We start from the raw sequence: 144,179 nt of genomic DNA, 5'->3' as shown, positions 1-144,179 counted from the left end.
GCTTTTCTGCCAGTCTCGGGCAGCTTTCAATCGATCGCGAATTTGGACAATCTTGTCCGTTGTTTCAAATATTATATCTGGTCCTGTCATTTGGACATCCCCAACTTCTGCCCAACAAACGGGCGTTCTACACTTTCTACCATATAGAGCTTCAAAAGGTGCAGCCTTAATGCTCGTATGGTAACTGTTGTTATAGGAGAATTCGACTAATGGTAGGTGGTTATCCCAACTGCCACCTTAGTCGATCGCACATGCACGAAGTATGTCTTCTAATGTTTGGATCGTACGCTCACTCTGTCCATCTGTCTGAGGGTAGTAAGCCGTACTAAAGTTCAAACGTGTGCCCAAGGAATGTTGGAAGCTTTTCCAAAAGTGTGACGTGTATCTGGTATCTCTATCGGAGATGATAGACACAGGCACGCCATGAAGGGCTACAATTTTGTCTACAAACAACTGGGCTAATATATCGGAGCTATACTCTCCTTTATGGGTAGGAAATGTGCTGACTTAGTCAGTCTATCAACTATTACCCATATTGTATCGTTTCCCTTCTTTGTCTTTGGCAACTTGGTGATGAAATCCATCATCACCATCTCCCATTTCCACTCGGAAAGTTCAGGCTGTTGTAGCAAGCCTGACGGCTTTTGATGCTCAGCTTTCACTTGCGCACAAGTCAAGCACTTTGCTACGTAGGTGGCTATAGACTTTTTCAAGCCTATCCACCAAAAGTTCGCCTTTAAATCCTGATACATTTTATCAGCATCAGGATGAACGGAATATCGGGAACTGTGGGCTTCCTGAAGGATAACGTTACGAAGACCTCCATAAACAGGAACCCATATCCTTCCATTCAATCTCAGAATTCCGTCTTTGCCATAAGATAACTGCTCTTCAGTTACTCCTAGCTTTTCGTTTAGATAGTTAGCTTCTAACACAGCCTCTTTCTGTGCAGCTAACAATCTCACATTCAGACTGTTCTTGATTTCAATGCTCTTGGCATTGATCCTTATTGGTTTCACTCTTTCTTTCCTGCTCAAGGCATCTGCGACTACATTGGCCTTGCCTGGATGGTATCTTATTTCACAGTCATAGTCGTTCAGAGTTTCCATCCAACGTCGCTGCCTCATATTCAGATCTTTCTGATTGAACAGATGCTGAAGGCTTTTGTGATCAGAATAGATCACAAATTTAATGCCATAAAGGTAATGCCTCCAAAGATTTAGTGCAAATACAACGGCACCCAACTCCAAGTCATGGGTGGTGTAGTTCTTTTCATGCACTTTCAATTGTCGCGAAGCATAGGCAATCACCTTGCCCCTCTGCATAAGCACACAACCCATACCGGTGTGCGATGCATCGCAATATACGACAAATTCTTCCATTCCTTCCGGCAATGTCAACATTGGAGCATTGCTCAGCTTTTGTTTGAGGATATCAAAAGCTTCTTGCTGCTTAGGGCCCCAATTGAACTTTATACTCTTTCTAGTTAGAGAAGTTAGGGGTGCAACAATTCTTGAGAAATTTAAAATGAAGCGTCTGTAGTATCCTGCTAGACCTAGGAAACTGCGAATCTCCGTAAGCGTCTTTGGCTCCTGCCAATTCATGACGGCTTCAACCTTGGCGGGATCCACTTGGATGCCACGCTCACTCACCACATGTCCAAGAAACTGGACTTCTCGTAGCCAAAATTCACATTTAGAGAATTTGGCGTAAAGCTTTTCTTGATGAAGCAATTTGAGAATACATCTAAGATGCTTTTCGTGGTCATCTTGACTTTTTGAGTAGATGAGGATGTCATCGATGAAAACAATGACAAATTTATCCAGATAAGGCTTACAAACGCGATTCATGAATGCGGCAGGTGCATTAGTGAGCCCAAAAGGCATCACTAAGAACTCGAAATGACCATAACGAGTCCTAAATGCAGTTTTGTGCACATCTTCATCCTTGACCTTCAATTGATGGTACCCTGACCTCAGGTCAATCTTGGAAAAGTAGCTCGCTCCTTGCAACTGATCGAACAGATCGTCGACCCTAGGCAAAGGATACCTATTCTTGATTGTAACTTTATTTAGCTCACGGTAATCGATGCATAGACGCATCGAACCATCTTTCTTCTTGACGAACAGGATTGGTGCTCCCCAAGGAGATGAACTTGGTCTAACAAAACCCTTGGCTAGCAGATCATCTAGCTGCGTCCTCAATTCTTTCATTTCTGTGGGTGCCAATCTATAAGGTGCTCTCGCAATAGGCGCGGCTCCTGGAATGATGTCGATTCTGAAGTCTACTTGCCTGTCTGGTGGCAAACCAGGCAGTTCTTCCGGGAATACTTCGGGATAGTCAGAGATGACTGGAATGTCTTCAATTCTGGGTTTCTCCTCACCGATAGTCACCTGTGCCATATAAATGACACATCTTTTCTTCAAACATCTGTATGCCTTTAGCATAGATACATGTGCAGGCAATACATGTCGAGTATCTCCTTGGATGGTAAGTGGTTCTCCAGACGGAGTCTTGATTACCACTTGCTTCTGGTTGCACACGATTTGGGCTTGGTTATGCGATAACCAATCCATACCCAATACTACGTCGAAACCAGCTAATTTAAAGGGCAACAGGGATAAAGGAAATGAGTGATTCCTAATGGATATAACACATCCATCTAAAACAGTTGAGACTGTTCCCATAGTCCTATCAGCTAGTTCTACTTCATATTCACATTCAAGGCTTTAACAAGCAATTTTAACAATTCACAGAACTTATCATCCACAAAGGATTTATCTGCTCCAGAATCAAACAATACTCTTGCGAATACATCGGTGATAAGAAACGTACCGGTTATGACGTTGTCGTTCTGGATAGCCTCTTTAACATCCATCTGAAAGACCCTCGCATTGGTCTTTTTACCTTCTTCAGCCTTCTTCACTATCTTTGGGCAGTTAGTCTTGATGTGCCCTTTCTTGTTGCAACTATAGCAAGTTGCATCCTTGAGTTTCTTGCACTCAAGAGTCCTATGCTCAGAGGACTTGCATATCCCACACGCCTTCGGTTGGGATTTCTTTTCAAACCTGCACCTTCCAAAATGGTGCTTCTGACAGATCTTGCACATGGGCTTATCGCCCGACTGTCGATCATTCTTTTTGTTCTCTGACCCCCTCTTGTGGTCACGATTTCCCCGGTGCTTCTTGTTGGATCTTCGTGAATCATCGTCTTCACGCTTCCTCTTCTCACTGTCGGCATTTCTCAGATCTCTGTCTCACTGCATCTAGTGTGAGAGACAGAGATATATCTGCCACAGATCTGAAGGTAGCAGGCCTAGAAGCCTTCACGCTAGCTTTTATTTCTAGGGCTAAACCCCCAATGAAGCGCTCGATCCGTTTGGGTTCCGGTGTTACAAGATACGGAACCAATCTCGACAGAGTGTTGAAAGTCGTGAGATATGCCTGGCAATCCAGGTTCTTTATGACCAACGATAAGAAGTCAGACTCTATATTCTCAACCTCGTGCTGAGGGCAGTAGTTTTCTTTGATGAGAGCAATAAATTCCTCCCATGTCATGCTATACAAAACAACCTTCCCAGAGGCTTGAACCAGAGATCTCCACCACACTAGGGCTTCACCCTTGAACGACTGGGATACAAACTTCACCACGTCTCTCTCAGCACAACCACTGATGTCCACAACAGTGTCCATTTCGTCTAACCAGGTCATACAATCCACCGCGCCCTTCTTCCCAGTAAAATCTCTGGGCTTGTAGGAGACAAAGAACTTATACGTGCAACCTTTGGCGCGAGGTGCGTCATCGACCACTTTCTTCTTAGGGTGGACGCTATTCTCATTGGATGAGTGCCTATCGTCATCCTTCTTAGGCTTAGACGGAGTCGAGCGTGGTTTGCTGTGATATTTAGAGTGGGTTTTTGGCTTTGAGTGTGGAGTAGATAAGGTTCTGCTTCGAGACTTGGTGTATTCTTCGTACTGACGGTCTAAGGCCGTCTTCACAGCGTTGTCTACTAAAGCTTTCAATTCAGCGCCCGTTATATGAATCTGGGCGTTATCATTGTCATCCTCCTTTGATTGACTGTTAACTCCACTTGGGTCAGCCATTGCAACTTGAATCTGCTACAGAAGATAATGACAATGTTTTATTTAGGAGTTTATTATGGAATTGTCTCTTATGGCAATTCATTAACCATGGTAGACATAGACCATATTTGGTTAATTTGTTACTCACTTTTATTTAGGATTTGAATATAACTTATCCTATTTACAATATACTGCTAGTGGCACATAAGCCTAGTCACAAAGACGTTTTTATAATATAAGCCGGGATTACAGAGAATCAAGGCATGAAGGTTTGAACTATAGTTCTTTTACCTTTTCTGACAGGGAGTCATAGACTACGGCTGCCTTTTGTCTTATATGACAATAAGTATGGCCCGTAGGCACTACATCACTAATGGATGTTTTAACCCAATGATTTATATCTCATTAATTCAGGTTTTGGAATCCTTTACAAGATTCTTATAAGAATGACGCGTGTGATTATAACGAATCACATCTGCCAAGAACGTTAACATGTTTACAGGGGCTAACAGGAATCTGAATCTTTTAATCAGACCTTACCATCTTGGCCGGGTCTTATAATGACACCAGGCTAGGTTTCACCATTAAGATTCTTTATTTAGTAGGCAGACTAATTCAAAAGGAATGATTTTTGATTTATTCATTTCATATAATATGTATAAAATGACAAAAATGAAATTTATAACTTAACATTCCATTAATCGTAATAATGATTACACACTGCCCTAATACGGGACTTTTTAAATAGACAAAATACCCACGCAGAGGTTTACCGAAAACAAGTCCACGCAGGGATCAATTACAAGGATAGATGTCCGCACAGGGACAAAAAGATAAGCCCACGCAGGGACTGAAAAGGCAATTGTCCACGCAGGGACTAAACATAATAAATGTCCACATAGGGACTAAAACAAACAAATGTCCACACAGGGACTTGATTTAAAATAGAAATTACATTAGAACATATAAAGACTAATGATCTCGCTTCTTCTTCCCCTTTAATAGGTTTGCTAGGCCTTTAAGGAATCCACGATTGTTCTTGCGTTCTTGCTCAAAGTCTCGTTCCACTCGGTTTAGACGGTGGAGGATTTCTTCTTGTTCTGGTGGAGAAAAACGTGGCTGCTGCGATGGCTGCTGAACCGGAGGTCTAGGAGGTGCTGGATACCCATGAGCTGCGTATCCTAACCCCCAAGGATCCCCATAAGGTCTGTCGGGATGGAGGGCGTTGTAATTTGCCGCTACCACGTATGGGTCGGCATCATAATTATAATTGTAGTGCGTGTGAGTCGGCTGCTCAAACGGGTTGTACGCGGTGGAACCGGCGTATGCTGGTATCGGATTGTCATAGCCGAATGGTGGCGGAGGTGGTGCAACTGGTGTAGAATTCACCTCTGCAGGGTGACCCGAAGGTTCACCCATTTGGGGTTCTTCAGGCACTGGCGGAAAGTGACTTGCACTCGAGTGGCGAGGGGTGCTAAAGTGGAATTCCCCTCCTCGGGTGGACATCCGCGCGCCTGATCTTCTTCGCCTTGGCGGATCTATAGGTGCTTGCTGAACTGGTGGCGGTGGAGGCGGTGGCGTAACTGCCACGAAACGCGAATCCTCGGAAGGATCCTATTGCTGTTGCTGCTGGTGAGGTGAAGAATGGTGAGAGGGTGTAAAGTACCACTCGCACTGGTTAAACCTCGCCTGAAAACTGTCGGGGACCTTGATAGGGCGTTCCATGGAAGGATGACCCATCAGAGATCTCGATAGGGTGATTGGGAGTACCCCTTGCAGGCTCGACGGGATCTGTATCCTCGTCCATATCCATCGCGTTGTCTTCGGAAAAGTGATCCTCTGGTCCTAAAGGGTTATAACCTATTGGTTCTTGGACATAATCGGCCGGGTTAAATCGGCCTTGAAAGAAAGGAGTAGGATCGCCATAGGAACGGTGCGAAGCAGATCGCTGGAGAGCTATAAACGATGGTTGAGGGTTACTAGGCTCGTTCTCTGAATTTGGTCCAAAAGAGTGACGGTATGAAGGTGTCGAACTGTGTGAGGTAGACCGTCTTGCTGGCTCAAAGAGGTTTCTTCTACGTCTCTGAGGTTCTTCACTCCTCGTGTTGGAAGGAGCTCGCATGTTCGAAGGTCCGGCCTCGTGATCATTATGAGTAGTAATCGGCCCTTTGCCCCTTGCTCCTCTTCTAATTGCTGGTGGCATAATTCCTGCTTAACAGATCTTTAAATCACAATAAACAATAAAAGACAAACTAGAAGGACAATTCGAATCCTATGTTCTTATCTAGACTCAAGTATGTGCAATTGCGTCATTGAGATTAAACACATAAGGATAGTGTTTAATTCACTCAACGTTGGCTCTGATACCAACCTGTCACTCCCCGATTTCCACGTGTTTCATCGGTGGGCCCGGTGGGGGATTACCGTGATGTAGTTGGCAACAATATAGTCAAACCACAATATTTAAATGCACAGCGGAAGCATAAAGATAGATTATATTTCAACCATTGTTTGTAATATCTAAGTATTACGAATAGTCGAAACAAATCCACAGGGGATCAAAATAAAATATAAATATTGTTCAACAGATATGGCATCCCAAGCTTGCGAGACTCTATCGATGCTTAAGGAGTGGCCAGCCTATTTCGTACAGAACCTGCATTTAATCTTTTGGGGAAAATACGTCAGTTTACACTGGTAAATACATTCAACCGACACTTTGTAAAATGTTTAATAAAAATTGATTTGAATGCACAAGGCACAAACTCTTTATAACTTGGGATAATTTATCAATCAATTCTTGTAAAAGAATTACATGTTCACTATGCGTTCGGTTGCCCGGTTTAAGATTAATAGACACGCCACAAAGCATAAAGCCGTGGCGGGAAAACCAACGGTTATACCTTTATAATTATAGACACCTTGTCGGGTGTACGCCTACACCCGCGTGTCGAGGTCGTGGCCATTTCGTAAAATGATGCCAAGGATATCCGAGACATGGTCATTAAGCTCCCAAAGGCGCAAAGCCAACAAAACCAATTTTTAAACGGGTCACATTGATAATACCCAACTACAAATGAGTTGGGGTCAATTGCCCGATCAAGCGGTATTTTAAATACCGTAACCCAAGCCCGTATAACGGAAAATAAGTTAAAAGTATTTACCTGAGCAAGTAATATCCTTAATAAACAATGCAAGTTTCTTTTACTGGTCTCCTATTCTGGAACGAAGGTTTAAACAACCTATTAGAATCCTAACGGGTCTTTAATTCAGCCTTAGCTTAGACCGGTCAGTTTCAAAGGATAATTACGGTTTAATCGCGTGAAAGGCGAAAACCGGTAATGGAATGTGGTTTGGACCCAACAAGTTTGAAGACCTGTTTTATATGGGTATAATAACCACATTCTGGATTTTGAAGTGAAAACGATAAGGTTTGACCCGTTTCGGCTAGTTTATGTAAACTAGTTACATAAACCGGACCGTGCGCGCAAAAGGCGTAACGGGTAACCGTAAGAGTCCTACACAGGTTTCCTAAGTTAGTATGCTTTAAAGAGGTTGTGGTATCAGTAGGATACCTTCCATTATGCCCGTAACGAGTTAAATCCCAATATACGCCCCGTAGGGGTATTTTGGTCATTTTAAAGATTATAAAAGAGGTTTCCGAGTTCTACAGGAAATCTGAGTTTTCCGAATAGTTTATAAAGTCCAAAAGACTCCATTCATTATTTAAAATCAGTAGCAACTGGAATCGGGTCAAAATACCATGTAGAAATCAAGTTATGTCCAAAAAGGGTATATTCGGTATTTACCGAACCGATGCCATAACCGCAGGTTATGAGTAGGTTAAAAATAATTAAAAATCTTTAAAAATCTATAAATATTATTTTACATCAGTGTGTAAAAGGTTTGGTGTCGAAATTTGGGTTTAGATAAGCTTTATGCTAAATGCACCGTTTAATTACTAAAGTTTCCGTAATTGCGCTATTTAGCATAACTCCTATTCTAGACCTCGGATAGACGTGAAATTTTAGGGACATGCTTAGAAATCAGTAACTAAGGTTATGGTCCTTTCACATGTCCAAAATTCTTGTTTTAAAGTAAAAAGGGCGTTACGGTCAACTTTTAAGCATTTAACGGAATGTGCTAAAGACTCAGACAAACAACGAACCGGCCACAGAGGGTTATACCATCATGTAACCTGGTCCTTAGAGAGTCCTAAGGCATATCTAATACGTACCATAACGGGTCAGAACTGAAGTCAAAGCAAAAGTCAAAGTTTTGCGACTTTCGGTTCCGAACCGGGTCTAAACAGTAAATGGTCGGATCAAACAAGCTTAGACTAGTTAATATACTTATTATCATGTTATATGAGTGTTAAAACAGGTTACACGCCATCTACATTACTGATTATGCATAAAATCGCAAAATAGCATTCTGTTGACTTTTTCTAAGCAAGTTTGACTCGACATTCGGACTAGTTAGAGTGGGAATCAGAGGGTGCCCTTTTAGGGGTTTAATGCCCACATAATTACCAACATATAACTACCTTTGATTCGACAAACCACTGGACCACTTGTGATTTATCGTTAAGTCAACCGTTAATTACGACGGATTGACTTTTTAGCTAAAACTAAGCAAAACTTAACCAAGAAAAATCAAGCACACTTACTGAAGTATTAGTGAATGACCAGGGATGCTTAGAGAGGGCTCTTGTGATCCAAAAAGCTCCAGGAGTGAAGAAATGAGGTGTGGACAATTGTTACAACATGAATGGCCTTTTATAGCACTCTTGGATGAATTAGATCATGACAACTAGGTCTATGATTGTGTCCAGATCATTTACAAGTGTTTACTAGTGCCTACTAACTGTTAGGGGTTGCCCATGCTGCTGAAAATATCTTGGTAAGTCGGTTTAACGTTTGTAACAGCCAACAGCCAAGCTGCTGTCGCTGGGCACCCCTTACAGACCGTAAGGCAGGACCCTTGCGGTCCATAAGCCTTTGACAGAAAAATGTTTTACCCTTTCGCACCTTACGGACCGTAAGGCAGGACCCTTGCGGTCCGTAAGCTCTTGTAAGAGGCAAAAAAAAAAAAATAACCCTTCATGATTTGAATGGACAACTTGCAACGCATGATTTCTGGTTTAATTTTCAGCACAATGCCTTTAACCCATGCTTGTACCAGTTATGTCTACTCCATCATGTATCATTTGTTTGAATAATGGTAAAGATTCATGAATGAAGTTTTAATGTACATTATTTCCATAGGATCCATACTTACAAATTTGGCATCCATCATTTTTAGTAGTCACCGGATTAAGGTATATTAGATGTTTATTAATCATGTTAGGGTCTTGGGATTTATAATGAAGTCGTTCAGAGGTTTAAATTAACATGTCGACATGTTCAAAAATCCTACCGTACATCTTTAATTAAATCCGGGTTTACCATACTTTTGTCGTAAGTGACACGTGCCGTTTATTTATTGGACACAAATTTTCGAGGTGTTACACAGTGTGTAACACAAGTAATACATGATGGTTTGATTGGTTACCGAATTGGTTACAGGGGTGCACCCTTTAAAAAAAACAAAAATAGGTCGTTAAACATAAAATGTGGTAAAGGTAACATATAAAAGTGGTACCATACACATGAATATACACATCTAGTAAAACAAGTTATGGGCAACCATGCCATTGTCAAATTACAACCAAAATACATGTTGAAACACGAGCGGGATATTGTTTATGTTTCACATGAAACGTACATACGTTAAACTAAGTAACGAAGAACATACTAAGCTTCACCAATCAACTTCCAAAAAGTAGCTTACCTAAACAAAAACAACCATTGGAAAATGCGTGTTACACACGTAACACATGTTACAACTACCTATTGTTTTGAAGTAATGATGAAAAAAGATACATTTACTGTTACTTCAAAACAATAAGCAATTGTAACACGTGTTACACATCTTAGGAAAGATTGTAATATAAGAGCTACATGTGTAACACATGTTACAACTGCCTATTGTTTTGAAGTAACAATGAAGGAATCTTTTTTCACAACATTATGCAGGTACATGTAAGAATGCCTATTGCTACTTCAAAATAATAGATAATTCTAACATCTTTAACACATCTTAGAAGGCCCACACGTAAAGGTGTAAGAAATGTAAAAAAATACAGATCTGTAACACATGTAACACATGTTACAAATGCTTATTGTTTTGAAGTAACAATAAAGATATATTTTTTCACAACCATTTATCTTAATAGTTAGATGTGTAACACATGTAATACGCCTAACATTTGTTAGGAGACATTGTAAGACAAGAGCTACATGTGTAACACATGTTACAACTGCCTAATGTTTTGAAATAAGAATAAAGGAATCTTTTTAAAATGCCTATTGTTACTTCAAAACAATGGACAATTTTAACATGTGTAACACATCTTAGTGGGTGGGCGGTTAGCACAAAATCATGTTACATGTCGGGGGTAACACATGTAATAAGTGTCAGAACTCAAAATAAAATACATATTCTTATTCGAACCCTTACATTATCAGATACATGTCACAATGTCTGTTGTTATTTGAAAAAGATAGACAATTTTAAGATGTGTAACACATGTTACAACTACCTATTGTTTTGAAGTAACAATGAAAAAAGATATCTTTACTGTTACTTCAAAATAATAAGCAATTGTAGCATGTGTTACACATATTAGGAAAGAATGTAATATAAAAGCTACATGTGTAACACATGTTACAACTACCTATTCTTATTTGGAAAACCTTGTCATAAGGGCTACATTTTGTAACACATGTTACACGTGTAATGTGTACGTGTTACGTTGATCAATGCATATGAGACTTGTAAACAATGCATATTTTTTTAAAAAATACAAACGTAAAAGTTATTTTTATTGCAGTGCTAACACTTTTATTGGAGTGCTAACACATTTTACAATGTTACGAATGAATATTATTCAAAAATATTTATGGTTTCATGCTGCCAAAAAGGTTAAAGATAACCTTCATGAACATCAGGTCGGGTTAGCGGGAATTTCCCTCTGTCGTTAGCTCGTGCGCGTAGCGGTGATTCCTAGTCATATTCATCACTCCACATATTTGAAAATCGAGTTTACACCGGTAATTAGAAAAACAAGAATAAGGTATTGTGACACTCTAGGTTTTTCCGAACGAACACCTTGTAATAGGTTTGTGTATATATATGTTATTAAATGAAAACGGGATCTTTATTTGCATAATGTGTGTTGTATGTACGTATTATATATATATGTATGAGAGTCGAGACCATGACTCGCAACCACTCGGTTGCGAGTGGGCCACTCGGTCTCGAGTGGGCCTTTTGGGCCGTAACCGGTTTGGGCCGAAACCCCCTTAGCCTATTTTGATACTTGGTATATAACCCCAAACCTTTCCCCACTTTCCTTCATTTTACACAAACACACAAACACTCCTCCCTCTCTCACTAGAAACCCTCAACAACACCACTTTCTCTCCCAACTTTCGGTTCAAGCTCAAGGATCTCGGACAAGAAACTCGGTCAAGATCATCACTCGGACACTCCATCTTCTCGGTTCCTTTTCTTTGTTTTCGGCTCCTTTTTCACAACCGGTTAGTGATTATTTTATGTGTGTTTTATGTGTACTAGCACATGTTTAGTTAGAATTGTTATGCATGATTTTAAGTTGATTTGTGAGTTTCACTATATGTGTAAACCATTATGTGTAAAATACTTGTAACATGTTTAGAATGGCTAGAAAATGGTAGTTTAAGAATGATTATGGCCAACCAAACTATGCTTCATTGTTTCTTGCAAAATGATGTTATTGAACATAAGATTTCGGCTACAAAATGTATGTTTTCTTGTTCGCGCAAATGATCTTGTTAAAAATATGTGATTTTGGTTCATAAATGTATGGTTATGTTTGACATGAAAACCCTAGAATTGATGAACTTATGATGAACATTGTTGAATATGGTTTAAAGATTTCAAAAAGGGCAATGTTTGATCTATTTTACTAATAGACTGATTAGGAAAAGTTGTTAGTTGAACCTTATTGGCTATTACTCGATTTGGGCCTGATTACATAGTACAACTTGGACTGATGTATCTGCATCTGCACGTGAACAAGAAAGGGACAGCATTACGACTCGCAACCACACTGTTGCGACTCGCAACCACAGCGAGATAACTCGAGACCACACGGTTGCGACTCGCAACCATAGCATGACAACTCGAAACCGCAACGGTTGCGACTCGAGACTACGACGGTTGCGACTCGTAACCATAGCGTGACAACTCGAGACTACGACGGTTGCGACTCGCAACCACAGCGTGACAAGCCGAGACCTCCTGGTTGCGACTCGAGATCACCTGGTTGCGACTGGGCTGTCCATTTTGGTTATTGGGCCATTATGTGTAATATGTGCTACCTGTTAACTGGACTATGTGTTCTGTTTGAATGTGTGAATGTTAGGACCGGCCCAATAACCCACTGCCTAATTTGTATTCATGCTACGTGTTAGTTATGTGTAGATTTTTCGTGAATGCTTGTACACCCAACCTGACCTATACCGGTAACCATGTTAGGACGTGGTGACCAACGTGTTTGACAAGTAACCTAATCTGCCGAGCAACCCAAGGTGAGTTCACACACTAAAAGCATGCGTCCCGCGGAGGGACACGGACCAACTACCAAACTTTGGGAAAACACTTTTGACCCATTACTCCGGGGGAAAACAGAATGGGTAATTACTATCTCCGGGGGAGATACGTTTGGATATTATTTATAAATCACAACTAGCCATTCTAAACGAAACTCTATCACTTTAAGTCCCTGCTTACAATACCGATTAATCGCCGGGGGCGAACGGGTTATTAGTTGATAGCGCTATTAGGTTTGACAACCTCACACCGTGACCGGGGGAGATCGGGCGTGAACTAGTAGACCTTGCAACATGGTCAATGACGATAGACATTGACTCGGGGCACGATAATATTTTTCCGTCAACAGTTTCGGTATCTACAGTTTAGTGAGCTTACAGTTGGGATAGCTCCCCACAACGTGATTATAAATGCTTTATCTAAACAACTTAAGTTTTTGGTAAACTAAAACTGGACAACTAGTGAACTCACTCAGCATTAATTGTTGACCCCTTACTGCATGCTTTGCAGGTAACCAGTGACTCAGGAGCTGCTGCTTGGGGATGTGTAGTGTTCGTCAAACCCGTGTGTTGGGATTAATTATCTTGAACTAAGGACTATCTTTAAAACTACTTGGTTTATGCTTCCGCTGTTTTGTTAAACTAATTATCGAACGTAACTATGGGGTTGCTAATTACTTTGGATATTAAATATTTCTACTATTAATTCAATGCTCAGTATAATTGGTGGCTGGATCCTGGTCAGTCACGCCTCCAAGCGGTGGTGTTCCGCATGTGGATTTTGGGGGTGTGACAGATTGGTATCAGAGCCATTGGTTATAGTGAACTTGGTTTTAAAAAAAAGGGAAAATCTTTTTGGGAAAAACCAGACTATAACCTGTGACTCGCGACGACACTACACTCCAAGTGCAAGGCTCAACACATTGACCTCATAGCTCGGACCAGTGTTTACTTAGATAGATACACCTCTCTCTTCTATCTCATTCTCGCTACATTACGACATCACACTCATACTGTGTTTTCTGGTTATGAAGACAATGAGTGGACGTGGAAGAGGAAACATCAACATGACTCAGGCTCAATTCACTAACCTGCTTAACACGGTGGCTGCAGCTTTCGCAGCTCACCCTGGAGGTAAACTCGTTACCCTAGGATGTTTAGATCCTACCGCCACATCGCCTTTTATCCCTAAATCTGTACGCTTCGCTTCTCACAAACAGGTCAGCATGCACCTGCGCAACCACCCGTGTGTACTTTCAAAACTTTCATGGATTGCAAGCCTCTCCCTTTCAATGGCACTGAGGGTGCCATAGGTCTTCTGCACTGGATTGAGAAAGTTGAAGCTGTCTTTGCTATCTGTGAGTGTCCCCCTGCAAATTGGGTGAAGTTTGCTACTGCTACACTTGAAGGAAACGCGCTTTCTTGGTGGAAGGCGCAAATTCAGATGTTTGGATTGGAAACTGCTAATGCTACTGCGTGGGAGGATTTCAAGGACATGATTAAGGAGGAGTACTGCCACCGGGATGACATCCACAAACTTGAGAACGAATACTATGCGCTTAAGATGGTTGGGTCAGAGATTGAAACCTACACCAAGCTGTCCAATGACTATGCTGCCCTTTGCCCAAACATGTCTCGACCCATGTATCGAAGAATCGAGTTGTACGTCAAGGGTTTGGCTCCAGAAATTCGAAGCCATGTAACTTCAGCCAACCTCACTACCATTCAGCCGATCGTTCGACTTGCTCACAAACTTACTGATCAGGCCGTAGAAGAGGGCAGGTTGCCCAAAAGGATCAGTGCTACTGTCGGAACTTCTAGTGACAACAAGCGTAAGTGGGAAGGAAATCCAAGCAAGGATGCTAACCCCACTCAGGCCCCAGCTCAGCAAAGGAAAACTGAAAACAACAAGGGCACTCAACAACAGGGTGGCTATCGCGGTAACCACCCCAAGTGCAACAAGTGCAATCGACATCACAGTGGGCCTTGTGGGAAAAGCCAGTGTCAGCGATGTAACAAAATGGGGCATGAGGCCAAGGACTGTAGGAGTCCACGTCCCGTGGGGCAGAACCAGCAGCAGCAGCATCACGGGAATGCCAAGGGTTGTTTCCAGTGTGGAGCTGAGGGGCACTATAAGAAGAATTGCCCTGAACTAAACCAGAACCGCAACAACAATCAGGGAGCTGGAAATAACGATCAGAACAACAATGCTGGGAATGGTGCTAGAGGAAGGGCTTTTGTGATTGGAGCTGGAGAAGCAAGGAATGACCCCAATGTCGTGGCGGGTAAGTTCCTACTCGATGATCGTTATGTTTCAGTATTATTTGATTCTGGAGCCGATGCTAGTTATGTATCCCTTCGCATTAGTAAGAAACTTAAGCACTCGCCTGCATTATTAAGTTCTAAGCACATCGTCGAGATAGCTAATGGTAAGAACATCGAGGCCACGCACATGATCCACGACTGCACACTAGAATTGTCTGGCCACATGTTTAGTATCGATCTTTTCCCCGTCAAACTTGGAAGCTTCGACGTCGTCATTGGTATGGATTGGTTATCCAAGCATCGCGCTGAGATCCTCTGTCAAGAGAAAGCAGTTCGTATACCTCGTCGTTCTGGCCAACCCCTCATCGTCCAAGGCAACAAAGGTGGAGAAGTCACAGGCATTATCTCGTTCTTGAAAGCCCAGAAGTGTTTACGAAAAGGGCACACCGCTATCTTAGCACTTGTCACCAACACGCAGGAAAAGGAAAAGAGGATTGAAGATTTTCCAGTAGTGCGTGACTACCCCGAGGTATTTCCTGAAGAATTACCTGGACTCCCTCCCCACCGTCAGGTCGAATTTCAAATCGAGCTAGCTCCCGGAGCAGCACCCATAGCTCGTGCACCGTACCGTCTAGCCCCTGCAGAACTGAAGGAACTCTCTACGCAACTACAGGAACTATTGGATAAAGGATTTATCCGTCCCAGTTCATCACCCTAGGGAGCCCCAGTACTCTTTGTTAAGAAGAAGGATGGCACGTTCCGAATGTGCATCGACTATCGTGAGCTGAACAAGGTTACCATCAAGAATCGTTACCCTCTCCCACGAATCGACGACCTATTCGATCAGTTGCAAGGATCGAGCTACTACTCTAAGATTGACCTGCGATCGGGCTATCATCAGCTAAGGGTCCGTAATGAAGACATCTCCAAAACTGCATTCAGAACTCGTTATGGTCATTATGAATTCCTCGTTATGCCCTTTGGAATGACCAACGCGCCCGCGGTATTCATGGATCTCATGAACCGAGTGTGCAAACCTTACCTCGACAAATTTGTGATCGTGTTTATAGACGACATCCTGATCTACTCGAAAAGTCAAGAAGAGCATGAACAGCACCTACGCCTTATCCTCGAACTCCTTCGCAATGAGCAACTGTATGCCAAGTTCTCGAAATGCGACTTCTGGCTTCGAGAAGTCCATTTCCTTGGACACGTGGTTAACAAGGATGGAATCCACGTCGACCCTGCAAAGATCGACTCTATAAAGAATTGGCCTACCCCTAAGACTCCGACCGAAGTCCGCCAATTCTTAGGACTAGCGGGATACTATCGAAGATTTATCATGGGATTCTCAAAGATCGCTCAGCCTCTCACGGCTCTTACTCAGAAGGGTATGGTTTACAAATGGGGTGAAGCTCAGGAAACCGCATTTCAGAAACTAAAGGATAATCTCTGTAGTGCTCCTATTCTCTCGCTGCCTGAAGGCACTGACGACTTCGTGGTTTACTGCGATGCATCCATCCATGGGCTCGGTTGTGTGCTAATGCAACGCGACAAAGTTATTGCTTACGCCTCTCGGCAACTTAAGACGCACGAAAGGAACTACACTACGCACGACTTGGAACTAGGAGCGGTGATCTTTGCGCTTAAGATATGGAGACATTACCTGTACGGTACCAAGTGCACCATTTACACCGATCACAGGAGTCTCGAGCATATCTTCAAGCAAAATTAATTAAACATGCGACAACGTCGATGGGTCGAACTCCTGAATGATTATGAATGCGCCATTAAGTACCATCCGGGCAAGGCCAATGTCGTGGCAGACGCCCTCAGCCGAAAAGACACTACGCCCAAGCGCGTGCGAGCGCTGCAACTTACTATCCAGTCTAATCTCCCTACCCAGATTCAAAATGCTCAGACTGAAGCTCTGAAACCGGAAAACATCAGGGCTGAGTCCCTGCGAGGATCGAGACAACGACTAGAGCAAAAAGAAGACGGCGCCTACTATGTGGCAGGGCGCATTTGGGTCCCACTTTACGGAGATCTACGAGAGCTTGTGATGGACGAAGCCCATAAGTCCCGTTATTCAGTACATCCTGGCTCAGATAAGATGTACCACGACTTAAGAACCACATACTGGTGGCCTGGCATGAAAGCCCACATAGCAGCATATGTTAGCAAATGTTTGACCTGCGCAAGGGTCAAGACTGAGTATCAGAAACCAGCAGGCCTACTCCAGCAGCCAGAAATCCCGAAGTGGAAATGGGAACAAATTTCCATGGATTTTGTTACGGGGCTACCTAGATCCCAACGCGGGAATGACACTATTTGGGTGATAGTAGATCGATTGACCAAGTCCGCGCACTTTCTGGCTATTAAGGAAACAGACAAGTTTTCTACCTTGGCGGAAATTTACTTAAAGGAAGTAGTTTCGAGGCACGGGGTGCCAACTTCTATTATTTCCGACCGAGACGCTCGTTTTACTTCCGAGTTGTGGCAAGCTATGCACAAATCCTTTGGCTCATGTTTGGACATGAGCACCGCTTATCACCCACAAACGGATGGGCAGTCTGAACGCACCATCCAAACCCTGGAAGACATGCTTAGAGCATGTGTGATCGATTTTGGCAAGAACTGGGAGAAACATCTACCGCTGGTGGAATTCTCTTACAATAACAGCTACCACACTAGCATTCAGGCGGCACCTTTTGAGGCATTGTACGGTCGTAAATGCCGATCACCTCTTTGCTGGGCGGAAGTCGGTGACAGTCAACTCACAGGCCCAGAACTGGTGGTAGACACAACGGAAAAGATTGCCCAGATCAGACAACGCATGGCGGCAGCTCGTGACCGTCAGAAAAGCTACGCTGATAAGCGTAGGAAACCGCTAGAATTCCAGGTCGGGGACCGGGTTCTACTTAAAGTCTCACCCTGGAAGGGTGTGGTTCGTTTTGGCAAACGAGGCAAGTTGAATCCACGATATGTTGGACCATTCGAAATTACCGGGAAAATCGGTAAGGTTGCTTATAGATTGAACCTGCCTGCAGAGCTGAGTGCAGTGCACAATGTCTTTCACGTGTCTAATCTGAAGAAGTGTCTGTCAGATGAAACACTCATAATTCCTTTCAAGGAACTCACTATTGATGAACAGCTACACTTTACTGAGGAACCGATTGAGATCACGGATCGAGAGATCAAAACCCTCAAACGTAGCCAAATACCTCTCGTGCGAGTTCGTTGGAACTCACGACGTGGCCCAGAGTTTACCTGGGAGCGGGAAGACCAGATGAAGTCCAAGTATCCCCAGTTGTTTCCAAACGAAAACCCCAGCACTGAAGCTGCAACTGAATTTCGGGACGAAATTCCAAACTAACGGGGGGATGATGTGACACCCCGTTGAAACACGCTAGCTTGGCAGTGGCTGCCTTAACTTTCGGGACGAAAGTTCTTAAAACTTGGGGATAATGTGACACTCTAGGTTTTTCCGAACGAACACCTTGTAATAGGTTTGTGTATATATATGTTATTAAATGAAAACGGGATCTTTATTTGCATAATGTGTGTTGTATGTACGTATTATATATATATATGTATGAGAGTCGAGACCATGACTCGCAACCACTCGGTTGCGAGTGGGCCACTCGGTCTCGAGTGGGCCTTTTGGGCCGTAACCGGTTTGGGCCGAAACCCCCTTAGCCTATTTTGATACTTGGTATATAACCCCAAACCTTTCCCCACTTTCCTTCATTTTACACAAACACACAAACACTCCTCTCTCTCTCACTAGAAACCCTCAACAACACCACTTTCTCTCCCAACTTTCGGTTCAAGCTCAAGGATCTCGGACAAGAAACTCGGTCAAGATCATCACTCGGACACTCCATCTTCTCGGTTCCTTTTCTTTGTTTTCGGCTCCTTTTTCACAACCGGTTAGTGATTATTTTATGTGTGTTTTATGTGTACTAGCACATGTTTAGTTAGAATTGTTATGCATGATTTTAAGTTGATTTGTGAGTTTCACTATATGTGTAAACCATTATGTGTAAAATACTTGTAACATGTTTAGAATGGCTAGAAAATGGTAGTTTAAGAATGATTATGGCCAACCAAACTATGCTTCATTGTTTCTTGCAAAATGATGTTATTGAACATAAGATTTCGGCTACAAAATGTATGTTTTCTTGTTCGCGCAAATGATCTTGTTAAAAATATGTGATTTTGGTTCATAAATGTATGGTTATGTTTGACATGAAAACCCTAGAATTGATGAACTTATGATGAACATTGTTGAATATGGTTTAAAGATTTCAAAAAGGGCAATGTTTGATCTATTTTACTAATAGACTGATTAGGAAAAGTTGTTAGTTGAACCTTATTGGCTATTACTCGATTTGGGCCTGATTACATAGTACAACTTGGACTGATGTATCTGCATCTGCACGTGAACAAGAAAGGGACAGCATTACGACTCGCAACCACACTGTTGCGACTCGCAACCACAGCGAGATAACTCGAGACCACACGGTTGCGACTCGCAACCATAGCATGACAACTCGAAACCGCAACGGTTGCGACTCGAGACTACGACGGTTGCGACTCGTAACCATAGCGTGACAACTCGAGACTACGACGGTTGCGACTCGCAACCACAGCGTGACAAGCCGAGACCTCCTGGTTGCGACTCGAGATCACCTGGTTGCGACTGGGCTGTCCATTTTGGTTATTGGGCCATTATGTGTAATATGTGCTACCTGTTAACTGGACTATGTGTTCTGTTTGAATGTGTGAATGTTAGGACCGGCCCAATAACCCACTGCCTAATTTGTATTCATGCTACGTGTTAGTTATGTGTAGATTTTTCGTGAATGCTTGTACACCCAACCTGACCTATACCGGTAACCATGTTAGGACGTGGTGACCAACGTGTTTGACAAGTAACCTAATCTGCCGAGCAACCCAAGGTGAGTTCACACACTAAAAGCATGCGTCCCGCGGAGGGACACGGACCAACTACCAAACTTTGGGAAAACACTTTTGACCCATTACTCCGGGGGAAAACAGAATGGGTAATTACTATCTCCGGGGGAGATACGTTTGGATATTATTTATAAATCACAACTAGCCATACTAAACGAAACTTTATCACTTTAAGTCCCTGCTTACAATACCGATTAATCGCCGGGGGCGAACGGGTTATTAGTTGATAGCGCTATTAGGTTTGACAACCTCACACCGTGACCGGGGGAGATCGGGCGTGAACTAGTAGACCTTGCAACATGGTCAATGACGATAGACATTGACTCGGGGCACGATAATATTTTTCCGTCAACAGTTTCGGTATCTACAGTTTAGTGAGCTTACAGTTGGGATAGCTCCCCACAACGTGATTATAAATGCTTTATCTAAACAACTTAAGTTTTTGGTAAACTAAAACTGGACAACTAGTGAACTCACTCAGCATTAATTGTTGACCCCTTACTGCATGCTTTGCAGGTAACCAGTGACTCAGGAGCTGCTGCTTGGGGATGTGTAGTGTTCGTCAAACCCGTGTGTTGGGATTAATTATCTTGAACTAAGGACTATCTTTAAAACTACTTGGTTTATGCTTCCGCTGTTTTGTTAAACTAATTATCGAACGTAACTATGGGGTTGCTAATTACTTTGGATATTAAATATTTCTACTATTAATTAAATGCTCAGTATAATTGGTGGCTGGATCCTGGTCAGTCACGCCTCCAAGCGGTGGTGTTCCGCATGTGGATTTTGGGGGTGTGACAGGTATTTTTTTAGAAAAAAAAAGCTTTTAAATCTAAATGTTAAAACCTTCTTCATTTGGTGAAAACATCTGAAAGTGAGACTGTTGAAGTTCTACCTCTGGCTGCATGTTCTCATCTCTAATATGTCCAACATCTGATTATACAATAAATCATAAACTTGTATAGTAATGGGTTTCAAACACCAACAAAACAAAAAGAAAATACAAATTGGTTGCTTGGGTGTGCAAGATATTAAAAAATGTGAAAAAACTTCAAATAAGTTAAACAAAAGGATCCAAAATAAATCATCTAATCCGCAACACCAACAAACATGTAAATGGCAGGGTGTTCATGATTGACTCATAAAAAATGAAGAACAAGTACCAAAAGAAGATGATTACCCAGAAAAGAAGATGAATGACTCCTAAAAAAAGAAGAACAGGGTGTTCTAGATATGATGTGGATCAATCTTGTCCACACAATTTAGGTTTCCCAAGTTTTCTAGATTAAATGGGTTTTCCATAGATACTTACATTATATATATATATATATAGATATAGATATAGATATAGATATAGGGTAGGGATCCTAAGCGAAGAGCACCCTATTTGAGAAACTTGAGAAACATTCTGGACCACACATTTTTTCCTAAGCAAAAATGCAAAAAAACATGTAAAAAACGCAATTTTTTTGAAAAATCGGAGCTTTTTCTATTAGGGGTTTTTTTGGATTTATACACATGTGTATAATGTTAATCTTTTAACTATACATATGTGTATATTGTCAATCTTATAACTATACATATGTGTATATTATGAAAAATGTATATCATTAACCTAAGAAGTGTAGGAAACCGGGTCAACGAATGTTGATTGAGATCATTACAGCGGTACTGGGACCAACTCATTGAACAATAACAAAAACTCTATATGCTAAAAGCTAAAAACTAAACCATAAACCCTAATGCTAAACCCAAAAGCTAAAGCTAAACCTAAACCCTAAAGCTAAAGCTAAACCCTAATGGTAAAAACTCTAAAGCTAAAGCTAAACCATAATGCTAAACCCTAAAGCTAAACCCTAATGCTAACCCAAAAGCTAAAACTAAACCCTAAAACTCAACCCTAATGCTAAACCCTAAATACTAATACTAAACACTAAAACTAACCCCTAATGTTAAACCCTAAATACAAATGTTAAATCTATCAGTCACCTCAATCATAGATTTACAACACTTATTTTTCAATTTTAAACATGTATATATATATATATATAGAGAGAGAGAGAGAAAGTGTAATGTACAAAAGGGTTAATCATACTTCACGTACGCTAATATGCTGGCCGTCAGATCTGTTTGATTATATCGCAATTAAGATTTAATCATTAAGGGCAAATTAGACATTTTTCATTGGTGACCCAGGGTAATTCAGACATTTACTAAGAACAAGGAAATTACGCGAGTTCGTTATCTCCAGCATCCCGGTAATTACGATCCGTATCTGTTTCAATTAATTTCCATTTTTCAAATTATCAAATTAGCGGTTATTGGTGGGCGAGTAGGGTTTCATCACTAATTGTTTGTAATGGATCCACAGAGTAGTAATGCTCGAAACATAGATGATATCGAATTTGAAGATGCTGAGGTCGATACCGGTCATGATGATGCAGAGCAAAATCGGAATCCGTCATATAGGAATCCGACATCGGACAACAACGTTCTTTTTGACGATCAGAATAGTAAGTTGTAAATTAAATGGTTTCAATTTTCCACAATTCAACCAGATTATCGTTGTATGATGTGTTGTTTTTTGATCTGCATCATTTTGACAAGTATTAGTTTTCTTAAATGTATTTTTAATCACGCGTGTTTGTTTGAATTCAAGAGAAGTATACTTTACTGGATGTTTTTTGTTTGTGCGGTATTAGATTTTTGAAGCGTTATTATGTTGGATGCGTTATTTGTTTCAATTTGCGTGATTTTTTGTTCTTTCCCTGTATCCTTATAATTTTTTTGTTGTCATTTTTAAAATGTGTAGATGAAAGATTGTATATCCCAGAGGTAGATTCATCATGTGTTCCTGTTATTGGAATGGAATTCTCTTCCATAGAGCAAGCATATGTTTTTATCAGACATATGCCAAGAAGGCAGGGTTCTCTGCTCGAAAAGGAGGTGAACATCATGTTGGTGGTATTATCAAGTCTAAATATTTTGTGAGTTCAAAGGAGGGGCATAAACCACAGGAATTTGATGATGCTTATTCGAAGTTGTCTAAGCCATATAAACGTAGGAACAGACCGACTATTCGAACCGGCTGTAAAGCTCAAATTAAGCTTTGTTCGACGAATGGGGTGTTGTATAAGGTTGATAAGTTTGTTCAGTCACATACTCATTCATTCGTGTGCCCCAAAGATATGCATTTATTACCAGCTTATAGACATCTTTCTGAGACACAAGAAGAGATGATATGGGAGCTTGGTACATTGAATCTTGGGCCAGTGAAAGCATTTAATATAATGAGACAAAGATACGGAGGGTTTGAAAATGTAGGCGCAACTAAAGACGATTGCAAGAATTTTAGAGCTAGGATACATAGCTATATCGGCGAGTATGATGCAGATATGGTTATCAATAGGTTGACCGATAAAAAGCAGTTTATGGTTGATTATTCATTCTTTCATTCGGTCGATGAAAACAAACGATTAACTGGCCTGTTTTGGGCCGATGGGTTGTGCAAACGTAACTATGCTGAGTTTGGAGATGTCATATCGTTTGATGCTACATTTAAAACCAATAAGTTAGTCATCACTTCAATGTTATTCCTGTTATTTTTTTTTATAATCTTCTTGTTGTTTTATTCATTTTTCAATCCACATTTTGAAGGTATAAAATGGTTTTTGTACCTTTTACTGGTATTGATAATCACTGTCGGAATGTGACGCTTGGAGCCGGGTTGTTAGCATCCGAAAGCATTGAATCATACAAGTGGCTTTTACAATCATTTTTCAACTCATTTGGTAAGCAGCCAAAGGTGGTCGTCACTGATCAGGATCCCGCGATGAAACAAGCTATCGAAGCAGTGTTCGATAAGAGTAGGCACAGATTATGTATGTGGCACATAATGAAGAAACTTGCTGATAAGGTTAGTTTCAAATACAATCTGCGTGATTATTATTAGAACTGGCGTAATAATTATATTGATTTCATATTTTTATTTGCCCAGAGTAAAAAAAACTCATCATGCGTTACTATGTTCATTACACCATTTTTTTCATTTCCCTTGTTTAATAAGTTCCAAGTCTTTGTTTTAATAGGTCGGACATGAGCTGTGCAATAACGAAGAGTTTAAGAGACGTATGTGTGACATTGTATGGACAGATTCGATTGCGCCAGAAACGTTTGAGAGAGACTGGAAGCTGATAATGATTGAATTCGGTCTAACTGAGAATAAGTGGATTGATGATATGTTTGGCATGAGATCTTCGTGGATCCCAGCGTTCTATCGTCATGAGCCTATGTCTGGGCTTATGCGGACCACTTCTAGATCAGAGAGCGAAAACCATTTTTTCTGTCAAGTGGCGAATTCTCAACTTACCCTTGTTGAGTTCTTTAACCATTTTGATGGTGCAATGGACATTCAAAGATTCAACCATCGGAAGAATGACCATATATCTAGAAATACAATCCCAGATAACTTTTCTGAATCTACTCTAGAGGATGATGCTATGAAAATTTACACCAGGTCAATTTTTGCTGATCAACAGGTAGAGTTACAAGGAATATTGTCCGAGTGCCTTCCTATGGAGACTAAAATTGAGGAACCTTTTTTTGAAGATAAGTATAAAGGATTGGAAAGCTCACGGTGACGGTTTATTAGAGGTAATAATATCTACACCAGCTAATATGCGTTTATTGCATGTGTCCTTTTTTATTTTATTTTTATTCTTTTTTTGTTTAGGTTTGTTTCAAGAAGGGGGAGGATGTAATTGCATCATGCAGTTGTCGCAGGTTTGAACAATATGGATTGTTGTGCAAACATATATATTTTGTGTTCAAGATGTTCAAAGTGAAGGAAATTCCCAACAAGTATGTTATGAGAAGATGGACTAAAGACGTGGTACCGAATGATCTTAATAATACATTTGATATTAGTGTTGACGATAATGATGCGCATAAAAAGGCCAAAGAGGTTGCGTATGAGATTATGCAGACCGGAGAGTATCTTATTGGTAACCTGATGAAAGATTTCGATCATCTACTTATAGTCAGGGATCGGATGAGGGAGATGAAAGAAATGGTTGATGAACTTCGCATAACCAAGCCCATCGACCCTAAGTTTGATAGATATTCAAGGTTAATTGGTTACGAGAAACCAAACACTGACGCTCCACCTACAGTCCGTGTGCCAAGCGGTATTAGAAACAAAGGACGCGGTTCACATAAGTGGATTAAATCAAAAAAAGAGAAAATTATTAGTCTAAAAGGCAAGTGAAGTCGGACATGTAGTGTTTGCAATATCAAAGGTCATGACATTCGAACCTGCAAGGTGTTAAAGGGTAAAGCTACTGCTGCTGCTGCTGGTAAGGATGCCAATAAGGAGGGGAGGAAAAGAAGAGCAATTCAGTTAGAGAAGGATCCTGGTTTACGTGACGAAGATGACGAGGACGAGGAGGATGAAACGGGTGACGAAGAGGAGTATGAGGAAGATAGTGATTTTGAATGCGAAGACGAGTAATTTTTGAACAACATAAACATTCCATATTTCATGATTTTGTTAAGACAGAACTTTATGTAATATACGACATTCACATCATTTTTTACCATGATATGCGTGATTAAATAGCTCAATTGATTCCTTTTTACCCTTTTTTTGTGATTAATCATAACTACACACAACTATTGGAGATATCAAGTGACCATTAAACCCCTATCTTTTACAATTTTTTTAGATAACATGTTTTAACCCTTGTTCACAGCGATCGCCACCCAAAACATACCCAAACCCTGATTCTCATCATCATAACTAGCGTCATTAAAAATAGCACATACGTGATAATAATTAACATCCACTTTTTCATATCAATATTTGTTAAAACAACATTTCAAAAAGTGTGAAATCATGTGATAAATAAGCTATGGGATGGATGATTTACCAAAATATACCCACATATGAGTTCACTACACATAAAACTACCATTGTTCAAAAAACCAACAACACATTTAGGTCATCCCAAAAAACAACAAAATAGTGTATTAATCAGCCATTCCACCTAGTTCGGTGTCAATATCTTCCCAACCTCCTTCTCAGATGTCTCCATCTTCTCTTCAACGGTCTCCACTGCATCTTTCAGATATGAGTATACCAAGTTATCTGCAGATGCTTGATCATGCATCAGTTGTATGCCTTTATCCCTCAACAAAGACTTTGGTTCTTCCAGCAGCTTTCCCCACACTTCCTGGTTTTTTTTTGTTGTTCTAAGAGCCTTCCCTGCACATCTAGAATACTGTTACAAGAGTTAACATTAGAAGCAAGTTCTGTTAACCTGCGGGTATTCAAGAGCTCCTTGATTGCTTCGCTTGCGGGGTCTGTCGACATTGTTGTGTTTGAAGAGAGTTGAGATATATCTTTTTTTGCATATGTCTATTGGGGGTTGAGGGGGGTGAATCATATATGTATAGAGATTGTTAATTAATTTGGTAGTTGAGAGATATTTTTGGTAAGTAAAATTTAATATTTTACATAATTACAAGTCATATCGAGTTAACAGTCAAGTCTAGGTGTAGGTTTCATTATTTCGAGTAATAAGTATATTATATATCAAGTTGTATCCTGATAATATTGGCTAATTATTTAATTCATGCGGCATTTTTTAGTTCATGCGTGATAATTTGGGGCATGCGTGATTTTCTTACTTCATGCGCGATTTCATATAAAAGCGTGATAATTTGTATCATGCGTGATTTATTGTTACATAACATATGTGCTTGTACTGGACAAAGAAAACTACAAAAAAATACAGCTGTCATGGTTAATAATTTTACCTTGTCCTCTTGCTTTGCAATTTCCTTTTATATATCGTTGGAAAACCGTTCAATTATTATCTTAAAATATGGCAGATTCTTGTAATTCATCGTGTGGTTCTTCTTCGTCATCCGGTATGCGTGCTTATCTCAAAAAGAGGATCGAGGATCACGGAAGACAAGTCTTGTAAAGACTTGTTGGAAACTAACATTTATAGGGTCAGAGAGAACATGAAAAGGACAGAAGAGATTTTCAATTTGTTGTCTGGTATGTCAGATTCAAGTGTCAAAGAGGTGGCTATGATGTTTATGGTTGATCTTGGTAAGCGGGATGAGAAACAGTTAAAATAACTTGCGGATGCAATAACCGTCTTAGGATGCTCTATGGACACGAAGATCCAGTTTCTGGAGACTTATTTCTGATGGTTATTATGTATCATCAATCATCTGGGTTGTGAAATCATGTATATCTAAGTGTTTTATCTTTTGTATGAAATTTGTGTGTTGAATAATGAAAATGTCCCACTAGTTTGTGTTTATAACCAGAAATTATTAGATTTAAAAATAAAATCAAAAATCCAACATGTCAAAGATGTTTGGAACAAAGAACATCAAGAAACTAGTTCTACGACTTATCATTTTGTTTCCCCTTTTTAAGGTTGAAGAACTGATCCAATCTGTCCTTTATTTTGTTATCTAGATCGCGCAAAACATCTACGGGTCTCGATTTCTTCGTAAATTCCTTAGCTTTGTCGTATACCTCTTTCCTTATAAGATTGTAGTCGGACAATACAATCTTACTAAGATATCGGTACCGCAAAAACCGTAGTTGTGAATCTTGAATCTTCTTTTTATCTTCTGTAGCAAACCCTGCATTCCATGGAGATTTGCCCTTGTATGTCTCCATATGTCTTATAGTGAAGACACCACAGTCACAACCGTTTTGAAGAGTTCTCCAATCCATTTCCTTTCGAATTATTTTTGCTTTTTCCAACTTTGTTATCCACTCTTTTTGTCCAATTTTGCCTTTTAGGTATAGTGCTAGAACTCTTCGCTATAAGCACGATAAAAATTCATATTAGTACCTATTCATTATAATAATACCAAGCTACTTAGAATTACCAGCTTTTCGGGGCGTCCACGGTAGCGTTTGGTAAACGATTCGGCAAACCTAGAGTTATCAAGTAACTCGATGTCGCCATTTTTCAAGTGAAAGCATAGGCACCAGAAATGATCAGAAAGTAGTACTGGAATGAAGACGAGATCCAATGTGTCAACTTTCTTCACCTGATACTTGCACAATATATCGTCTAGTCTTGGTGCGAATACTTTCAGTCGATCATTATCTGTGATTTTTGGCTCAAACATTTTCGTCTTGCTGAAAAAATTTTGGTGATTTTTCTCATTAAAATCCATCACTCCATTAAGCGTTAACAAGCGTGATTATAATATAGAATGGGTGGGTAACCTTAAACATGTGTTCATTTAACTTCAATATGTGTGTGTAACATATAAAACTTCAACCATGCGTGATTAACATATTATATTTTCATCCATGCGTGATTATTTTTGAAAAACTTACCAATATTGTAGTTGGCAAGAACAGCCTGTAGGGTGATGATTTTTTGTCCCTTTTTTTCTCTTCAAAGTTTAAGACATCTACAAACGCGTCCATTCCACCATAAGATATGTATTGCGATGGGTGGAAGGTTTCAAAAATGATTTTTAGCGTTTCGACTCCACTGTCAGACTTGTATATCAATGTCCTGTTTTTTTAATACCAACAAAGAACAGTTTTAAAAAGAGAAGAAAATTTTAAACTCATTATTAGGGTTAAAAATCTTACCCAATATCTCCGACCGGAGATAAGAGATAACAGATGATTGTTTGGTCACGGTCCAGAAGTGGCTCATATAAGTTGGTTATCCTGTTGTAGTAAGGTGATCTGTATGCGTCACCTAATTCTGCCATCCGCTTTTCGTTCTTTTCCCTCAACATTTTGATACGCGTTCTCACTAGTTGTGTATGTATCTCGTCATCCGTTTTATTTGTGTTCGCAGACATAGGAGTTTTTTGATGACTTTCACTTGATGTTTGTAGGATTGGAGCCAATTTTAAAAGTGTCTCAAACGACTGCATTTCTGCTTCTGTCACTTCATCAGTTTCATCAGCGGATGTGGTCAGAGGCTTTTCTTTACCATAGACGTCAGCGTTTATCTTTTCAAGCTCATTTAACATCGACTCGGTTACTGTATTCTCTTTCTGTGCTTGATGCTGACTGCACTCTGCCAAATTTACAGGTTGGTCCATGTTGTTTACCACATCTGCTTGTGTCACTGTTTTATGTTTGAGTAGGTTAATTTTTTTGTAATCACAAGTTAGAAAACTGTAATTTTTTTGTAATCACAAGCTAGTAATGATTGTATTTTTGTTACCTTCTGTCGTCTGCCTGTATACGCCTGGTTCGATGGTTTGTAAGGCAGCCAGGCACGAGTCTGAAATACCCCCATCATCAAATGTCATATTATGAACATCATCACATCCTATAAAATCACAAACGTTTTGTTTATTTATTAAACATAAGTTCCTGTAAATATTAACAAATAACACAAATTCTTATATACCTTTATCCTTTCCTGTGTTTTCATGTTCCAATGTTGCATCTCCATCGCCCTCTAACTCTTTAATCGTTTCGCCACCCTGTCCAACCTTGTTTTGAAACGCCTCATCACCTTCAGAGCTTACTTCATCAGTTCTCGGAACTGTATTTTTAACCGCATCATCCCATCTTTTACACTTTTCCATAATTTCAACATCCCAGAAACACTTTTCCTTTAACCCTTTAACGAGATTATTCATTTCCGTAACCAGAGAAATGTATTTATTTATATTCTTGTCCATTGTTTTCAACAACAGCTGCAGAATTGGAGTTTCATCAAGTTCATGCGTGATTATCAGTCTAAGAAGCTAATTTTCATATTTTTAATAGCATGCGTGATTATCAGTCTAAGAAGCTAATTTTCATATTTTTAATAGCATGCGTGATTATCAGGCTATTTTTGTTACTCCTAATAAATTGGAGCAACAGCTTAAACTAGTGGGTAGTAATACCATTAGAAGCCCATTGCACTTTCTATGGCATCAAGACTTATGCTAATGGGCCTCTTCTGTGCCAGTCATATATATTTTTGGCTTAGTTCAGACTTATGCCAGCCCAAACCAGCAGCAGCATACGTTCATTTTTTGAGACCCCAACTGTTCAAAATTAGAAGCCCCAAACCATGCGTTATTAATTTGTTAAAATAACATGCGGTATTATTTCTTTTAATAATAAACAAGTATTTTCCTAGATGTACATGTACAGTAGTTATTTTTCTAACATCATAAACAAGTATTATAGTATGTGTATTAAAGAACTTGTGTTATTCATAGTAACAAAAACAAAAATCCAGTTTACCTTTTTATTTTTTTTTGTGGCTTCCCACGCAGCATGATCATAGATCACCCCGGTTAGTTGAACCGGAGTGTTGCAGTAGTCAAGCTCTTTTTGCGTTTGTGTCCCTATGTCCATTTCATCTAAATTCAAATCTGAAATATGTTCATTAGGATTCCAGCCCTCAAACCAATCCGTAGTTGATGGTATGTAACCTTCGTCAATCGGATCTTCCCCAGCCAGCTTTCTTCTTTTGTAGACCTGTGTGGTATCCACTGGTGGTATTACGAACTCATCTGTATCTGCCATAGGCTGATCTAATGTATCGAATTCGGTGAGGTTTTCTTGTACCGCAGCTGCCTCGTGTAGCGGGATGTTGTCAGCGAAAAGGTCCGTGAATAGAGTCGAAGTGTTTTGTTTTACGATTTCGGATGGTGTTGTCGGAGCCTCCTCATTTTGATGATCATCGCCATTCATGCCCGAGGCAGTAACATGTTGATCCTGGCGATTATCATTTGTTTCTTTGTCTTTCTCAACTTCATCACAATCTTCAATATTTAGCGGCCCATTGTTGTATAAATATTCTTCCACGTCGTCGATCATACCAGATGTTACATACAGTATGACAGGCATTTTGACAGCTTCATCGAAAATTTTGTGTCTTTTGTTGAAATAATGGATGTATAGAAGCTGCATTTTGTTTTTTCAAAAAACCAAATCAATACTATCAATAGCGTATTTAGCATAAGTTTTAAAGATGTCTATATAACATACCGTTAGAAATGCAACTGGTCCATTGTATTGTGAGTCAAACTTTTTCCAACCTTGTCTTGTTCGTTTCAGCGATTCTAAAACAAAGGAGCACCAATCCAGCATTGGAATGTCTTCCTCTTTGTCAATTGCAAGTAGAAAACTTTGTTTAACAGTTGTTGACTTTGTTATCTCTACAAACAAAGTGTTCCAGTAGGCTAGGAAATTTAACTTGAATAATCTTCCGCCATTGGTTTGTTTTTTCATAGTTTTTACAAGCAATGTATGAGTAATTTTGTTAGTGTCTGGCCACTGGTTTTTGAACTCATCAATGGTTGTTTCTGCGCCTTGAGTAGCAATATTTTTTTCCACTATAGCTCCTTTCCTAGGCTTATTTTTTTCTCGTACTATAACATTCCCCTTTGGAATACCAAACACGTCATGCACTGAATCTCGGGTGATTTCTATCTTGTGATTTCCTATGTTTAGTGTGTTGTATTGCTCGTCATAGTTTCGTACGAGCCAATACCCTAAACGTGTGCTTATATGATAAAGCTTTATATCAAGGACATCACCAAATCCAATACTCTTCACATCCGCTACCTGCGCTTCAGTAAAGTGTTTAACTGTGTCCAAGAAACCTGAAGGACTACACCGTAGGCTTATTACATCATGATGATAATCATAGTACGGTCTTGGTTCTGTCCTAATTGGTTCTGCATCGGTAATCTTCTGTTTCCCCTTTATAGGATCCATCTGCTGTTCGTCTTTCGATGGTTTCTTTTTTACTGGCTCAAAGTCATCATTATCTTGGTCAGCTGGAGTATTTGGCCTTTTTTTTCGTGTTTTCACCCCTTTTGACTATCAAGTCTTTAATCGGTACTTCAAAGTCATCATCATCATCTCGTAGACTTAATTTTGTTTGCTTTTTATGTACCTTTAAATTGCGAGGTTGCTTTGTCATCATCGGCTGAATCTGAATCGGTGGCTCAAAATCATCATCATCATCAGCAACCCCTACATTCATATTTCAATACCAAAATTAAATATCATGCTAATGCCGCTTGTTAGCTCAAAATCTCCAATTTCAATCATGCTAATGCCGCTTGTTAAAATTCCATATTTTAACTAGTAAAATTCCCAATTTCACAATGTAACCTAATTCAAAATTCCTTATTTAAACTAATAAAATCCCCAATTTCACAATATAACCTAATACCGCTAGTTCATATCAAAGAATCAACATATGTAATATCAATCATGCTAATGCCGCTTGTTAGCTCAAAATCTCCAATTTCACAATTACATCAGAAGCCCCAATATCAAAAATTCCAAATTTTAACTACTAAAATTCCCAATTCCACAATGTAACCTAATTCAAAAGTTCCTTATTTAAATTAATAAAATACCGAATTTCACAATTTAACCTAATACCGCTAGTTCATATCAAAGAATCATGTAATATCAATCATGCTAATGCCGCTTGTTAGCTCAAAAGCTCCAATTTCACAATTAGATCAGAAGCCCCAATATAAAAAAATACATATTTTAACTAGTAAAATTCCCCATTTCACAATGTAAGTTAAGCTAGTTCATTAAAAAGAATCAGCATCATCTAATGTCAGTCCTGATAATCCCGCTACTTACTATCAATGAATAAAAAAAAATCACGCTTCTTCATATCAAATAATCCCGCTAGTTACCCAACCGGATTTTTTTTGAAGAAACTTCATCAAAATCAAACCTGGATTTATGCCGCTACTGTGCACCGTCTTCACCGGATCGTTTCTTTTCTTGCTCCGTCTTTCTCGTTTAGCTTGTTCACCATACAATGAAACCGCCGATTAGTTCAACTACAAAGTTGTGACTGAATAACAAAATAAACGCGATTAGAAGATGATTTAATCGATACCTCTTAATGCCGTATTCGTCATTCTCACTGAAATCGATGTTCGTTTGTTGTTCACCGCTGTCGTTCGTCTTTCTCCGTCGTTCGTAATCGTCTTGAAACTCACCGTATTTTTTGGTGTTCAAATATGGTTTTTTGATTAGATACTGAGATTTAGCCGGGTATATAGGTATAGGAAATTGACCATTTTAACCTTTGGTTACCTTAATCACGCTTTTAACCGGCTTTTAAACTTTTATTTAATCACGCTTTTAATCCCTTGATCCTACGGTCAGGATTGTCACGTATGTAATGTACGATTAGTAATAATGTAGGTTAACCGCTTTCTCTCTCTCTCTCTATATATATATATGTATAATTGACAATATACACATATGCATAGTTAAAATATTAACATTATACACATGTGTATAAATAAAAAAAACTAATAGAAAAAGCTCCGATTAATCTAAAAAAAAATTGTGTTTTTTTACATGTTTTTTTTTTTTTTTTTTTTTTTGCTTAGAGAAAATGTGTCGTCTAGAATGCCTCTCAAGTTTCTCAATTAGCCTATTACTTCTCACATGATCTAACCCTATATATATATATATATATATATATATATATGGGGATGGATCATGAGAAAACTAGTTTAAATGAGAAAACCAAAAAACTAACTAAAAAAGCCTAAAAAAATACCAATTTTGTTTAAAATTTTTATAAAAAAATCGCAGCTTTTTATGGATGGAAAAAAATTTTCAAAAAAAAAATAAATATTTTTATTTGTTGTATTGCACATGTGTACTATTATGGATATAGTGCACATGTGTAGTACACATATAATGCACATGTGCAGTACAACAATTTTTTTTTTGAAAATTTTTTATATATAAAAACTAGCGATTTTTTTTATAAAAAATTGTAAAAAAAAATTTGGTATGTTTTTTAGCTTTTTTTTTAGGTTTTTTTAGTTAGTTTTCTAGTTTTCTCATTTATATGTAGTTTTCTCATGATCCTCTCCCATATATATATATATATATATATATATATATATATATATATATATATATATATATATATATATATATATATATAGGGAGGGGCTCATGCGAAAACTCCATTTATTGCGAGAACCGCGAGAACCATTGTGAACACAATCTAAAATAGCTAAAAAAACCTAAAAAAACTTAACCCCCCCCCCCCCCCCAAAAAAAAAAAAACCTAACCCCCCAAGCTAAATGCTAAAAACTAAAACCCCTAAAAACCCAAACCCCCCCCCCCCCAAAAAAAAAAAAAAACCTAAACCCCCTCCCCCCAAAAACCTAACCCCCCCAAGCTAAAATGCTAAAAACTAAACCCCCAAAAAACCTAAAAAAATCTAAAAAAATCTAATTTTTTTTAATATTTTTTATGCTCAAATCGCTACTTTTAGTGGCAAAAATTTTTTTTTTTAAAAAATAATTTTTTTTTAATTTTTTTTTTTTGCTTCGAAAAGTAGCGATTTTTATATAAAAAATAATAAAAAAAATTTTGTGTGATTTTTAGCTATTTTTAGGCATTTTTGGTTGTGTTCACATTGGTTCTCGCGGTTCTCGTAATAAGAGGTGGTTCTCGCATAATCTTCTCCCTATATATATATATAGGGTCAGGATTTAGAGAGAACGGTGAAAAATGTGAGAACGGTGAGAACGATTTTGGTGGTGAGATGTGGCATTGATGTTAAATTACACTAAGGGGTAATATTGTCAAAAAACCCACTCACATGAACTACGTGTTCAAATAAAACGCCATAAACACTCAAAAGCTATTTTTTGAGCTATAATTTACAATAGCTCAAAAAACCATTTTTTTAATGCCATAAAACACTCAAAAGCTATTTTTTTGAGCTATAATTTACAACAGCTCAAAAAAACCATTTTTTTGAACGCCATAAAACACTCAGAAGCTATTTTTTGAGCTATAATATACAACAGCTCAAAAAAACCATTTTTTGAGCCAGTTAACACGCCATAAAAAAAGCTATTTTTTAAGCTATAATTTACAACAGCTAAAAAAAACCATCTTTTTGAGCCAGCTCCCAGTTAAAACTCCCAGTTAAAACGCCATAAAAAACTATTTTGTAAGCTATAATTTACAACAGCTCAAATGAACCATTTTTTTGAGCCAGCTCCCAGTTAAAACGCCATAACAAAAAAGCTATTTTTTTAGTCATAAGCCTAAATTAATATTTTTTGAGCTCAGAAAAATCATAATTTGTACTGTAAAAACGCCAGAAAACAGGCAGTTCAGAAAAACGCCATGAAAAAATTCAGTTGAAAACGCCATAAAATACTCAGTTCAGAAAAATGCCATGAAAAAATCTAGTTAAAACACCTAGTTCAGAAAAACGCCATAAAAATACCTAGTCTAAAACGCCATAAAACACACAGTTTAGAAAAATGCCATAAAACCCAGTTAATTTTTTTTTTCCGAAAAGTATATCAATAGTATACTCGTTGGAAAGATAAAAAAACGCTGAGTTTTATGGTGTAATTTTTTTTAAAAATAATCACGTATAAAAAAGTTATTGTCGTTTAAATATGATGGGAGAAAATGGCATGTGATTAGCATGTGCCTCTTTGTTTGGATCTTCCTATTTTACCCCTACTGGTAGTTCCAAGACCCCTATTATTTACAAAAATGTCACCGCATCAATCTCAGCCACAAACCACTAAGATCTTGTGGCTGAGAATCGTTCTCACCGTTCTCACACTTTAAGGTGTTCTCTCCTGATCCTGTTCCTATATATATATATATATATATATATATATATATACAATGTAAGTATCTATGAAAAACCCATTTAATCTAGAAAACTTGGCAAACCTGAATTGTGTGGTCAAGATTGATCCACATCATATCTTTAAAACACATGTTATAAGGGCAAATTAGTCATTTGTTCAAGCTATTATTTCACCCTCTTCCCCATCCCATCAAGTCATTTATTACCCATCATCTCATCACTTTTTTAAACCAAAAAATACATACAGAATCCATCTCTTTCTTCCTTCTTCATCCCCCATTCCTTTCTTCTTCAAAACCCTAACTCCATTGCTTTCCCCCATTGATCATTCTCATCTCTTTCTCTCTCACACACAAACTCAAACACAGTGCTAGTTTTTTATCGGTGTTTCATGGGTGACCCACATGACTTTGTGGATGATCTTAGTGCATACTCTCCTAGACCTGTATTGTGGAACAACTTCATCGGTGATCGAAGCCACCAAATTTGAAGATCGAAGCCACCATTGAAGATCGAAGCCACCATCAAAGCTCTCAAAGAAAAGGAAGCTCGGTTTCATTTTAATCACATCTTTGTTTCTGTTTTTTAGAGAGAGAAAGCTAATGTTTTGGAAGGAGAAACAACAATTTTCATCTTGTTCACCTAGACACCAAGAACACATGCACAAGTGTGTGAGAGAGAAACAGGTTTAAAGATCTTACTTTTTTTATTTATGTAATTTGTTTAGATTTATACTTTGTATAACGTTTGGTAGATTTAAAATCAGAGCTAGTTTGTTTATTTTATTTTTTAAATCAAGATCTAGAAGAAATTTTTATATGTTGTATTTCTCTCTTCAAAGTGTATTGATATTTTTATGAAGATTAATGTTAAATTTCTAAATTGTTTGTCCAGCGATTTTGAGTTAATGATTGCTTTTAGTTGGATTTTTTTTTGTGTGTGTGTGTGTGAGTGGAGGGGGGGGGGGCTGTGGGTGAACTGGGTTTTTTTAGGGTTTATAAATTGGATTTGGTTTAATTTGTTTTCTGGTTTTGTTTAAATTCAGCATCACCATTTATGGTAGATAATTAGTTTGAAAATCCATAATTTTTACGATGTATGTTTCAAATTTCTTTGTTGTTTATTTGTTTTTTGAATAAATTCACTCCGATATTACATTTTCATTACCTTTAGAAAGTCCATAATTTAATCGGATATCGGGTTTGTTTTACAAATAGAAATTCGTGTTTTTTACTGGCATAATTTGCTACATATGTTACATTTCTATCAGCAACATTTATGTGAAGAGTAGACTGATATTTTTTACGAAGATTAATGTTGACTTTCTAAATTGTTTGTACAGAGTATATTGATATTTTTACGAAGATTAATGCTAAAATTTCTAAATTGTTTGTCATATATGTTGTAACACGTGTTACACTGCGGGTTACATATGTTGCATATAGGGTGTTACATATGTTAACATAAGTAGATTCTCTTAAAATCAGACGAAGTATTACATCTCGTAAAGAGGAGTATTGTTGAACGTAATATAACATTACATGTACCACATAACATCATTAAAAGTAAACCATAAAAATGTTGTTGTAAACCATTCAATGAAACACGTAAACTATAATGTCAGAAAAGGGTAATATAACATTAAATGTTACCCATAACATCATTAAAAGGGTAATATATAAAAATGATACAAAATGTATAAACTTCATAATTTCTTCGGAATATCTCGTTTATTTTACAAATAAAAAGTCATGTTTTTTGTTGGATAATTAGGTACATAAGTTACTTATAGTTACCCTAACCCTTTTTTTAGACATAAAGGGGGGTTGCACATATGTAACACATGTTTGTAACATGTGTTACACTAGAGAGGTAACACATGTATAGCCACGTTACATATGTTACATAGGAGATTAATAAGTTTTAACTATAGAAGATTAATATTGATGTACTTGTTTTGTTCATAGGTGAAAAGATGTTTTGTGTTCAAGATGAAGATGGTTATCAAGAAGCGAAGCCCGCCGAAGCATTACAATGCATCATCAGGTTTTCGTGATGACGATGGTGTGTTTTTTGGTTGGATGCTATGTGTTGTAAAGATGGATGTTGTTGTGATGACCATTTTTAGAAGCATTACAACTATTGATATAAAATTCATTTTTATTTTCATTGTAAGTATGAATACGAATGTTGTTGGGAAGGAAATTTTTTTTTTTGATGCAACAACTATATGTAACATGTGTGACACAACTATATATAAGTATTAAAGGTGATCATCACAATGTGCATGGTACTCCCGACGACTTTAAAAACTTTAGCCAGAAGTTGAGGATTTTTATAGGTAACCGAGATGCTCAACTTTTTCTGGATCGCCTTCGTGATCGAAGGGAAAGTCTTCCAAACTTCTACTATGACTTTGTTGTATCTGATGGGAAATTGAATGCTGTGTTTTGGGCTAATGAGATCTCCAAGCTAAACTACAAGGCTTTTGGGGATGTGTTAGCGTTCGATGCTACTTACCAGACAAACAAGTTAGTAGATATATTACACCTAATATATGGAACATGTTTTACATGTGTTACACATGTAGCTCTTACGTTACAACCTTTTCTGTTACTTCAAAACAATTTGTAACATGTGTTACATGTGTTATAGATCTGCCTTTTTTAATTTTCAGATAGTTTTACATGTGTTACACATGTAACCCTTACACTAAGTGGTTCTGGAAAAAAGATAAATTCATTGTTATTTCAAAACGATAGACAATTCTAAGATGTGTTACACATGTTAAAATTGTCCATTGTTTTGAAGTAACAATAGGCATTTTAAAAAGATTCCTTTATTCTTATTTCAAAACATTAGGCAGTTGTAACATGTGTTACACATGTAGCTCTTGTCTTACAATGTCTCCTAACAAACGTTAGGCGTATTACATGTGTTACACATCTAACTATTAAGATATATGGTTGTGAAGAAAGATATCTTTACCGTTACTTCAAAACAATAAGCATTTGTAACATGTGTTACAGATCTGCATTTTTTACATTTCTGACACCTTTACATGTGGGCCTTCTAAGATGTGTTACAAATGTTAGAATTATCTATTGTTTTGAAGTAGTAATAGGCATTCTTACATGTACCTGCATAATGTTGTGAAAAAAGATTCCTTCATTGTTACTTAAAAATAATAAGCAGTTGTAACATGTGTTACACATGTAGCTCTTATATTACAATCTTTCCTAATATGTGTAACACATGTTACAATTACTTATTGTTTTGAGTTAACAGTAAAGATATCTTTTTTCATTGTTACTTCAAAACAATAGGTAGTTGTAACATGTGTTACACATCTTAAAATTGTCTATCTTTTTCAAATAACAACATGCATCTTAATATCTTTTTCAAATAACAATAGGCATCTTAAAATTGTCTATCTTTGTTTTCAATGTTACACACCTGGACAAAAGGAATGACATGACCAACGTTTTGTGTTAATCTGGTTTATAATTATTGTATATCCATATTACACATGTTACATAGAGTCGTTGCATATTCATACCAGAGGATAGTACATGTATATCCAGGTTACACATGTTACATAGAGTCGTTGCATATTCTATACCAGAGGATAACATATGTATATCCAGGTTACATATGTTACATGTATGTGTAACTCATGTAACATACATTTACATACATGGAGTTACATTTCTTACATAAGTGGTAACGTATGTATACTCATGATATACACATTACACCCTTATGTTAGAGACTCTGGTCTACAACCTAAGTATACACGTCTTAATGTGTTTTTTAACCTCTAACATGTCTACTTTTCTACAGATGATCAACAACAGCCCCAAGCCATGAAATACTGGACACCTATTGTTGACAAGTAATTCCATCGAGTCGTTGCATATTCTATACTAGAGGATAGCACATGTATATCCAGGTTACATATGTTACATGTATGTATAACTCATGTAACATACAATTACACGCATGGAGTTACATTTCTTACATAAGTGGTAACGTATGTATACTCATGATATACACATTACACCCTTATGTTAGAGACTCTGGTCTACAACCTGAGTATACACGTGTTAATGTGTTTTTTAATCTCTAACATGTCTACTTTTCTACAGATGATCAACAACAGCCCCACGCCATGAAATACTGGACACCTATTGTTGACAAGTAATTCCATACTAGACACCTATTGTTGACAAGCAGTTCCATCCTCTTCTTGCCATGTATAAAACTTTCGATGATCAAGCAGATTTTTCAGTCAAAAAGTCACAAAACAAAAGTGTGATCTTTTACATATCTGGACTGTGTAATAGAATCGGTTATTTTGAAGTGTTTGCACCCATATAAATTTCCTTTTTTCCATCTGTTTATGTGTTATATTAAGAAGCATCGGTTTTACTATATTTTTTTTCATTGTGTTATATTAGGAAGCTACACGTAACACAAGTTAGATTTGAAGTGTTTGCACCCTTATAAATTTTCCTTTTCCAGCTGTTTATGTGTTATATTAGAAAGTTATACGTAGCACAAGTTACATTTGACACTCGTAACACAAGTTACATTCTTAAACGGTGGGATTATGGCACAAGTTACATATCTTGATCTTCTTACACGTTCATATTTTTTACTCCATAAATGATGTAATATTGTTGGATTGTACGACACTTTATACTCCTAATACATGCAATATTGCTTGGAACATCTGTTACATGGTTATATATTGGGATCTTTGTTCCACCCTCGTCTTATAAAGGTTTAAACATATCAAAATCCACAACATATTGGTTAACATATGTCACAACATATTCAATTATTTTTAACTAGTATATTTGTTGTATATGCTACAAGGGTTCCCCTATGCTACAATTTTTTTAATGTGTATAAATTGTCACAGTTAGCCTTGACCTACGTAATTATCGCTCCTACCATTTTTATAGATCAACTGAGTGATGAGTATGGCGACTTGTCATTACCTCCACGTACCAATCAAGGTCAAACGTTACCACGTATGGGCTCATATGTTCATGAAGGTTTTGATTGGATAATATCTTTTTATCAATTTCCATGTTTTGCGTGTGTCACTCCAAAGTGGATAACACATGTTACATAGTGTAGTTACGTGATCTACACCAGAGGCCAACACTTATATAGCAAGGTTACACATGTTATCTTTTATTTGTAACACGCGTTACACCGATTGTAACATAACTTTAGATAACACAGGATGTTACATGTGTTACACATGTTACATAGAGTAGTTGCATGTTCTACACCAGATGCTAGCACTTGTATAGCCACGTTACACATGTTACCACATGTAACCTTTATTTAGAGAAAACAAGATGTAGCATGTGTTAAACATGTTACATAAAGTAGTTGCATAGGATGTAGCATTGTAACACATGTTACCTGGAAAACAAGGTAACACATGTAACAAACTAAAAAGAGATCAAATTAAGTTGCAAAAGCAAAATGACATATGCTAAATGTTCGAATAATACAAAATATGGAATACAATGCTAAAATGGACACAACATATCAATTTCACCTGCCTTTTTTCACCTAGACAATTAATACATTCAATTCGATTCATCATTGTTTTCTTATCCTTTTTTCACTTGCCACATTGACCCAAAAAATAATATCGCACAAAACAACTGATTAGCCACTGATTGAAATCATATCCCACAAAACAACCGATTAGCCACTAATCGAATGTGGTTTCTGTGACAACTGGCACAAAACCGGTAACTTCCGTACACTTTAATTATTATTTAATGACTGCAATTATGTGCTTAAATGTCAACATTGACTAATTAGATGCTAAGCAAGTGAATTCATGCACGTTGTATACTACAAAATATTGCTTCATGCAATCGAGAGCGCTGCGTCAGAAATATTAGTAAACTCACCGGTAAGACACACTGTGTCAACGGAACTGCAAAAAGCAGTCAGACATTAGAATTGAGGCCTAGGTGTAGGTCCTACGACAAAGGTACATTAAAACCCAAGAGTACATATCAGGGTTTAACTTATGGTCGTTACAAAATCTAAAACACGCACTAAAAGGCACTCGAAACACACTTTAAGTGCAGACTAATTACGACAAAACTGCGAAACGAACGTTGGTGGCCGCCCGGATAATATTTAATCCCACAAATATTTTGTTATGATTAAAATTTTATTTTAATCAGGTTCGTGTTGAAAAATAAATTAAAACGCTTAAAAACGTTATTTTTCAAGTTTAAGCGCGTACCGTGAGTTCCTACGCGACACAGTGCTTACACTGCAAAACGCAGACAACGCAGAAAAGCTAGGAATATGCTAGGAATATTCCAGGAATATGCCAGGAATATGCTAGGAATATTTCAGGAATATGCTAGGAATATTCCAGGAATATGCTAGGAATATGCTAGGAATATTCCAGGAATATGCCAGGAATATGCTAGGTATATTACAGGAATATGCTAGGAATATGCTAGGAATATTCCAGGAATATGCCAGGAATATGCTAGGAATATTCCAGGAATATGCCAGGAATATGCTAGGAATATGCCATATGGAATGTCTATAAATACCTTGAGATGGCACATTAGACAATTCACCACCCAACACCATAAAACTACTCTCTCCTCTCCCTCAAAAACTTTCGGCCAAACACCCCTTGATCATCCATCATATTTTTCGATTTTGTTCTTCACATTCCAACATCATACAAGTGTCAAGTGTCACGCATAAGAAGGCTTGGTACACTCGGAGATCGAAGGACCTCATCCTCTAGCTTTTATCCACTTCATTTGCGCTTAGATTCCTCCCTAGCCTCGAGCTAGTGGTATGTTACTTAATACACCTTCTTGAACTATTTTGAAGTGGTTAATGTGATGTGTAATGATTAAAACTCGAAATCTTACAAAATGGTTCATTAAAGTCTACTAAAAACATGAAAAACGATGGTTAAAAGCTCACTAGTTGTGTAAATGTTGTAGTAATTGAAATTTGTGATTATTTAGACCCGATCTATGTTGTGGTAGCTCGGATCATCGTTTAACCCGGTTTGGTCGTGATCATGAATCATGACATAAGGTTGTTTTGAATGAAACAAGGGTTAAAGGGTGAAGCTCTACCACATACGAATCATGAACTTGTGTAAAAGCGTTTTACTTGTGAAATAGTGTTTAAAACTAGCCGATCTATGTATCTACAAGTGGTATTTTCAAAAGACCAAGCGTCAAAAGAAATCACATGTTTTAAACCGGATCTTACACAAACAAAAGTGATTTTTGTGAACAAACAAGTGTGTGGACACATGTGTAACAAAATTTTTTAGCAAAGAAATAATTTTCGTAAAAACTGACTAGAAGTTGTGAAACTTCATATTCTTTAAAAATAAGGTTTTTAAGAAATCAAACTTATTTATAAAGATAACAAGACTTACTAAATGTGCTAGTAAGTTACTACACAATTTTGGTAAGTATTCAAGTTCATGAAATGGGGAAAATTAGTGATTGTTGTTGATGATTATTGTTGATAATTGTTGTTGATGATTGTTGACGATTTAAAAGAAAATAAACACATGTTTTGAAAACATGGGAAACCTCCATTTTTAGGGGAAACTCTGTCAAAATTTTTATAAATCTTGACACTTAGAAAAATATAAGTTTTTGAGAAACTTATTCCCTAAAAATGTATTTAAGAGTATTACCAAGGTTTCCCTAATTTTTGGTGAAAAGAAATGAGGATTTCTTCAAGCATAAAAAGGGATATAAGTATGCATTTTTGAAAGAAAAATATATATATTATTTATCACCAACTTTTGTGCTGAGTGTATACCATATGTGTTATACATGCTAGCGTATTAAGACGTAAAAAAAATACACTAAATACTCATGAGGAGTATAAACATGAAGATACACATACAATATACTAGACACATAATTCGGGTGCAAAGTACAAAACACAAAAGACTTATATTTATTTGTGAGAAAATAATATAAGTAAGACATTTAGTTAAAAATATAAAATATTTTTAACACAAGAAAATATACACAAAAGTGAGTGACTGAACTTGTGCGACGCAAGTCTAGTGACTAACGATAAGAAAACGCGTATAGGTTACGACGTTAATTAAGCAAATCCGGTGAAGTTTACGACGCAAGGAACGCAAAGTTGTGAGTTCATGCTCCCCCTTTTCTTTAACTGTTTTTGTTTTACACTTCGGGGGTGAAATACATGTCACAAATTGAATATTGTTTGCATATGTTACGATGGGTACAAAAACATTCAAGTGAAACATTCCAGACCATGTCTCGAATAGGGTACCATAAGCACCATTAATCAACGTATACATTCAGACCGCGAAACAAAAGGTTAGATCTAATGGGTTTCAGGCAACCCCACTCTTGGCCTACTTCTACCAATGAGTGCTTCTGTGTCTCAGTCAAGTCGACAAAAATGCCTAGGTTTGGTGGCTTCCTATGTCGTGACATATGTTAGTGGCCCTGCAAACCACTAGCAAAACTCACACATTCAAACAGTCATAGTACCCAGTTATACATACGTTTTACGAGTTACATTCAAACATTCATTCATTCTACCAGTTTTATACTATGTTTTCATTCAAGGATATTAAACATTCAAAAACAATCACTGCATGAATTCACACCAACATTATGTTGATGTTTTTCCAAAACTCACATGTATTTCAAGTAACTAAAGGTGGATGTGCGCGTGGTCCTACGCATGCTCGTGGATGTCGCTTTGTTTATCGTTAAATAAAGTTGTAACTTTTAAGACAATATGCTATCATGTGTTGTAAACACTTGACTTATGTTTTCGGTAATGTAATGTTTAAAGTTATTTTCGAGCATATAGTATGTTTACCTTTCATATGCAATGAGAACCTTTCATGATCACACCTCGTGCTTCCGCCGCAGAAAGGGGTGTGACAGATTGGTATCAGAGCTGCGATTGTAGTGAACCAGGATTCCTTCTCGAGTCTAGTCTACAATCTCTAGGATCCTATCACGAAAACAATTTTTCAAAGAGTTTTCATTGCATAAAACATCCCGCGACATCCACTGCCTGAAACTGTATACATGATTCTAGAAAAGACGCTACGTGACTTAGGGTGCACTGGGGTAGCACTTGTCTATGATTAAGGATTACTTGCAATTATTTGTGATAATTAGCATATACATGTACTAGATGTAGAATACCACTAGTATACATGACTTTGCCTGAAGACAATGACTTAACTGAAGGAGGAAACACGAGGATGAAACGAACTGTGCAGACTGTGCAAGGAGTTACGTAATTATGGATGCATACATAATTATGGAATTCAGTGCACAGAAATCACAGCAAGTCTTGTCACGTATAGATTCCCTCAGTGCAAGCCTACTATGTACTCTGTTGGAGTAATAATTGTTTGATGTCACTTATGTGGTATATATACCTGTGAATATATATGCTACTAATGTCTAGGGTGACGATATCAAGCAAATATTTAACCCTGTTGTGTTATGTTCTGCCAGAACATGGCACCCAGGAGAGCTGTGAATGCTCGCAATGATAATCAACCTCCTCCTCCCCCACTGCCAAGAACTGCTGAAGAGTTGAACGCTCTACTGGAAGAGAGAATCTCTGCTGCCATCGCCCAGTACGAGGCGAACCGTACCCAAGACAGTGGAGGACCAAGCAATACTAGACGTGACGGACATGGAGATTCGTCAGGAGGAAACGTAGCCCAAGGCTGCACCTTCAAGCAGTTCCTCGACTGCAAACCAATGAACTACGATGGCACTGGAGGAGCAGTAGCATTTGTGCGTTGGACGGAGAAGACTGAGGCCACTATCCGCATGAGCAAGTGTACCGCGGATCAACAAGTCACCTTTGCTACTGGGCTATTTGTCGATGAAGCTTTGACTTGGTGGAACCTACAAGTCCAAACCATAGGCGATGATGCTACGTATGGCATGACTTGGAATGAACTGAAAGAGAAAATGCGAGAGAAGTATTGCTCCCGTGCTGAACTCCAAAGGTTGGAGACAGAGTTCTGGCACTTGACTATGGTGGGTGCTGACATCACTGGGTATACTCGAAGGTTCCATGATTTATCCAGAGTGATTCCCTACATGGTGACTCCGAAATTTAAGCGCGTTGAACGCTACATTTGGGGACTGGCCCCAGAGTTTCGCGGCATGGTAACATCGGCCAAACCTCAAACAATCACTGAGGCTGTAACTCTGGCTGTCAGTCTTAATGAGGATTGTGTTCGTATGGAGAAGTTATCATTGAACCCAACAGAGAAGACCGAGACACATGCTGAGTCATCCGGTGACAAGAAGAGGAAGCATTCGACTCTGACTCAAGCAACTCGCAACAACAAGGGTTCGAACAACAAGAAGCGTGACACTAACCCACCTAGGGAGGCAAAAGCCTTCGCAGCTGCAAATGAGTCTGGAACTAGGAAGTATCAGGGCACTCTGCCCAAGTGTAACCGCTGTGATTTCCATCATGTGGGAAATTGTCATGTTGGGAAGTGCGGGAACTGCGGAAAGTCAGGCCATCGTACTGAAGATTGTTGGGGTAAAGGTATTGGAGGCCGCAATGGCAATGGTAATAGGAACGGGAATGGAAACCGTAACGATGGCGGAAATGGGGATGGCAACAATAACCGAATTGGAAATGAAGCCGGGCGAAACCAAGGATGCTTCAAGTGTGGAAGCAACGATCATTTCATGAGGGACTGCCCAAAGAAAGACAATGCTCAGGCTCGGGCATTTGTGATTGGAGCAAAGAACGCACGCGAGGACCCTAACGTGGTCACCAGTACGTTTCTCATTAACAATCACTTTGCATCCATATTATTTGACACTGGCGCCGATTATAGCTTCATGTCTGTGGAATTTAAACGCATACTCGGAATAGAATCTAGTAGATTAGAAGTTCCATATTCCATAGAATTAGCCAATGGAAAACTTGTTGAATCAGGCGAAGTTGTTAGAAACTGCACACTCGAACTTGGTGAGTGAAGGTTTAGCATCGATCTCTTACGTATTCAATTGGGTAGCTTTGATGTAGTAGTCGGAATGGACTGGCTATCCAAGAACAAAGCTGAAGTCATTTGTCATGAGAAAATCATTCGCATCCCTTTGGCGAATGATGAAACTCTCATCGTGCATGGAGAAAAACAAGACGCGCCTCTAAGAATCATCAGTTGTATGAAGGCACAGAAGTGCTTAAGGAAAGGATGTGTTGCCTTCCTAGCACACGTGATAGACAAGAAGGCTGTGGAGCCGAAACTCGAAGACATTCCTGTGGTGAAGGAATTTCCTGATGTGTTCCCTGAGGATCTGCCAGGACTACCTCCGCAACGACAAGTCGAATTCCGTATAGACTTGGTTCCGGGAGCTGCTCCTGTAGCCAAGGCACCGTATAGACTTGCGCCATCCGAAATGCAAGAATTATCTACACAACTCCAGGAGTTGTTGGATAAAGGATTCATAAGGCCAAGCTTCTCGCCCTGGGGAGCTCCAGTTTTGTTCGTGAAGAAAAAGGATGGAACCATGCGGATGTGTATCGATTACAGGGAACTGAACAAGCTAACGATCAAGAATCGGTACCCACTACCGAGGATTGACGACTTATTTGACCAGTTACAAGGGTCAAGCTACTATTCCAAGATCGACCTTCGATCTGGATATCATCAGTTAAGGATACAAGAAGAAAGCGTACCAAAGACGGCATTCAGAACACGCTATGGACATTACGAGTTTCTTGTGATGCCATTCGGGCTGACGAATGCACCAGCGGTCTTTATGGATCTGATGAACCGTGTATGTAAACCATATCTCGATAAATTCGTGATTGTATTTATCGATGATATCCTGATTTACTCTCGGACGAAAGAAGAGCACGAGCAACACCTCAGAACCATCTTGGAACTACTGGAAAAGGAGAAACTTTATGCAAAGTTCTCGAAATGCGAATTCTGGATTCGCGAAGTACAATTTCTTGGTCACGTTGTGAATGAGAAGGGCATTCATGTAGACCCGTCCAAGATAGAAGCAATAAAGAATTGGGAAGCTCCCAAAACCCCAACTGAAGTTCGCCAATTTTTGGGCTTAGCGGGCTACTATAGACGATTCATCGAGAATTTCTCGAAAATAGCTCAGCCGCTAACTGCTCTTACGCAGAAAGACAAGAAGTATGACTGGGGTGTTAAACAAGAAGAAGCTTTTCAGCTACTCAAAAGCAAGCTATGCGATGCACCAATATTGTCACTACCCGAAGGCTCGGAAGACTTCGTGGTATACTGCGACGCTTCGCGACAAGGACTAGGTTGCGTGCTCATGCAACGCCAAAAAGTCATCGCTTACGCTTCAAGGCAATTGAAGGTACACGAAAGAAACTATACCACTCACGACCTTGAGCTGGGCGCAGTGGTATTCGCCTTGAAAATTTGGCGACACTATCTATATGGTACTCGATGTACAATCTTCACAGATCACAAAAGCCTGCAACACATATTTGATCAGAAGTAATTGAATATGCGCCAGCGGCGATGGGTTGAGCTGCTAAATGATTACGACTGTGAGATTAAGTACCACCCAGGAAAGGCAAACGTGGTAGCGGACACGTTGAGCCGAAAGGAAAGAGTTAAGACCCTACGGGTTCAAGCATTGGAAATGACTATCCAATCGAACCTCACTTCACGTATTCGTGACGCACAACAAGAAGCCCTTAAGGTGGAAAACCGCAAAGCTGAATACCTCCGAGGTGCATTGAAGTACATGGCGCCAAATGAAGAGGGAGCCTTATACTTTAAAAAGCGTATTTGGGTTCCGCTCTATGGTGGCCTACGAGAAGTCATCCTTGGTGAAGCGCACAAGTCAAGATACTCGATCCATCCAGGATCGGACAAGATGTATCAAGACTTAAAAGAATACTATTGGTGGCCGAGACTCAAGAGCGACGTTGCTGTTTATGTTGGTAAATGCCTAACCTGTGCTAAGGTTAAGGCTGAATATCAGAAACCATCTGGCCTACTACAACAACCAGAGATTCCCATGTGGAAGTGGGAGCAAATCTCGATGGACTTCATAACAAAGTTACCCAGGACCCCAAGAGGGCACGATATGATATGGGTAATAGTTGATCGATTGACGAAGTCTGCGCATTTCCTACCAATCCGAGAGAAGGATAGCACTGGAAAGCTTGCTGAAATATACCTGAAAGAAATTGTGACGCGTCATGGAGTGCCTATTTCTATTATTTCAGACAGAGATGGATGCTTTGTCTCAAGAATCTGGCAATCATTTCAGGAAGCCTTTGGATCTCAGCTAGATCTAAGCACGACATTCCATCCTCAGACAGACGGCCAGAGCGAACGAACTATACAAACATTGGAAGATATGCTTCGCGCATGTGTCATGGATCTAGGCGGCAGCTGGGATACTCACCTACCCTTGGTTGAGTTTTCCTACAATAACAGTTATCATACAAGCAAAAAGGTCGCGCCGTTCGAAGCTCTGTATGGCCGCAAGTGCCGATCGCCCCTCTGTTGGGCAGATGCCGGTAACAAGCGTATGGTTGGTCCTGAACTAGTACAAGAGACAACCGACAAGATTGCGCAGATCCGAGAGCGCATTAAGGCGGCTCGAGACCGACAGAAGAGTTACGCTGATCAAAAACGAAAACCCTTAGAATTCGAGGTGGGAGACAAGGTGTTGTTAAAAGTCTCACCATGGAAGGGCGTAGCCAGATTCGGAAAGCGTGGGAAGCTGAATCCACGATACATCGGACCATTCAGAATCTTGGAGAGAATTGGTACCGTGGCGTACAAGTTAGAGTTACCGGAAGAACTTAATGGAGTACATGATACATTTCATGTGTCCAACCTAAAGAAGAGTCCAACACAAGAAAATGTGATCATCCCTGCGGATAAAGTGCATATTGATGACGCCCTCCGATTTACAGAACAACCCGTCGAGGTTACTGACTGGAAAGTCAACAAGACCAGGAGGAGCAGTGGTGAAACTTGTCAAAGTACGTTGGAACTCTAAGCATGGGCCCGAATACACATGGGAACGCGAAGACCAGTTCAAGGAAAAGTATCCCCACCTATTCAAAGAGACTCCTGCGAGGGTTAGTTCATCCTGAATTTCGGGACGAAATTCTTTTAACGGGGGGAGACTGTGACAACTGGCACAAAACCGGTAACTTCCGTACACTTTAATTATTATTTAATGACTGCAATTATGTGCTTAAATGTCAACATTGACTAATTAGATGCTAAGCAAGTGAATTCATGCACGTTGTATACTACAAAATATTGCTTCATGCAATCGAGAGCGCTGCGTCAGAAATATTAGTAAACTCACCGGTAAGACACACTGTGTCAACGGAACTGCAAAAAGCAGTCAGACATTAGAATTGAGGCCTAGGTGTAGGTTCTACGACAAAGGTACATTAAAACCCAAGAGTACATATCAGGGTTTAACTTATGGTCGTTACAAAAGCTAAAACACGCACTAAAAGGCACCCGAAACACACTTTAAGTGCAGAACTAATTACGACAAAACTGCGAAACGAACGTTGGTGGCCGCCCGGATAATATTTAATCCCACAAATATTCTGTTATGATTAAAATTTTATTTTAATCAGGTTCGTGTTGAAAAATAAATTAAAACGCTTAAAAACGTTATTTTTCAAGTTTAAGCGCGTACCGTGAGTTCCTACGCGACACAGTGCTTACACTGCAAAACGCAGACAACGCAGAAAAGCTAGGAATATGCTAGGAATATTCCAGGAATATGCCAGGAATATGCTAGGAATATTTCAGGAATATGCTAGGAATATTCCAGGAATATGCTAGGAATATGCTAGGAATATTCCAGGAATATGCCAGGAATATGCTAGGTATATTACAGGAATATGCAAGGAATATGCTAGGAATATTCCAGGAATATGCCAAGAATATGCTAGGAATATTCCAGGAATATGCCAGGAATATGCTAGGAATATGCCATATGGAATGTCTATAAATACCTTGAGATGGCACATTAGACAATTCACCACCCAACACCATAAAACTACTCTCTCCTCTCCCTCAAAAACTTTCGGCCAAACACCCCTTGATCATCCATCATATTTTTCGATTTTGTTCTTCACATTCCAACATCATACAAGTGTCAAGTGTCACGCATAAGAAGGCTTGGTACACTCGGAGATCGAAGGACCTCATCCTCTAGCTTTTATCCACTTCATTTGCGCTTAGATTCCTCCCTAGCCTCGAGCTAGTGGTATGTTACTTAATACACCTTCTTGAACTATTTTGAAGTGGTTAATGTGATGTGTAATGATTAAAACTCGAAATCTTACAAAATGGTTCATTAAAGTCTACTAAAAACATGAAAAACGATGGTTAAAAGCTCACTAGTTGTGTAAATGTTGTAGTAATTGAAATTTGTGATTATTTAGACCCGATCTATGTTGTGGTAGTTCGGATCATCGTTTAACCCGGTTTGGTCGTGATCATGAATCATGACATAAGGTTGTTTTGAATGAAACAAGGGTTAAAGGGTGAAGCTCTACCACATACGAATCATGAACTTGTGTAAAAGCGTTTTACTTGTGAAATAGTGTTTAAAACTAGCCGATCTATGTATCTACAAGTGGTATTTTCAAAAGACCAAGCGTCAAAAGAAATCACATGTTTTAAACCGGATCTTACACAAACAAAAGTGATTTTTGTGAACAAACAAGTGTGTGGACACTTGTGTAACAAAAGTTTTTAGCAAAGAAATAATTTTCGTAAAAACTGACTAGAAGTTGTGAAACTTCATATTCTTTAAAAATAAGGTTTTTAAGAAATCAAACTTATTTATAAAGATAACAAGACTTACTAAATGTGCTAGTAAGTTACTACACAATTTTGGTAAGTATTCAAGTTCATGAAATGGGGAAAATTAGTGATTGTTGTTGATGATTATTGTTGATAATTGTTGTTGATGATTGTTGACGATTTAAAAGAAAATAAACACATGTTTTGAAAACATGGGAAACCTCCATTTTTAGGGGAAACTCTGTCAAAATTTTTATAAATCTTGACACTTAGAAAAATATAAGTTTTTGAGAAACTTATTCCCTAAAAATGTATTTAAGAGTATTACCAAGGTTTCCCTAATTTTTGGTGAAAAGAAATGAGGATTTCTTCAAGCATAAAAAGGGATATAAGTATGCATTTTTGAAAGAAAAATATATATATTATTTATCACCAACTTTTGTGCTGAGTGTATACCATATGTGTTATACATGCTAGCGTATTAAGACGTAAAAAAAAATACACTAAATACTCATGAGGAGTATAAACATGAAGATACACATACAATATACTAGACACATAATTCGGGTGCAAAGTACAAAACACAAAAGACTTATATTTATTTGTGAGAAAATAATATAAGTAAGACATTTAGTTAAAAATATAAAATATTTTTAACACAAGAAAATATACACAAAAGTGAGTGACTGAACTTGTGCGACGCAAGTCTAGTGACTAACGATAAGAAAACGTGTATAGGTTACGACGTTAATTAAGCAAATCCGGTGAAGTTTACGACGCAAGGAACGTAAAGTTGTGAGTTCATGCTCCCCCTTTTCTTTAACTGTTTTTGTTTTATACTTCGGGGGTGAAATACATGTCACAAATTGAATATTGTTTGCATATGTTACGATGGGTACAAAAACATTCAAGTGAAACATTCCAGACCATGTCTCGAATAGGGTACCATAAGCACCATTAATCAACGTATACATTCAGACCGCGGAACAAAAGGTTAGATCTAATGGGTTTCAGGCAACCCCACTCTTGGCCTACTTCTACCAATGAGTGCTTCTGTGTCTCAGTCAAGTCGACAAAAATGCCTAGGTTTGGTGGCTTCCTATGTCGTGACATATGTTAGTGGCCCTGCAAACCACTAGCAAAACTCACACATTCAAACAGTCATAGTACCCAGTTATACATACGTTTTACGAGTTACATTCAAACATTCATTCATTCTACCAGTTTTATACTATGTTTTCATTCAAGGATATTAAACATTCAAAAACAATCACTGCATGAATTCACACCAACATTATGTTGATGTTTTTCCAAAACTCACATGTATTTCAGGTAACTAAAGGTGGATGTGCGCGTGGTCCTACGCATGCTCGTGGATGTCGCTTTGTTTATCGTTAAATAAAGTTGTAACTTTTAAGACAATATGCTATGTGTTGTAAACACTTGACTTATGTTTTCGGTAATGTAATGTTTAAAGTTATTTTCAAGCATATAGTATGTTTACCTTTCGTATGCAATGAGAACCTTTCATGATCACACCTCGTGCTTCCGCCGCAGAAAGGGGTGTGACAGTTTCAGCAATCACAACATCTGATTGGCTGTTGCAACATTTAACAATGGTGGTTGTTGGAAGAAGACGATTTGTTTAAAGTACACTAGGTGGTTTCACTTACTGATTGACGGCTACAACGTTTAACGATGGCGGTTTCACTTACCACCGGCAAGGAAGAAAACGGTTGTGTTAGTGGTTGTTGATGGTGTTGCCAAATCCGGTTTTACTTAACGCCAACAAGGAAGAAGACGATTGTGTTAGTGGTTGTTAGTTGTTGGAAGAAGTCGGTTGCTGGTACGAGACGTTTCCAGATCTAAAAATTTGTCACCATAACTTCAGATCTGAAAATCAGTCACCACGATGTGAAACCGGAAAAATGTGTGAGAAGTGGCTGGACGCCCTACCTTATACAATCCATGTCTCCCCTTTATTTTGTTATACCAGTCTCACATATTAACTAGTTACATATGTAACAATTACTAGTATAACTACGAACAAAAAAAATCTCGTCATAATAAAATGAATTTATTTAATCTGAAATTTAAAATTAATTTGAATGAAAAATAAAGTTGTAGATAAAGTAAGAGAGAGAATGTTGGTGAGAGAAAAAGGTAGAGAGAGAATGTTGGTGAGAGAAAAAAGGTAGAGAGAGAATGTTGGTGAGAGAAAAAGGTAGAGAGAGAATGTTGGTGAGAGAAAATGTGAAGAGAGAATGTTGATGAGAGAGAAAAAGGTGGAGAGAGAGTGTTAGTGAAATGAAAGGTGGAGAGAGAATGTTATAAATATTATTTTTATGTACTTGTATGTAATATGTCTAGACCAAAATACCCCTCCAGCCACTTAAATGCTATTAAATTTAAATCAAATTACTATCTAATAATTTCAACCATTGGATCATGTTGATCAATGGTTAGCATAGAGTTTACTAGGTTTTCTTACTACAAATAAGTTTCCTATACATCCTTTCCCTATATATATATATAGGGGACCGCTAGAATGAGAACCACCTCGAGTTGTAAGAACCGCGAGAACCACACCGTACGGGGCGAGGTGGACCAAATTTTTTTTTCAAAAACGTAGATGCATGTATTATAAACACATTCATAAAAAAAAAATTTTTAAAAAAATGCCGTGCGTGTAGTTTTTTACACCACAAGTTTGTGGTTTACGAGTTCCGTAAATTTATAATACATGCATCTACGTTTTTGAAAAAAAAAATTGGTCCACCTCGCCCCGGATCAAGTAGTTCTCGCGGTTCTTATAACTCGAGGTGGTTCTCATTCTAGCAGCCCCATATATATATATATATATATATATATATATATATATATATATATATATATATATATATATATATATATATATATATATATATATATATATATATATATATATATATATATATAGGAAGAATATCATGCGAGAACCAATATGAACACAACCAAAAATGCCTAGAAATAGCTAAAAATCACACAATTTTTTTAAATATTTTTTATATAAAAATCGCTACTTTTCGAAGCAAAAAAAAAAAAATTTTTTAAAAAAAAATTTAAAAAAAAAATTTTTTTTGGCCACTAAAAGTAGCGATTTGAGCATAAAAAATATTAAATTTTTTTTTTTAGAATTCTTTTTGATTTTTTAGATTTTTTAGGTTTTTTTAGGGTTTAGTTTTTAGCATTTTAGCTTGAGGGGGGATGGGGGGGGTTTAGGTTTTTGGGGGGTGGGGGAGGGGGTTTAGTTTTTTTTTTTTGTTTTTTTTTGGGGGGGGGGAGGGGTGGCGGTTAGTTTTTTTTTTAGGTTTTTTAAGCTATTTTAGGTTGTATTCACATTGGTTCTCGCGGTTCTCGCAATAAATGGAGATCTCGCATGAGCCCCTCCCTATATATATATATAGGGGACCGCTAAAATGAAAACCACATCCAGTTGTAAGAACCATGAGAACTACACCGTACGGGGCGAGTTGGACCAAAATTTTTTTTCATAAACGTAGATGCGTGTATTATAAACACATTTGTAAAAAAAAAATTCAAAAAAAAATGTCGTGTGTGTAGTTTTGAGTACCACAAGTTTGTGTTTACGGGTACCGTAAATTTTAAATAAAATTTATGGTACCCGTAAACACAAACTTATTTAAAATTTACGGTACCCGTAAATACAAATTTGTGGTGCTCAAAACTACACACACGACATTTTTTTTTTTTGAATTTTTGTTTACAAATTTGTTTATAATACATGCATCTACGTTTATGTTTATGAAAAAAAATTTTGGTCCAACTCGCCCCGGATCAAAAAGTTCTCATGGTTCTTACAACTGGAGGTGGTTTTCATTTTAGCGGTCCTATATATATATATATATATATATATATATATATATATAGAGTAGGGTTCCTAAGGAAAGTGTGTTTTTCCTAGAAAGTCTAGGAAGCGATCTTGTCCATCCGATTGGTGTGTTTAAGGGTTGAGATCAAATCAATGGCAATCTTGTAATAATTTACTATATTTAATAGATTGTTTTAAATGAGGAGGGGCAATTTCGTCCTTATGTGTGTTTTAAATCAATCAAAAATAACCGTCAGAGATATCACATCTCCTTAATACACGCCATTTTCCCTCTCTCTCTTTCTCTCTCTAAAATCATACCAAAAATACAACGAAAACCCTCTAAAATCATACCAAAAATACCTAAAATCATGGATCAAGATAAGAGATTTACCAACTTCTATATACGTAAGATCTTCCCAACATTGTGTTCTGTGTTTTAGTAGGCGATTAGGGTTCAATCGTGTTCTACATTGAAATAATTGATGTTTGAAGGGAAGAGATTCAAAGAACAGAGGGATTTGAACAAGATGGATGGAAGCAGAGATGAAGTCGCCGGAAGAAAAGTTGAAGTTGCTGGAAGCACAGTTTAAGTCGCAAGAACCCTAGGTGTGTGTTTAAAATAACAAATGTTTGTAGGTATTTCGTTTGTTGTGGATGACTCTGCTTGCTGGGGCGAAATCTGCTGATGTAAAACACATTTGTATGAATCTGCTAGCTGTTAAAACACAGCTGTATGAATCTGAATGATAAAACACATTTGTATGAATCTGCTTGCTGTTAAAACACAGCTGTATGAATCTGAATTGCTGTTAAAACACAGTTGTATGAATCTGAATGATAAAACACATTTGTATGAATCTGCTTGCTGTTAAAACACAGCTGTATGAATCTGAATGATAAAACACATTTGTATGAATCCGCTTGCTGTTAAAACACAGCTGTATGAATCTGAATTGCTGTTAAAACACAGTTGTATGAATCTGAATGATAAAACACATTTGTATGAATCTGCTTGCTGTTAAAACACACCTGTATGAATCTGAATGCTAAAACACAACTGTATGAATCTGCTTGCTGTTAAAACACAACTGTATGATTCTGAATGCTAAAACACAACTGTATGCATCTGCTTGCTGTTAAAACACAACTGTTTGAATCTGAATGCTAAAACACAACTGTATGAATCTGAATGCTAAAACACAACTGTATGAATCTGCTTGCAGTTAAAACACAGCTGTATGAATCTGAATGTTAAAACACAGTACCAAGAACATGCTGATAGATTCCAGCAAGAAAACGAAGGAAAGATTGATATTAAGTGAGATAAAAAATCGAAAACAAAAAGTCCGAAATTTATGGATAGTTAGTTATTGAAGATAATTTCCTAAAATAAAAATAGATTGTGAAAGTACATAAATGTCCTTTTAGATAAAATCTTTCAATGCCACATGTCGCGTTCTTATTGCTTCCTAGACTTTCTAGGAAAAACACACTTTCCACCCAACTCCTACTCTATATATATATATATATATATATATATATATGTGTGTGTGTGTGTGTGTGTGTGTGTGTAATATATGTATATATTCTAAATTTATGAGATACTTCTAAACACTGTCGAAATTTCATTCTAAATAATTACTTTTTTTTAACGGCTAATTTCTTTAATCCCATGTCGTCTGTGAGACTTGAACCCAAGGCCTTCCCATTCCCAATTTAGGTGTTTTTAAAGATTTTACCTTTGCCAATGGACCACTACCCTGTTGGTAAAATAATTAGTTATATGGTTAGTTGCCAAATATTATAAGAACATTTGAATAAGTTGTCAAAACTCTATCCTTCTATTACTTCGACAGAAGTGTTTGATTATTTTTGGTAGTTAATGAATTAGGGCTTGTACTGTCCAATCAAATCCACTGCTATACTTTGCTCTTTTGGAGATCATATCAAAGTTGTTACGTACATGTTATGAAATGAACAAAAATATTAATATATAATACCAATGCTAAATTTAATTGTTCACATGTTCATATCATACGTTATTCAATCATCAAGTATGTCCAAAAGTTTGAACAAAAAATCATGAGATATTGACGCATAACTACTGTTGATTTGAGTACCAACCGTTCAAAGTGTACATTTGTTGAATTTGTCTGCTCATTATGCAATTTATAACTAATTTGTGGTAAGAAAACCTGAGAAACTCTAAACTCTTGACATTTTTATTGAAAAAAATTACACATGTAATATACATGTTTTTAAGGGTTTTGAGCAAAAAAAATTAAAAAAGCGCCGACCAGATTTTTTTTTAAAAACTAAACAAGTTTTTGTGTAACATATGTTACATTCATGTGCAACATATCTTACAGTCGCGTTGCGCAAAACTTGTTTATTTATTTTTTTAAATATCCACTCGGCGCTTTTTAGTATTTTTTTTTGCTCAAAACTCTTAAAAAAATGTATATTACATGTGTGATTTTTTTCAAAATAAAAAAAAATGTCGGGAGGTTATGTTTTCTCAATTAAAAGGGTTTTCTCCCAATACTTATATCTTATATGATACAACATAACATATATCTATAATTGATTATATATATTAATTCATAACAACAGTGTCTATTTTTTCTTTTTTTCTTTCTTATTTTTACCTTAACTTTTAACATGGACACTTATAGCCCCTCAACATTTCAAAAACTTTATAACATGTCATTTTTACTCCCTGGAGTTTTACATGTTTTCTTTTATGTACGCGTCGATATAATCCAAATTGGTTTACATTTCGACGTAGATGTTTTCCTGAGTTTCCTCGGGTCAAATATAATATGTTTTCATCCTTATTTTTATGCATGTCTTCAGTTGTTGATCACTTGGTGTTATAAATTCGTGTATTTGTTTTATGTTTTTCCTCGGTTTTGGTCGTCATTCGGTTAGCACGGTTTTATGTCCCCCTAGACCCCACACTGGTAGCACGGTTTTACGCCCCCACCCTGTAACACGGACGCTTAAAACTAGTTAATATTAATATTATTGTTTATAATCTATAATCTATAAACCTATATAAAGCATTTCCCATGGATAGAAATGGAATTTTCCCTCAGTTTTTTAAGACGCCATCTGCAAGGTCTCAAGCTAAGTTCCATGATTTTCATCTCCGCTCCCAAATCTATCTGCCCCTCATTTAGTAATGTATCAATGATTTCTTACATCCCTTACCCTCATCGACTGTTCCACATCCCCTCACCGCATGAAAAAATTGAATGCTGCTCTTGAATCGTTTCACATCCAAGCCATATAAATCCATCAAATGGTTCCCGCATTGCACTCGATTTGGGTTAGATTTGACTCCTAGGATTCCGGTCGAGATTTGAATTATCTTCCTCTACTCTGATACCCCCACAGATTTTTGATTGCTAATTTTAGTTCTAATTTATTGATTCTTCTTTCAGGTCAGATGGTTTATGGATGCTTGTATTGGCCGATTTCATACAAGAAAACTTTGCTTGTTTGTGTCCTTCTCTTTATCTCCTTTAAATTATGAACCTTAAATTTGGATGTGAAATTTGATTGAATACAGGTAGGGCCGTAAACGAACCGAACGTTCAGCGAACAGTTCATTAACTGTTCGGCGAGAAGTTCGTTTATGTTCGTTCGTATAATAAACGAACGAACATGAACAAGAAATTTTGTTCGATTAGTTAAATAAACGAACATGAACAGAGGTCTCGTTCATTCAATTATGTTCGTGAACGTTTGGTAAGATGTTCATGAACGTGTTCGTGAACCTTCGTTCATTTGCGTTCGTTTATGTTTGTATGTTTGTGTTTTAATTAAAGATTTTTGTAATTTCATATATTTTATCTGTACTTTTTATTATTAAACTTATATTTATTTAATTACCCTAACAATTAAACTAGAAAACTCTATTTCACCTTGCTTATGCACCATTTCTCTTTCATTTCTCATTATTTACGATCGACCTCTGTTCCATTATAATGGCTTCAAGTTCCAGTGTGCTACTCTCTGGGCCATCCACCTTTATCCTTCGTCGCGTTCGCCAAATTTATTTGTGTTCGTTTGTGTTCATGAACCGTTCGTGAACAAGCTCATTTCCTTAATGAACGAACACGAACATAAAATCTTGTTCGGTAAGTGTTCATGAACCGTTCGTGAACATATTTATTTTCTTAACGAACGAACATGAACAAGGCCTTGTTCGTGTTCGTTCAGTTCGTTTACAACCCTAAATACAGGGTTATATTTCTTATTTGGATTTTGTATTTACCTATAGAGCCATCTGTAACGTCTTCGTCCCTAGACTTTTACCTGTTTGACACTTTTAGTCCCTAAGCTATGCGATACTTACCATTTCCGATACTTGTGATGATTCTTGATACTTAATACTATGGAAACTATGATTCTTGATACTTTAAAACTATGGAAACTATGATTCTTGATACTTAATACTGTGGAAACTATGAATCTTGATACTTGATACTTGGAAACTATGATACTTTGGTGCTTGACTCTTGAGGCTCGTGAAACTTGAGACTTGGTTGAACGAGGGACTGGAGTCTTGTCACTAGTGTGGAAACTATGAAACTTGGAAACTTTTGTGTTAATAATGTAATCTAGTTATGTGATACTATTACCCAAATAATACGCAACGCAACGCTTAATCTAACTCGCAAAACGAATCAAAGACGGTTAAACGGAAAGGATGGGATTGACCGAATGGCAATCCGATCGGATGGCCATCCGATCGAATGACCAACCGATTGGATTGCCATTCGACCGAGGTGCCATCCGATCCGTGCACACCGCCTCACTCCCTCTCTCTCACACTATAAATAGGCCTGTCACATCATTCTGACTGATGTGACAGCCTCACTCGACAAAGACGCACGCACTCCTACTTTTTCTTCATTTCTCGGCGATTTTGGTACGTTTTACACTAGATTCTTGTACAACTTTGATCTACACGTTATTCTCTACATGATTCTCCTTTGAAATCTCAGAGATTTGAGCTCTTGAAGGTAATGTCATCATGGCGGTTTGTACCAAACTGTTGTGTGATGTCATTCTAGTCAAGATCTAGCTCACATCTAAGGAATTTCATGAGTTTTACACTGAATCTTAACTAAATCTAGACTTTTCGGCTAAAATTTATGTTTATCCTCATCTTTTCTTAAACTTTTCATTTAAAACGGTGTAATCCGGATCTGAACGGACTGAAGACTTGACGATTAGTCCTGAGTCGGCTTGGGAATGGATTGTCGCTGGAGGAAATGATCGGAGTATGGATTCCGACATAAGCACCATCACGAACAGACGACTGATCAGACTGGGGTGATTCCCATCCGATCAGACCGGTTGAACGTTGACGTGTTTACCATTGTCTCAATACGTACCGTGTCATCACCGTTAACCAGAAACTTAGAAACTTTACAAGGTTATGAACGGGACAAGGACAACTCGATCGAATAGCAACCCGATGGGATAGCCATCCGATCGAACAGCCATCCGATCAGGTAACACTTGCCTCGTAACCTTTTACACTTTGAAACTTTGAATCTTTGATCGTCGAATGGCAATCCGATCAGATAGCCATCCGATTGAACCACCATCCGATCGAAGTAACAAAGTGCCTTGGAATCTTTCAACACTTAGAAACTTTTCAGAAACTTGAAACTTTGGAAACCCCCATGATCGAATGGCAATCCGATCGGACTGCCGTTTGATCAGACTGCCATCCGATCAAGGTAACCTGAGTTGAACAATTGACTTGACATTTTGAGAATCTCAACACTTGGATCGAATGACCATTCGATCGAATGGCCATCCGTATGGATGACCATCCGATCGGATGACAATCTATCCCACGCACATATGTCATCTCGATCGAATGGCAATCCGATCGGATAGCCATCCGATCGAACAGCCATCCGATCGGATAGCCATCCGATCGAACAGCCATCCGATCCAGTGACTGATTCGACACTTTGCGCAATCTCGTATTTCTGTTCGACACTTATCTGTTGTAATCTAATCAGGCTAAATCTAAAGAGCTCCCTTTGATCCAATAACAGTTAATCTGTTAGGCAATCACTGTGAGTATACTCGATCCCTTTTCGTTTTAAACTTTGGGATGTAACATGTATTCTATTAAACTATGATACTTGAGACTTTTGGAATCCAAACTCTATCCTATGTATATGTGAAACTTGTGATTCTTGTATTCTAGACTCATTGTGCTATGTAAACGTTTAATCCAGAGTGTGTAGTTCCGCCTTAACAATAGTAGCGCTATAGGAGATGCACCTCCCCGCTATTCTTGGGGGTATTGTTAAGAGGATTCTAGTTTTCCTTGATACTTGGGAAAACACTAAAGCATCGGGATACTTGGGCTATCACTTGTTGGACTGCGAACACTAGCATGGCTGAAACTATTTTTGTTAACATTTACATGGTGGATATGAGTTGTTTTTAATCTATTATTCTATATACTCAAACTTGTATACTCGCCAGCATGTTCTGTACTGGTTGTATTTTAATACATGTTGCAGGCTGACAGGATGCTAGGAATCATGAAACAAACTAGGATGAAGCTTAGATACTCCACTTAGTTAAATATAGAACTTTTGAAACAATGATTATGTTTGTTTGATTTGATACTATGTTTTGTGGTTGATGTTGTTTAGACAATTGCATGAAATTGAGTAATCTACATTGGAAACAATAGTGTTATGGAATCTCATGAGCAATCTGAACGCTTAGTGCTCGCACCCCGATATTTCCGCCATCGGTTGGGGTGTGACACCATCCAAGTTCAATGCCAGATTAATATGATTTAACTGTTCATGTGTGTGTGTTTGGTTGGCTAGAATTAAGCCTAATAATCATAGCAGAACTAATATGATTAATTTTGAATCTATTATGTATAACCTGAAATCAAATCTAGGATTTAACATAACAATAATCTTTATGCAAGGAACTGCGAATGCACGATACGGATAGGTACTGCCATCTGAGCCGGCATCTTGATGTGGTCAATCAGGCAGAGTTATGGTAATGCTTATATTGATAAGTCTTTTTTATATGATTATAGAAAAGTATAATGCTTATATTGATAAGTCTTTTTTCTTCATAGAATGCGCTTTGTCAACAAAGATTTGTGGGTGAAGTTACATTACACTACAACCTTTGCTATGAACCTTAGTATGTCGATTTGTGGGTGAACTTACATTACACTGTGTCTGTAACCTTTGCTATGAACCTTGGTATGTCCTATTCTTTTCTCTTTCCTATATTGGCCTGTTACATTTTGCCGGATATATATATTTTTACAGCATCTCATGATGCTAATAAACCGTTAAAGCCGACTGAATCGCCCAAACCACAGTAGATCATCTGTTGGTTCAGGTGGCTTAAAAAGCTGAGTTTGGACAGTTCAGCTACGGTTTGGAACTTGTAACCAACCGTTTAACCTATATTATGTATAATATTTATGAACATTCTTTATTGTTTTAACCAATTTAATAGAAGCTAACGGTCTTGGAAAAAGGGAAAAATGTTCAAACCGTTAAAACCGAGAACCCTTTGCCTTTGTTTGAAAACTGCAGTTTGTGGTTGGGCCCAAATTTTTACAAAAGAACAGGCCAAACCAGACCATGAACACCCATATCATCAAATACTCGACTCATTCGTCAGCTGATTATTATTTTACTGGCGTTTGTGTGTGTGTATTCTGTGTTTGAAGGATTAAGTATAGTATAAGTGCCATAGCAGACAAAGGTCTCTTTGTCTGAAGAAGCCTCTACATACCTCCGCAAGATTGAAAAAGGGTAAAGTTTTGTAGTTGGAAAGCCCTACACAAAGGTACCATATCCGTCGCATGTTGCGCTGTAACGTTTTACTGAACCAAATCAATAACAAGTTATCTTGTGTGTATCTCTTATCATGTCTATTTCCCTCCTAAGTAAATGGTACTTTGTTAGTCAAGATTGTATCCGAATGGTTGGCTCATTGTATTATTTTTCTTTTATATACAATCTTCTATGTATACATTAAAACATAAAAATGATATACAATACCTTGTAAAGCATTTTCAACCAATACACCAAAATGGTGTGGAAATTGTAAATATGCTTGTTTTTACGTTAAAGTTAATAGATCTTAATTTATTCTTTTTCATCTAGATGTTGATAGATTTGTTTGTTGATATACATAGGTAGCATGAACCGAATAGCTTTTGGATATACGGGTTGTATGAACCGGATTAAATTATTCTCAACAAACACCTGATGCGAGTCATATGACATAGAGTTATATAACGAATAACCCATAAATACCATACACACAACACAAACCCCAAACGAGGCAACAAAATAGGCAGACCCGTTACAACGCACGGTCATTCCCACTAGTATAACAATAATAATCATTGCCAATTACCAACTATTATGAATAGTAAAATTCAAATACATGATGTACAAATGATTTCTTTTCTATAATTTATTTATATCTTTTTGGTATTTAAATATACTACATACATTTACCAGTACAGGTGGATGAAGCATATAAGATGTAAAAATGATCTATTATGTTTCTTTTTACATATATATCTATACTATATAATAAAAGAAAACACTTTGAGGACACTTGTCATCATACTAGACCATGTCTTATAGATGATTATAATTTTAGTTTAATCTCTTCTATTAATTATAGATAATCCTCCTACTAAATGTTATTAAGTTTAATTATTACTTTTATATTTATCTATTTAGTTCAAATTCAAACTTAGTTAATTAATTTGATACCCATTATGCTCACGTGAGTTTATCAAGTGTTGCTTTGTATTTTCCATAAAAGTATTGCACATAAAACAATAGGGTTTATACTTTCTACGACTCAAGTCTAACAAATTCAACTGAATTATAATAATATAATATTTTTCTTTTCAAGAGCTTCAATTGTAAGAATTAAAGGAATTGTTGCGTTGATAAAATAACTCTGTATGATATTTTTAACAGAGTACTATTATTAAAAATATAATAAAAGCATGCAATAACATCAATCGACTTTTGCAAACACTTAATGTAATGCTTAATTACATTAAGCTAATTAAGCATTATGGTTTTGGTTTTGGGGGAATGTTGCGGGGTGTTGATGTGGTAGGTGTGGGGAACACCGCATCATCCTCACATCTTGCAAAAAGATACGATGTAAAGAGGATGGCCGTCCCTTTCATCACGCAAAAATAGAAGGATTTCGGATGATGCAGGGAAGAAAGTTGATGTGGAGGGGGAGGATGGCCGGTGTTAACGTGAGAGAGAGCAGTTCCCGGGGAAGAGCCGCGAGTATAACACACAAAAGGTTAGAAAAAAAAGACGTTGGGAGCTCAGATGTTAAAAGATTCATTTTTTGGCTAAAAGGGTAAAAGTGATATCACCACAGGAGCCAAAATCGTAATTTACTCTTGATATTAACTATATATTTGAACGTTTTGTTTAGTTTGGTATCAAATAGATTTTACGAAACTTAAAATAAAATTAACTAATATTATTTATCATTTCTACATTACAAGTTTTAAATAAATGGTTAAATTTATTGAGTCTTCGTTATATTTACAAGTTATAAATAAAGGGTTAAATTTATTAAGACTTTGTTAACAAATTTTACTACAATATAATAATCTATTTATATCAATATAAATATATGTTTATAATATACTATAATAAAACATTAATGTGTAACACCTGACATTTATTGTAAGCATTTATTTTATGATTTTCTCGCATCACTTTCAAACTTATCTTATATTAATTAAATAAATAAATGAATAATGAACTAATATTAAATTTCATCCTACTTTAAATTTTTAAATACCATTCTTCTATTTTAAATTTTGAATACCATCCCACTTTATTATTTAGTATAGGAAATTACATTTATTCAACCCGTGTAATACATATATTTTTAAAGATGTAACTTTTTTATTATTTGGTATATAAAATTACATTTATTCAACCCATGTAATAAATGAGGTTTCTTAAAGATGTATTATTTTATTATTTGGTAAACAATATTACATTTATTCAACTCGTGTAATACAAGTGGTTTTAAAGATATAACTTTTTTATTTGTTATATAAAATTATATTTATTCAACCCGCAATATGGTTCTTATAGATATAACTTTTGATTATTTAATATATAAAATTATATTTATTCAACCAGTGCAATAAAAGAGGTTCTTAAAGATATATTGTTTTATTATTTAGTATATAAATTTCATTTATTCGACCCGTGTAATACACGGGGTTATAACCTAGTTTAATAATATAATATACTACATTCTTCAAGTTTTTTAGTATTTTATTTATCTGGATGAAAGTAGATTATTTTGTTCTTTACCATGACAAACAAAACCATACCATCTGGTGTCATGACCAAACAAACCGATTTCAACCGAATAACATCTACCAATATTGTTATTATCTAAACTGGTTACGGTATTTGTTTTCATGGTTTTCGATCGATGTTAAACACGTGTCGATATCATATTCAGCATATCTCTTTCGGTTTATATACCATCCGAACTAGTTACGATATTTGTTTTCATGGTTTTTGATCGATGTTAAACATGTGTTGGCATATCTCTTTCGGTTACTATACCAAGTGTCGGCATCATATCAGTATCGTAACAAACCAAACAAACACTAACCAAATGTTCAACGCAACACGCGAGAAATCCCACTAGTTAAGATTTAAAGCACCGATGATGTAGTAACCATTCATATAATGGTTTGCCACGTGGAGTATTAATGTATTTGATGTACCAAATACAAACACAAAAGCAGCGCAACATGGTTTGCTCTTATCTTAATGTGAAATCGTTTCATAAGTTTTTACTACAAACTATTCATTTAAATAATATTTAATTCTAATAAATTAAAAAAAGGAAAGAAAATGTTTGATTGGTTGAAAAGAGGAGTCCACCAACATTCATCATCTTTACCATCTTCGTGGTGTGAGGCCGCAACAGCCTCACACCCTTTCATCGGTGATTGATGTGCTAAAAGTAGTCTATTAGTTAATAACTAAATTAACTTAATCTAGACACTAAGTTATACTCCAGACTCTCTAAAACTCGACTAAACTACTAACTAGCAAACGAATCGATCGACTCTAGTAAAGTTAAGTAAGTCCGGAAATCGAACCCACTAGACTCTTTTGATTATGTAAACTAGACTCACTAGACCTATTGACAGACACGACTAACTGTTTTTACATTTTGAGGGGAGGGGGGGGGGGGTTCTAAAATCCTAAAATTGCAATTAAATTAAATACTAACTAAGACGAACAAACTAAGACACGAATAAGGCTTTAGATTTTTACTCTGATGATGGTGAAACGATTACCTAGGCTGGAATCCTACACGACATGGATTGGCTTTCTATTGGTTTGACTATGTTATGGAACCAGGATCTTGGAATACTAAACTCACCGGATGACCAAATAAGACCCTCAATCCTTCTCGAAAAGACCCCTATGTAGAATAAGCAAGTTGTTATACGACCGATTATTATGGAATTCCTGATGGCTTTCCAATTATGTTATTATAGTACCTTAATTTGACAATTGCCCTCACGATATAAAAGTCTAAGGTAAGTACGGTAAATTTGTTTGATTCGATTAGCAAGGATTATAAGATAAACTAATGTGGTCTTTTCACAAAGATCCTAACTTTAGCGATCTAACAATCTAGACAAACCGATAATCTCTCTGCCCATGGATTTGAAGATTCGTTAAACATCCAAACTTACTTGATTCACGAATTTACTTCCTATGGTGTATTGGCCAATTAGCCATAAAAATCATAAACATAAGTGATTAAGATCTAATATGAACCTGTCATATGAAAAACATTCAACAAGATGCGTGTAAAGATAATAAACATGAATGCAAGCAAATCAAGGTACTCGTATACATCACATCAACATTACCAAGTTCTTTACTTTTATAACTATCGATAAACATTAATCATAAACCAATAAAAATCCAATCTTTATCATGAAATCATCCTAACTAGGTAGTTTAAAAGTATTTAGCGAAGAAACATCATGTGTAAGGAACAAAGATCATAGAACAAAAGCAAAACTTGGTTTGAATCTAAGAAAATAAGAGAACGAAGAAACCCGAATGATTAATCACGAGCCAACTCAATCTCGGACCTTTAAATCTTCAACCAATGATCGAAAACCTTCAATTCCTGCTCATCTTTTCTTAAACTTTTCATTTAAAACGGTGTATTCCGGATCTGAACGGACTGAAGACTTGACGATTAGTCCTGAGTCAGCTTGGGAATGGATTGTTGCCGGAGGAAATGACCGGAGTACGAATTCCGACATAAGCACCATCACGAACAGACGACTGATCAAACTAGGGTGATTCCCATCCGATCAGACAGGTTGAACGTTGACGTGTTTACCATTGTCTCAATACGTACCGTGTCGTCATCGTCAAACCAGAAACTTAGAAACTTTACAAGGTTATGAACGGGAGAAGGACAACTCGATTGAATGGCAACCCGATCGGATAGCCATCCGATCAGGTAACACTTGCCTCGTAACCTTTTCATTTTGAAACTTTGAATCTTTGATCATCGAATGGCAATCCGATCGGAATGCCATCCGATCGAACCGCCATCCGATCGAAGTAATAAAGTGCCTTGGAATCTTTCAACACTTAGAAACTTTTCAGAAACTTGAAACTTTGGAAACCCCCATGATCGAATGGCAAACCAATCGCACTGCCGTCCGATCGAACAACCATCCGATCAAGGTAACCTGAGTTGAACACTTGACTTAACATTTTGAGAATCTCAACACTTGGATCGAATGATCATTCGATCGAATGGCTATCCGTATGGATGACCATCCGATCGGATGACGCACATATGTCATCTCGATCGAATGGCAATCTGATCGGATAGCCATCCGATCGAACAACCATCCGATCCAGTGACTGATCTGCTCTTTGCGCAATCTCATGTTTCTGTCCAACACTTATCTGTTGTAATCTAATCAGGCTAAATCTAAAGAGCTCCCTTTGATCCAATAACAGTTAATCTGTTAGGCAATCACTGTGTGTATACTCGATCCCTTTTCGTTTTAAACTTTGGGATGTAACATGTATTCTATTAAACTATGATACTTGAGACTTTTGGAATCCAAACTCTATCCTATGTATATGTGAAACTTGTGATTCTTGTATTCTAGACTCTTTGTGCTATGTGAACGTTTAATCCAGAGTGTGTAGTTCCGTCTTAACAATAGTAGCGCTATAGGAGATGCACCTCCCCGTTATTCTTGGGGGTATTGTTAGGAGGATTCTAGTTTTCCTTGAGACTTGGGGAAACACTAAAGCATCGAAATACTTGGGCTATCACTTATTGGACTGCGAAGACTAGCATGGCTGAAACTATTTTTGTTAACATTTACAAGGTGGCTATGAGTTGTTTTTAATCTATTATTATATACACAAACTTGTATACTCACCAGTACGTTTTGTACTGATTGTATTTTAATACATGTTGCAGGCTGACAGGATGCTAGGAATCATGAAACAAGCTAGGATGAAGCTTAGATACTCCACTTAGCTAAATATAGAAACTTTTAAAACAATGATTATGTTTGTTTGATTTGATACTATGTTTTGTGGTTGATGTTGTTTAGACAATTGCATGAAATTGAGTAATCTACATTGGAAACAATAGTGTTATGGAATCTCATGAGCAATCTGAATGCTTACTGCTCGCACCCCGATGTTTCCGCCATCGGTTGGGGTGTGACAGATTGGTATCAGAGCCATAACTATAGGGAATTAGGATAAGTAGGAATACTTGCCCTAGTCTACAGTTCTAGGAATCTTTATTCTTATTTGTTGTTTAAGACTGATGCATTCTACTGTATCTGCTTCCTAGCAACACATTTCCCTACTAAACTTACATGCCATTCCTAAGGCTGACACAATATACACTTGATACTTTGAAAACACTGTTAGCCAGTGTTTGTATTTTGCAAGAGAGTTTGCCCTCAAGTCAGGAGTGACATCCGAACCTTGATGGGAAACTTCCTTGTTATACTCTAGTAGGTCTTATCTACTGATAAGTACCGACGCTATTAGGGTACGACGTTGTCAACTTAGAGGTGAAACTCAGACCCTGATAACTAGTCCCACTCTTTGATATTTTATGTCTCGCCAAAGTCTCGAAACTGCCATTCAATTAGGAACGTGATATAACCAAAAGGACGAATATAGTAGGCCTAACATCGATGATGTATTTGTCTAAGTAAGTCAAGACATGTTGCCTCAATTCGAAAGGGGTTCGAATCACTTTGGTTAGTCACCGTTCCTCTACCCGGAACAATCCTATGTTTTATGAGCCTATTTTTATGTTATCTCAATTTTACGTGTGGTTTTTAACTTGATTCTTCGTTTATCTTGATTCTTCGTTTATTTTGAGACTTTTTACACAAATCGCACATATGTCCGCAATCTAAAACGTTAATTCTAATCTCAGAATCAAACTAAATTTATGAAGCTTCACTCTATCATTATAATCTATGTGGGAATCTTGATCGACTATGATGCTATGTGAATCTATTTGATGAATCTATGTGCTATTGTGGTTGTAAGACACTAAATGTAACATGGCATAGAATACGAGGGAAAAGTGACGTGTCCGAAACATGGTGGATACGCCGCTGGTACTTCCTATAAATAAGTGTTTCAGGCATGTTACCAACTTTCGTACCAAGTGCCATGTGGAACTTAGTGCTTTGCAGACCGGTGATGAGATTGTTGAAATCTAAGCTATGGGAAACTACTTGTGTAATCTATGTGGAATCTATGTGAGATCTATGTGTAATCTATGAGTACTCTAGCATAATCTATGTGTAATTTACATATGTGTGGTTTTGAGAAACAAATTACGAAACGTAGCCTAGCGCCAAAGACGAGGCAGACGTGGCATGTCCGAAACATGGTAGATACGCCGCTGGTACTTCCTAAATATAAGTGTTTCTGGCATGTTACCAAATCTTCATACCACGCGCTAAGTGAATTTGTAGTTTTGTAGGCTCGGGTTGAAGTCGTGGAATCTACTTGGTTAATCTATGTTGTTGAATCTATTTGGCTAATCTATGTTGTGAGAAATGATGGAATCTATTGTTGTGGTTAACGAAGCATGACACCCATGACGAGAGGGACGTGGCATGATTGAAGCATAGTGGATACGCCGCTGGTACTTCCTATATATAAGTGCTTCCGTCATGTTGCCGAACTTTCGTAGCAAGTGCCATGCGGGATTTCGTTGTTTGTGGATTGTTAACGCGAATCTATGTGAATCTATTGAATCTAGTGGAGTAATCTATGTGAATCTACGTATCTATGATAACGATGGTGAGTGTGTTTTGCGACACGTAACATGACACCGAGTACGAGGTGGAAGCGATGTGCCCGAAGCGTGGTGGATACGCCGCTGGTACTTCCTATATATAAGCGTTTTTTGACATGTTGCCAAACTTCGTACAACGTGCCATGCGAAGGTCGTGGATTTGCGATGTTGAATCTATGTGAAACTTGAATCTTTAATCTATGTGAATCTTGCTGAATCTTGAGTCTTAATCTATCGTGTGTGAATCCATATTGTGAGGCTTTGTGAATCTATACTTATACGATCCTTTTATCGGATCTTTAGATGTCTTCTCGAAAGCTATCCGACACTCTCAAGAGATCCAGGGAAAAGTCTCAGAAAAAGATGATGTCCTTCATGGCCGACCAGATCGCTCGAGTTGTGCCAAAGACCGTCTCTGTGATCCAAGGATCAAACACTCCTCCATCCTCTGTGGACTCAAAAGTCGAAAAGCTAAAGCCTACTAAGTTCAGCTACAAACATTTCGTCTCTTGCAACCCTAAGCCTTTCACGGGCAGTGATGGGGTGACCGCTATGCTCGAGTGGTTTGACAGCATCAAGGTTACTTTCGTCAACAGCGAATGCCCAGATCACTTAAAGACTAGGAGTACAACGGGAATGTTTCAAGGCAGAGCATTGGAGTGGTGGTCGAATGAGAGAAATATTCGTTCGAATGATATGTCCTTCCATGGACCAAGGTGCGGGAACTAATGATGCTTGAGTTCTGCCCTCCCCATGAACAGTTGAAGCTTGAAGAAGAGTTTTGGCACTTGAAGCAGATTGGTGATGATAATCTGGCTTATACTACCTAATTCAAGCAGCTCAGCTTGATTGTTCCTCACTTGGTTTGTACTTCTAAGCGAATGATAACCAAGTACATCAATGGCCTACCTTCTGCTATGCGTGATTCTATTGAAGCAACTCAACTCAAAACTATTGAGGAAGTCTATCGTCTTGCAGCTAGTCTCAACAACAACCGTGTTCACGACAAGCAGTTTGCTAACCCTACTCCCTCCAAGTCTGCACATCAAGTTACCCAGCAACCAAGTGGCAGCAAAAACAAGAGGCGAAAGTCTCAGGGTTCAGGATGCAATGCTATAGTTCCTGCTACAAACCCTGCTGCTAAACCTGCTCCTGCTGCTGCTCAGAACCCTGTTGTTCCTGAAGTCAAGAGGCAGTACACTGGGTATTACCCCAAGTGTACGACTTGCAATTTCCAACATCCTGCTCCCTCTGTATGTCGTTTGTGCAACAATTGTAACCGCTATGGTCACACGACTCCCTATTGCCGTCAAGCTAACCCCGCTCAACCAGCTCAGCAAGCCCCCGTTCAGCCAGCTTTACCAGCTCTTCCAGCTCCTCAGCAGAATCTGAGGCCAGTCAATGCTGTTCGTGCATGCTACAAGTGTGGAGATACTACTCATCTTCGTAACCAATGTCCTCAGCTAAACCAGGACCAACAGCCAGCTGCTCGTGGACGAGCCTTCAATCTCAATGCTAATCTGGCTCGCAACGACAATGACGTCGTTAATGGTACGTTTCTCGTGAATAACCTTTACGCTTCGATTCTATTTGATACTAGTGCCGATAGAAGTTTTGTGTCCGTGTAATTTGAATCTTTGTTAAACTGTGCACGCTCTATGTTACCTAAGTCGTTTTCGGGGGAGGTTGCCGATGGGAAGTCTATTCTAGTTGATTCTATTCTTTGTGGTTGTTCATTGACTCTTAACGACCACGTGTTTACTATTGATCTAATAACCATGCAATTGGGTAGTTTCAATGTCATTATCGGCATGGATTGGTTGCGTAAGAATCATGCCGAGATTTCTTGTCACGAGAAGTTTGTTCATCTACCTCTTCCATCCGGTGATATTTTGCATGTCTATGGAGACCGACCTTCGAAAGGACTGAAGTTGATGTCATGCATTCAAACGAATAGATGCTTACGTAAACAGAACTTTGCCTTCTTGGCCCACATGGTGGAACAAAAGGGCAAAGGGAAGAACATAAGTGGCATTCCAGTAGTGTGTGATTTCCCTGATGTCTTTCCTGAAGATCTTCCTAGTCTTCCTCCTCCTAGATCCGTTGATTTTCGTATTGATCTCATACCTGGCGCGACTCCTGTCGCCAAGGCTCCTTATCGACTTGCACCTTCCGAGATGCAAGAATTATCGAGTCAGCTTCAAGAACTGCTCGACAAAGAATTCATTCGTCCAAGTACCTCTCCGCGGGGTGCTCCCGTGCTATTCGTCAAGAAGAAAGATGGTTCGTTCCGTATGTGTATCGACTACCGGGAACTTAATAAGCTCACCGTTAACAATCGTTATCCTCTCCCTCGTATTGATGATCTATTCGACCAACTACAAGGTGCGTCCTGTTTCTCAAAAATTGATCTTCGTTCTGGTTATCATCAGCTTCGTGTACTCGAGGATGATGTACCCAAAACCGCTTTTCGTACTCGATATAGGCACTACGAGTTCGTGGTCATGCCTTTTGGATTTACCAACGCACCCTCTATGTTCATGGATCTTATGAATCACGTGTGTAAACCCTATTGATGATATTCTCATTTACTCGAAATCTAAGCTTGATCATGCCCGTCATTTACGTCTTATGATTGAACTTCTACATGGTGAACGTTTGTATGCCAAATTTTCTAAGTGTGAGTTTTGGATTGATGAAGTGCAATTTCTTGGTCATGTCGTTAGTAATCAAGGTATTCATGTCGACCCGTCTAAAATCGAAGCTGTGAAGAATTGGAGTATGCCTAAATCCGCATCTGAGATTCGTTCGTTTTTAGGATTGGCGGGTTATTACCGCCATTTCATCTTGGACTTTTCGAAGATTGTTGTACCTCTCACCTCACTGACTCAGAAAGAGAGATCTTTTGCTTGGGGTCCTGAGTAAGAGGAATCTTTTCAGACTCTTAAGACTCTTTTATGTAACGCTCATGTTCTTACTCTTCCCGATGGGAATGACCATTTCGTGGTATATTGTGATGCCTCGAACCGTGGTTTGGGCTGTGTGCTCATGCAACGGGACAAGGTTCATGAGAAAAAACTATACTACTCACGATCTAGAGCTTGGAGCAGTTGTGTTTGCGTTAAAGATCTGGCGACACTACCTGTATGGTACTAAGTGTGTGGTTTTCACCCACCATAGGAGCCTCCAACATATCTTTGAACAAAAGGAACTGAACATGCGACAGAGGCGTTGGGTGGAAATGCTTAACGACTACGACTGCGAAATTCGCTATCATCCAGGCAAGGAGAATGTAGTGGCCGACGCTCTTAGTCGTAGAACTTATGTCAATGCTATCCGTATCTCTAGTGATCTCCATGCGTGTATTCGTGAAGCTCAGTATTTGTCAGCTAATGTAGGTAATCTAATTGTTGAAATACATTGTGCCGCTGCGGATCAACTCGAAACTAAGTCTGATGGACTTCAATACTATCTCAATTGCATTTGGATGCCAGATCGCAATAACCTCCGTGAACTCATTATGAATGAGGCTCACAAATCTCGTTACTGTATTCATCCAGGTGCCGATAAGATGTACCATGACCTGCGTATGACTTACTGGGTGGCCTGGTATGAAAAAGGACATTGCTGTATACGTTTCTAAATGCCCTACTTGTACAAAGGTAAAGACTGAACACCAGCGTCCTTCTGGACTCTTAGAACAACCAGAAATCCCTGTTTGGAAATGGGATAGCATTGCTATGGACTTTATTACTAAACTACCCCGTACACCTAATGGTCACGATAGTATCTGGGTGATTGTTGATCGTTTGACCAAATCAGCCCACTTTCTTCCTATTTGTGAAGATTATAAAGTGGAGAAACTTGCTCGAATCTATACCGATGAGATTATATGTCGTCATGGCATACCTCTTGACATAATCTCTGATCGTGATGGTCGTTTTACCTCACGTCTTTGGCAAACTTTTCAATCCGCTATGGGTACTCATTTGAATCTTAGCATGGCCTTTCATCCTCAAACGGATGGGCACACCGACCGTACTATTCAAACCCTAGAGGATATGCTCCGTTCTTGTGTCATCGACTTTGGTGGTAAATGGGATGTACATTTACCATTGATTGATTTCTCATACAACAACAGCTATCATTCCAGTATTCAGATGGCTCCTTTCGAAGCTTTGTATGGCCGCAAGTGCCGATCTCCTCTCAGCTGGCACGAGATTGGTGACAAGCAGTTTACTAGCCCTGAAATTATTCAAGAGACAATAGATAAGATTCTCCAGATCCGTGATAACTTGATCAAGGCTAGGAGCAAACATAATAGCTATGCTGATAAAAGGCGCAAACCACTGGAATTTGATGTTGGTGACTGAGTTCTTCTCAAGGTATCTCCCTGGAAGGGAGTAGTTCCTTTTGCTAAGAAGGGAAAGCTCGCTCCTCGCTATGTGGGTCCTTTCGCGATACTCGAAAGGATTGGCAAGGTAGCGTACAGACTCGACCTACCACAGGAACTAAACAACGTGCATCCAGTGTTCCACGTATCTAACCTACGTAAATGTCTAGCCGACGAGGAATTGCATGTTCCCCTTGAAGACTTGCAAATAAATGAAGCTGTAAACTTTGTAGAGAAACCGGTCGAAATCATGGATCAAGGTGTCAAGCGACTGAGGCGCAACAAAATTCCCACAGTCAAGGTTCGATGGGAAGGAAAGCGTGGCGCCGAATTCACTTGGGAACTTAACAGTGATATGAAGGCCAAGTATCCGCAGCTCTTCGAGCAGTCTTCTTCCTAGATTTCGGGGATGAAATCTCCTAAAGGAGGGGAGACTGTAACGTCTGCGTCCCTAGACTTTTACCTATTTGACACTTTTAGTCCCTAATCTATGCGATACTTGCCATTTCTGATACTTGTGATGATTCTTGATACTTAATACTATGGAAACTATGATTCTTGATACTTAATACTGTGGAAACTATGAATCTTGATACTTGATACTTGGAAACTATGATACTTTGGTGCTTGACTCTTGAGGCTCGTGAAACTTGAGACTTGGTTGAACGAGGGACTGGAGCCTTGTCACTGGCGGAAACTATGAAACTATGAAACTTGGAAACTTTTGTGTTAATAATGTAATCTAGTTATGTGATACTATTACCCAAATAATACGCAACGCAACGCTTAATCTGACTCGCAAAACGAATCAAAGACGGTTAAACGGAAAGGATGGGATTGACCGAATGGCAATCCGATCGGATGACCATCAGATCGGATGACTATCCGATCGAATGGCCAACCGATCGGATGGCCATTCGACCGAGGTGCCATCCGATCCGTGCACACCGCCTCACTCCCTCTCTCTCACACTATAAATAGGCCTGTCACATCATTCTCACTGATGTGACAGCCTCACTCAACCAAGACGTGTAACACCCCAAAAACGGGTTCGGTAATTTAGACCCGGTTACTATTAAGAAACGGGTAAGGTACCGTTAATGAGAAAAGTTAACCTGAAAAATGAGGATTTACTAGGAATAATTAACCTTGTTGATTATTGGTCTCGTTAGTAGTAAGCGAAGAGTTGAAGCCTTATTTAATTAAAACGAAACATGAGGGACCAAATTGGGATAACTTGAAAGTTGTTGTGTTAAAAGAAAACAACACACACACATACACACACATCGTGTGTGTTCATGAACGAGCAGGGAAAGCTCCCATGGAGCCAAAACCCTAAACTTCATAAAAATCTCCAAATTGAAAGGCTCAACGAAGCCCAAATTCACAACCGAACATGATTTAACGATCACCTTCACAAGGGGATCATAAGGTATGTCTTAAAACTTAGATTTGGTGATCTTGTTTGAAGTGGGTTATAATCAATCCATGAAATTGTATGAAATTAAGCATGTAGAGGTGTTAGAAACACCAAATAGAACTTGTGTTATGAATAATTTCAAGTAATTGGGTGATTTAGAATGAAACCCATTGCATGAGTGTGAAGATGATGATCATGATGAACTTGAAGATGCTATAGTGTAATCTTGTGTTGTATAAGGTGTTGTATGATAGACTAAGATAGTTAAACTTGAAGTGAAATTTATGATTATGAGATTTTGTTTGAATGTGATAGTTCATAAGATGAAATAAGGAAGAACATGCTTAAAGAACTTGTACATGAGTGTGAAATCTCTGAGATTTGAGCTCTTGAAGGTAATGTCATCATGGCGGTTTGTACCAAACTGTTGTGTGATGTCATTCTAGTCAAGATCTAGCTCAGATCTAAGGAATTTCATGAGTTTTACACTGAATCTTAACTAAATCTAGACTTTTCGGCTAAAATTTATGTTTATCCTCATCTTTTCTTAAACTTTTCATTTAAAACGGTGTAATCCGGATCTGAACGGACTGAAGACTTGACGATTAGTCCTGAGTCGGCTTGGGAATGGATTGTCGCTGGAGGAAATGATCGGAGTATGGATTCCGACATAAGCACCATCACGAACAGACGACTGATCAGACTGGGGTGATTCCCATCCGATCAGACCGGTTGAACGTTGACGTGTTTACCATTGTCTCAATACGTACCGTGTCATCACCGTTAACCAGAAACTTAGAAACTTTACAAGGTTATGAACGGGACAAGGACAACTCGATCGAATAGCAACCCGATGGGATAGCCATCCGATCGAACAGCCATCCGATCAGGTAACACTTGCCTCGTAACCTTTTACACTTTGAAACTTTGAATCTTTGATCGTCGAATGGCAATCCGATCAGATAGCCATCCGATTGAACCACCATCCGATCGAAGTAACAAAGTGCCTTGGAATCTTTCAACACTTAGAAACTTTTCAGAAACTTGAAACTTTGGAAACCCCCATGATCGAATGGCAATCCGATCGGACTGCCGTTTGATCAGACTGCCATCCGATCAAGGTAACCTGAGTTGAACAATTGACTTGACATTTTGAGAATCTCAACACTTGGATCGAATGACCATTCGATCGAATGGCCATCCGTATGGATGACCATCCGATCGGATGACAATCTATCCCACGCACATATGTCATCTCGATCGAATGGCAATCCGATCGGATAGCCATCCGATCGAACAACCATCCGATCCAGTGACTGATTCGACACTTTGCGCAATCTCGTATTTCTGTTCGACACTTATCTGTTGTAATCTAATCAGGCTAAATCTAAAGAGCTCCCTTTGATCCAATAACAGTTAATCTGTTAGGCAATCACTGTGAGTATACTCGATCCCTTTTCGTTTTAAACTTTGGGATGTAACATGTATTCTATTAAACTATGATACTTGAGACTTTTGGAATCCAAACTCTATCCTATGTATATGTGAAACTTGTGATTCTTGTATTCTAGACTCATTGTGCTATGTAAACGTTTAATCCAGAGTGTGTAGTTCCGCCTTAACAATAGTAGCGCTATAGGAGATGCACCTCCCCGCTATTCTTGGGGGTATTGTTAAGAGGATTCTAGTTTTCCTTGATACTTGGGAAAACACTAAAGCATCGGGATACTTGGGCTATCACTTGTTGGACTGCGAACACTAGCATGGCTGAAACTATTTTTGTTAACATTTACATGGTGGATATGAGTTGTTTTTAATCTATTATTCTATATACTCAAACTTATATACTCGCCAGCATGTTCTGTACTGGTTGTATTTTAATACATGTTGCAGGCTGACAGGATGCTAGGAATCATGAAACAAACTAGGATGAAGCTTAGATACTCCACTTAGTTAAATATAGAACTTTTGAAACAATGATTATGTTTGTTTGATTTGATACTATGTTTTGTGGTTGATGTTGTTTAGACAATTGCATGAAATTGAGTAATCTACATTGGAAACAATAGTGTTATGGAATCTCATGAGCAATCTGAACGCTTAGTGCTCGCACCCCGATATTTCCGCCATCGGTTGGGGTGTGACACCATCCAAGTTCAATGCCAGATTAATATGATTTAACTGTTCATGTGTGTGTGTTTGGTTGGCTAGAATTAAGCCTAATAATCATAGCAGAACTAATATGATTAATTTTGAATCTATTATGTATAACCTGAAATCAAATCTAGGATTTAACATAACAATAATCTTTATGCAAGGAACTGCGAATGCACGATACGGATAGGTACTGCCATCTGAGCCGGCATCTTGATGTGGTCAATCAGGCAGAGTTATGGTAATGCTTATATTGATAAGTCTTTTTTATATGATTATAGAAAAGTATAATGCTTATATTGATAAGTCTTTTTTCTTCATAGAATGCGCTTTGTCAACAAAGATTTGTGGGTGAAGTTACATTACACTACAACCTTTGCTATGAACCTTAGTATGTCGATTTGTGGGTGAACTTACATTACACTGTGTCTGTAACCTTTGCTATGAACCTTGGTATGTCCTATTCTTTTCTCTTTCCTATATTGGCCTGTTACATTTTGCCGGATATATATATTTTTACAGCATCTCATGATGCTAATAAACCGTTAAAGCCGACTGAATCGCCCAAACCACAGTAGATCATCTGTTGGTTCAGGTGGCTTAAAAAGCTGAGTTTGGACAGTTCAGCTACGGTTTGGAACTTGTAACCAACCGTTTAACCTATATTATGTATAATATTTATGAACATTCTTTATTGTTTTAACCAATTTAATAGAAGCTAACGGTCTTGGAAAAAGGGAAAAATGTTCAAACCGTTAAAACCGAGAACCCTTTGCCTTTGTTTGAAAACTGCAGTTTGTGGTTGGGCCCAAATTTTTACAAAAGAACAGGCCAAACCAGACCATGAACACCCATATCATCAAATACTCGACTCATTCGTCAGCTGATTATTATTTTACTGGCGTTTGTGTGTGTGTATTCTGTGTTTGAAGGATTAAGTATAGTATAAGTGCCATAGCAGACAAAGGTCTCTTTGTCTGAAGAAGCCTCTACATACCTCCGCAAGATTGAAAAAGGGTAAAGTTTTGTAGTTGGAAAGCCCTACACAAAGGTACCATATCCGTCGCATGTTGCGCTGTAACGTTTTACTGAACCAAATCAATAACAAGTTATCTTGTGTGTATCTCTTATCATGTCTATTTCCCTCCTAAGTAAATGGTACTTTGTTAGTCAAGATTGTATCCGAATGGTTGGCTCATTGTATTATTTTTCTTTTATATACAATCTTCTATGTATACATTAAAACATAAAAATGATATACAATACCTTGTAAAGCATTTTCAACCAATACACCAAAATGGTGTGGAAATTGTAAATATGCTTGTTTTTACGTTAAAGTTAATAGATCTTAATTTATTCTTTTTCATCTAGATGTTGATAGATTTGTTTGTTGATATACATAGGTAGCATGAACCGAATAGCTTTTGGATATACGGGTTGTATGAACCGGATTAAATTATTCTGAACAAACACCTGATGCGAGTCATATGACATAGAGTTATATAACGAATAACCCATAAATACCATACACACAACACAAACCCCAAACGAGGCAACAAAATAGGCAGACCCGTTACAACGCACGGTCATTCCCACTAGTATAACAATAATAATCATTGCCAATTACCAACTATTATGAATAGTAAAATTCAAATACATGATGTACAAATGATTTCTTTTCTATAATTTATTTATATCTTTTTGGTATTTAAATATACTACATACATTTACCAGTACAGGTGGATGAAGCATATAAGATGTAAAAATGATCTATTACGTTTCTTTTTACATATATATCTATACTATATAATAAAAGAAAACACTTTGAGGACACTTGTCATCATACTAGACCATGTCTTATAGATGATTATAATTTTAGTTTAATCTCTTCTATTAATTATAGATAATCCTCCTACTAAATGTTATTAAGTTTAATTATTACTTTTATATTTATCTATTTAGTTCAAATTCAAACTTAGTTAATTAATTTGATACCCATTATGCTCACGTGAGTTTATCAAGTGTTGCTTTGTATTTTCCATAAAAGTATTGCACATAAAACAATAGGGTTTATACTTTCTACGACTCAAGTCTAACAAATTCAACTGAATTATAATAATATAATATTTTTCTTTTCAAGAGCTTCAATTGTAAGAATTAAAGGAATTGTTGCGTTGATAAAATAACTCTGTATGATATTTTTAACAGAGTACTATTATTAAAAATATAATAAAAGCATGCAATAACATCAATCGACTTTTGCAAACACTTAATGTAATGCTTAATTACATTAAGCTAATTAAGCATTATGGTTTTGGTTTTGGGGGAATGTTGCGGGGTGTTGATGTGGTAGGTGTGGGGAACACCGCATCATCCTCACATCTTGCAAAAAGATACGATGTAAAGAGGATGGCCGTCCCTTTCATCACGCAAAAATAGAAGGATTTCGGATGATGCAGGGAAGAAAGTTGATGTGGAGGGGGAGGATGGCCGGTGTTAACGTGAGAGAGAGCGGTTCCCGGGGAAGAGCCGCGAGTATAACACACAAAAGGTTAGAAAAAAAAGACGTTGGGAGCTCAGATGTTAAAAGATTCATTTTTTGGCTAAAAGGGTAAAAGTGATATCAACACAGGAGCCAAAATCGTAATTTACTCTTGATATTAACTATATATTTGAACGTTTTGTTTAGTTTGGTATCAAATAGATTTTACGAAACTTAAAATAAAATTAACTAATATTATTTATCATTTCTACATTACAAGTTTTAAATAAATGGTTAAATTTATTGAGTCTTCGTTATATTTACAAGTTATAAATAAAGGGTTAAATTTATTAAGACTTTGTTAACAAATTTTACTACAATATAATAATCTATTTATATCAATATAAATATATGTTTATAATATACTATAATAAAACATTAATGTGTAACACCTGACATTTATTGTAAGCATTTATTTTATGATTTTCTCGCATCACTTTCAAACTTATCTTATATTAATTAAATAAATAAATGAATAATGAACTAATATTAAATTTCATCCTACTTTAAATTTTTAAATACCATTCTTCTATTTTAAATTTTGAATACCATCCCACTTTATTATTTAGTATAGGAAATTACATTTATTCAACCCGTGTAATACATATATTTTTAAAGATGTAACTTTTTTATTATTTGGTATATAAAATTACATTTATTCAACCCATGTAATAAATGAGGTTTCTTAAAGATGTATTATTTTATTATTTGGTAAACAATATTACATTTATTCAACTCGTGTAATACAAGTGGTTTTAAAGATATAACTTTTTTATTTGTTATATAAAATTATATTTATTCAACCCGCAATATGGTTCTTATAGATATAACTTTTTATTATTTAATATATAAAATTATATTTATTCAACCAGTGCAATAAAAGAGGTTCTTAAAGATATATTGTTTTATTATTTAGTATATAAAATTCATTTATTCGACCCGTGTAATACACGGGGTTATAACCTAGTTTAATAATATAATATACTACATTCTTCAAGTTTTTTAGTATTTTATTTATCTGGATGAAAGTAGATTATTTTGTTCTTTACCATGACAAACAAAACCATACCATCTGGTGTCATGACGAAACAAACCGATTTCAACCGAATAACATCTACCAATATTGTTATTATCTAAACTGGTTACGGTATTTGTTTTCATGGTTTTCGATCGATGTTAAACACGTGTCGATATCATATTCAGCATATCTCTTTCGGTTTATATACCATCCGAACTAGTTACGATATTTGTTTTCATGGTTTTTGATCGATGTTAAACATGTGTTGGCATATCTCTTTCGGTTACTATACCAAGTGTCGGCATCATATCAGTATCGTAACAAACCAAACAAACACTAACCAAATGTTCAACGCAACACGCGAGAAATCCCACTAGTTAAGATTTAAAGCACCGATGATGTAGTAACCATTCATATAATGGTTTGCCACGTGGAGTATTAATGTATTTGATGTACCAAATACAAACACAAAAGCAGCGCAACATGGTTTGCTCTTATCTTAATGTGAAATCGTTTCATAAGTTTTTACTACAAACTATTCATTTAAATAATATTTAATTCTAATAAATTAAAAAAAGGAAAGAAAATGTTTGATTGGTTGAAAAGAGGAGTCCACCAACATTCATCATCTTTACCATCTTCGTGGTGTGAGGCCGCAACAGCCTCACACCCTTTGATCGGTGATTGATGTGCTAAAAGTAGTCTATTAGTTAATAACTAAATTAACTTAATCTAGACACTAAGTTATACTCCAGACTCTCTAAAACTCGACTAAACTACTAACCAGCAAACGAATCGATCGACTCTAGTAAAGTTAAGTAAGTCCGGAAATCGAACCCACTAGACTCTTTTGATTATGTAAACTAGACTCACTAGACCTATTGACAGACACGACTAACTGTTTTTACATTTTGAGGGGAGGGGGGGTTCTAAAATCCTAAAATTGCAATTAAATTAAATACTAACTAAGACGAACAAACTAAGACACGAATAAGGCTTTAGATTTTTACTCTGATGATGGTGAAACGATTACCTAGGCTGGAATCCTACACGACATGGATTGGCTTTCTATTGGTTTGACTATGTTATGGAACCAGGATCTTGGAATACTAAACTCACCGGATGACCAAATAAGACCCTCAATCCTTCTCGAAAAGACCCCTATGTAGAATAAGCAAGTTGTTATACGACCGATTATTATGGAATTCCTGATGGCTTTCCAATTATGTTATTATAGTACCTTAATTTGACAATTGCCCTCACGATATAAAAGTCTAAGGTAAGTACGGTAAATTTGTTTGATTCGATTAGCAAGGATTATAAGATAAACTAACGTGGTCTTTTCACAAAGATCCTAACTTTAGCGATCTAACAATCTAGACAAACCGATAATCTCTCTGCCCATGGATTTGAAGATTCGTTAAACATCCAAACTTACTTGATTCACGAATTTACTTCCTATGGTGTATTGGCCAATTAGCCATAAAAATCATAAACATAAGTGATTAAGATCTAATATGAACCTGTCATATGAAAAACATTCAACAAGATGCGTGTAAAGATAATAAACATGAATGCAAGCAAATCAAGGTACTCGTATACATCACATCAACATTACCAAGTTCTTTACTTTTATAACTATCGATAAACATTAATCATAAACCAATAAAAATCCAATCTTTATCATGAAATCATCCTAACTAGGTAGTTTAAAAGTATTTAGCGAAGAAACATCATGTGTAAGGAACAAAGATCATAGAACAAAAGCAAAACTTGGTTTGAATCTAAGAAAATAAGAGAACGAAGAAACCCGAATGATTAATCACGAGCCAACTCAATCTCGGACCTTTAAATCTTCAACCAATGATCGAAAACCTTCAATTCCTGCTCTTCAATCTCCAAAATTCCCCTAAGTCCAACTCTAATTTGTAGGTTACCAGTCATGATAATTCCAACTCAAATGTTGTATTTATATCAAACTATAACTCAAACCGACCAGTAGCTCACAACATTCTGCGAGAATAGGCTCTCCGCATCACGCGGGGAGCACATAGAAAAAGGTCACGTGACGCGGCGTGTTCAAAGTCAACGACAAATCAATCTCCTCCCCGCGTCGTGCGAGAGAGCTACATTCCTGGTCGCGCGATGCAGCGAGGCTTTTTTCCTCGAATTTCGTGTCGTTTCAGCTCTCGTAATTCTAAACTCGTTCCGGCGCTCGGTTTTTGACAAATATGAACCATTTGTCGCCCTTTTCAGCTATTCCTAATTCCGAGACCTGGATACATAAATTGATCAGCAGTATACATATTCTTACTAAAAACGAAACTAAAACTATTGAAAACTATACAAACTGTACATAGAAAATAGATGTATTCTACAATACATCAATGATAGCGCCCCTTGGGGATGTGTACAACGTCGGATCATACAGGCAATTTTACCACCTCACCGGGCCATGATCAGGTAACGAGTAGTCTAAAGATCATACCTTGTTTCTAATCACATCAATAACATGCCCCAACCTGTTTTTGCCCCATCGACCCTACCCTTTTGCCGTTCTTCTCGCTTTCTTTTTTTCTTTCTTATAAATCAACTCTTAGTAATCGTTTGTTTGATTTTATTTTTACAAAGTTCAAGTTTAAACTTCTTGTCGAACCGATATTTTTTAAGAGTGCAAATCCCGTACAAGACACAAAAAAGCATATGAAGTATATGAGACACTCACAACCCTTGATTTCCAATGATCAATGGCTCAAAATTAGGCGGTGACATTTTGGTAAATCTCAAGTTCAAACAATTGAAGAAACAAATAGAAAAATGGTATTCTGGTCTTTTCTCACTTGAACTCCTCCCCCCCCCCCCCTTGATTTTCAAACGGCTATAACTTTTTCATACGTAAATATTTTTTTTTTAAATTACACTGTATTAACAAGCATTTCATTCTCTTTAATTCCAGCAGACTATTGCTATAGTTTTCTTTAAAAATATTAACAGTATTTTAAATACCCGTTACATGATTTTAAATACCCGTACGTGATTTTGAATACCCAGAACGTGACTATGTGATTTTGAATACCCATTACGTGATTACATGATGTCATTATGGTATTTTATGTGAAACCCCACTAAGTGATTACGTAATTACGTAACAATAGTTGACTATATATTATTACGTGACTACGTGATTTTGAATATCCATTTAGTGATTATGTGATTTCATTATAGTGTTATGTGAAACCTCACTATGTGATTATGTAAATACATAAAAACAAAACAAAACATGTAATACATAATATTTTATATGAAATACCTAATATTTTAGGTATGATCACATATTAAGAATAAATTATATGCAAAACATTAGCCAAATCAACGTTTAATAACCACATAATGTTATATATCAGAGATATAATCACATAATAAAGCATAAACAATCAAGTTCTTATTATTGAATTTGTAATCACGTAATAAGCATAATTCTAACAACATTAGTTATAACAAATAACAAATCATATTGAATGTGTAATCACGTAACGATTTACGCTGAATGTGTAATCATGTAATGGGTATTCAAAATCACGTAATGTTTATTCAAAATCACCAAGCAATGTACTAGGTATTCAAAATCACAATAGTATTGTATTTCATGGCTAGAAATATTGAAAAATACAAAACGCTCAATAAACGGATATCTAACGGATCAAATCACGTGCGGAATTCATGATATGATCTTGTAACACACTTGTATCATAATTCAAAGTTTCATTATCAGATGGACAACAGTTCTTTAGATTTGATCAAAATATCCCAAATCTCAAAGTGTGGAAAGTTAGTTCCATGCGCATGAGGTTGTTATATTTAAAGGACACTCATGCGTATATGTCCTCATGTGCACGGCTGAGCAGGTCTTATACGTGTGTATATACTCATACGCACGTACGAGCCTTTTCTACATTATAACACAATCTCAAAACCCTAATCACATTGACTTACTGTCCTATACATTAAAACTAGACACAACTAAGACGTAGGCGTTAGACATTATGTATCAACAGACTCCCCCCTTGGAGATGTCGTAGTCTTGTCTTCGTTGGTATTTACCCTTTGCTTTCGAAGAAATTTCTCATGTAAGTCTGTATTCTACTTTCAAACCTCTCAATTGGTGTTTGATCTATCTTAGGAGCCCACTTCATATACTGAAATCTTGTTATAGCAGCTTTCTTTCGTCAATCTTCAATCCTTTGTTCTCATTTCTTCTCTTTCGTATCTTCCTTTTTTCTCAATCGTTCTCCATTTTTTATCCCACATCCTACCCGAATGTATATCATAAGCATAGCAAAATTTCATGACTCTCTGATATTGTAACGCCTGGTCACGGACAACCTTCAAATAGAATATCTTATTATAAAACAACATCTCAATATCTTTCTCCTACATGTTGACAATCCACATCGGTTCATATAATCTGATGGATCTCTAGTTTCCCTCCTTGCATAACACAATAACTACTTCACCAGTCTTTTCATCACAATGCCACCACCTGAAATCAACATGAAAATCTTGTTCCATCTCCATCAACAGCATGTTTATGATAGTCTTCGATCGTTTGTATTTCAAAGTAACCTTTGGCTTTCCTGTCTCATGATCAATCTCAGTCTTTAACACAGTACGTTTTAGTTCCTGAGGCTTCCACCACTTGAAATGATTCTTCGCTTGTTGTTTGATAAACCTCAGAACCCTTTAATTATACTGTTTAAACTCATAAGTAATCAACCTCATTCTACACGGCTCTGTTACACCGCACCACGGTAAGCTTTTAATATAATTTATGTTCTGGATATCCTAAACACCATATTCTCAGCGAATAGAAATTACTTTCAAATCAGGAATCCAACACCAGCTTATAATATCTCCCAATGATATGTATTTGTTTCTTGTAAAGAATGATAACGGTCTTCGAAACTTCTTTTCTAATGTAACATTCCTAAACCATTTTTGTCTTTCAGACACTGTCTCTCGTTTATCAATTCTAGGAGATTTACCTTTCTTAGTTCTTTCTTTCATCTTTCTTCTCACAATATCATCTGCTTCATTAGCAAAAATTTATGTAAAAGTAGGAAATTATTCATTCACATAATTAGCATAACGAACCTCTTCGTCAACAAAATCATCCTCAATTTCACATGATCAATATCATCTGCATCGAAATTGGTTTGTATAAGTAAGCTTCCTGTTTGTCATCATTTTAGTATCCAACAATTCATCTTCAAAGTCAATTACAAACTCATCTCCATCAATTCCACATAATTTGGCAAGTTCTTCTTTAGAATAATTGTGAACATATTCTCCCTCTTCAATATCATCATCATCCAAAAATCCCTCGGCTATTGGACTAGCAGGAACAGACGTGATTGGTACTGCATCCGTGATGATTCATGTAGTATCCTCACCGGCATTCAAACCTTCACATATCTCCCCCCTGAACTCTAGATACATCTTCAGTAGTAACTGTGACAACTCGAATTTCCAAGATTTCTATTTCCGCATTTATTGCACGTTCATGTATTGTCTAGTTGTTTAATTGTACAAATAATTGGCTATGGAACTGTAACGTTTTGATACAATAAAGTGCATTGTGTGATTATGCATGGTTATGTGTAATTGTGATAACTTTGTTAAATGCATAAACTTGGTGGTGAAAATATGAAATTGTTATGAGATGGTGTACATGTGTAAAATATGATACTTAGGGAGGTAGAGGGTAATTAGTGAAATCCTAGAGATACTTAACCCTAATCCCTTTTCACTAATCATTTGCACACAAAACAAAGCACGTAGTTTCATTCTCTTTGGTTCTCTCTGGAAATCAATCATCATCATCACAAGTTCTTAATCACGCTTGATTATCCTCTTTCTGTCTAGAATCAATCCAAGGTAATTGTTTACTGATTGTTTGATTGTATTAATTCTTGATTCTTGTGATTCTTGTAAACCCTAGTTTTCACATGCTAGTTCTGTAATTGTGGTTCATTCTGATGATTGTGAAATGGTGTTGAATATTGAGTAATTATTGCTTAATGATTAAAATACAAGGCATGTTAGAATGATCGATTGATAATGGATGATTGTACTGTGGAAATGTATGAAACTAGGGTTTGGATCGCTGAACGTAACCGGTTGTATTGTAGAGAACGTAACTGTTACGATTGTTAATAAGGAATTGAAAGTTCATGAATTATGTTTGTCCGAGTTTTTGAAAGGTTAACAGATCCGACCTTTTAAGGATGTATTCATATCCGACCTTTAAATAACAACATAAGTGTGTCCGACTTTTAAACCTTGCATGCTTGTCCGACTTTTATAATTGTAAGAAGTTATGTCCGACCTTTAATCATTCTTAACATGTCCGACCCTTTAATGTTATAATAGAGGTCCGGCTTTTAAATAGTTCTTATCCGAGTTTCTTTATGTGATAAGTCCGAATTACCTATGGTTGTGATGTCCGAGTTTTCTATTACAAGCATGTCCGACCTTTATGATATGTTACAATGGTCCGAGTTTTGAACCCTGACCTTGTCCGACTTTTGATGTAAACTAAGGGTGTCCGAGTTTTCTTAAGGGATGTGAAGTGTCCCGAGTTTTACTAGAGAAGGGGGGTGGGGGGGGGGGTAGTCCGAATTTTAGGGGGGTCCGAGTTTTAACTCCCCCACACCCTATCCGACTTTTAATTCCCCTACCCTTGTCCGAGTTTTAATCCCTTGTCTCATGATCCGACTTTTAAACAGGGGAACCCCCCCCACTTCTTGTCCGAATTTTAAGGGCAAGGCCCTGTCCGAATTATATGTGTAATGATAATCCGACTTATGAATGCTTTGTACATGATGCATGATCAAGTGCTGTTAGTTCCGTTAAGTGTGTAACCCTGACTTAAGTGGGTTGTGTTGTTAAAGTTATTGATTCTGTACGTATGAATAAATAAATAAGGGTTGTGGATTATGACAAACACCAGTAATTAAGCTTTCTGAATGCTTCTGTATATAATTGCATGCAACTGTTCATTTCTGCTTATAACTGTATGACTCGATATATGATTGTATGATATTGAATGCAACTGTATGATCCTGCATGTGTGAACATTCTATGTGATATCATCATGTACACAATAAACACACAAAACACAGTTGCTTGAATATCAAGGATTTGTAAACCCTAATTGAATGAATCATGTGCAATGTATCCTAGGTCGTGTGTAACGGATTTAGACATCTAATTAACCCTAGAAGCACTAACATACCGAGCAAACCAAGGTGAGTTCACACTCTTACTAAGGCATGGGATTCCCAAGGGCTTGGGAATGGGATTGAAGGAATGAGATTGACTAGATTCGTGCATACACTGTTACTAGACTACCATACCATCGTCCTCGGTTGTGCAGGACACATACGTAAAACCTACGTATACTTAGACTACTCGCTATCCTCGGTTGTGAAGGATACTCACGTAAAACTTGCGTGGAATTATACTCACTACTGCCTCGGTTGTGTCAGGCACTTACGTAAAACCTACGTAAACCCCCACGTACCCCTATCCTCGGTTGTGAAGGATACTTACGTAAAACCTACATAAACTTGTACGTATTACTGTTCTCGGGATGTGTTGAACACTTATGGTTACGCATAGTCTAGTGGTTATACAACATGGGAAGCCCCCACCAATAGAATGTACTATCGGCCCAGTAGAGCCACATGTTACAAACGAATATACTATTACGCATTTACTTTCTGTGAACTCGCTCAACTAGTTGTTGATCCTCTGTTACATGCCTTGCAGGTCGTTAGATACATGGAGCTTGCACAGGGAGGAGCTGGTCGTTGTGGGCTTGGATCGTGATTGTCTTGTCAAACACTTATGACATTTGATACTCTATCATGATGGGTTTTATTTATACGCTTCCGCTAAACAATGATAACTTACTTATGTTTTGGAACACCTTTCATATGGATTTGGTTTGGTTTAATAGCAATTACTTTTACTATATATATTGTTCTATATGATTGGTGGCTTGATCCTGGTCAGTCACGCTCCCAAGCGGTGATACTCCGCAGGTGGATTTTGGGGGTGTGACAGATTGGTATCAGAGCCATTGGTTATAGAGAACTTGGTTTTAATATGGGGAAAACGTTTTTATTAAAACCAGAATATAACCAGAACAGTGCTCTCAACGATCCACAACGACGCTTCGCTCCACGTGCAAGACTCAACATACTAGGTAATAAGGTTTATGTTTATTGCCTGCATGCTAGAATTGCATAGAACTTTGCTCGTAGTATGCTTAGATTACACTGCTCGTTACTTGTTATTGCTTGAGAACACCTATGTGCTTACACTCTTCTGTCATCGCACTATTCGCGAACCTTTCTCACTTATGTTGCCTTTGATGTGAAGATCAATGGCCGGACGAATTAACATGACACAAGCCCAGTTGACGGCTTTCGTTAATGAACAAGTTGCTGCGGCACTTGCAGCTGCTCAAGCAGGTAGTATACCCTGCAGTTTAGACTCACACTAGGATCTTTAGAATCCTACATTAACTCTTGTGTTTAACCTTGTCCTATTCGTACACAATAGGTCAACACGCTCAGCAGCCCGTCTGCACTTTCAAGAACTTTATGGATTGTCGTCCTAGCACATTTAGTGGCACTGAAGGAGCGGTTGGACTCCTCCACTGGTTTGAAAAGCTCGAGTCTGTGTTCGAGATGTGTGAATGCCCTGAGGCTCGCAGGGTCAAGTATGCCACTGGTACTTTAGAGGGGATTGCTCTAACTTGGTGGAACGCGCAAGTGCAGATCTTAGGGTTGGAAGCTGCTAACGCCACCCCTTGGAATGACTTCAAGGAACTGATTAAACGTGAATACTGCACTCGGGAAGACATCCACAAGCTGGAGGATGAGTTTTATCATTTGAAAATGACTGGGTCAGAAATCGAAGCTTACACTAAACGGTTGAACGAGCTGGCTGTGCTGTGTCCAACTATGGTGGACCCTCCAATCAAGCGCATTGAGTTGTACCTCAAGGGATTAGCGCCAGAGATACAGAGCCATGTGACATCGGCTAATCTTGACAACATTCAGGCTATTCAGCGCCTCGCTCATCGTATCACAGATCAGGCAGTGGATCAGAACAGACTGCCTAAACGTATCAGCGCTACTGCTACCGCTACCACTGCTACTACACTTGCTACTCCCAGCGACAACAAGAGAAAATGGGATGGGGATTCTAGCAAGGGGTCAGCTTCAGTTCAGTCACAGGTTCAGCAGCGAAAGACTGACAGTTACCAGAGTCCCAGTCAGCATTCTTCAGGCAGTCACAGGCAGGGGGGATATCGAGGGAACCTCCCAAAGTGTAACAACTGGAACAGACACCACAGTGGCCAGTGTAACAAGGGTCGCTGTCAAAGATGCCTCAAGATGGGTCATGAGGCCAAGGATTGTAGAAGCCCTCGGCCTGCGAACCAGAATCAGCAGCAGCCACAAGCGCAGCAGAATCAGCAACAGGGCAACAAGGGGTGTTTTCATTGTGGTGCAGAAGGTCACTTCAAAAGGCACTGTCCTCAGCTAAACAGGAACCAGAACAACAACAACAATAACAACAATCAGGGAAATGGCAACAACAACGGTGGGAACAACAACGGCAATGAAGCAAGGGGTCGTGCATTTGTGTTGGGGCAGGGTGATGCCAGAAATGATCCCAACGTAGTTATGGGTAAGTTTCTTCTCGACGATATTTATGTTACTGTTTTGTTTGATTCGGGTGCGGATACGAGTTATATGTCTTTGAAAATGAGTAAATTGTTAAAACGTACACCAACACCCCTAAACACCAAGCATGTCGTAGAGTTAGCTAATGGTAAGAGTGTAGAAGCCGCGCATGTAGTCAAGGGTTGTAACATCGTTCTAGCGGGTCAGACCTTCTCGATTGATCTTATTCTAATAGTTCTAGGTAGTTTCGACATCGTCATCGGCATGGACTGGTTATCCAAGCAGCAGGCGGAGATCCTATGCAAGGAGAAGATCATTCGTATTCCTCGTACGGGAAAGGAACCTCTCGAAGTTCAAGGCGACAAGAGTGGTGCTGTGGTTGGCATCATCTCTTTCTTGAAGGCTCAGAAATGCTTACGAAAGGGGCATACGGCTATCTTGGCACTTGTTACCGATGCATCGATAAAGGAGAAAAGAATAGAGGATATTCCAGTTGTACGCGAATTTCCTCAAGTGTTTCCTAAAGATTTACCTGGTTTACCGCCTCATCGTCAGGTCGAATTTCAAGTCGAGCTAGCTCCAGGAGCAGCACCTATAGCTCGCGCACCGTATCGTTTAGCTCCAACTGAACTGGAGGAACTGTCAAAGCAACTACAAGAGCTCTTGGATAAGGGCTTCATTCGTCCAAGCTCTTCGCCTTGGGGAGCTCCAGTATTATTCGTGAAAAAGAAGGATGGCACTTTCAGGATGTGCATAGACTACCGCGAACTGAACAAGGTCACAGTGAAGAACCGTTATCCTCTTCCTCGTATTGACGACTTATTCGACCAGTTGCAAGGGTCGAGCTACTACTCCAAGATTGATCTAAGGTCTGGTTATCATCAGCTGAGAGTCCGGGATGAGGACGTCTCCAAGACAACATTCAGAACTCGCTACGGCCATTACGAGTTCCTAGTCATGCCATTTGGGCTTACGAACGCGCCTGCAGTTTTCATGGATCTTATGAACAGGGTGTGCAAACCCTATCTAGACAAGTTCGTCATTGTCTTCATCGACGACATCCTGATCTACTCCAAGAGTCAGGAGGAACACGAGCAGCACTTACGTCTTATCTTGGAACTTCTTCGAAAGGAACAACTGTACGCCAAGTTTTCAAAATGCGACTTCTGGCTTCTTGAAGTCCACTTTCTAGGCCATGTGGTGAACAGGGATGGGATTCATGTCGATCCATCCAAGGTAGATTCGATACAGAACTGGCCTGCACCGCGTACACCAACGGAAATACGCCAATTCTTGGGTTTGGCGGGGTATTACAGACGATTCATTAAAGACTTCTCCAAGATCGCACAGCCGCTTACAATGCTGACACAGAAGGGTGTCACCTACCGCTGGGGAGACTCCCAGGAAACTGCTTTTCAGTACCTGAAGGATAGACTATGCAGCGCACCTATTCTCTCATTGCCAGAGGGCACGGATGATTTTGTGGTCTATTGTGACGCATCGATACAGGGGCTTGGTTGTGTATTGATGCAGCGGGATAAAGTTATTGCCTACGCTTCTCGTCAACTCAAAGTTCATGAACGGAACTACACGACGCACGATTTAGAGCCGGGAGCTGTTGTTTTCGCGCTCAAGATATGGCGACACTACCTGTACGGTACCAAGTGCACAATTTACACCGATCACAGGAGTCTCGAGCATATCTTCAAGCAGAAGGAATTGAACATGCGTCAACGACGGTGGGTCGAGTTACTTTATGATTACGAATGCGCCATCAAGTACCATCCAGGCAAGGCCAATGTCGTGGCTGACGCTCTCAGTCAGAAGGACACTCTACCTAGGCGTGTACGAGCCTTGCAGCTCACTATTCAGTCCAGTCTTCCTGCTCAGATACGAACGGCTCAGATAGAAGCATTGAAACCAGAAAACGTAAAGGCTGAAGCTTTACGCGGCTCAAGGCAACGATTAGAACAAAAGGGAGACGGCACCTACTATGTAACAGGGCGTATTTGGGTACCACTATATGGCGGTTTACGAGAACTTGTGATGGATGAAGCTCACAAGTCTCGCTACTCGGTACATCCAGGTTCGGATAAAATGTATCACGACATCAGAACTACATATTGGTGGCCTAGCATGAAGGCCCACATAGCAACTTACGTCGGCAAATGTTTGACGTGTGCAAAAGTCAAAGTGGAGTATCAGAAACCAGCGGGCCTATTTCAGCAGCCCAAGATACCGCAATGGAAATGGGAAGAAATTTCCATGGATTTTGTTACATGCCTACCCAGATCCCAGCGTGGGAATGATACCATATGGGTGATCGTGGATCGACTCACCAAGTCTGCACACTTCCTGGCCATAAAGGAAACGGATAAGTTCTCCACTCTCGCAGACGTCTATCTTAAAGAAGTTGTTTCGAGGCACGGGGTGCCCACCTCCATCATTTCGGATCGGGATGCACGATTCACGTCAGAGCTATGGCAAGCGATGCATAAATCTTTCGGCTCACGGTTAGACATGAGCACAGCGTATCACCCTCAGACGGATGGGCAGTCTGAGCGAACGATCCAAACTCTTGAAGACATGCTTCGGGCATGTGTTATTGATTTCGGCAACGGCTGGGAAAAGCACCTCCCTTTGGTGGAGTTCTCATACAATAACAGCTATCACACCAGCATACAAGTCGCTCCATTCGAGGCATTGTACGGACGTAAATGCCTGTCACCTCTCTGTTGGGTAGAGGTGGGGGATAGTCAGATCACGGGTCCAGAGATTGTAGTGGACGCCACGGAAAAGATTGCACAGATACGACAACGCATGGCGGCAGCACGCGACCGTCAGAAAGCCTACGCGGACAAGCGTAGGAAGCCTTTGGAATTTCAGGTCGGGGACCGGGTTTTACTTAAAGTCTCACCCTGGAAGGGTGTGGTTCGTTTTGGCAAAAGGGGCAAACTAAATCCGCGGTATGTCGGACCGTTCGAGATCATTGAGAAAATAGGCAAAGTGGCCTACAAGCTAAACCTACCAGCTGAACTCGGTGCAGTTCACAATGTATTTCACGTGTCGGATCTGAAGAAGTGCTTGTCAGATGAGACCCTCATAGTTCCTTTTAAGGAACTTACTATCGACGAGCGGTTGCAGTTCGTCGAGGAGCCAGTTGAAATCACGGACCAGGATGTTAAGGTCCTCAAAAACAAGAGAATCCCTCTTGTTCGAGTTCGTTGGAACTCCCGTCGTGGCCAAGAGTACACCTGGGAACGCGAAGACCAGATGACAGAAAAGTACCCCCAGTTATTCGGGACCAATGCAACCACTACTGAGACTGAAGCTACTACTGCGGAATTTCGGGACGAAATTCCAAATCAACGGGGGGATGATGTGACACCCTAGCTTCCTCAGTAACCGCATGCTAAATTTCGGGATGAAATTTCTTTTAAGTTGGGGATAATGTGACAACTCGAATTTCCAAGATTTCTATTTCCGCATTTATTGCACGTTCATGTATTGTCTAGTTGTTTAATTGTACAAATAATTGGCTATGGAACTGTAACGTTTTGATACAATAAAGTGCATTGTGTGATTATGCATGGTTATGTGTAATTGTGATAACTTTGTTAAATGCATAAACTTGGTGGTGAAAATATGAAATTGTTATGAGATGGTGTACATGTGTAAAATATGATACTTTGGGAGGTAGAGGGTAATTAGTGAAATCCTAGAGATACTTAACCCTAATCCCTTTTCACTAATCATTTGCACACAAAACAAAGCACGTAGTTTCATTCTCTTTGGTTCTCTCTGGAAATCAATCATCATCATCACAAGTTCTTAATCACGCTTGATTATCCTCTTTCTGTCTAGAATCAATCCAAGGTAATTGTTTACTGATTGTTTGATTGTATTAATTCTTGATTCTTGTGATTCTTGTAAACCCTAGTTTTCACATGCTAGTTCTGTAATTGTGGTTCATTCTGATGATTGTGAAATGGTGTTGAATATTGAGTAATTATTGCTTGATGATTAAAATACAAGACATGTTAGAATGATCGATTGATAATGGATGATTGTACTGTGGAAATGTATGAAACTAGGGTTTGGATCGCTGAACGTAACCGGTTGTATTGTAGAGAACGTAACTGTTACGATTGTTAATAAGGAATTGAAAGTTCATGAATTATGTTTGTCCGAGTTTTTGAAAGGTTAACAGATCCGACCTTTTAAGGATGTATTCATATCCGACCTTTAAATAACAACATAAGTGTGTCCGACTTTTAAACCTTGCATGCTTGTCCGACTTTTATTATTGTAAGAAGTTATGTCCGACCTTTAATCATTCTTAACATGTCCGACCCTTTAATGTTATAATAGAGGTCCGGCTTTTAAATAGTTCTTATCCGAGTTTCTTTATGTGATAAGTCCGAATTACCTATGGTTGTGATGTCCGAGTTTTCTATTACAAGCATGTCCGACCTTTATGATATGTTACAATGGTTCGAGTTTTGAACCCTGACCTTGTCCGACTTTTGATGTAAACTAAGGGTGTCCGAGTTTTCTTAAGGGATGTGAAGTGTCCCGAGTTTTACTAGACAAGGGGGGGTAGTCTGAATTTTAGGGGGGTCCGAGTTTTAACTCCCCCACACCTTGTCCGACTTTTAATTCCCCTACCCTTTTCCGAGTTTTAATCCCTTGTCTCATGATCCGACTTTTAAACAGGGGAACCCCCCCTCACTTCTTGTCCGAGTTTTAAGGGCAAGGCCCTGTCCGAATTATATGTGTAATGATAATCCGACTTATGAATGCTTTGTACATGATGCATGATCAAGTGCTGTTAGTTCCGTTAAGTGTGTAACCCTGACTTAAGTGGGTTGTGTTGTTAAAGTTATTGATTCTGTACGTATGAATAAATAAATAAGGGTTGTGGATTATGACAAACACCAGTAATTAAGCTTTCTGAATGCTTCTGTATATAATTGCATGCAACTGTTCATTTCTGCTTATAACTGTATGACTCGATATATGATTGTATGATATTGAATGCAACTGTATGATCCTGCATGTGTGAACATTCTATGTGATATCATCATGTACACAATAAACACACAAAACACAGTTGCTTGAATATCAAGGATTTGTAAACCCTAATTGAATGAATCATGTGCAATGTATCCTAGGTCGTGTGTAACGGATTTAGACATCTAATTAACCCTAGAAGCACTAACATACCGAGCAAACCAAGGTGAGTTCACACTCTTACTAAGGCATGGGATTCCCAAGGGCTTGGGAATGGGATTGAAGGAATGAGATTGACTAGATTCGTGCATACACTGTTACTAGACTACCATACCATCGTCCTCGGTTGTGCAGGACACATACGTAAAACCTACGTATACTTAGACTACTCGCTATCCTCGGTTGTGAAGGATACTCACGTAAAACTTGCGTGGAATTATACTCACTACTGCCTCGGTTGTGTCAGGCACTTACGTAAAACCTACGTAAACCCCCACGTACCCCTATCCTCGGTTGTGAAGGATACTTACGTAAAACCTACGTAAACTTGTACGTATTACTGTTCTCGGGATGTGTAGAACACTTATGGTTACGCATAGTCTAGTGGTTATACAACATGGGAAGCCCCTACCAATAGAACGTACTATCGACCCAGTAGAGCCACATGTTACAAACGAATATACTATTACGCATTTACTTTCTGTGAACTCGCTCAACTAGTTGTTGATCCTCTGTTACATGCCTTGCAGGTCGTTAGATACATGGAGCTTGCACAGGGAGGAGCTGGTCGTTGTGGGCTTGGATCGTGATTGTCTTGTCAAACACTTATGACATTTGATACTCTATCATGATGGGTTTTATTTATACGCTTCCGCTAAACAATGATAACTTACTTATGTTTTGGAACACCTTTCATATGGATTTGGTTTGGTTTAATAGCAATTACTTTTACTATATATATTGTTCTATATGATTGGTGGCTTGATCCTGGTCAGTCACGCTCCCAAGCGGTGATACTCCACAGGTGGATTTTGGGGGTGTGACAGTAACATCTTTAGTATGAGTTTCAGGTACTTCAGACTCAGTTGTTGTTGCTTTAGTAGTTGTAATACCAATACCACCCTGATCAATATCATCACCAGCATCATCATCATCGTCATTATTATCATCAGAATCTTCAAAGTCTTCTTTCTCTTCATCATCTTCATTTTCTAACTCATCATCAACTTCTTCTTGGACTTTGTTCTCTGGCCCAAACACAACTTCTGATTCAACTGGTTTCTGCTTCAGCTTCTTTTATAGTTACAATTTCAGGTTCATTACCATTAACTTCTGCTTCAAGTATTGAATCTTTTGGAGGTTCAGTAACAACTTTAGGAATGCCATCAACAAGCTTTTTCCATCAGCCTTCATCTTTACAGACTCAGTTACTTCAGCTTCTAGAATCGTTTCTTTTTCTAAATTTTTCATTGATTCAACTTCATCATCAAAGTTGATCTGTAGTTTGTTCTCTGGTACCTTGAAATAGTTCTTGTATTTGATTAAAAAACTTGCTTGGTGACCTCTTTGTTCAGAATTTTGATCAATCTGAGCTTGTTATTTATCATTTTGAGCTTTCAAAATTATGTTCTCAACTCTCAACCTCTCATTTTCCTCCACCAAGCTCTCAACTTTAACATTCATTACTTCAACTTGTTTCTCCAACTCTACTATCTTCTCATTGTTCAGCTCCTTGAGAAAATCATAATCCAAATCTAAATCATCAAGCCTTGGAGTTTGTTGTTTCTTTGGCGTCTGTGCTTTCTTTGGTGTTTGTTGAGATGGTTTAGAAATTGGCATTTTGATGTGCACACTCTCTGTTGTTCTAATATCAACCACTTCTTCAACAACAGGAGTTCCACTCTTCACCGATACAGGCACATTTTCAGTAGGTTTTTCTTTAACTATTTCATCAGCTTCTCTGGTTCATCAACAAGTCATAATCTAGAAGATTTCCTTTTCTTAGCTTCAGGTGTTCCAGTCAATTTAAAATTTGGTATTGCCTTGCTTTTCTTTCGACCACCCTTCTTCTTCTTCTCAACTATTGGAATCTTAGGAACACAATCAACATTTTTTCAATTTCTGCTTTCCTTTTCTTTGATGCTTCTATCTCATGTAGGAAACCTGGCTCAGACTCAGTCACTTCATCATCAGTTTTCTTTTCATCTATATCTTTTTCTGATGTAGCAGATACAACTACTTCTTTTTTAGTAAATGGTTCTTCATCATCAATAACTTTCTTAGCTCAAGCTCTATTGTGTTTAGATTGAGAACCTTCTTCACCAACATCTTCTTTCTTGATACGTTTACTTTTTGAATATTTGAACTTTTTCATCTTCTCAGTCTTATTCAATGCTTCACTGGTGTGCGTTCGGTGCGAAATGTTTTTATTGATATTTTAAGCCATTTTACGCATTAGTCAAGTTTTAAATTTATAAAACACGATATTATACTAACACTAAACACACACTTGGGCAAGTGCACCCATCGTGAGTGTAGTATAGTATTGGTAAAATACCAAGGTCGTCTAAGGACACAAGAGATTTTAGTACCGGTTTATCCTCAACGTCTAATCAATCTAAATTTTAGAGAAAAGTTTTGAAACATAAAAATAAAACAAAAAATGAAAAGATAAATAAAAATAAAAAGCAGATAGACAAGATAGAATCACTTGGATCCAACTTATCTTTAATGTATCCTTTGATAATTTTTGTACTTTCGAACTTTTTAAGAGATTCTCTTAGTTATAGTAGTAGGCCCCTCTTTTGAAGGTGGCGTTACCCTCAAGCCAGTGGTTTGAGTCACAAGGGATACAATCCCAAAGGGTCGGAATATTGAAAGACAATTAAGTAAGTTATTAATGCGAAAAGTGGTAGCCCCTCCTTTGAAGGTGACGTTACCCTTGGCTAAGTGGTTTGAGTCAGCAAGGATACAATCCCAAGAAGCCGGTTTAAAGTATTAATAGTAGTTTACATATGAGGGGTTCAAGCTATTCGCACCCCCGCCATCCAATACCGTTGGGTATTGAAGGAGGTCCTAGTAAGCTTGAACCAGATCCTCGCAGGATCTATACACTGAACGAGACAAGAACTTTACCAAACCACCCTTCTAACCCGCTTCCAGGTAGTTAACGCACTTTATATAGACCGTAAAGACACAAATGATGACATCATTTACTTTATATAGACATTAAAGCAATTTCAAGACATCGTGAAGAAATGGTAAAGAAAATTCATGTCACACCCCCAAATTCCACAAGCGGAGTATCACCGCAGGAGCCGTGACATGACCAGGATCAAGCCACCAATCATATTGAACAATGTATATAAAGTAAATAAAATCCAACCACACAATACAATTGGTGTTCAAACATAAGTTATCAATTTCATGTTAAACAGCGGAAGCATCAAATGTAAAACCAAAACATAAGTTATAAGTTTAGCAAGTTTAACATGGCACACACTGTCCATGTCCCACAACGACTCCTTCCACTCGTGCAAGCTCCATAGATACTTAACGACCTGCAAGGCATGTAACAACGTGTCAACAACAAAGTTGAGCGAGTTCACAGTTGGTGTTCGTTTTAAAGTAGTTTCAAAAAAATCATGAGTTTGTTTGCAACTATAGGTTAACCAGCTTTCCTTGTTTTCCAAAACATAATTGGTGGGGGTTACCCCATGTTGTAAACCACTAGACTAGTTATATATATTGGCATCCTTCCGAATCCGAGGACGGAGGTACGTATTCTACCCAACCGAGAATACGCAGGTTGAATGTAGGCGTCCTTCCCAATCCAAGGATGGAGGTACGTATTTTTCCCAATCCAAGAATACGCAGGTTTAGCGTAGGCGTCCTTCCCAATCCGAGGACGGAGGTATGTAGTCTATTAGTGGTGAACATACAGGTGTCGTCTTAGTTTCTTAATCTAATTGCCAACCCATCGGGAATCCCATGCCTTAAGAGTGAACTCACCTTGGTGTGCTCGGCACAGTGTTTCACTTGTTTTAGTTATTAAACCGACCACGCCGTATTATAATCATTAAGTTTAAATCAGATTCGTATTTAACTAGCACCACATATTCTTACACGTATCTCGCACATAACAATTAGACATCACGTATCTAGCACATAACAATTAGACGTTACATATCTAATAAGTACCAGTGGGTTATGACAACCAAATCCCCCTTCTTGTGTACATATAAATAATCAACCCGACCAACGGTCGTTTATAGGTGTGTGGTTCATGATTTTATGGTATATTATTGTTCGACACGGCCCAACATCGTACAGCCCAACATAAGTGTAATGTGTGAGACCCAAATGAGTTAATCAGCCCATTTACGTATTATGCGGTCAGAGTAAAGGTGTGCGACAATGCGAAATCGTGTACGACCAATAATTGTGCGATAAATAATCTGTGTGGGGTTAGGTCTTTTAATGTGCATTTAACCTTTTATTTTTGTTTGTGAGTGGTCCCCATGACCATTACTGTGCGATCCACATAATACAAATATGGTGTACAATTTCAAATCACATATGACTAGTATATACTAAGTGGTACCCTACGTAAAAACACTTGTACATTCATGAAACCCAACAACAATATCAAATCTAGTCAGCCATTAACAGAGCTTCTAATATCAATTGTAGACATATATATTCAGATAATCTTGTCACTAAAATCAACTAATAAACATCATCTATACCACTTAATCATATAGCAGGTTTCACGTCAAGCATTCATTGGCATCGATTATTCATTATTATCTTTCTTAATAGCAACCATCACCTCCTATTACCTAAAACAGACTCATGCATCTACATCTTTATCACTCAAACATATATCAGAATTTAATATTAAGCATTAAGTGTCCATTTATCAAACAACAAGTTTCATGTTTCATTCAAAATCGATTACATATAATATTCAAATAATCCACATGAAAAGAGCACTATCACGCATCAAGTGTCCACCAAATTCATACAAGAGCCTTATCATTATATGCAGATTCAACAAATCCCATTGTTTACGTAAACATCATTCAAGAACTATCCTATATCAACATCAAGCATGCACATAAAGATGTTGTTCTAACCTGATGTTGATGCCGTAGCAGAGTGCGCATTAAGAAGAGAAATAAACGGAGTTTCGAGTCGTAGTATCGTGAGCCACCGGAGGTAGAACGGAGAGCATCAGTGTCGTCGGGGTTTTGAACACGCCGGAGAAGAAAGTGGCAGCGGTTTTCGTGGAGTTTCGGGTGAGGGGGAGCGGATTAAGTTAAACGGTAGGTAGGGTTTGCGAAAGTTCCTTCATGAATGCATGCAACATAATCCTAATAAGGAGATTAAGGGTGGTGTGCGGTTGCATGAGTGGGCCGAGAATGATGAAAGAGGTTGGGTGGTGGAACTTGGGCCCCTAGGCCGTGAATGAATCAAAGGATTCAGTTTGGTGTATAGCAAATATTTAGGTGATGCACATACACTAACATTATTGTTATTTTTAAGGTGAAAGAAGTCATCAACTACAGATTATTATTGTTTTTAGGGTTAATATAATCAACAACCACTAACATATATAAATTTAACGTATTATGATTCGGTCCTCCAAAGTTTCGAGTTACTTGAATCATGCCATTGTTCAAGTGGTTAGAGTGGGTTAGATCACGATATGGATTGGCTCGTTCGTGCAAAATAAATCAGATGAGTGTACACATTTGGTTTCGCAGAAAAGTAAAGCGTAATATAAAATGATCTAAAAAGAGAAATGAAACGAACGATGCTAACCTCGAAACCAGGGTTGTCACATCATCCCCAAGTTGAAAGAAATTTCGTCCTGAAATTTAGCAGACAGTCGCTGAGGAAGCTAGCTTTGTTGTGTGTTTTCCTGGGGCATCACATCATCCCCTCGTTGGTTTGGAATTTCGTCCCGAAATTCCGCAGTAGCTTCAGCCTCAGTAGTGGTTTCATTTTTCTCGAACAACTGGGGATACTTGTGTTTCATTTGGTCTTCTCATTCCCAGGTAAACTCTGGGCCACGACGGGAGTTCCAACGAACTCGAACAATGGGTATCCTGGTGCCCTTGAGAACCTTAACGTCACGGTCTTTAATCTCTACATGTTCTTCGACGAATCTCAGCTGATCGTTGATGGTGAGTTCCTTGAGAGGAACTATGAGGGTCTCATCTGACAGACACTTCTTCAGATTTGACACGTGGAATACGTTGTGAACTCCACTGAGTTCTTCGGGTAGATTCAGCTTGTAGGCCACCTTGCCAATTTTCTCAATGATTTCGAAGGGTCCAACATATCGCGGGTTGAGTTTGCCTCGTTTACCAAAACGGACTACACCTTTCCAAGGTGAGACTTTAAGTAGCACTCAATCCCCAACCTTGAACTCGAGTGGTTTCCTGCGTTTATCAACGTAGCTTTTCTGACGGTCACGAGCTGCTGCCATTCGTTGTCGTATCTGAGCAATCTTCTCTGTTGTATCTACTACAAGTTCTGGGCCAGTGATTTGGCTGTCACCAACCTCTGCCCAACAAAGAGGTGATCGGCATTTCCGTCCGTACAGTGCCTCGAATGGAGCAGCCTGAATACTGGTGTGGTAACTGTTGTTGTACGAAAACTCCACTAAAGGGAGATGTTTTTCCCAGCCATTACCAAAGTCGATTACACATGCTCGAAGCATGTCTTCAAGGGTTTGGATGGTGCGTTTAGACTGCCCATCTGTTTGCGGATGATATGCTGTGCTCATGTCTAATCGAGAGCCAAAAGACTTGTGCATCGCTTGCCACAATTCAGAGGTAAAACGCGCGTCATGATCAGAGATAATGGAGGTTGGCACCCCATGCCTGGCAGCCACTTCCCTCACTCAGGTAAACGTCTGCTAGAGTAGAGAACTTATCCGTTTCTTTAATAGCCAGGAAGCGTGCAGACTTTGTCAATCGATCCACTATTACCCAAATGGTGTCGTTTCCGCGTTAGGATCTAGGCAGGCCAGTAACGAAATCCATGGAAATTTGCTCCCATTTCCATGTCGGTATCTCTGGTTGTTGAAGTAGGCCTGATGGTTTCTGGTACTCGATTTTGAGTCTCGCACAAGTCAAACATTTACTAACGTAGGTTGCTATGTTGGCTTTCATACTAGGCCACCAATACGTAGTCTTGAGATCGTGGTATATCTTATCCGAACCAGGATGTATCGAGTAACGAGACTTGTGTGCTTCATCCATCACAAGCTCACGTAGATGACCATAGAGTGGAACCCAGATGCGCCCTATCACGTAATAAGCGTCGTCTTCCTTTTGTTCTAACCGTTTCCTCGATCCTCGCAAAGACTCAGCCCTGATGTTCTCTGCTTTCAATGCTTTAGCCTGAGCATCTCGTATCTAAGCGGGAAGACTAGAGTGAATGGTAAGCTGTAACGCACGTACACGCTTAGGTTTAGACTCCTTCCGGCTGAGGGCATCAGCCACAACATTGGCTTTGCCCGGATGATACTTGATCGCGTATTCGTAATCATTCAGAAGCTCGACCCACCGACGTTGTCGCATGTTCAACTCCTTCTGTTCGAAGATATGTTGGAGACTCCTGTGATCGGTGTAAATGGTGCACTTGGTACCGTACAGGTAATGCCTCCATATCTTGAGTGCAAAAAGAACAGCTTCCAGCTCCAGATCATGAGTAGTGTAGTTCCTTTCATGAACTTTAAGTTGGCGCGATGCATAAGCAATGACTTTCTCACGTTGCATCAACACACAACCAAGTCCTTGGATTGACGCGTCGCAATAAACCACAAAATCATCGGGGCCCTCAGGTAATGAGAGAATAGGCGTGCTACAAAGTCTCTCCTTTAAGTGCTGAAACGCGGAGTCCTGTGCATCACCCCAACGATAGGTGATACCCTTCTGAGTTAGTGAAGTGAGAGGTTGCGCAATCTTCGAGAAATCCTTGATGAACCTTCTGTGGTAGCCCGCCAAACCCAAGAATTGGCGGATTTTTGTTGGTGTACGGGGTGCAGGCCAGTTCTTGATCGAGTCTACCTTGGATGGATCAACATGAATCCCATTCTCGTTTACCACGTGGCCTAGAAAATAGACTTCACGAAGCCAGAAGTCGCATTTTGAGAACTTAGCGTAAAGTTGCTCTGCTCGAAGAAGTTCCAGAATAAGTCGCAGATGGTGCCCGTGTTCTCCTGACTCTTAGAATAGATCAGGATGTCATCGATGAATACTATAACGAACTTATCCAGGTAAGGTTTGCACACTCGATTCATGAGATCCATGAAGACCGCAGGTGCGTTCGTCAATCCGAAAGGCATGACCAGAAACTCGTAATGCCCATAATGAGTCCTGAAAGCTGTTTTGGAGATATCCTCGTCTCGGACTCTCAACTGATGGTAGCCTGAGCTCAGATCAATCTTTGAGTAATAGCTCGACCCTTGCAACTGGTCGAATAGGTCGTCAATACGCGGGAAAGGATAACGATTCTTCACGGTCACCTTGTTGAGTTCGCGATAGTCAATGCACATTCGGAAGGTGTCGTCTTTCTTCTTCACAAACAAGACTAGAGCTCCCCAGGGCGAAGAGCTAGGACGAATGAAACCCTTGTCTAATAACTCTTGTAGTTGTGCGGATAATTCTTCTAATTCTGATGGAGCCAGACGATAAGGTGCACGAGCTAGTTCAATTTAAAACTCGACTTGACGATGAGGCGGAAGACCAGGTAATTCCTCAGGAAATACCTCAGGAAAATCTCGTACGATGGGAATGTCTTCTATCCTCTTCTATTTCGTTGAGGTGTCAGTAACGAGGGCTAGAATAGCAGTGTGGCCCTTTCGCAAACACTTCTGGGCCTTAAGGAAAGAGATAATGCCTACGACTGCACCACTCTTATCACCACGGATCACGAGGGGTTCTTCACCCGAATGAGGGATGCGGACAATTTTCTCATTGCAAAGAATTTCCGCTTGATGTTGAGATAACCAATCCATCCCAATAACAATTTCGAAACTACCCAGAACGATAGGAATGAGGTCGATAGAGAAATTCTGATCAGCAAGAACGAGATTACAACCCTTAACTATGTGTGTGGCCTCTAAACTTTTACCATTTGCTAGTTCTACAATGTGCTTGGTGTTCAAAAGTATTGGAGTACGCTTAAGCATCTGACTAACTTTTAAGGACACGTAGCTAGTATCGGCACCCGAATCAAATAAAACAGTAACATAAAAGTCGTCCAGTAGGAACTTACCCGTCACAACATTGGGATCGTTCCTTGCATCACCCTGACCAATCACGAAGACACGTCCCCTGGCACCACTGCCGTCGTTGTTACCCCCATTGTTGTTCCCATTTCCCTGGTTGTTGTTGTTCTGATTCTGATTCAACTGTGAATAGTGTCTCTTGAAATGACCCTCAGCACCGCGCTGATAGCATCCCTTATTACCCTGCTGGTGCTGCTATTGATTCTGTGGAGCCTGTGGCTGCTGTTAACGATTCTGATTCACAGGACGTGAGCTCCTACAATCCTTGGCTTCATGACCCGACTTGTTACATCTCTGACAATGACCCCTGTTGCACAACCCGCTATGGTGCAAATTACATCGATTGCACTTAGGGTGGTTTCCCCTGTATCCACCCTGACCCTGATTCCCAGAAGAATGCTGACTGGGGCTCCTGTACTCATCTGTCTTTCGCTGCTGGGACTGAGACTGAACTGAAGTTGAACCCTTGCTTGAGGCTCCATCCCATTTACACTTGTTGTCGCTAGGAGCATCCGAAGTAGTAGTAGCAGTAGCACCAATACGTTTTGGCAGTTTGTTTGCTCAACTGCCTAATCAGTGAGACGATGAGCCAGTCGAATGACTTGCTGGATGGTGCCAAGGTTAGCTGCAGTCACATGGCTCTGGATTTCTGGCACTAGACCCTTGAGGTATAGCTCGATACGCTTGATAGGAGGATCCACCATTGTAGGACACAAAATAGCCAATTCATTTGATCTCTTCGTATATGCCTCGATTTCGGACCCTGTCATCTTCATATTGAAAAACTCCACCTCTAACTTTTGGATGTCGTCACGACTACAATACTCTTCCTTGATCAAATCTTTGAAATCGTTCCTTGGGGTGGCATTAGCAGCTGCCAGCCCTATCATTTGAACCTGTGCTTTCCACCAGGTTAACGCAGCACCCTCGAGTGTTCCAGTAGCAAATTTTACCCTACGAGCCTCAGGGCATTCACACATCTCAAAAACAGACTCGATCTTCTCGAACCGGTGAAGAAGACCTACAGCTCCTTCTGTGCCGCTGAAGGTACTAGGTCGACAGTCCATAAAGGTCTTGAAGGTACATACGGGAGGCTGAGCATGCTGACCTGTCGCGTGAGAAAGAAAAGACAAGGTTAAGCACAAGAGTTGGTTCGCGAGAGTAGGATCTAAACATCCTAGGTTAGGTCGGAATGGCAAGTTATACCTCCTGCAGGGACTGCTGCGAGTGCCTCAGCCACTCGTTCGTTGATTAGAGCCGTCAGCTAGGCTTGAGTCAAGTTCAAACGTCCACTCATGATCTTCACATCAAAGAAACCACAAGTGAGAGAGGTGTCGCGAAAGTGCATAAGTATGGGATGACAGAAGAGAGTACACAGGGTTTCAAACAATAGTCGTTACGTTGACTAAGCATACAATAAACAATGCATTAAGCAAACTTATAGAAAGGAAAAATAAACATAAAGCATATCACCTATAGTGTTGAGTCTTGCACGTGGAGCGAAGCGTCGTTGTGGATCGTTGAGCACTGTACAGGTTATAGTCTGGTTTCGTTAAAAAGCTTTTTCCCTTTTTTAAAACCAAGGTCACTATAACCAATGGCTCTGGTAGCAATCTATCACACCCCCAAATTCCACAAACGGAGTATCACCAGAGGAGCCGTGACATGACCAGGATCAAGCAACCAATCATATTGAACAATGTATATAAAGTAAATAAAATCCAACCACACAATACAATTGGTGTTCGAACATAAGTTATCAATTTCAAGTTAAACAGCGGAAGCATCAAATCCAAAACCAAAACATAAGTTATAAGTTTAGCAAGTTTAACATGGCACACACTGTCCATGTCCCACAACGACTCCTTCCACTCGTGCAAGCTCCATAGATACCTAACGACCTGCAAGGCATTTAACAACGAGTCAACAACAAAGTTGAGCGAGTTCACAGTTGGTGTTCGTTTTAAAGTAGTTTCAAAAAAAATCATGAGATTGTTTGCAACTATAGGTTAACCAACTTTCCTTGTTTTCCAAACCATAATTGGTGGGGGTTACCCCATGTTGTAAACCACTAGACTAGTTATATATATTGGCGTCCTTCCCAATCCGAGGACGGAGGTACGTATTCTACCCAACCGAGAATACGCAGGTTGAATGTAGGCGTCCTTCCCAATTCGAGAAAGGAGGTACGTATTCTTCCCAATCCGAGAATACGTAGGTTTAGCGTAGGCATCCTTCCCAATCCGAGGACGGAGGTATGTAGTCTATTTGTGGTGAACATACAGGTGTCATCTTAGTTTCTTGATCTCATTCCCAACCCACCGGGAATCCCATGCCTTAAGAGTGAACTCACCTTGGTGTGCTCGGCAGAGTGTTTCACTTGTTTTAGTTATTAAACCAACCGCGCCCTATTATAATCATTAAGTTTAAATCAGATTCGTATTTAACTAGCACCACATATTCTTACACGTATCTCGCACGTAACAATTAGACATCACGTATCTAGCACATAACAATTAGAGGTTACATATCTAATAACTACCAGTGGGTTATGACAACCAAATCCCCCTTCTTGTGTACAGATAAATAATTAACCCGACCAACAGTCGTTTATAGGTGTGTGGTTCATGATTTTATGGTATATTACAGTTCGACACGGCCCAACATCTTACAGCCCAACATAAGTGTAATGTGTGAGACCCAAATGAGTTAATTTGCCCAATTACGTATTATGTGGTCAGAGTAAAGGTGTGCGACAATGCGAAATCGTGTACGGCCAATAATTGTGCGATAAATAATCTGTTTGGGGTCAGGTCTTTTAGTGTGCATTTAACCTTTTATTTTTGTTTGTGAGTGGTCCCCATGACCATTACTATGCGATCCCCATAATACAAATATGGTGTACAATTTCAAATCACATATGACTAGTATATACTAAGTGGTACCCTACGCAATAACACTTGTACATTCATGAAACCCGGCAACAATATCTCATCTAGTCGGCCATTAACAGAGCTTCTAATATCAATTGTAGACATACATATTCAGATCATCTTGTCACTAAAATCAACTAATAAACATCATCTATACCACTTAACCATATAGCAGGTTTCACGTCAAGCATTCATTGGCATCGATTATTCATTATCATCTTTCTTAATAGCAACCATCACCTCCTATTACCTAAAACAGACTCATGCATCTACATCTTTATCACTCAAACAAATATCAGAATTTAATATTAAGCATTAAGTGTTCATTTATCAAACAACAAGTTTCCTGTTTCATTCAAAATCGATTACATATAATATTCAATCATCCACATGTAAAGAGCACTATCATGCATCGAGTGTCCACCAAGTTCATACAAGAGCCTTATCATTATATGCAGATACAAAAAAATCCCATTGTTTACGTAAACATCATTCAAGAACTATCCTATATCAACATCAAGCATGCACATAAAGACGCTGTTCTAACCTGATGTTGATGCCATAGTAGAGTGTGCGTTAAGAAGAGAAATAAACGGAGTTTCGAGTCGTAGTATCGTGAGCCACCGGAGGTAGAACGGAGAGTGTCTGTGTCGTTGGGGTTTTGAACACGCCGGAGAAGAAAGTGGCAGTGGTTGTCGTGGAGTTTCGGGTCAGGGGGAGCGGATTAAGTTAAACGGCAGGTAGGGTTTGCGAGAGTTCCTTCATGAATGCATGCAACATAATCCTAATAAGGAGATCAAGGGCGGTGTGCGGTTGCATGAGTGGGCCGAGAATGATGAAAGAGGGTGGGTGGTGGAACTTGGGCCCCTGGGCCGTGAATGAATCAAAGGATTCAGTTTGGTGTATAGCAAATATTTAGGTGATGCACATACACTAACATTATTGTTATTTTTAAGGTGAAAGAAGCTATCAACTACATATTATTATTTTTAGGGTTAATATAGTCAACAACCAATAACATATATAAATTTAACGTATTATGGTTCGATCCTCCAAAGTTTCGAGTTACTTGAATCATGCCGTTGTTCAAGTGGTTCGAGTGGGTTAGATCACGATATGGATTGGCTCATTCGTGCAAAATAAATCAGATGAGTGTACACATTTGGTTTCGTAGAAAAGTAAAGCTTAATATAAAATGATCTAAAAAGAGAAATGAAACGAACGATGCTAACCTCGGAAACACGGGTTGCACAATTCACCTTCAATATAAGAAACTAGTTATTAAAGTCATTAATTCAAACCCAATTAAAAGGTGCCGAAAGATTAAAAATCAAAAGTAATACATAAAAGACTTGTCTTCACCAAGTGATGTAAGAGGCTTAGCCAAACATGGCCTTTGATAGGCAAGAACTCTTACGATCAATCTTGGATCCCGAGATTACTTCACACACTCTAAAGATGGATGATGGTGGTGGGTGTTGGTGTTGTAGTGGTGGTGGAGTGGTGGCAAAGTAGGAGAGTAGTGGTTTGCTAAGGGATGCCTTTCAAGTGAACCAAGCACCCCGTTTTTATAGCCAGAACAGAGCTCTGGCCATGGCCCTGTGGCCATCATCTTCTCTTCCTTCATTAATTGCATTTGTCAAGAGGGCCGCACACGACCCCGTGTGCCCTGGGCACGGCCCCGTGGTCAACTCTTTGCTATACTATCAAGATTCTTCAAATCTTAGTGTTGACCATGCCTCGTGTAGAGCTGGGCACGACCCCGTGGTGGGCGTAGAAACTTCTGCAGGTTTGTCTTGTAGTGCAGGCTCCTGACCACGCCCCATGCTCAGCTGGGCACGGCCCCGTGGTCAGGGTCTGTTTTCTTGTTTTTGCTTTGGGGATGCTGCCGAGGGATCGGGCATGTCACGTTTATTCCTTCCTGTTGCATTTATGTTGGTTTGGGCTGCTTATTTGCTCCTTTTGTTCTTTTAAGCTCGTTCGGTCCTGTAAATTCAAAAGGAAGAAAGAAACGTGTTTTTTCTAACATTAGTACTAAAAAAGGGTTAGTTTTATGCCTTATTTGATGTAATTTATATGTTGCATTTTGCACGCATCAAATACCCCCACACTTTAATTTTTGCTTGTCCAAGATCGTTATTTAGTTTTATTTTTATTTTATTTACAATCCTATTCGTCATGATTTATTTAGAACACTTTATAAGAAAAATTATTTATTTGGGCGTAACATGCCTCTTTAAAATTCCATTTATATACAAGTTCACAAACCTCATGGGAGATCACTCAACACTCGGCTGAAGGTGTATTTTTGTGAAACACTCGAGACCGGCGTGGAACTTACTTCTACGATAACACTCGGCTGAAGGTGTGTTTTTGTGACATTTATTCAATCTAAGCACATTCAAACAAGATTTCTTTGATGAACTTGTTTGGTTATTGTAACATTCTCTCTCTTTTTTTCATGTCACAAGATAACCGAGCTTTTTACTAAAACAAATGGGGTTGAAAAGAAAAAAGTTTTGGTGGGTAATGGGTGTTTGTTTTGTGGGTTTTGAAACGAAACGGTTTAGGCTCAAAGGGATTAACTAGGGGGATTTTGGGTAGGTGATAAAAAGATGAAAAATAATGGTTTTGAAAGAAAAATGGGTTAGTCCTTATGCCTCCATCATTTACTTACTTGGGTTGAAGTTGGTAAGGACCGGGAATGTATCGTCTTGGCAAGTTCTAGAGTCGTAAGAACCAAGCGGCTATTCACACAAGAAACGAAAAAAATGAGCATTTAGTTTAAAGATATATGCATGTATGCTCAATAAAGGCTCAAAACTCACTTATTGTGGGAATGACTTTATAATGTGATCAAGTATATATATAATCAAATTTTAAATAGATTTGTCATGACTTTTCATAATTTTCTTATTTTGGTTCTTTTTATCATGACGCTATCGATTATAAATTTGTAAAAATATAACCTTTTTGAACTTGTTATTCCCAAATGATACCAAGACAAGTAAGAAAAAAAATGAAAGTCTTTTGAAAGAAATTTGGGGTGATTAGCGGTTCCAATAGAGTTGTTATTAGGACTTGCAAGATTTAAGGTTTTAGCATCCCCCCACACTTAAATTACACATTGTTCTCAATGTGTCCCAAAAATAAGTTTTTAGGTTGATTTGAATGTGTAAAAAGTGTTTAAAAACAAGTTTTTCTATTACTGGGCGTCTAGCCACGGCCCCGTGTGGTCCGGGCACGGCCCCGTGGTCAGATTTCCAGTAACAGATTTTAACAGAATGTTGGCCATGGGGGTGTTCAGTGAGCACGGCCCGTGGTCAGTTACCTGATCTGGAGTTTTTTTTCTGCAGAGCCTGGCACGGGGCGTGTTGGGCTGAGCACGACCCCGTGCTGCACATACTGGAATTTTGGAAAAGTTGACGGAAGGCTCTGTTTTCGTGCATGGGGTGTAGTTTTAACGTCCCTTTGGCAATTGCCATCTTTTTTTAGTGTGATTTATTCCTGAAAAGTAAGAGTAAACTGTGACACCTGTGCTCCGTAAACACACATAATGTAGGACACTATCATTTATCAAAGAAACAATGTGTTTTGGTCTCAAAAATTTGTTTATTTTGGTTTTACAATTTCACATTTTGATTCTAGTTCATTTTCAAACTTTAAATCGCTTTCTGGAAAGTTAAACGCGAACTGATACGTAAACGTACCCAGTTTAATGCGGCAAACACTCCGGAACAGTGACATAGGCTTAACATACCTTAAATAACTTTTATATAACTTAGAAATAAGTTTTGAAAGCTTTGGTGTGTCAAAAACAAGTTTATGCACACTCATGGACTATTTGCGTCAAACTGCGAAAGTTTGCTGATTCACAAAGTATCGCACATTCCGGAACTTGATCATAAGTTCAACATGCCCTAAATATCCTTTACATAGCTTAGAAATAGGCTTTGAGGTGTTTAGTGCGCAAAAATAAACTTATTTGATCAATAGGGACAAAAAGCGTCAAAAAGTGCATAAGTTTGCAATTTCGCGCATATCTTACGTTCTGAATATATCTGGACTTCCAAAAATTTATGTAATCATTAAAATATAAAGAGCTCCACTTTGATAGCACAGGAGTGCTTGCTTTCATTCCCTGGCACCCGCTTCTATAACTGGCTATTCCTTATCGGCATTTCAAAAAAAAAAAAATTATTTTAGTGATTTGCTTGATAAAATTTCATTCATCGCGTAATTTGGATCGTTTTTGCGTTCGTTACGACTTCCGTCGTAATTAACCGAATAACGCAACCGTACAACCAAACGAACCGACATCTGTGATGTCTTTGAGCATATTTTAAGTTCCCTATACTTTAACATCATTTTAGAGCCTTGAAATGAGGTTAACGGGGTTTAAAAGTGCCAAAAAATCAAGTTTTACAAATGCAGGGACCATTTTTGAAATTTCTGGCAGATACATTGAACTTGGTCCATTTTTTAGGCACCCATGGTATTTTAAAACAATGTGCCACAAATGGATGGTTTTGATCCTTATTTTGCAATACCATTTGATGGTTTTAAGTTTTCCCATGGTTTTGAAAACCATGTGCTGTAACGCTCCGCTCTTTCCGTATTTCCATTTTTAGAAATGACGTGTTAGCTTCTCTATTTTAGAATTGCGGTCGAAATCAGATCGAAGAATGGATTTAAAACAGGAAACAACGCAAATTTACACGCTTTTACAACTAACGCTCCTGATCATATTATTTACGTGTTTTGTTACTAAAATTATAATTTACGACGTTACGTAGAGTTCGGGTTCTTGATAACGAGTTCGTAGGAAGTTTCGGGCCGCTTAAACACACGAGACAGGCTTGTGGGACTTGGGGCCAAGCCCAAAACCCACTAACTAAATAAACCCTACCTACATAAGAGTAGTAAAACCCTAACTTTTTCTTCCTTTTTTTGTCAGTCGTTCCAACTACTTTCCCTCTCAAATGTCCTCTACAACTTCATCTCCTCCAACATATCATCACACTCTCTCGATTTATATGTGCAGACAACAACACACCCACAATCAAACAACCGTATACCCCTGTTCTCTCACTTCCTTCTCTCATCTGTCAAGTACTAGTCCGGCGACCGGAGAGAAGTCCGGCCGGCGCCGTTAACCAGCTGACAACACCCCCTAAACCTCCCCTCAACATCACCTTCTTGTACCCGTTCACACACTCATCGGATATAGAGAGAGAGAGTAGAGAGGGAGAAATAGGCTGATGAGAGAGAGAGAGATCAGCGAGGAGAGCAGCACCGCCGTCAACGGCGACGGCAATGATGTTTGTTCTCTCTTTTGCTCCGACGAGTTCCGGTAAACAAAGAAAATCCCGCCTAATTTCTTTACGTTTCTTTTTTTTTCATTGTTTATGATGGTTTGTTGCGGCTGTTGATGTTGATAGATGATGATGGTGGTGACGGCGGCGGCGAGGCCGTTCGGGGTCGGGCACGACGGGGTCAGCGGTGGTGGTTCGCGACTCGGGATCGGAATTATTACGATGGAACTCGTCCCGCTCGGTACACCCTTACCATTCGATCTTTTTGTTTGTTTTCTTATCATCTATTATATACACATATATCATAACTGAGACAAACGCGACCTTGAATCTAATACATATGGCAGTTAAGAGTCGTCGGGTTGGGTTAAAACGTAAAAGACGACCACTTGTTCATATCATTTTCTTTTATTTAATCAAAATGGGACAAGTGTAGTGGTAGTAAAGGTTATACGTAATCAGCTTCTTTTGGTTTTTGAACAAGATGATAACCAGTTGTGCTTTACAACTTCAGCCCCTGTTTTCCTTTCTAATTGCTTATTACATCAGTTTTTTATTATTAGTTCCTAACACTATTAATCAGTATTACAAATAGATAATATCCGTTCTTTCATTCGGGTGTTATCAAAAGGAGAAGAAGATGAAATAGTGGGTTTCATATGGATCTTATATTTTTTTTTGTTGTATGTTGTTTAGAAATAAAACGAACCAACTACTCCAAACAACTCCTTTTTCAAAGTACTTACACATGATTTTATATAATAAAAAAAAATTATCTTACAATCAAGGTGGTAATTGGTGCTGTCATATGGTAAATGTAACTATCATATTAATGGATCAAATAAATTTATGATTTTTTTTAACAAATTCTTTTAAAACAAGCAAACTAGTAAAACAATTTTTACCCTTTCGTCTAAAACATAAATTGTTAACTTCATAGACAGTTTGTGGGTTCGAGTCCCGCGCATCCTTTTAAAATAAGTAGTTTCCCATTTTTAAATAAATCAAGTAATTTCCGTTTTTAATGAATTAAATATAGTTTATTTAACAATCATTTGGTAATATCCTTGTGTTATGTCTAACTATATTGTACCTTATAAATTATTTAAAAGAAATAAATAATAACCTTAAATCATAACTATGTAACTTTAATTAAATAATAACTAGATCGTTTATGTGGCATTTTTATATCTAGGGTAATCTCTCTCGTCCGTTCGATTTCCCAAATCTTTACTCGTGCGTTATTTTACAAGGAATCGCAAACGCAACCAATGTGAGCATACTCGATCCCCGTTTTACGCTTTACTATTTTTGGGGACAATACATGTACTTAAAAAAATCATTTATACAACTTACGTGTTATACTTGCAATCTTATGTGTTTTACTTGTAATCTTACGTGTTATACTTGCAAATCATATGTGTGATAAATTGTAGATCGCGCGTAATGTTTACATTAATCTAGTATATTAGTTACGAAATGCGAAGTTGATTAAAATGCTTTCTTATCTATATTTATATCCAAAACTTGTATGCTCGCCAATGCTTTTTGTATTGAACTATGCTTTAACATGTATTGCAGGTTGACGATATAAATAAGGATGCCCGGAATCTAGTAGGATTTTCCTAGAAACGCATTTAAACTTTAATGCTTATTATATTGTATTTTACTTCCAAACTTGATGGATTTGGTATCTAAATTATGTACTACATTACATAAATGAAAGAAAGGTTTATTATTTGACTATTTGTTGTAAATGATTTAAACTTGTTGTATATTATTTCAGGTGATGTAAAATCAATAAATGAATACTTGTCATCAATAGTGTTATGAAGCCTCTTGCAATCTCGTTTTCGTCTCACTCCGATGTTTCCGCCATCGGTTGGGGTGTGACAGATTGGTATCAGAGCCATAACTATAGAGAGTTAGGTAGAATTGCCATGTTCGACCTAGTCTATAGTCTAAGTAACAAAACTTGACCATTCCTCATTCTTGCTTAATATGTGATTCTTCCTATTTGCTTCTACCTCTTCTTTTGTCTAATTTGACAATGTGCCTTTTCTAAAAACATTTCAAACAATACATACTTGAAGAACTCATATTCCACAATCGAAACGACTCACTAGAATAGGGGTGATTCCCGCCTTTGGTGACGAATTTCAATCCACCTTACATGTTATTTTGCACGAAATTCACCATCAAGTCAGGAGTGATATCCGTATCTTGATGGGAATTTCCATTTCATACTCTAGTGGTTCCTTATTGTCGAGTCGAGATTTTATCTGGTTTTGTTCAATAAACCACATTTTGGGGACGAAATTGTCAAGCTAGGATTGATATCCACACCTTGGTGACTGGTCCCGCTCAACGATTTTCAATCTCGCTAAAGTTTCGTATTTTCAATCAAATTAGGGACATGTACTAACTGGAAGGGTAAAATACCGTTAATCGTCTGGCGACGAGAGTAGTATACCTATTAGGCCAAAACATGTCTCCCTAATTCGAAAGGACTTGCGATTCACTTTGGAATAGTCGAAGCTTCTAAACCCGAAGCACTCCAATACTTATCAAGCCTCTCTTTTATATTAACTTAACTATTATGCGATTTGATACTTGTTACCTAATCATCGTTTTACACAATAAATTAATACACGCCTACTAATATGTTATGCTTGATTCGGGATTACTGGACATTCTTAATGTGATAAACTGGTCATTAACTTTAGATGAAGCCACACCTTGACATATGTAGTGCTTGTAAATCACTATATGAGTAGCGCACCGCCGCATGAATTTGTGGTAATGTCAAGACATTCATTTATACATTACGGATCTTTTCATAGCAACGAAATGATGACATGTGCTATGATTAGATGACGCTTTATACATTACGGATCTTTTCATAGCAACGAAATGATGACATGTGCTATGATTAGATGACGCTTTATACATTACGGATCTTTTCATGGCAACGAAATGATGACATGTGCCATGATTAGATGACGCTTTATACATTACGGATCTTTTCATGGCAACGAAATGATGACATGTGCCATGATTAGATGACGCTTGCGTTAAACGTTGGGTTGACATTTTGTCATTAACTTCGGATGAAGCCTCACCTTAACATATATATCGCTTGTGTAGCGCTATAGGAGTAACGCCCGCCGCATAGACTTGCGGTCATGTTAAGACATTCATACGTACTTGCGGACACGATGGTTTGACCAGTGAGATCACATGCCAGTAATGCGTTAATCTAGTTAACTAAATATCTCGTGTGGACTATTCAAAGACTTTAATCATACTCATACTTATAACCTCTCTCATACTTAAATACCAATCATGCTTACATACGATATTCCTATACGTACTCGTTCTTATTTTCAAAATTTATGTATACCCTAATTCATACGCAACTAGTACAAGCTATGTAGATCATGCAACGATCAGTATAATCGCGGGTGCACACGGGATTATAGTGATAGGCGCATGAGAATCATGGAGTGTACTACTGTGTATGATAAGACACAGAACATAACATGACACCGAATACGAGACAGACGTAATATGGTCAAAACATGGTGGATACGCCGCTGGTACATCCTATATATAAGTGTTTTCACCATGTTACCAAACTTTCGCAAAACGTGCCATGAGAAATTCAGTGTTTTATGGACTTTTGGACTTAATACAACTTTAAACAACTCACAAATGCATTATGTCCGATTATCCACGACGAGACTTCATTCTTAACACGCTACTTTCGTCTATCTGATATTTATGCCATTCTTATACTTGCATTCGTTTATTAGTCCATCGTTCACTTTTATCCTCCTTTATTCTTGTCCTTTATACGAACCTCGTCCACCCTTCAAGTCTTTCTTCTGAATAAATTTCGGGACGAAATTTTCCTAAAGGAGGGGAGACTGTAACGCTCCGCTGTTTCCGTATTTCCATTTTTAGAAATGACGTGTTAGCTTCTCTATTTTAGAATTGCGGTCGAAATCAGATCGAAGAATGGATTTAAAACGGGAAACAACGCAAATTTACACGCTTTTACAACTAACGCTCCTGATCATATTATTTACGTGTTTTGTTACTAAAATTATAATTTACGACGTTACGTAGAGTTCGGGTTCTTGATAACGAGTTCGTAGGAAGTTTCGGGCCGCTTAAACACACGAGACAGGCTTGTGGGACTTGGGGCCAAGCCCAAAACCCACTAACTAAATAAACCCTACCTACATAAGAGTAGTAAAACCCTAACTTTTTCTTCCTTTTTTTGTCAGCCGTTCCAACTACTTTCCCTCTCAAATGTCCTCTACAACTTCATCTCCTCCAACATATCATCACACTCTCTCGATTTATATGTGCAGACAACAACACACCCACAATCAAACAACCGTATACCCCTGTTCTCTCACTTTCTTCTCTCATCTGTAAAGTACTAGTCCGGCGACCGGAGAGAAGTCCGGCCGGCGCCGTTAACCAGTTGACAACACCCCCTAAACCTCCACTCAACATCACCTTCTTGTACCCGTTCACACACTCATCGGATTTAGAGAGAGAGAGTAGAGAGGGAGAAATAGGCTGATGAGAGAGAGAGAGATCAACGAGGAGGGCAGCACCGCCGTCAACGGCGGCGACGGCAATGATGTTTGTTCTCTCTTTTGCTCCGACGAGTTCCGGTAAACAAAGAAAATCCCGCCTAATTTCTTTACGTTTTGTTTTTTTTTTTCATCGTTTATGGTGGTTTGTTGCGGCTGTTGATGTTGATAGATGATGATGGTGGTGACGGCGGCGGCGAGGCCGTTCAGGGCCGGGCACGACGGGGTCAGCGGTGGTGGTTCGCGACTCGGGATCGGAGTTGTTACGATGGAACTCGTCCCGCTCGGTACACCCTTACCATTCGATCTTTTTGTTTGTTTTCTTATCATCTATTATATACACATATATCATAACTTAGACAAACGCGACCTTGAATCTAATACATATGGCAGTTAAGAGTCATCGGGTTGGGTTAAAACGTAAAAGACGACCACTTGTTCATATCATTTTTTTTATTTAATCAAAATGGGACAAGTGTAGTGGTAGTAAACGTTATACGTAATCAGCTTCTTTTGGTTTTTGAACAAGATGATAACCAGTTGTGCTTTACAACTTCAGCCCCTGTTTTCCTTTCTAATTGCTTATTACATCAGTTTTTTGTTATTAGTTCCTAACACTATTAATCAGTATTACAAATAGATAATATCAGTTCTTTCATTCGGGTGTTATCAAAAGGAGAAGAAGATGAAATAGTGGGTTTCATATGGATCTTATATTTTTTTTGTTGTATGTTGTTTAGAAATAAAACGAACCAACTACTCCAAACAACTCCTTTTTCAAAGTACTTACACATGATTTTATATAATAAAAAAAAAATTTATCTTACAATCAAGGTGGTAATTGGTGCTGTCATATGGTAAATGTAACTATCATATTAATGGATCAAATAAATTTATGATTTTTTTTAACAAATTCTTTTAAAACAAGCAAACTAGTAAAACAATTTTTACTCTTTCATCTAAAACATAAATTGTTAACTTCATAGACAGTTTGTGGGTTCGAGTCCCGCACATCCTTTTAAAATAAGTAGTTTCCCATTTTTAAATAAATCAAGTAATTTCCGTTTTTAGTGAATTAAATATAGTTTATTTAACAATCATTTGGTAATATCCTTGTGTTATGTCTAACTATATTGTACCTTATAAATTATTTAAAAGAAATAAATAATAACCTTAAATCATAACTATGTAACTTTAATTAAATAATAACTAGATCGTTTATGTGGCATTTTTATATCTAGGGTAATCTCTCTCGTCCGTTCGGTTTCCCAAATCTTTACTCGTGCGTTATTTTACAAGGAATCGCAAACGCAACCAATGTGAGCATACTCGATCCCCTTTTTACGCTTTACTATTTTTGGGGACAATACATGTACTTAAAAAAAATCATTTATACAACTTACGTGTTATACTTGCAATCTTATGTGTTTTACTTGTAATCTTACGTGTTATACTTGCAAATCATATGTGTGATAAATTGTAGATCGCGCGTAATGTTTACATTAATCTAGTATATTAGTTACGAAATGCGAAGTTGATTAAAATGCTTTCTTATCTATATTTATATCCAAAACTTGTATGCTCGCCAATGCTTTTTGTATTGAACTATGCTTTAACATGTATTGCAGGTTGACGATATAAATAAAGATGCCCGGAATCTAATAGGATTTGCCTAGAAACGCATTTAAACTTTAGTGCTTATTATATTGTATTTTACTTCCAAACTTGATGGATTTGGTATCTAAATTATGTACTACATTACATAAATGAAAGAAAGGTTTATTATTTGACTATTTGTTGTAAATGATTTAAACTTGTTGTATATTATTTCAAGTGATGTAAAATCAATAAATGAATACTTGTCATCAATAGCGTTATGAAGCCTCTTGCAATCTCGTTTTCGTCTCACTCCGATGTTTCCGCCATCGGCTGGGGTGTGACATGTGCCCACATGTAAGCTCTAGATCAAGGCACGGTTTATGAGGAACGATCCTAACGGTTCTTGTTTTCCTATAAATACCCCCACCCATTTTCATTTCATTTCACACCAAGATTTTATATCCTAAGTTGAAGCTCTATGCTTCATACCTGGATATTTAAATCAAGATCCTCCATTCTTGGACCTTTTGTAAGTCCTCTTTCGTTCTTTTATGCGTTTTTAGCGTGAAAGTCAAACTTTGTTTGACTTTCTGCATTGACCAGTTTATGGTCAACACGAAGTTCATTTGAACTTCATAAAGTGAGCGTAATCACGATGGTCATAGTCCCTAGTGACTATACCTACTGATTACCACGTTATCTAGGCATAGTGACGAGTCGTAGTTTCGGCCAAAATGCGTATTCTTGCGTATTTTGTAACCAAACTACTTTTAGGTATCAAAACCGTTTGCTTTGATATCAAACCTGTTTTCAAACTTTGTTAAACATGTTCTAACATGTTTAGCTCGTCACTTTAGGTTTAATGCTTATATAGAGTCGTAAGTCAAGCGGTCTAAACAACCGCTTAGACTTTCGAACACGACCCGTTTGGTCGATCATTAGGATTCGACCAAACATATAATGTGACCATAGTTGTATAGGGAATAACCTTCTGAAGTTATACCTTATGGTCACTTTGTTTAGTTAGTTGTATGATAGGTAGTTTATATGCCTTAGGAAAATGACCAAAATACCCTTTTTCGCATAATTTCATTTTAAGCATATGTAACATATATTTTGACATCTAAACTGATTATATAACATAATTAGATATGCTAAGGCATATAATACTTGTCATAGGACTAGTTAGGCATCTCGAACACGCGTTTGCGCGAACAATGCGTTAAAGTGGCGTATGCTACCTTAACGGATCGTAATGGGTCGTAAGCACTTAGGATAGGGTTTGTTTTAGAATGTAGGTTTTGTTAAACCATGTCACTTGAGTTCCAAAACTCATTTGGTTTACAAGACCTCATTCTACCCGATCTTCCGATTTAGGTGTCAATTCCCTAACATAGTTTCTGTTACCCTAGGAATCGCTTCAACACTTGAACTCTTGGTCTTTTGAGCTTTGTTATACTTTTTGAACCGGGACTATACGCAACCCCAGGCGAGTACATAGTTCCCCTCTTTTACTGTTTTCAAATGTTTTGGGGTGATTCATATGTGCAATCGATTTGTTTTCAAAATGTATGGCATACCTGTGTTCACTAAGTTCTTTTATGTGTATTATTCCGATTATGCAAACGTTATATTTTATCCTTAAGTGATCTACCTATCTTCATAGTTAGATTCATATAGGATATTTGAAGTACAGACTTAGATCTTCCTATCTTCATAGTGAGATTTTTAAGAAGTACTTTGCAGACTCAATGGTTGGTTTTTGTGTAGTTTGCTGGTGATTTAGATAATGAAACTAGATAATACAATAAGCACATGGTGGATACGCCGCTGGTACTTCCTATATATAAGTGTGCTTATTGTATTACCTTTCGTGTCGTTATCCCGAATCACCATTAGGATTTAGTTTGGTTTCAATTCAATAATTCAATATGATAAGTACCCAGGATCCCTGTAGTATCTATCTATCTTCATAGTTAGACTTATATGGGATGTTTAGAGTACTAACATTGGAATCCATGTTTGGATCCATTGTGTACTTTAATGCATGTTAGATAATTCAATATGATAAGAACCCAGGATCCCTGCAGTATCTATCTATCTTCATAGTTAGACTTATATGGGATGTTTAGAGTACTAACATTTGAATCCATGTTTGGATCGATTATGTACTTTAATGCATGTTAGATAATTCAATATGATAAGAAACTAGGATCCCTGCAGTATCTATCTATCTTCATAGTTAGACTCATATGGGATGTTTAAAGTACCAATATTGGAATCCTTTATTGGATTCATTGTGTGCTTTAATGTGTGTTAAGTTAGACATTGTGATAGAATCCAAATCCTTATAGCATATATCTATCTTCTTAGATTGATTCTTATAGGATGTTTAAAGTACTGATACTGGAGTCCTTGATTGGATTCATTGTGTGCTTTAATGCGTGTTCACAAGTTGGTTGGTTTATGTGTTATGTGGTAGTTGTGATTTAAATAACGAAACGGGTATAATAAAATAAGCACATGGTGGATACGCCACTGGTACTTCCTATATATAAGTGTTCTTATTTTATTATTCTTGTAGCGTTATCTGGATCATTTTAGGATTTTGTGTGCAATTGTTCATTGTTGGTTATCAAAATCTTTGTAGAATCTTCCATATTCTTATGTGTTAGATTCTTAGAAAGATATCTAAAGTATTATCATGATTCATTGATTTGATTTATGTAATACTTATATATGTTTTGATTTATTTCAAAACAGTTATTATTAATCCTTGATTGGATTCCTAATAACACATTCTCAAGTTTTTATGATAGTTTAATCGGGACTTCAATATAAAACATAAAATTTACTTAGTATATATCATAATGCCATATACAAACTTATTTTTGTCACAAGCTTTCACAATTAAGATTATAATACCAAATGTTTTTGCCATTTATTTGGCCAATAAAACCTATGTACTCGCCGGCATTTTTTATGTTGACTGTTTTCGCATATGTTTTAGGATTTTCCACTGTTCAAGCATGCAACGCATAGGACTGCATATGGGCCTTAGACTTCTAAAACAAAAGAACAATTACATGTATTCTTTGTTTGTAAAACAATGTTAATGATAATGAAACAATATAGTACCAGTAGTTGTGAGCAATTTGTAACGTGACTACCCGATATTTCTGCCGCGTGTTGTTATATTACGCGATTGGGGTGTTACAGATTGGTATCAGAGCACTGGTTATAGGGAATTAGGTTATTAGCATGCCTTGAACCTAGTCTATAACCTTCCTAGGACCCAAACATGAGTAGACTTAGGAGCTCTTTCCTAATCCTCATCCTTATTCATGCCACTTTAAGAATCGTCTAACCTTAGATGATTTATCCTGAACCTTAGGCTTTATGCCTTGGGGTATTCCTCAAAATGTTTTCTCAAAACATTTTCATTAAAATATTCTCCAAATTGTTTTCTTAAATGTTTTTTTTTTCTCAAAATGTTTTCATCAAAATATTTTTCTTTTCAAAATGTTTTCTCAAATGTTTTCGTGAAAATATTTCACAACATGTTTTATCTCAAACGATTTGTATCAAAGGATTTCTCAAATGTTTTCTTCAAACGTTATTCGTCGAAATCTTGGGTTTTAATAATGTGAACACATGCAATCTGGAAGGGTGGATGCATGTACCCCGAGTTTTCTGTCTAAGGCTAGAGTGTTCGTACAAATCCGCATTTTCGGACCAGTCACTCTTACCTAGGAACTCTTAGGGTGAGTGTCCACTTATAGGCTAAAGCATGTCTTCGTGAAGCATTATAAAAACCTATCCATCTTGACCCTACCGATCAATTTCTAAGCGACCTTTGTAACCTTACTCATTCATGTTACCCTCGGTAATGTGTTTGCTCTTATGACAATCGAAGTATCCTTGTTTTCCCAATACCATTTCATCATATTACCTTCGGTGATATGTTTGATTCAATGCAGTTGAAATGAATCTCATTTCATTTCACGACTCTATGAGATCCTATTTTGTTTTTAGATACTACCCTTGTCTTTTAAAATTTCAATTTTTTACCATTTAGATGAGAATTTTCAAAATTCAACACAAGGTTTCTTTATTTTAAAATTTTAATTTAAAAACATTTTTGTCTTAAAAGCAATAAATATTTTTTTATAGGTAAAGAATTTTATAATACAAACCACTAAACCCGGTTTGTATTCTCTCATCCAAAAATATTACAAAAGTTTATTTTCAAGACAACTCTTGTTTCAAAACAATAATGTTACAAGCTCATAATAATTGGATAACTCTAACTTTTGGTTTTCTCTATAGCCGTATTTACAAAATCCCTCCTCGACAAGATACGCAACCTCAAAGCAATGAAGAAATCGCAGCCCTTGTCGCTCAACAAATGGCTGCAGTGCTTCCAGGCGTAGTAACCCAGATTCACCAGATATACAACAACAATGCCCAGTGTAATTTCAAGACCTTTAATTCAGCCAAACCGCTAAAATTTTCTGGGTCTGAAGGAGCAACCGCACTCTTACAATGGTTCAAAAGTTTAGAAAGCACATTCCGCCATGTTCAATGTCCCAATGAGCGAAAAGTAGACTTCGCTTCGAGTGTCTTTCAAAGGAGAGCACTCACTTGGTGGAATGGTATTATGAGGGACAGAGGTGCCGAGGTAGCAATTGAACTGACATGGGAAGAATTTAAAGATCTTATAAAGAAGGAATTATGCCCACAAAGTGAAATAAGGGCACTGGAAAATGAGTTCTATTATTTGAAACAGGATAGTGGGGAAAATCGTGCCTACACTGACCGATTTGAACAGTTAAGCCTACTTTGCCCCACTATGGTCACACCTTTGGATCGGGCCATTGAGAAATACATCGATGGTTTACCTGACCCTGTCTAAGACATCGTCACTCGCAGCCAACCTACAACGCTCAGGAAGGCTAAGGAATTAGCTGCTATCTTGACTGACTCGCAGGTTAGAAAAGGTAAGTTATTTCGACAAGGAGACAAGAGACAAGCCACCGACCGAATCAGTTAACAAGAATTCGAGAAAATCAAAGGCTGAATCTTCTAAAAGTTCTAAGAAGCGCAAGGCTTCAAAGAATTTTGCAATTCCTGCACCTGCTCCACTGAACTCAGTACCCTTTAAGGGATTTTATCTTGGGAAGCAACCTCGGTGCAATCATTGCAATTATCATCATGCGTCAAATTCCCCTTGTCTCCAGTGTACACTTTGTGGTTTGTTTGGACATCTAGCTGTGACCTGTCGTATCCAGAATCAAGCAGCCCCTACTCAGATTCGCCCAAAAGCATGTTTCAATTGTGGTGACTTAAATCATTTCAAGCGAAACTGCCCCAAGCTTGCCAATTCTAATGGACGAGCATTCAACATCAATGAGGCTCAAGCTAATAATCAAGCGCTTATGATCATTTGAACCTCTAGTTTTCCTGTTTATTTTTTTCAAGATCAATGTACATATTCTAAACAGTGTTTGTAATGATAATATAAATTTCAAAAAGTTTATCTTTATCTCTGTTATTCTATTTTCAATTTAAAATGTTAATGTGATTACACTATGTGTGATTCAAATTTCATGATTATTCTGAGGATTCCGTTCTTTAGGAACTAAATCTTATAATTTAGTATAATGTGATTGCACTCTGGTGCATTCATACAGATTTGGTAACATGATCAATACAAGATAATACTGTTTTATGATCATAGCATTATACACATGATTTGTTTATCTAATATGTATAGCACATGATTGTAAATCCAATTTGCTTCATATGTTGATATTAGTACATACTTAGTACATATTTTTACATTACATTTCATGCTATGTATGTCCATTTAGTGCATACTTAGTACATTATTTTACATTACATTTCATGCTATGTATGTCCATTTAGTGCATACTTAGTACATTATTTTACATTACATTTCATGCTATGTATGTCCATTTAGTGCATACTTAGTACATTATTTTACATTACATCATATGCTATGTATGTCCATTTAGTGCATACCTAGTACATTGTTTTACATTGCATTTTTGTTACACATGTTCATGTAGCATATGGACACATTGTTTTACATTTCTACCTTGTATGTTCACTTAGCATACCTAGCGCATGATTTGAAATAATTTTTCCTCGATATGCTTAAACAAGTTTATGCACACTCAGGGACTATTTGCGTCAAACTGTGAAAGTCTGCTGATTCACATAGTATCGCACATTTCAGAACTTGATCATAAGTTAAACATGCCCTAAATATCCTTTACATAGCTTAGAAATAGGCTTTAAGGTGTTTAGTGCGCAAAAATAAACTTATTTGATCAACAGGGACAAAAAGCGTTAAAAAGTGCATAAGTTTACATTTTCGCGCATATCTTACGTTCTGAATATATCCGGACTTCCAAAAATTTATGTAATCATTAATATACTTTATTTTAGTGATTGGCATGATAAAATTTCATTCGTCACGTAATTTGGATCGTTTTTGCGTTCGTTACGACTTCCGTCGTAATTAACCGAATAACGCAATTGTACGGCCAAACGAACCGACATCCGTGATGTCTTTGAGCATATTTTAGGTTCCCTATACTTTAACATCATTTTAGAGCCTTGAAATGAGGTTAACGGGGTTTAAAAGTGCCAAAAAATCAAGTTTTACAAGTGCATGGACCATTTTTGAAATTTCTGGCAAATACATTGAACTTGGTCCATTTTTGAGGCACCCATGGTATTTCAAAACAATGTGCCACACATGGATGGTTTTGATCCTTGTTTTGCAATACCATTTGATGGTTTTATGTTTCCCCATGGTTTTGAAAACCATGTGCCCACATGTAAGGTCTAGATCAAGGCACAGTTTACGAGGAACGATCCTAACGGTTCTTGTTTTCCTATAAATGCCCCCACCTATTTTCATTTCACACCAAGATCTGATTTTATATCCTAAGTTGAAGCTCTATCCTTCATACCTGGATATTTAAATCAAGATCCTCCATTCTTGGACCTTTTGTAAGTCCTCTTTCGTTCTTTTATGCGTTTTTAGCGTGAAAGTTAAACTTTGTTTGACTTTCTGCATTGACCAGTTTATGGTCAACACGAAGTTCGTTTGAACTTCATAACGTGAGCGTAATCACGATGGTTATAGTCCCTAGTGACTATACCTACTGATTACCACGTTATCTAGGCATAGTGTCGAGTCGTAGTTTCGGCCAAAATGCGTATTCTTGCGTATTTTGTAACCAAACTACTTTTAGGTATCAAAACCGTTTGTTTTGATATCAAACCTGTTTTCAAACTTTGTTAAACATGTTCTAACATGTTTAGCTCGTCACTTTAGGTTTAGTGCTTATATAGAGTCGTAAGTCAAGCGGTCTAAACAACCTCTTAGACTTTCGAACACGACCCGTTTGGTCGATCATTAGGATTCGACCAAACATATAATGTGACCATAGTTGTATAGGGAATAACCTTCTGAGGTTATACTTATGGTCACTTCATTTAGTTAGTTGTATGATAGGTAGTTTATATGCCTTAGGAAAATGACCAAAATACCCTTTTTCGCATAATTTCATTTTAAGCATATGTAACACATATTTTGACATCTAAACTGATTATATAACATAATTAGATATGTTAAGGCATATAATACTTGTCATAGGACTAGTTAGGCATCTCGAACGCGCGTTTGCGCGAACGATACGTTAAAGTGGCGTAAGTGATGCGGGCCCAAGTGTTGAGGAGCGGGCCATTTTGTATTTAGAGGCCCAAGATTGTGTAACAAAAGGGGCTTCACTAAAATGGCTCTAACTTGGGCTACGGGGGTCCGTTTTGGGCGTGTGACCAGGCGAAATGAACGTGGGAACGAGCTCCATCTTGCTGCAAACGCCTAAGGCGGTTTGGGTCATTATTCGGGCCAAAAAACACTTATTTCTATTAGTTATTTGCATTTTTATGTTTTTTGAACTATTTTAGGCATTTTGTATTTGGGCTTGTGTTTGGCCCGTTGTCTTTTTTAGGCCCCTTTTGAATTTCTGTTCTTATTTATATGTTGCTCTAGTAATATGAAAAAGCAGACTTGAATTTTGACATAATCAATTTTTTCACTTCAAATTCCATGCCTCTTGGGTGGAATCTTGGGGGTTGGGGAAGAACACATGGGTATTCTTTGAATCAACGTGTTTGATCTTCATTTCCGTATCACGCGCTACATCAGTTGGTATCAGAGCCAAATTCCTGGCTCAAAATGCCTCCGAGGAGAAACAACAACAGGCCTCTCGATGAAGTGTATGAACGAGAGTTGGAGCAGCGGCTTATGGCGAGAGTGGATCAACGGTTGGATCAGGTGGTCGATCAGTTGACTGACCGGATGGCCGACTTGATCAATCGTAGGAGGCAGGGACCCAATGACGGGTTTGGTTCTGATTTCAGTAACCCATTTGGTGATGGTTCAACTTCCAAAGACAAACAGGAAGGGCGACCAAGGGGTGAACATGGAGGGGGTAACAGGCGCTGGGATTCTGGGATAAAGGTTGATATTCCAGAATTTGATGGGACTAGTTTGAATCCGGAGGGGTTCATCGATTGGTTGGCTACCGTGGAGGAAGTGTTTGAGTACAAGGAGGTGCCTGAAAATAAGCGGGTGGCCTTGATCGCTACCAGGTTACGTGGTAGGGCCTCTGCGTGGTGGCAACAATTGAAGTTAACACGGAATAGGCTCGGAAAGTCAAGGATCGTGACATGGACCAAGATGAAGAAGTGCTTGCGGTCCAACTTTTTGCCTCATAATTTTCAAAAGGTGATGTACCAACGTCTGCAAAAATTAAAACAAGGGGCTAAATCGGTTGATGATTATACCACAGAGTTTTACCAGTTGATTGCTAGGAATGATATTCAAGAACAGGAGGAACAACTTGTTTCTCGGTATATTGGGGGTTTGAGGGTTCAAATCATGGAGTCCGTGAATCTTTTTGACCCGTTAACCATTCCAGAGGCACACCAACGGGCGTTGGCCTTTGAGAAGCAAAACCGTCGGGTGGGCGGTTCATTTACCCCTGCTGGAGGAAACGTTGGGTCGGGCAGTGGGGCACCTCGTGGCGGGCCTAGTCAGCAAAGGCCGGGGGTTAACAATACCGGGCCTACTTCTAGGGGGGCTAGTAGTAGTGGTCCGAGATGTTTCAATTGTGGTGAAACGGGCCATCGTCAAGCTGAGTGTAAAAGGGCTGGTAAGAGACATTTATTTGCTGAGTCTGAAGATGATCAGTATGAAGAGTATGAGAATAACCCAGTGAACGATGAAGAAACTGAATATGAAGAAGAGGTCGTGACCGGTGATGTTGGAGTAAACTTGTATGTCAGACGCTCTTGCTATAAACCAAAGGCAGATGGGGATGACTGGCTGAAGCATAACATTTTCCACTCAACATGTATCATTTTGGGAAAGGTATGCACGTTTGTTATTGATTCGGGAAGTTGTGATAATTTGATATTTAAAGAGGCGGTCCAGAAGTTGGCTTTGAAAACAGAAAGTCACCCCAAGCCTTATAAGCTTCAATGGCTTAAAAAGGGAGGTGAAGTAACGGTATCTAAAAGAGCCCTTGTTCCTATTTCTATCGGGTCCACATATAAAGACGATGTTGTGTGTGATGTGGTCCCTATGAACATGTGTCACTTATTGTTGGGTAGACCTTGGGAGTATGAGCGTAATATAGAGCATCATGGTCGGTCCAATACTTATAGCTTTCTGTTTGGTGGTGTGAAGATAACTCTTGTTCCTAGCAAGCCCAAGCAGTTAGCCGCAAAACAGTCGGGTACTTTGTTGACCATCAGTCAGTTTCAAGATGAGTTGGAGGAAGCAGACAATGTTTTTATTTTGATAGGGAAGACAGTGCTCGAGGAGGTCGAAATTCCTGATGCTATGGTTCCTTTGCTTGAAGAATTTTCTGATGTTTTCCCTGACGAATTGCCTGATGGATTGCCACCTTTGCGTGACATCCAACATCATATTGATTTAGAGCCTGGGTCACAGTTACCCAATAGACCACATTACAGGATGAGCCCTGGTGAGCATGAAGAGTTGTGAAGACAGGTTGAGGAATTGATTTCTAAGGGCCACGTTCGTGAAAGTATGAGCCCTTGTGCTATTCCGGCTTTATTGAGTCCAAAGAAAGATGGTAGTTGGCGTATGTGTGTTGACAGTCGAGCAATCAACAAGATTACTGTGAGGTACAGATTTCCTATTCCTCGACTTGATGATTTACTTGATCAGATTAGTAGTGCTACTATTTTTACGAAGTTAGATTTGAAGAGTGGGTATTACCAGATTCGTCTTAGACCAGGTGACGAGTGGAAAACTGCCTTCAAGACTCGTGAAGGGTTGTATGAGTGGTTGGTGATGCCATTTGGTTTATCAAATGCACCAAGTACTTTTATGCGTGTGATGAATCAGTTGCTTAGACCTTTTATTGGGAAGTTCGTCGTTGTGTATTTTGATGACATTCTCATTTATAGTGCTTCTTTCAGCGACCATGTTGTGCATGTGAGGCAGGTTTTGGCCTTACTTCGCAGGGACCATTTTTTATTCAGCCACCAAGAAGTGTGTGTTCATGACCCGTAAAGTGTTATTCTTGGGGTACGTTATTTCTGGTGATGGGATACAGGTTGATGAATCCAAGGTGGCGGCTGTTCAAACTTGGCCAACTCCTACTACCATTATGAAGTTCGTCGTTTCCATGGGCTTGCTTCTTTTTATAGATGGTTCATTCCACACTTCAGTTCTATTATGGCCCCAGTGACAGATTTTATGAAGGGGAAGACGTTTGTATGGACAGATGAGGCAGAGTTGGCTTTTCAAGTTGTGAAAGAGAAGCTCACTACCACACCAATTCTGGTGTTGCCTGATTTCTCTCAAGTTTTTGAACTTCATACTGATGCCTCAAAGGTTGGAATTGGTGGGGTTCTTAGTCAGGGTGGTCGACCTGTTGCTTATTTTAGTGAGAAGTTAACTGGGCCTAAGTTGAGGTACAATACTTATGATCTAGAGTTTTATGCAGTGGTCCAAGCTGTAAAGCATTGGCGCAAATACTTGTTTCAAAAGGAGCTTGTCTTATTCACTTATCATGATTCCCTAAGGCACATTCGTACTCAAGAAAAGGTATCTCATAAACATGGGCGATGGTTGGCCTTACTTGAAAAGTTTACTTTTGTGGTCAAACACAAGACTGGTGTTTCAAATAGGGTTGCTGACGCCCTAAGCAGGAGGAGTAATCTGCTTGTATCCATGAAGGTTGATGTGCCGGGTCTGGAGGTCATTCGTGAGCAGTTAGCCATTGACCCTTATTTCTTAGTTATTTTGCAGGATGTGGAAACTGGGAAAAAGTCAGACTTTCTTTTGCATGATGGTTTTCTGTTCAAGGGGAATCAACTATGTGTTCCCGACTCTAGTCTTCTCTTGCAGATTATTAAGGAGTTACATGGTGAGGGGCATGTTGGTCGTGATCGTACTTTACAGCTGGTGCAAGCTTCTTATTATTGGCCTACTATGAGGAAAGAGGTGGATCGTTATGTGAAGAGGTGTTGTATTTGTCAGGTTTCAAAGGGTACGGCTACCAATGCGGGTCTCTATATGCCTTTGACAGTCCCCTCGCAGCCATGGGTTGATATTAGTATGGATTTCGTGTTGGGGTTACCTCGTACTCAGAGGGGTAACGATTCTATCTTTGTTGTTGTGGATCGGTTTTCTAAGATGGTCCATTTTATTCCCTGCAAGAAGACGACTGATGCTGTTAATGTGGCCCAACTCTTTTTTCGGGACGTGTACCATTTGCATGGGCTACCTTCTTCTATTGTGTCTGATCGGGATACCCGATTTCTGAGTCATTTTTAGCGTAGCATGTGGAAGATGGTAAATACTCAGCTCAACTTCAGTAGTGCTTATCACCCACAAACTGATGGCCAAACTGAAGTTGTTAATCGGTCACTTGGAAATTTGCTGAGGTGTTTGGTTGGTGATCATGTGAAGGCATGGGATCAAAAGTTATGCCAAGCTGAGTTTGCTCATAATCATGCTGTTAATCGGAGCACCGGATATAGCCCATTTCACATAATTTATTCATCTCAGCCTCGGGGACCGCTTGATTTGATGTCTCTTCCTCTTTCTGGATCTGTTCCTAAGAAAGTTCAAGATTTTGTGGAGGGTTTACATGAAGTTCATAATGTTGTGTATGATCATTTGACCCGAGCTAATCTGAAGTATAAGCAAGCTGCTGATCAGAAGCGTAGGCATGTTGAGTTCGAGGAAGGTGATTTTGTTTGGGCTGTTTTGACTAAAGATCGTTTTACAGTTGGGGAATACAACAAGTTATCAGCGAAGAAGATTGGCCCAGTAGAAATTGTGGAGAAGATCAATCCGAATGCATATCGTCTGAAGCTGGCTAGTCACATTCGTTGTTCTGAATTGCCTTATTATGGAGAGTCTTCTGATGATGAACCTGTTGGTAATTCGAGGGCGAATTTTGTCTATCCAGGGGGGAATGATGCAGGCCCAAGTGTGGAGAAGCGGGCCATTTTGTATTTGGAGGCCCAAGATCGTGTAAAAAAGGGGCTTCACTAAAATGGTTGTAACTTGGGCTACGGGGGTCCGTTTTGGGCGTGCGACCATGCGAAACGAACGTGGGAACGAGCTCCATCTTGCTGCAAACGTCTATGGCGGTTTGGGTCATTGTCCGGGCCAAAAAACACTTATTTCTATTAGTTATTTGCATTTTTATGTTTTTTGAACTATTTTGGGCATTTTGTATTTGGGCTTGTGTTTGGCCCGTTGTCTTTTTTAGGCTCATTTCGAATTTCTGTTCTTATTTATATGTTGCTCTAGTAATATGAAAAAGCATATTTGAATTTTGACATAATCAATTTTTTCACTTCAAATTCCGTGCCTTTTGGGTGGAATCTTGGGGGTTGGGGAAGAACACAACGGTATTCTTTGAATCAACGTGTTTGATCTTCGTTTCCGTATCACACGCTACATCAGTAAGATAGCTTAACGGATTGTAATGGTTCGTAAGCACTTAGGATAGGTTTGGTTTTAGAATGTAGGCTTTGTTAAACCATATCACTTGAGTTCCAACACTCATTTGGTTTACCAGACCTCATTCTACCCGATCTTCTGATTTAGGTGTCAATTCCCCAACATAGTGTCTGTTACCCTAGGAATCGCTTCAACACTTGAACTCTTGGTCTTTTAAGCTTTGTTATATCTTTTGAACCGGGACAATACGCAACCCCAGGCGAGTACATAGTTCCCCTCCTTTAATGTTTTCAAATGTTTTGGGATGATTTATATGTGCAATCGATTTTTTTTCAAAATGTATGGCATACATGTGTTCACTAAGTGCTTTTATGTGTATTATTCCGATTATGCAAACGTTATGTTTTATCCTTAAGTGATCTACATATCTTCATAGTTAGATTCATGTAGGATATTTAAAGTACAGACTTAGATCTTCCTATCTTCATAGTGAGATTTTTAAGAAGTACTTTGCAGACTCAATGGTTGGTTTTTGTGTAGTTTGCTGGTGATTTAGATAACAAAAGTAGATAATACAATAAGCAAATGGTGGATACGCCGCTGGTACTTCCTATATATAAGTGTGCTTATTGTATTACCTTTCGTGGCGTTATCCCGAATCACCATTAGGATTTAGTTTGGTTTGAATTCAATAATTCAATATGATAAGTACCCAGGATCCCTGTAGTATCTATCTATCTTCATAGTTAGACTTATATGGGATGTTTAGAGTACTAACATTGGAATCCATGTTTGGATCCATTGTGTACTTTAATGCATGTTAGATAATTCAATATGATAAGAACCCAGGATCCCTGCAGTATCTATCTATCTTCATAGTTAGACTCATATGGGATGTTTAAAGTACCAATATTGGAATCCTTTATTGGATTCATTGTGTGCTTTAATGCGTTTTAAGTTAGACAATGTGATAGAACCCAAATCCTTATAGCGTCTATCTATCTTCATTGATTGATTCTTGTAGGATGTTTAAAGTACTGATACTGGAGTCCTTGATTGGATTCATTGTGTGCTTTAATGCGTGTTCACAAGTTGGTTGGTTTATGTGTTATGTGGTAGTTGTGATTTAAATAACGAAACGGGTATAATAAAATAAGCACATGGTGGATACGCCGCTGGTACTTCCTATATATAAGTGTTCTTATTTTATTATTCTTGTAGCGTTATCTGGATCACTTTAGGATTTTATATACAATTGTTCATTGTTGGTTATCAAAATCATTATAGAATCTTCCATATTCTTATGTGTTAGATTCTTAGAAAGATATCTGAAGTATTATCACGATTCATTGATTTGATTTATGTAATACTTATATATGTTTTGATTTATTTCAAAATAGTTATTATTAATCCTTGATTGGATTCCTAATAACACATTCTCAAGTTTTTATGATAGTTTAATCGGGATTTCAAAATAAAACATAAAATTTACTTAGTAAATATCATAATGCCATATACAAATCTATTTTTGTCACAAGTTTTCACAATTAAGATTATAATACCAAATGTTTTGCCATTTATTTGGCCAATAAACCTATGTATTCGCCGGCATTTTATATGCTGACTGTTTTCGCATATGTTTCAGGATTTTTGACTATTCAAGCATGCAACGCATAGGACTGCATATGGGCCTTAGACTTCAAAAACAAAAGAACAATTACATGTATTCTGTGTTTGTAAAAAAATGTTAATGATAATGAAACAATTTAGTACCAGTAGTTGTGAGCAATTTGTAACATGACTCCCAGATATTTCCGCCGCGTGTTGTTATATTACGCGATTGGGGTGTTACATAAACTATAAAACATAAAAGCTAAACTAAATTAAAACTAAGGATAGTTCCCCGGAATGCCTCCGTGGTGCGCCACTTTTATAAGGGTCCTTGACTAGACCCAAAGTCAGTCATATGTTACCCGAGCGGGATGTCTCGCATCCCGTGTTGCACCGTCGGGGAGCGTCATCCAAGCTTGAGTCTGTGACATCTATTTAGTTGACCGGGTCGTCCTCCACTCTTTTCCCAACCCCGAATTTCATCCTTGTCTCCAGCCCTCAATGTTAGCTTCCCGTCACTCATATCCACCATGGCACGAGCGGTGGCAATGAATGGTCTTCCTAGAATGAGGGGAACTTCAGTGTCTTCTTCCATGTCGAGAATGACAAAGTCGGCCGGGAAGACAAAGTCTCCGACTTTTACCAATAGATTCTCGACGACACCTTGTGGGTATTTGATAGACCTATCGGCGAGTTGTATGCTCATCTTTGTGGGGCTCGTTTTACCTAATCCGAGTCGGTCAAACATTGATGCGGGCATGAGGTTGATTCTAGCCCCAAGGTCAGCTAGTGCATTTCGTACGGGTGATCCCTCAATGGAGCAAGGGATGGTGAAGCTTCCGGGGTCGATTTTCTTTTGTGGGAGTTTGTTGAGGAGTATGGCGGAGCATTCTTCACTCAGATTGACCAATTTCAAGGTTTCAATCTTTCTTTTGTGGGTGAGGAAGTCTCTCATGAATTTTGAGTACTTTGGCATTTGAGTGAGAACTTCTACAAATGGAAGATTGATATGAAATTGTTTTAGTAACTTTATGAACTTTGTGAATTGCTCGTCGGTCTTTTGGCGAAGTAACCGACCGGGGTAGGGTACCGAGGGGTTTTTGGTAGGTTCAGAGTTTTGTGGGGTAGTTGTTTCTTTGTGGGTTGAGGGCAAGTTTGTGGTTTGGTTAGGGGTAGTTGGGTTTCCTCAGGACCTACGGTCCGGTTTCTTAATGTTATGAGGTGTACTTGCTCCTTTGGATTGGTTTCGGTATTGCTAGGTAATGCCCCTTGTGGTCTCTCGGAGAAATTTTGGGCTAGTTGACTTAGTTGTTTTTCAATGTTTTGAATACTAGCTTGCTGGTTTCTAATGTTGGATTCCGTTTGTAGGAATCGATCCGAGTACCTTATTTCGGTTTCGGAGATGAGGCGTGTGATGAGGTCTTCAAGCCTCTCCCGTCCCCCTTGTTGTTGAGTGAAATTTTGTGACTCATTTCTTGGTTGTTGTTGAAAGTTTGGTTGTTGATTTTGATTTTGTTGGTTACTACTATTTCCGGGCTCTCTCCAACCAAGGTTAGGGTGGTTATGCCATCCTTGGTTGTAGGTACCCGTTGGGGGACCCGACGGCCTAGGTCGATTATCAATGTAGTTTACCATTTCTGTTTGATTTTCCATTTCTTTCATACAACTCCAATTTTCATGTGGCCCACCACACCCTTCACAAGCCATAATCGAGGTCGTTTTTGCCATTTCTAACTTTTTGATTTTTGAAGATAGGGCCTCGATTTAGGCTTGTAAAGAGGTGCTCTCATCTACTTTATGGGCATTCGGGGCAATATATTTTGAGCCTCGGGGGGGTGTGCCATTGAAATTTGTTTTGAGCAATTTCCTCAATTTGATTATAGATTTGATTTGGGCGACGATTACCTAGGAGTCCCGCGGAGGTTGAGTCGAGTGTTTGTCTCGTGTGTGGTAATAATCCATTATAGAAAGTGGATACTTGTTGCTATACTGCGAGACCATGATGAGGGCATTTCCTCAATAGTTCCTTGAATCTTTCCCAAGTTTCATATAAGGATTCCCCGTCCTCTTGTGAATATGTATTAATTTCAATCATTAATTTAGCGGTTTTAGAAGGCGGGAAATACTTATATAGAAATTTTTGGGCAAGTTCATCCTAAGTGTTTACCGAACCACTTGGGAGGGTGTTTAGCCAAGCCTTAGCTCGGTCTTTTAGTGAAAAAGGAAACATTCGGAGGCGGACGACGTCGTTTGATGCTCCATTGATCTGGAAAGTGTCACATATTTCCAAAAAGTTGGTAATATGTAAATGGGGATCTTCATCAGGTAGGCCATGGAAGGTTGCGGAATTTTGGAGCATTTGGATCAAATGCGGCCGAAGTTCGAAGTTGTTTGCATCGACATTTGGTGCATTTATGACGGCTCCAAGATTACGGACCGTGGGCCATAGGTAATCCATTAGGGTATGCTGATCCGCCATTGGGAGTTAGTCCCCCGAAGCCTTCTCTTGATTTTTGGCTTTTAGTCTTTTTCTTAGAAAGCGTTCGGTTCGTCTAGAGGCTGTTTTATGTCTTTATTAGAACTGGAGCTCATGTATTGCGTAGAGAATTCAGGCTTTGCGATTGAGTTCCAAGTCCTGCAATAAAAACAAAAAGAATGTTGGTCAGATTTCTCACCACGGCCCCGTGGTCAATGACCACGGCCCGTGGTTGTGTTTACAGTTGCTGCTTTTTGGATCCCTGTTACTAGGGAGTTCAGCACGGCCCCATGGTGCACCTCCACGACCCCATGGTGCACCTCTACGGCCCCGTGGTCACTCTTCTGTAACTCAGAAAATAAAAACTGCCAGTAAGTTTAATGGGCACGGCCCCGTGTCTGACCGGGCACGGCCCGTGCTGAGCTTCTGCAGAATCTGAAAAACTAAGAAAAATCCTTAAAAAATAGAAAATTGAATAAAAATGATTAGGCCGTCGATTTTAAACTTTCTTAAAATCCTTGTGTCCCCAGCAACGGCGCCAAAAACTTGGTGTGCGTTCGGTACGATATGTTTTTATTGATATTTTAAGCCCATTTTATGCATTAGTCAAGTTTTAAATTTATAAAACACGATATTATACTAACACTAAACACACACTTAGGCAAGTGCACCCATCGTGAGCGTAGTATAGTGTTGGTAAGATACCGAGGTCGTCCATGGACACAAGAGCTCTTAATACCGGTTTATCCTCAACGTCTAATCATTCTAAATTTTTGAGAAAAGTTTTAAAACATAAAAATAAAACTAAAAATGAAAAGATAAATAGAAAGAAAAAACAGATAGACAAGATAGAATCACTTGCATCCAACTTATCTTTCATGTATCCTTTGATAATTTTCTCACTTTCGGACTTTTTAAGAGATTCTCTTAGTTATAGTAGTAGGCCCCTCTTTTGAAGGTGACGTTACCCTCTACCTAGTGGTTTGAGTTAGCAGGGATACAATCCCAAAGGGTCGGAATATTGAAAGACATTTACGTAAGTTATTAATGCGAAAAGTGGTAGGCCCCTCTTTTGAAGGTGACTTACCCTCGGTTAAGTGGTTTGAGTCAGCAAGGATACAATCCCAAGAAGCCGGTTTAATGTATTAATAGTAGTTTACATATGAGGGGTTCAAGCTATCTGCACCCCCGCCATCCAATACCGTTGGGTATTGAAGGGAGTCCTAGTAAGCTGGAACCAGGTCCTCGCAGGATCTATACCCTGAACGAGACAAGAACTTTACCAAACCACCCTCCTAACCCCCTTCCTGGTAGTTAATGCACTTTATATAGACAGTAAAACAACCTCAAGACATCATGAAGAAATGGTAAAGAAATCACCTTCAACATAAGAAACTAGTTATTAAAGTCATTAATACAAACCCAATTAAAAAGTACCGAAAGATTAAAAATCAAAAGTAATACATAAAAGACTTCTCTTCACCAAGTGATGTAGGAGGCTTAGCCAAACATGACCTTTGATTGGCAAGAACTCTTACGATCAATCTTGGATCCCGAGACTACTACACACACTCTAAATATGGATGATGGTGGTGGGTGTTGGTGTAGTGGTGGCAAAGTGGGAGAGTAGTGGTTTGCCAAGGGATACCTTTCAAGTGAACCAAGAACCCCCTTTTATAGCCAGAACAGAGCTTTGGCCACGGCCCGTTGTCCAACCAACACGGCCCATGGCCATCATCTTCTCTTCCTTCATTAATTGCATTTGTCAGCAGAGGGCCACACACGACCCCGTGTCTCCTTGGTAGGACCCCATGGTCAACTCTTTGCTCTACTATCAAGATTCTGAAAATCTTAGCATTGACCACACCCCGTGTAGAGCTGGGCCGTGGTACGCGTAGAAGCTTCTATAGGTTTGTCTTTTTGTGCAGGTTCCTGACCACGCCCCATGCTCAGCTGGGCACGGCCCCGTGGTCAGGGTCTGTTTCGTTTTTTTTTTTTTTTTTTTGCTTTGGGGATGCTGTCTAGTGGTCGGGATGTCACGTCTATTCCTTCTTTTTGCATTTATGTTGGTTTTGGCTGCTTATTTGCTCCTTTTGTTCTTTTAAGCTCGTTCGGTCCTGTAAATTCAAAAGGAAGAAAGAAACGCGCTTTTTCCAACATTAGTACTAAAAAAAGGGTTAGTTTTATGCCTTATTTGATGTAATTTATATGTTGCATTTTGCACACATCAAATACCCCCACACTTTAATTTTTGCTTATCCTCAAGCAAAACTCTTTAATATGTGGCTTACACACCCAAATGGAAGAGGTAGAGAAGAAGTTTTGGGCTTATCTTGAGTGTCGGGAATCCAAGATCTTTATTTAGTTTTATTTTTATTTTATTTACAATCCTATTCGTTATGATTTATTTAGAACACTTTATAAGAAAAATTATTTATTTGGGCGTAACATGCCTCTTTAAAATTCCATTTATTTACAAGTTCACATACCTCACGGGAGATCACTCAACACTCGGCTGAAGGTGTATTTTTGTGAAACACTAGAGACCGGCGTGGAACTTACTTCTACCATATGCTTGCCAAGCGATCAAACCGCCTCCTTTTTAACTATAAACCTTCGTAAATATCAAGAGGACTTGGGGAAGGGTTAGGCTTGGGCTAAGGGTAGGTGGTTTTTGGTTAGTGGTTAGTAAAAATGGCGAAAAGCGTAAAAAGCTTCGGTTGTCGTAAAACATTTTGTTGTTGTGACATTTATTCAATCTAAGCACATTAAACAAGATTTCTTTGATGAACTTGCTTGGTTATTGCAACATTCTCTCTCTCTCTCTCTCTCTCTTTTTTCTTCATGTCACAAGATAACCGAGTTTTTTCTAAAACAAATGGGTTTGAAAAGAAAAAAGGTTTTGGTGGGTAATGGGTGTTTGTTTAGTGGGTTTTGAAGCGAAACGGTTTAGGCTCAAAGGGGTTAACTAGGGGGATTTTGGGTAGGTGATAAAAAAGATGAAAAATAATAGTTTTGAAAGAAAAATGGGTTAGTCCTAATGCCTCCATCATTTACTTACTTGGGTTGAAGTTGGTAAGGACCGGGAATGTATCATCTTGGCAAGTTCTAGAGTCGTAAGAACTAAGTGGCTATTCACACAAGAAACGAAAAAATGAGCATTTAGTTTAAAGATATATGCATGTATGTTCAATAAAGTCTCAAAACTCACTTATTGTGGGAACGGCTTTATAATGTGATCAAGTATATATATAATAAAATTTTAAATAGATTTGTTGTGCCTTTTCATAAGTTTCTTATTTTGGTTCTATTTATCATGACGCTATCGGTTGTAAATTTGTAAAAATATAACCTTTTAGAACTTGTTATTCCCAAATTAAACCAAGACAAGTAAGAAAAAAATGAAAATTTTTTTGAAAAAAATATTTGGGGTGATTAGCGGTTCCAATAGAGTTTTGTGTAAGGCTTGTTATTAGGACTTGCAAGATTCAAAGTTTTAGCATCCCCCCCCACTTAAATTACACATTGTCTTCAATGTGTCCCAAAAATAAGTTTTTAGGTTGATTTGAATGTGTAAAAAGTGTTTAAAAAAAGTTTTTCTTTTACTAGGCATCCGGCCACGACCCCGTAGTCAGATTGCTAGTAACTGATTTTAACAGAATGCTGGCCACGGGGGGTGTTCAGTGAGCACGACCCGTGGTCAGTTACCTAATCTGGAGATTTTTTCTGCAGAGGCTGGGCATGGGGCGTGTTGGGCTGAGCACGACCCCGTGCTGCACATGCTGGAATGTTGGAAAAGTTGATGGAAGGCTCTGTTTTCATGCATGGGGTGTGGTTTTAACGTCCCTTTGGCAATTTCCATCTTTTTGAGTGTGATTTATTCTTGAAAAGTAAGACTAAAATAGAAAACATAAAAGCTAAACTCAATTAAAACTAAGGATAGTTCCGCGGAATGCCTCCGTGGTGCGCCACATTTATAAGGGTCCTTGGCTAGACCCAAAGTCAGTCATATGTTACCCGAGCGGGATGTCTCGCAACCCATGTTGCACCGCCGGGGAGTGTCATCCAAGCTTGAGTCTATGACATCTATGTAGTTGACCGGGTCATTCTCCACTCTTTTCCCAACCCCGAATTTCATCTCCTTGTCTCCAACCCTCAATGTTAGCTTCCCGTCACTCATATCTACCATGACACGAGCAGTGGCAAGAAATGGTCTTCCTAGAATGAGGGGAACTTTGGTGTCTTCTTCCATGTCGAGTATGACAAAGTTGGCCGGGAAGACAAAGTCTCCGACTTTTACCAATAGATTCTAGACGACACCTTGTGGGTATTTCATAGACCTATCGTCAAGTTGTATGCTCATCTTTGTGTGGCTTGTTTTATCTAGTCCGAGTCGGTCAAACATTGATGCGGCTTGAGGTTGATGCTAGCCCCAAGGTCAGCTATTGGATTTCGTACGGGTGATCCCCCAAGGGAGCAAGGGATGGTGAAGCTTCTGGGGTCGATTTTCTTTTGTGGGAGTTTGTTGAGGAGTCTGGCGGAACATTCTTCACTTAGATTGGCATTGCAAGGTTTCAATCTTTCTTTTGTGGGCGAGGAAGTCTCTGATGAATTTTGAGTACTTTGGCATTTAAGTGAGAACTTCTATAAATGGAAGATTGATATGCAATTGTTTTAGTAAGTTTATGAACCTTGTGAATTGCTCGTCGGTCTTTTGGCGAAGTAACCGACTGGGGTAGGGTACCGAGGGGTTTTTGGTAGGGTTGGAATTTTGTAGGGTAGTTGTTTCTTTGTGGGTTGAGGGAAAGTTTGTGGTTTAGTTGGGCAGATTTTTGTTGGTTGGGGGTAGTGGGATTTTCCCGGGACCTACGGTCCGGTTTCTTAATGTTGTGAGGTGTACTTGCGCATTTGGATTGGTTTCGGTATTGCTAGGTAATGCGCCTTGTGGTCTCTCAGAGAAATTTTGGGCTAGTTGACATAGTTGTTTTTCAATGTTTTGAATACTAGCTTGCTGGTTTCTAATGTTGGATTCCGTTTGTAGGAATCGATCCGAGTACCTTTTGTCGGTTTCGGAGATGAGGCGTGTGATGAGGTCTTCAAGCCTCTCCCGTCCCCCTTGTTGTTGAGTGAAATTTTGTGACTCATTTCTTGGTTGTTGTTGAAAGTTTGGTCGTTGATTTTGATTTTGTTGATTTTGTTGCCTTTCAAATGAACCAAGCACCCCCCTTTTTAGCCAGAACAGAGCTCTGGCCACGGCCCCGTGTCCAGCCAACACGGCCCGTAGCCATCATCTTCTCTTCCTTCATTAGTTGCATTTGTTAGCAGAGGGCCCCACATGATCCCGTGTGTGACAACTCGTACTTCAGAACTTATCTTTGTGCTTAGTGTAACATGTTTTGAATGCCACGTGATTATGTGATGCATTGATTTAATGGAATGTTTGTTATTTTAATGATTATGTGTGTAACGTATGTATATAAATAACTCGGATCGCACAACACAACCCGATCGCACAAACCCATATTGGGCCGAACATCTCATCCTTGTTACACTTTCCACTTGGCCCACTATGATTGAACCCGAAAACAATGGGCAGCCCATGATGGGTTCGACCACCAACCTATTTAAGCCAACACAAAACCTTGTTGAGGGTTTTGCTTCTCATTGTTGCAAAATCACACATAACACACACCAAACCCTATTCGTTCTCTCTCCCCTTCGAAGAATCGGTGGCAGTCCCTCCTTCATTCGGAGCTTTTGCATCGGCTAAACCAACACTTTCTACCTTTCGGTTAGTGTCTTGATATTGTGAAATTATTATAAACCTTGTTACTACATGATACTTGATATTGTGATTGATATAATCATGAATGATGTGTGTGCTATAATAATCTTGCATGATGATCTAGGGTTCCTGTTAACATGATTGATTATAATGTTGAATGGTAGAATCTAGTGTTCTTGATAATCGGCTCACATGTATGTTGAAAATGATCAATGTAAGATTGCTGATTTTATGATATTACTGCTAATCTAGAACCAAATATAAGACTTATCAGCTGCTATGATTATATTCAGGAAGTGTT

At 38.5% G+C, this 144,179-nt stretch overlaps 4 protein-coding genes, 2 long non-coding RNA genes and 1 other non-coding gene across 7 annotated transcripts; 5 read left to right on the top strand and 2 right to left on the bottom strand.

Annotated features, from left to right (window-relative positions):
- Positions 1 to 22,382: 22,382 nt before the first annotated feature.
- Positions 22,383 to 25,532, top strand: LOC110906655 (protein FAR1-RELATED SEQUENCE 5-like). Its single transcript, XM_022151759.1, has 7 exons — positions 22,383 to 22,536; positions 22,836 to 22,969; positions 23,023 to 23,594; positions 23,681 to 23,939; positions 24,112 to 24,561; positions 24,756 to 25,209; positions 25,321 to 25,532. The coding sequence occupies exons 1-7, from the start codon at positions 22,383 to 22,385 to the stop codon at positions 25,530 to 25,532; spliced, it is 2,235 nt and encodes a 744-aa protein (XP_022007451.1).
- A 16,796-nt stretch (positions 25,533 to 42,328) lies between these two features.
- Positions 42,329 to 44,006, top strand: LOC118486636. Its single transcript, XR_004879262.1, has 2 exons — positions 42,329 to 42,536; positions 43,816 to 44,006. It is a non-coding gene; the product is annotated as an uncharacterized LOC118486636 (long non-coding RNA).
- A 42,641-nt stretch (positions 44,007 to 86,647) lies between these two features.
- Positions 86,648 to 99,559, bottom strand: LOC110906654 (glutamic acid-rich protein-like). The gene is made up of 7 exons (XM_022151758.1): positions 99,499 to 99,559; positions 99,294 to 99,402; positions 98,821 to 99,145; positions 98,509 to 98,703; positions 98,298 to 98,466; positions 87,290 to 87,498; positions 86,648 to 86,797 (listed from the first exon to the last, which is right to left on the bottom strand). Exons 1-7 carry the CDS (start codon positions 99,557 to 99,559, stop codon positions 86,648 to 86,650), a joined length of 1,218 nt encoding a protein of 405 aa, XP_022007450.1.
- Positions 99,560 to 114,397: 14,838 nt separating this feature from the next.
- LOC110905433 lies at positions 114,398 to 116,484 on the top strand. The gene is made up of 3 exons (XR_002573114.2): positions 114,398 to 114,778; positions 114,867 to 114,981; positions 116,322 to 116,484. It is a non-coding gene; the product is annotated as an uncharacterized LOC110905433 (long non-coding RNA).
- Positions 116,485 to 129,296: 12,812 nt separating this feature from the next.
- Positions 129,297 to 131,063, top strand: LOC110906653. Its single transcript, XM_022151757.1, has one exon. The coding sequence runs from the start codon at positions 129,297 to 129,299 to the stop codon at positions 131,061 to 131,063; it is 1,767 nt and encodes a 588-aa protein (XP_022007449.1).
- Positions 131,064 to 136,023: 4,960 nt separating this feature from the next.
- On the bottom strand, positions 136,024 to 136,593 carry LOC110906652. Its single transcript, XM_022151754.1, has one exon. The coding sequence runs from the start codon at positions 136,591 to 136,593 to the stop codon at positions 136,024 to 136,026; it is 570 nt and encodes a 189-aa protein (XP_022007446.1).
- A 1,018-nt stretch (positions 136,594 to 137,611) lies between these two features.
- Positions 137,612 to 137,718, top strand: LOC118486849. The gene has a single exon (XR_004880016.1). It is a non-coding gene; the product is annotated as a small nucleolar RNA R71 (small nucleolar RNA).
- Positions 137,719 to 144,179: the final 6,461 nt, after the last annotated feature.

The sequence above is a fragment of the Helianthus annuus genome, chromosome 14 (assembly GCF_002127325.2).
Source record: "Helianthus annuus cultivar XRQ/B chromosome 14, HanXRQr2.0-SUNRISE, whole genome shotgun sequence".
NCBI lineage: Eukaryota > Viridiplantae > Streptophyta > Magnoliopsida > Asterales > Asteraceae > Helianthus > Helianthus annuus.
Note: the sequence above shows the minus strand (reverse complement) of the source record. Positions and strands in the feature narration are given on the sequence as shown.

Bases quoted from the DNA above. Each gene is read 5' to 3' on its own strand.
- LOC110906652 (XM_022151754.1), bottom strand. From the start codon at position 136,593: ATGCCAAAGTACTCAAAATTCATGAGAGACTTCCTCACCCACAAAAGA.
- LOC110906654 (XM_022151758.1), bottom strand. From the start codon at position 99,559: ATGAAAAAGTTCAAATATTCAAAAAGTAAACGTATCAAGAAAGAAGAT. The intron at 99,403-99,498 runs GTTCTCAATCTA...CTGCTACATCAG, and splicing joins AGAAGATGTTGGTGAAGAAG to AAAAAGATATAGATGAAAAG. The intron at 86,798-87,289 runs GTAATTTCTATT...TTCTATTTGAAG, and splicing joins GTTGGATTCCTGATTTGAAA to GTTGTCCGTGACCAGGCGTT.
- LOC110906655 (XM_022151759.1), top strand. From the start codon at position 22,383: ATGGATCCACAGAGTAGTAATGCTCGAAACATAGATGATATCGAATTT. The intron at 22,537-22,835 runs GTAAGTTGTAAA...TAAAATGTGTAG, and splicing joins TCTTTTTGACGATCAGAATA to ATGAAAGATTGTATATCCCA. The intron at 22,970-23,022 runs GTGAACATCATG...GTGAGTTCAAAG, and splicing joins GTTCTCTGCTCGAAAAGGAG to GAGGGGCATAAACCACAGGA.
- LOC110906653 (XM_022151757.1), top strand. From the start codon at position 129,297: ATGGCGAGAGTGGATCAACGGTTGGATCAGGTGGTCGATCAGTTGACT.